This window comes from Dryobates pubescens, chromosome 3, assembly GCF_014839835.1.
Source record: "Dryobates pubescens isolate bDryPub1 chromosome 3, bDryPub1.pri, whole genome shotgun sequence".
In the NCBI taxonomy this organism is placed as follows: Eukaryota; Metazoa; Chordata; class Aves; order Piciformes; family Picidae; genus Dryobates; species Dryobates pubescens.
The window spans coordinates 41,528,724-41,640,417 of NC_071614.1; the positions used below are offsets into that span (position 1 = coordinate 41,528,724).

General features: G+C 39.9%; 1 protein-coding gene across 2 annotated transcripts; it reads right to left on the minus strand.

The window, feature by feature from the left end:
* Positions 1–1,230: 1,230 nt before the first annotated feature.
* On the minus strand, positions 1,231–88,750 carry CCDC88A (coiled-coil domain containing 88A). Of its 2 annotated transcripts, XM_054180039.1 has the most exons (32): positions 88,553–88,750; positions 87,617–87,830; positions 87,397–87,497; positions 61,703–61,811; positions 57,243–57,312; positions 52,912–52,970; positions 52,405–52,488; positions 51,753–51,893; positions 49,298–49,467; positions 46,056–46,137; positions 45,265–45,423; positions 39,957–40,103; positions 39,137–39,281; positions 35,092–35,276; positions 33,205–33,342; positions 29,783–30,853; positions 29,170–29,297; positions 21,773–21,911; positions 20,996–21,172; positions 20,307–20,468; positions 16,792–17,069; positions 16,454–16,597; positions 15,280–15,466; positions 14,243–14,388; positions 13,560–13,652; positions 13,148–13,362; positions 7,803–7,886; positions 6,551–6,754; positions 6,179–6,250; positions 5,136–5,216; positions 3,502–3,767; positions 1,231–2,245 (listed from the first exon to the last, which is right to left on the minus strand). In XM_054180039.1, the coding sequence occupies exons 2-32, from the start codon at positions 87,677–87,679 to the stop codon at positions 1,235–1,237; spliced, it is 6,111 nt and encodes a 2,036-aa protein (XP_054036014.1). In that variant the 5' UTR covers positions 87,680–87,830; positions 88,553–88,750; the 3' UTR covers positions 1,231–1,234. The 2 variants fall into 2 exon arrangements, with proteins under 2 accessions (XP_054036014.1, XP_054036015.1); XM_054180040.1 differs by lacking the exons at positions 46,056–46,137; positions 49,298–49,467; positions 51,753–51,893; ... (5 more) ...; positions 87,617–87,830; positions 88,553–88,750 and having other exon boundaries at positions 21,773–21,914; positions 45,314–45,372.
* Positions 88,751–111,694: the final 22,944 nt, after the last annotated feature.

Here is a 111,694-nt window from a genome sequence, read left to right on the forward strand (position 1 = left end):
TTTGTTTTATAGTACATGCAATTTTCACCTACAATGACTGGCAGTAACTATTTCCTCTTGCAAAAAAGATCTTGTGTCCAATACCATTTTAAACTCTTTATGATTAAAATGTTTCAAGCAATTGCAGAGGCAGTGGCATTTAAAACAATTACTTGTCAACATCTCTCTTGAGCTGGTTATCTGTAATTGGTGAGTTATTCTCTACTATAATTTTGCAAGAAAGCTTTTTATTTCTTCTTTTATCTAACTGTGGGGTTTTTTTCTGTTATTTTTGTTACACATCTTGTTTTCTACTAGCTAGTATTACTTGAAGAAAAAATGAATTTCCACCATAATCAACAGAGGTTTTTATTACTACACAACACAAGGAGTCTCAGAGAACTCTGTTATTTGACTTCGGTTAAGACCATACACTTCACCACATTTGTACACCAGGCATGAAAAGACGAAGCATACAAAAGGGAAAAGGTGGAAAGGCTCATTTTTTCCACTACAAGTACTTCACATCATGTGACTATTTAATACCTCTTCAGAAGAATTAGCATTTATGCTTAGACTTACAAATGGTCTCTGTATTTATTAATGTGGAGATGTTTTAATAATTATGAACAGCAATTCATATTCATTGTTCACGCCAGAGGCACTGAATTACTAGTCTGTAACTTGTTCCTTGTACAAAATGCATTTATGCCATGACGTGGCATAAACAAGAAGGGTAAGACACTGAAAGCTCTCTAAGTGCTTCTTTTCATTATCATCTCACTTTTAAAGGATATTATCTCCAAATACATGGTCAATGTATTACTGATACATCTGAAAGCATAAGCACAACTGAAAAGCACTTTCTTTGTACTGGAAAGGATGTTGCTCACTGTGCCATTTCTGGCAATGCAGCATGCAATTGGTTTAACATGCATTTGGAAATGTACAGGAAATAACCAAAATACCTGTAATGTGTGACAAATAAAAATATAGCTTGTATTATAAACACTTTTAAAGGCATGCAAAATATATACAATGCAATTAATGTTTCATGCACACTTTGGTGAGGTTACAATTTACATTCAGACATGCTAGCGTACAAAACTGAGCTCTATGCCATTTCTCTTAGAAAACAACCCACAGATCTAACATGGAAGTATTTTTCTCATTGAAGTGAAACTTTCTCAAAACCCAGTGAACATTGAGAATACCTATACGTCATATATGTAGATTTAATAGTACAACCTCCTTATCATACACAACCATACTCATACCACACGGTTTGATTATCTTCAGAAACCAGGAGTGGGGATTCAGCCTCACTGCTGTTTACATAGGTGGTAGCCACAAACTCGCTAGTCAGACCTGGCCGTTGGTCACTATGATCAGATTTTGGATTAGCAGAAGGCTGCTCTTGATTTTTCAGTACTGCTCGAAATGCTGAGCGATTTGCCTGATCAGTTGTTTTGGATGTAGACCTTGGAGGCAAGCCACTTATATTACTAACTAATTCAGTGTTAAGGGATAAAAATGGTGGAGCCAAAGTAACCGATCCTGTATTGTCATTACTAGACATACTGACTTTACTGTTAAATGTGCTTGTGCTTAGCAAGATTCTCTCATGAATATCTGACCTTTCTGTTCTCGAAGCCTTAGTTACATCAGAGTGACATCCTAGTTTAACTGTATTAGCTGTGTTACTTTGTGGAACACAATCTACTCCACAAGCCACACAGTGAAAAAAAGAAGATAACTGGTGTGCTGAGTACTCACTAGAGATTGATGGAACACTTCTGTCAGCGGAGGATGGTGCTGGATCAACCGATACAGGTTGCCTACTGTCTTTATACAAAAAGTCATGAATGCTTGTCCTTCGAGTAGTTCCTTCTGCTGTAGAAATCACACTGCTTGCACGAGGTAAGGTAGCGTAAGGATTGCAATCTCTTGATTGTCGCTGTGGAACAGTCACTTGTATCTTTTCTTTAACTGATTTGGCCTTCCCTTGAGGGCCTGATGTAAATTTTATTGGAGAACTAGTAAAGTAGGTGTCTTCAGTTTTACGAAGGCTAGGCCTTACAAGGGGCTCTGGTTTAATGGATCGTCCATCTGAGAAATCAACGGCAGTTTTCACACTTAATGATCTCACAATACCACAACCAGCAGATGGCTGTTTTCTTAGCTTTTCCCTTCCTGCCAGCTCTGCAGACTCAGACAAGCTTTTCATGACTTCATCTAAAAGATTCTCTTCACTTGCAGATTTCAACTGTCAAAAACATGAAACATTTTATACATTTTTAAACTGTAAATTTTGACCTTTTCTTAAGCACTCTTTATGGACAGAAATGAAAAACAATTCTAAAAAGATCTGTTGGTTTGTATCTGAACCAGCCAGCTTCCTGTCTTTTCTATTTGGAGCAAAGACTTAAGAGAGAATAAAAGTTCAGGTGAACACCATTCACAGCCTTAGTGGAGAAAGACTGCAGCCTTTTTCAAAATGGTAAAAGAGGCAATTTGGAAAGAATTAAGCTAAAAAGCATTAAGGAAATGCTTGGCAGAAGACTGAATACAGACCTCTTGAATACCCCCTCCAACCTCAATGATTCTGTGATGCTGTGAAATGGATTCTGGGACTCATCAACAGCAGTGGACTAGACAACTCAGGAGATTAATTTCTATTACCACCAGAGTATTGTTTAATGCTTAGAGATCAAAAATCCTTGTCAGAGACCAGAGGTGAGAGGTTATTTTAAGTAACTAAACAGAAATACAAAACTTAATCCAGAGTCAAGTCATGGACTACCCCAGTCAATTCAGCTGTATTTTTCAGTTTTAATGGTACCATTACAATTGATGGAATCTGATCCTTACTCTTCATAGGCCTTAGTCACAGTAACTTGCTTTATCCTAGAGCACTTCTAGATTTTGGACAGATTTACTCATGAATTAGTAATAAAGAAATCTGGATACCAGCAGAGACAAGGTGATTTGGGGCTTCTAAAAAACTGTTACTGATTTACAGAAACACTGTCTTACTCAGATTTCAATAAGCTCCAAGGTCAGGTTTTTTGTACAGTAGAGTTAAAAAGATGAAACTGAAGCAGACAAGAATCTCTTTTCAGGGAATGAAGTGAAGCACCTTCCTTCATGTTGACACAAGACAAATGTGAAAACAGCTCTTACTGAAGACAAGTGCTTAACTGGAAGAAACCTGCTCTGAGTTTCTGGCCTTCCATCTGAGCTCTGCAGAGTGCATCACTACACTGGACAATTCTGTGCAGTGCAGATCAATTTTCTTACCTAATTCAGTAACCAGGAAAGAGTCAAAGTGCAAAATTCTAAAAGATTTTGTGTGTAATACAGCAAGTACAGTTTATCAGGGAACAACCCCACACTATTGTTTAATGCAGGTGTAACCAGAATCCCCACAAAGTTTTAAAGCAATGCTATGCACTTTAAGTCATCCATTAATTCTCTGCCCATATAGGGGTTAACAGGTAGTTAAAATATTTGTAAACTAACCTCGCTTGAGGTACTTTTGTTGCTTTCTTCTAAAAACTGTTGCAGGGTAACAACTTCACTTCCAGGAGAACCAGTTTTGATCTGTTTTCCACGACCCTCCAGTGCTTCGGACATTCTTTGCTGGAGCACTGGACTAGATCTTGTATGGCCTTTCAAATACTGAATAGGACTGCTGCTGCTGCTAGACCAAGCCTCATGTTCATGTAGCAGGCTGAACTCTCCACTGCTGTGACTCTGCGGCCTGCTTTGATTGTTAACTGCACCTGCTTTGGGGGTAAATGGCATTAAGTATTCCGTAAGAAAAATATATGAAAGCTGTTAAACAGTATAACCTTTCTCAAATCCAGAATGTTTTAAGATTCAGTTAACACTGTTAATTCAATTCAAAATGCTAAGAAACCCAGTTGTTATTTTTCAGTCAAACTAAATATATTATTAATGCAGTTGTACTCCTCTTACTTACCTCTTAAAGCTCTTTAAACGTGTCATGACAGCTTTTGAATAAAAAACTACCTCTTACTTATATCAGGGCCTCCCCCTTTGTAATACTGTATTCCAAGGGGCTAAAGATATGCCTCCACTCTTGTGAGGCACATACTCTAAAACAGTGTTAATAAGTTTTACATTGAATAAAATACAAAAGATGGAACTGAAAGAAAATACTTTCCTCAACATAGTTCTTTGACAATTACTATTTAGGAATGTTGCCTCCCTGACAGTTTCTGCTGTTACTTCTAGTTTTATTACAACTGTGACCTGAAGGAAGCAAATGGCACTAAATGTAAATGTAAAATAAATCCCACAACACCAGATCTTTGGTTTTTTTTTAAATACTTCTGAATTGCTTTAAAATCACTGATAATCAAGTACTTCCTACTTTGTGTTACTACTAAGAAATGAAGAAAAGTTGTTGACAGAGAAATTTCTGATACTGTAGAGAAACTGGGACAAAGACTATCTGAAAGGATCTTTTACTGAAGGGAGTAATCAAAGAGAAAATACACTAATAAAAATCTTAAGCTAGCCTTCATCTCTAAATTCTGAAACTGATATGTTTCATAAAAGCAAGACAAGAATACTAAATGAAGTCTGGAGTTGGCAGCTTTCTAGTCTAGTATGCACAATGGGCTCCAGCTAGAACAGCCATTATAAACAAAAATATATCAAGGCAATGTAAAGAATATTGCTAAATCCAAGGTAATTATTAATCTTTTAGAAACAAAACATAGAAGTTTACATGTGCCATTTTGTCCTGTTTGTACTGTACACTGTACAGCCCTGCATCAGTCCCTGCATATGAGTAGGGTGCTTCTCTGCTCAAAACCAAGCAATCTTAAAGTAATGTAAGTTCCTTCCTTGTATCATTTTCACTTAGGTCGGGTTTGGCTTACAGTATTTTATAACTTACATAATAATATCACCATTTTAACATTTATTAAAAACCTAAGTTCTATTAATACTTGTATCCTCTCCTCACTTTGGGAACGAAGGCTATAAAATGCTTAAAAGGAAAGCATGCTGTGGTGCGTTGTAGGAATTTGCATAGTCAGTTTTCACTTGTATAACCTATGTACATGATCTAACAGAGCAAACAATGGAAAAGAAGGATATATGTAAATTCACCTACAGCATACCTTTGACTTCATGGAGAGAAGCATTATTATTGCTATTGCTAGTGGATGTTCTGCCACTATCAAGGCTGGATGGTCTGGAAGCTAAATGGAAAATTAGGAGACAGCATGACGAACAAAATTTTAGCAGATGACATGGTACCTTTACATTCTGATCACAGAATGCTCAGAGGCAGGAATCATGCACTATTTCACAGGCTGAGCATGCCTACTGTCAACAAAGTGTTTCTTACAGATCAGAAAGCGAAGGGATTTCCAGGCAGTCACTTTAGGAAAGGGCACTACAGGAGTAGTAAGGGTACAAGGGAGAGGAAAAGGGAAATAGAATGTATGTTTAGAATTGAAACTAACTGGTTAATGTGAAACCAGGATGGGCATGCAGAAAGCTGCTCATGATTAGGTCATTTACAACAGATTTGACAAGGAACCTTGCACATTGTTGAAATGCCACGAACAGGAGGAGCAAGAGCATCTGCACAGAAAATGGCCTGTACTCCTAATCCAATACAAGGGAAACGCACTGTTAACATCTTCAAAAAGCTTTGTTGCTCACACTGATTTTACATGTTTAAACTAAAAACTTCACCTCTAAATCACCTATTACAGCTTTCACTTCATAGCTTTGCTTTAAGGAACATGTAATGATTTCAGAGAACACAGCAGGTGACAAATACAGATTTCACTGAACAGTAACTATTGAAAAATTAGGCCAGATTTGGATTTGAGGTTTTTTGGGTTTTTTTTTAGGATTGACATTTTAGCTTCTTTTATTCTACTACTAACTCAAAATAAATTTTTTAAAGGGAAAATGTTTTGGTCCTGTTCAGATGCACTTCGTAGATACTTTCTACTAGAGATAGAGAACATCTTAAGTCATAGTAAAGAAAGAAAAGAATAATCTGAAAAAATGGTACTATACATTCACAGGATATGCAGATCACAGAAAGCATGCTCACTTTTAAAGATGCCATTCACTTGTTTTTGCAAACTGGGTAAACATTCACATAATGCACCCAAATTTTGTTTAATTAAGGTTCACATCTTACCATGAACTCTTGATCCTGTACTAGAATCATCACTAATACCTTGTGGACTTACATCTTCAAAGGATGTAGTATCTATACACAAGAGACATAAATGAAGATGTAAAATAAAAAAGAAATATAATTTTAAAAAATGCCTGAGATATTTATCACGTATAAAACACACATTTTTACCTAGGTAACATTCTGTAGGAATAAAGTCCTGAAACATTTACAGCTGCAGTTATTAAATGTCTTCAGCATCTTAGCAGTGCAACTCCATTATTAAGATTGATTTTTGCCAAAAAACTTTAAAAACCATAAGCAAAACCATTATTTATCTTAAATTGCTGCTACACATAGTCACATCACAGTGTAAAACGCTTCTACCTATACCTTTATTATTTAGCAACTGCTTGGATCTGAAGCCTGTAGATGAGTTGACAGTTGCAAAGTTGATAGCTGTAGTAGAGAAGGCCATAGCTCCCAATTCTTTCCTCCTTTTACCCGCAGATATATCATCAGGACCCTCCAGGTGTTCAGAACTACCTGTCCATTGTCCTCCTGCTAGGACCATGGACTGCACCAGGTCATTCATGGCTGGGATGCAAATGAAAGCAAATGATCAGCATGGTCAATGTAATTGCTTTGGTTCTTATTTTGTATTGCAAAATCTTTGACAGTTTTCTAAGCAGTAAAAGCGCACTGAATACCAGAAGACATAAATACAAGATCATCCATGTTACAACATGCAGTCAGCTCAATGCATGAGAAGTGCTGTAAGTCAGAGACTTCTTTCAGCTCAGTATGGTTCTTAAAACTGATTTTATTAGGTATAATCGCCATGCTTGTGCTGTAGTGATGTGTTAGAAGCCTTGATATAACGTGAGAAATGATAAAATGGGATGAATAAGGATAAAATGGGCAAAGGTGCTAATACAATAGAATGCCGACAACGATACGGGATCCTTGTACAGTGCAGGTTACTGCAGGGATACTGTATTTTACATAGTAACAAATAAAGGATCTGAAAAAGATGACATCTGATGACGTTCACCTTTACTTCACAGAACTAGAGAAAGCTGTCCACCCCTCATTAAAAAGTAAAATAAAGTAACTCAATACAACATTTTGGCAACAACTGATGAATACTTGAAGAGTGACAGACCACCGTACAGCCTTGCGTTATTTTCCACACCTTTAAACAGAAAAAAATTACAGTGATTTCTTAACAAAAGGCTTACAAGATCTGTAACTTGGAACCATTTAGGAGAACACAGTGCACTGTAAATTTATATACACATAGAGACATGTGTATATAGACAACTATGTATACAAATAAATGCAATCACAATGCACTGAATATGTATATATGTATGTGAGTGTGCTTGTGCGTGTCAACATGTATGTGTCTCTGTGTGTGCACATGTGCGCATATATAAAATATTCAGTGCCAAGGTTTAAAAAAAAAGGGGGGGGGGGGAATTAAAAAAAAAGAAAAAGCTCCAGCTCCTTGTATTGTAGCAGGACTTGCACATTGCAAAATAGGAGGAAAAATACAGCGCAGTCCAGGGAGAGGTTAGTGAAAAATTAGTAATGGAAGCCAGTGTAGCCATTTAAAAGAAGCTGAACTGTCATAAAGTCTTACACATGGAGCGACGGTAGAAGGCCTTCATTTTGTCTTTTTCCTTCGGTCTGTTCCTCAAAAAGGGCAGTCTTTTCAGTGCAACCACTTTTATGTCATAGCATGAGGAAAAACGGAAACAGGGAAATGAAAGAAAAAAAGGGAGAAGAACAGATGGAAGTTAAATGTTGAAACTAAGGACAGAAATGAATGTCTGAGTTTAAGCTATGTATGCTATGCTAAAAACTATCATTCTCATGCTTCTGTGTGACAATGAAATATGAAAGCTACACTGAAATATGAAAACTGCACTATGAAAACTTTAATATACTCAGAAATGCACCAAAAATAATGGTGAAGAGTATAGTACAGTCTGCAAGTTCTAACCGCCAAGCTCTTGGAAAAAAAAAAGGTCACTTTGAGATAATAATAGAAATTGATGACTATGTAGTTTTTACTGTGGAAAGTAACCTTTCTTGAACACAATGTCAGGCAAAAAAAGCTTAAAATGAAAGCGACTCTAAGTACTTCTACCTTAACATATGTTCACATCATTATTTTTTGAGGTTAATCGTGTTTTAATGCTTTGCCCTGCATCCCTAGTAGGACAGAATCTATTATTAGTCTTAATTTGTTACATTTTTTTGCTCATTACTAATTTGGGTCATCTGCTATCTTGTAGAATAATTACATGGACCTTAGGTTCAATCTACAGTTTGTGTGCAGTGACTTGAATATTTTGTTGAGATGATCCATTTCAAATCTGTAGTAAGAAACATAAAATATTTATCGGCTGAAAGGGTGTAACATCAATTCTTTTTATCTGAAGAAATACCAAAGATCAAAAACTTCAGCAAAATAAAATCTAGCTATGGGTGTTGCTGTAAAAACTGTTGAGGGCAAAGAGAAAATAGTTAAAATTACAAATAGTATTAAAAAGCAAAGGGGGGAATGACACATTAATCTCGTCCTTAGATTCAGCTATTTTGCATTAGTAACTGATGACTGGCAGACACCTGCACTTTGAGACATCAGATAAACATCAGCTGACTGCCAAGCATCCAGAAGCCATACGCAAACAATTGGCATGTAAAGATACAGAAAGAAATGCACTGTGAAATTCCCCAAAAGCTATTATTTATGCAGATAAGAAAGCAGTGCAGTCCCATCTGTCAGCCCAAGATCTGCATATTTCATCTCTCTGGAGTTACTTTTGGGACACATGCTTTGTCATTTGCCTTGTTTCTCAGCTTCTTATACAACAGTTTCTAACTTACATAGCAGTATATATACATACGCATTTACAAGTGCACATGAACTACCTTGGAAGAGAAAGAAATTTCCCTCACCATCATACTGTTCTGTGCTCACATTCAGAGTAAGAAATTTACACTACATTTTACAACCTCCAAGGATTGCATGTTTGGCACAGCTACAAGTGTCCAGAAGTTATCACAGTTGGAGAATGTAACTGTCTTGACTGAAGCAGGACAGTAAACACCCTTCTATGTCAGGTACTTAACACTGTGGGGCGGGGAAGAACAGGGAGGAGCAAAGGGCACATGAGCTACCTGAGAAAGATAGGAGTAGGCCAAGTACAACTTCACCTTTGAATTATTCACTTGCTACACAGATTTTTATTTTTTTAAAATGATGTACACAGACCTGTAGGTACTTTGAAATAATTACTTCTTTGGTTTAGTTAATTTTTATTTCAGATCAGAAAAGCACTCCTCCTACGGTAGATCTGTAGGAAATAAGCCAAATCCAACACAACCATAGGTGTGGACTGTCTCAAAAAAACAGCAGAGAGGCAGTAAAAGAGACACGAATGGCATGTATCTAATTGCATGTAACAGTACCTGGCTTTGAATAGCTCCCTGTTAAGGAACACCAGACATACATCTGACTATAGTTTTCTATCAAGTAACAGTTTTAGCACTAACGCCACCCAACTGGAGAGGTGATGCTGTTCTCTTTTTACTTTCTGTCATGGTGGGACAAGATTCTCTTGTAACTTGTTTGCAATACAGACAAAATAATTGATTCCTCTTAATTACACAAATCCACCCAAATCTTATTTAAAAATAACCACAGGATGTTTAAGAATAATTTGAGTCACGTATGCCTCTCAGATATAGCACTAAACAGAAAATTGCACTGCAGCTACTGATACCCTGAAAATCATACACAGAAACCTTCACTAAAATGAAAGCACCTTGAGAGAAGGAATTATCTCAACAATTTCTGCATAGACTATGACTAAAGAAATATCCTGCCATAAAAAGTGGAATAACGAAGCTACAGAAAGGTGCAAACTGGACACTACAAAGTTTAGTTTATGCAGCTTTAACTCTTTACACCTTTATTCCAACAGACATTAAAGACAGGATGGCAGGAGGACTATTTTGGGCTTAGTAATCATCTACTCAAGGAACCCTAGTTATAATTCATTAATGTTTCTTTCTCTTTTTAGTATTCATGAACATGTTCTTGCTTTCTGAGCTGAGAATGAATGATGAGTACTGCAGAATTCCTTCACTGATCAGAAAAATCCCATTTTGTAATCCTCCTCCTGCTTTCCAGAAATACTCCAGGGAATTTGATACAGATATAGGATTAAAATCCCCAACATGCTTTGTTCATGCACACAAGAAAACATTAGGAAGACATTAAACGTTTTGGTAGAAAATGAGCCTAACATACTACCTTTACTTCTGCAATGACACAATTCTCTGCTACAGGTACTACTATTTAAAGATGACAGGCTTACTAATAGCCTGAATTCCTGAATCTCAAATGACTGAAGTGGAAGCTAGCAACAGGAATCCATTTTCCTCTGAAGAAAGGAAAAATCAAAAACATTCCACTTGGCTGCCTCAGGTTTTCTACGTGAAAGCTCATCCCTCCTGAGACCAAAGGCTGTGCACAAAGCAGATGTCAGATCTGTGGTACTCACCTGAGTCAACCACTGAACACAGATTTGAAAGCAAAGGTTAATCTCTGCAGTAAGATGAGCACACAGTAACCATGCTACCCACAGGACCTAACTTGTGTTACACACATAAATGGCCATACCAGCACCACCTCCTTTCCAGAGTGCCTCTGGAATTAGACAAGGGTTTCTGGCACTCTGTGAGACATTGGGTGCCTCTGCAGAACAGGGCAATTTGATTTCTCCACCAACATCACCTATCTTTGCAATAGCGTAAGTCTCTTGAATGCATGTGCGTGACAAAGTGTTGTGTATCAGGAAAAGAGATTCCATCACCACTTTCAAAGACATAGAGAGTCTATTCAATGGTAAGAGCAGCAGGAGAATTCCTTTTGAAATCAGTATCCACTCTTGCATTCTCTGACAGGGAATACAGGGTAGGAAACCTATACATCTCAAAACTCACTGCATATCAGACGCTCTGTCCTCCAGCTTGCGGCAACACCACCAATTTGTGTCAGTGACTGCAATTTGGGGGATGTAAGCTGCCTTCTCTTGTCTGCTGAAGGACACAGGATATTTCACCTGTACCATTCAGGTGGTCAGTATGGAACAGAACCTTTCTCTTCCTGTAGCCTAAACTGCCTTTAACCATTGCGGAAAGCTGCAATACCGGAGCATTTTGACATTCAGGATTTAAAGTAATTCTAAAAGTAGAAGAAATGGTCTTCAGAATATGCACCATTACCAGTAATCTCACACTGAGCTGGTTCTCTTCGTGAGACATGAACTGTCTCAGTAAGGTTGTCAGCACTGAATGACAGTTTCCACAGTGACATATAATGGAAGAGGGTTAGGATCCAGAATTAGATCAGCCCTTCCAGTTTGTGGATAAATACACTGGGATTAAGAGGAACATGAACAAGGTCCATGGAGTAGAAAATTAATTAGGTCTGAACAACTTCAAACCTTTTGAGGATCAGCCACTGTAACTTCAACCATGGCTCCAGGAGGAGGGTAACTGCACACTACAAGGTCCCAAATATCATGCAAAGAAAACTGTCAGAGAAAAGAGCCCTTGAAGAACATGAAATCATTGACACAGATGCAAATGGTCTGAACCAAAGCATGCATGCTCATGACTAAAACCAATACACCCACACTATAGGCACTCCTGAATTCCACCAGACTTCCAGTTTACATGTAAAAGCAGCAGTTGGTGTTTTTTAACATTCAAAAGTACATATTTTGAACCTTAAGAGACTCTTACACTGAAAAATGCTAAGTTTTCCAAATGGACAAGTTAGCAAGTAAAATGACAAAATATACCCTCAAATTTTCTGCTTTCTTCAGTTATTAAAAAAGTACAAATCTGTTTTTAAATTTCCATGAAATAGTGTCTTTAAGTGGTTTTAACTTTGACTAACCTTTTGCAAGAAGCACAGAAGAAAATAGTGCATCATACTGACTTTAATAATCTCTAACAGCAAACTCGTACCTGGTACAAAGCCCAGAATATCAATCTGCTGTCTTTTGAAACTCAAGACATTGAATTTAAAATAGTACTTCCAAGACTAAGTGAATTTGAATACATTATATTCTGATGCTTTTACATGCACAGCTAAAATGCTTTTGGTGCACAATTTTATAATGAAATCATTACATCCTGGTAACTTGGCGATAGGATTATGTCTCAAGTTGTGTGAAATTGGGAGTGTTTGATTCATACTAATAGCGGATAACAAAAAATATAGGGTAAGGAAGTCCATGCTGCATAGCATCTGGCCTTTCATACTGTGGGCATCCTAACATGATGGCTGTCAGGCTCTTTTACTAAATTGTGTAGGGAATATTCAGTCTCTTTACACCTCTGTAATCCTTCTCAGCCACTTTAATCTTGAGGATCAATAACCATTCACATCTTTTTAGCATGTTATATCTCTATATTTACTCCCCATATTGCATGTTCAAGTATTATCAACATTCATTGGTGATTTTATGAGGTGCTAGAGGAACACCTTCAGACAGATCTTTTTAGCAACTAAAGGATGTTGGCCACATCTTAGAAAGCACTTTCAGGACAGGGAGAAGGATTCATGCTGGGATGGGGGAGAAACAAAAAAAGGGTACTAGGCATCTGACATTCGGCTTAAAATTCTGCTCACCTGACCCAGTAGCAGTGCCTCCTTCATTGTGCACAATAAATATGTTTTCACATTCAGAGCTACAGAAATGCTAGAAACTAGTTCCTGCCCACTCAAGGACTTTCAGGAACCGAGTATAAATTGGTCATTTATAAATTAATTCAGGCTTAATTCTTAAAGACATAAAAAATTGTATTCAAAATTGCCCCCAAACACATAGCTTCTTCTAGCACCTCTTACTTTGTAATCATTTAGCCAAGGATCATTAAAAGATGTTTTGCAGTACTCACTGCTACTTTTTTTGGTCCCCAAAGTCTGGCCATCTTCAAGAGAGTTCGAGCCCACAGAGGAACTATCTTGACTGTCTTGGTGGGGCAGCTGAAGAAATCCCTCACTGGATTCTGAGCGGGTAGGTGTAAGTGTCACAGATTTCAAGCGTTCACGATTAACATCCTTCTTAGATTTTATCAGCTTCCTCATTTTCAGAGTAATCCAGTTGCCCCTCCTGTTAGCAAGAATACAGTACATTAATTGCATTTATAATCATTACTTCTGCCTTCAAACTTTTCCTAGTTTGTATGTAATAACACAGACATGATTCTGTTGCCTTCATTTTTAATGAAATGTTGATTTTCAGCTAGAACAGAACAGGTAGGTCATGCTTTAGATGTCTGTTTATTTTGAAACCATGTTCATCACTACCTTCTTGGTGGAGATGGTTCATAAAATTTATACTGATCCATTATCTTCTCCTCCAATTTCTCCTTCTGTCGTCTTAATTCATTTAGCTTGTCACTGCAAACAGAAAATTAACAACAATGTATGCTTCAAAAACTTTCATGAGTTTCATGTCACTTTTCATGAGGAATTCTTCTCTTTTCTATCTTCTTGAAAAAAATATGAGACACAGCAAATAAGCAGTCTTTTGTTTCATATTTAATATAAAACAACAAAAAATTCCATCTGCCTATATTACACATTTCTCCTTTTTTAACTCAAATAGAGAGCATATAGCCTCTAACAGAATCATTTAGACAAACACCTTTCCTCTTCTCTCAAATTCACTACAAAAAGTTTACAAACAAACCTAGGAACTTTGCTGGTAGTAGAATGAGGAATAAAACCCATTTCTATTCCTCATCTGTATCATCAGTAATTACAATCAGTAACAAAGTTGTACTAATCCTTTAGAACCAGAAACATGCTTGTAAGTTTGAATTTTCTTCTTTACATATGTAATTCTCATTTTTTTATTAAAAAAAGAGGAACACTTCAGAAATAGTACACTTGTTAACTTCTATATATATATACCAGAAGCTTTTTGTAAAAAATAAAGGTATTAGTAACACCTAATACCACAGTAACTGGATTGTTTAAAAACTCACATGTACTGCCTTTGCTCTACATGGAAGAGATCCTTGCTTTCCATATTCTGCTCCAGTAACGTTCTATTCTGTAGCATTAATGTCTGAATTTGATCTAGTAGATGTCTGTTTTCCTCCTCCAGATTTCCTTTAAGCTGGCTAAGCAGCTGTTAAAATATATGAAATGGTACACACATATATATGTGAGCGTATTACACACAGATTATTAAAAAAAAATAGGTCTACAATGTATTCTGACAGTCAATTCAAACAGAAAACCAAATCATGACTTGACTGATAAAAGCCTCTTTGATGCTTTAAAAAACTTTAAACAGTTTACCTAATGTAAGCCTGTACAACAGACAAATTTATTTTGTCTTCAGACCCACTTCATTATCTATAAACCAAATTACTAGTTCTCAGGCACTTCATATGATGCTATGAATCTACAAATACTAACATGTATAATACTAAAAGAGAATAGAATAGAATAAACCAGGTTGGAAGAGACCTTCGAGATCATCGTGTCCAACCTATCATCCAACACCACCCAATCAACTAAACCATGCAACCAAGCATCCTGTCAAGCCTCGCCCTGAACATCCCCAGCGACGGCGACCCCACCACCTCCTCAGGCAGCCCATTCCAGTGGGCAATCACTCTCTCTGTGTAAAACTTCCTCCTAACCTCCAGCCTAAACCTCCCCTGACGCAGCCTGAGACTGTGCCCTCTTGTTCTGGTACTGGTTGCCTGGGAGAAGAGACCAACCTCCGCCTCACTACAACCTCCCTTCAGGTAGTTGTAGAGAGAAATAAGGTCACCAATGAGTCTCCTCCTCTCCAGACTAAGCAACCCCAGCTCCCTCAATCTCTCCTCATAGGGCTTGTGCTCCAAGCCCCTCACCAACCTTGTTGCCTTTGTCTGGACACGCTCCAGCAAGTCAACATCCTTCCTAAACTGAGGGGCCCAGAACTGGACACAGTACTCAAGGTGTGGCCTAAATATACAAATATTAGAAGCATATCAGTCATGGAAAAAAGAGCACAATTGTCACATACCTCGCATTGATTATTTAGTTTTGTTGATGTAATATCCAGTTGTTGGTACTGTTCTTTGAGTTTAGAAAACTCAGCTTCTAGTCGTGTTTGCTCTAGTTTGGAACTGTTCAATAATGTTTTCAAATTCTTATGATCAGTTTGGAGAACTTCATTCTCTCTCAGGAGCTGACTGTATGTATGAGTAAGCCTGGAATGAAAAGACACCATAAAGAATACAAGCAGACAGAAGGGAATCTATTAATGACTCACATTCCTGATAAAACATAAATTGCCAAGGCTCTATACTACTCCAGAGAACACACAAAAATGTCTTAGTATCCCATACTGTAGGGAAGCCACCTCACTTTAATTTTCTTAAGGATGCATTCTGCCTTTAAGATGCAGAGTCTGGGTTCTCCATATATTTGAAAATAAAGAAGGATTTCCAAATGAGGACATCACAAGGAGTTTTAAAATGCCACTTTTCAAAATACAAGAATCTTATGGAATAGCAAGAATCTCTCACAAACACAAAACAGTAAGTAAACAGGAATGATCCAAACTGTGGCAACTGTGAAGAACATGTATATTGATTTCTGGACACCCTACTGAGCCCTGCCACGTCCCTTTCCAAATACAACCTCCAGTTCCTATAATCCTCCTCATGTAACACCAAAGGTAGGAGGCATTTAGTTGTGAGCCTCCCTGATGAGTGAACAGATCTTCATGCCTCTTCTTGAGGGGAGAAGTATCATGCTACGTAAAGTCTACTACTAAACCAAACTACTTACAGCAAGCTAAGGCCAGCTGCCAAGAGTCAAAGCAGGGCTTTGTCACTCACCATACTTCTACACCTGCTGGCACTAAACTCAGTTATCTTGCACCTCTCATGCAGAGCAGCTTGCTCCCTCTACAGCTCACAAGCATGCTGTGCAGTGTTCAAGATGCTCCTTGAAATTCAATATACTTGGGATATAATCAGTATTTCTTGTGTTTTTTTCTTTTTTTCCCCTGCTGTTCAGTTTTTCTACAATAGCCATGTCACAGACTAACAGAGTGGAATTGCTATCAGGTATGGAGCATAAATATCCTGAATTGCAGCATCAGGGATTGAGAAAGCAAGGGGACACAATACTTAGTTAGACTGTATGGTCTAGTGCTTAGAGTTAATATGCATATCAGACTTTTGTTTTACCTTTCATTTTCATCATGAAGCTTTTTACACTCTGCTGCTACAGTTTCATGTTTTTCATTCTGGTGCAGCATTTTTTCCTGTTCTATCTTGAGCACTTTCTCCAACTCTTCCAGCTGCACTTTCTGTTTCAGCAGCTGATTGTACCTGCAAACAGAAATTATTTCTGATGTTTTACAGAAGGACAAGAAAACATGGATTATTTTTTTAAGAGTAATCTTTCAAAGTTTCAAGAGCTTAATGGTGTGTTTAAGTAATACTAATTTCATTCATACCAATTACACAGGCATTTTCTGCCTTTTGCTCAGACTCTAATTTTAGTTATGCATATGAGTATTTACCTATCTTCTAGGTCCTTATGCTCCACCTCCAGATTTTTGTGTGCAGATTTAAGGTTTCCATGTTTAGCAATCAGAGATTCATACTCGGAAGCTTGGTGTTCGTGCAGGTGTTCCAGTTTCTCATGGTCTTTGAGAAGGGAATCATACAATGATTTCAGGTCCTCGCGTTCCTTGAGCACACCTTCATTTTCATTTTCTAAAGCAGACTGCTGGATCAACAGTTGGGCATTTTGATTCATAAGAGATGTGCTTTGAGAATTGAGGGTGGAATTTTCAACCTGCAGTTGTAAACATTTGAAAAGAGCTAGAAATTAATTTCATAGCCTCAGTGATTTTGTTTATCCTTTTTTACTGGTGAAGATTTCTTGAGTTTAAACCTTAGCAGCTTAACAATCTTCTAGCCATTTCATTACTTCACAACCTATGATGGGAATACTTTTTTCTTATTTCCCAGCAAATAATTCCAAATAAAAATTTTCCAAGAATATTTTTATAGCAGTATTTCAATAAAGCACTTAATATATGCTTAAACCGACAAGGAGAAGAATCAAATTATTATTTACCTTAAAATATCTATTCAAGTGGTATCTAGATGAGAAGCACAATTTCCTCTCAACAGCTCTAACATCAAAGTATTTCAGAGAAATGGGTTGCCTGTGATCTTCCTACCACTTAAGCCAAATCTGTGCTGTGACTAACAGAATGTTCATTTTGGCATAGAGGTTTTTTTACGATTGTACAAAATCTCTATGCTTACCATAAAATCTTTATTCTAACCAAGTAACCTTTACAATGGGACTTAAACCAGTGGTGTCCATCCACTACACAGAAAGAAAGGGAAATAAAATAACAGCACCTGGAAGGAACTACTCATATTCCGTTCTACTGTTGAACTGGTTCTCTTCCAACAACAGTAGTATCTGTTGATCATTTTATGCATGTGTGGTGAGATCTGGTGGAAAGTATTCTTGCTGAAGAGTGTGGTTTCTCTAACAATTATGTCTTAACAGTGTTAATGGCTATTTATACATTCAAGCATCCAGTATTAAATGGATTAAAAAAACCCACAAAACACACCCTCAACTGTTGTGAAGAAATGTCCAACGGCGAGAAAGACTCACAGCAATCAATATGATTGATAAGCAAGCTTCAACTTTATTGTTAGAAAGCACGGCTTATATAGCATCTCAGCTAAATATGCATAAATGTAATTATTCCATTGGCTATTAGTCCAGGGTTACATCATAATATCCAGCCTACTTACAGTTAGAATCTACGTGCAAACTCCTCTCTAATTAGTTCTTTGTTTTACTTATCCTTTATCTACACTTGCAGCTGCAAGCACAGCTTCAAGGTCACGATGACCCTCTACATCAGCATACCTGCTCACTGCGAGCAGCAAACATCTAGATGGAGTACGGCCTACACACTTTGTTCAAGCAGCTGTTCCATAGGACTATGCCCCTGCAATTCAAGCTATTCCTCAACACTCAACAATTTGCTTTCCCTTAAAGACAATAAAAAGATCCTTTAAAGAACTGGCAATACCCAATGTGTATGTCACCTGACTGAGGTTAAGCTAGTTTATTTCTCTTTCCCATTGAAGAGATGAACAACTACTGAGGCTTCTAATACTCTCAGGCTATCTATTTATGGGGGGGAAAAAATAATCTATCACTCCAGTGCACACTGTTATTAAGGAACAAATCACCTTCTGTTGGAACCACAGCATTCTTAGTTACAGATGAGAAAGCTAAACCTTGTGGTGGAAATGAAGTAACATCTGATGGCAAGTGTATGCTGTGAAACTTCCCAGACTGAACTCCAAGTTTGATTTAGTTCTGAAGTCCTGGTTATCCTTTAAGACATCTTTTTTCTTGCATGTTCTTTACAGGCATTGTAAGAAACAGAACAATTACAGTTGCCCAAGAACAGTTTTGATATAGCCCCTGCAGACCAGCTTAGTTTGCACTTAATCACTCCTATTTTCATGAACATATTTCACCCTTCATGATTTGGACTTGATGGGGAGTTGTTTTGCAACTTGCCCGAAGCTATGAAGCAAAATAACTGAATTTTCAAGGAAGGAGGAGAATTCCCTTTCTCAGTCTGCTTGGTACAATATCATTCAGTCATACTTGATGACAGAAGAAAAATACATTGCTTGGTGAAGTTCATACAAAAACCCCTAAACCATTATTTTTTGCCCAGGGAGGTGGTGGAGTCACTGTCCCTGGAGGTGTTCAAGAGGAGATTGGACATGGCACTTGGTGCCATGGTCTAGTCGTGAGGTCTGTTGGGACAGGTTGGACTTGATGATCCTTGGGGTCTCTTCCAACCTTAGTTATACTGTGATATTGTGATACTGTGATTATAAAAAAGGCAGAAAGCAATTCACAGCCCAAATACTTTCAAATGTCTACAGTCATTTTATTCTCCAGATTTCAGATAGGATATTGTTGTGCAGTTCATGAGGCAATTAAGAAACTACACCACTATTCCTGATTTTTTTGACAAATGGTATCACAACTTACTCAGAGTTCTGAGTCCCAAGGATATACCCGCATCTGTTTGAAATGGTGTACCTCCATGCCCACATCCACTGATTTTTAAAGCCTAAACAAGACACAGCATGTCCACAAATGTTCTGTTTTGTGCACAGGCTTGCAGTCATGAAGTGGAACACCGTGCACTAATTAGGTTTCAGTGTGGCAGATCGAAAGTGCATCTGCAGTACAACTGTGTTCTGCTTTCCAGAAAGAAGCAGGATAAGAACGTGAGGCATTGACAAAAACATTATTTGTTTACTTGTTTAAAGATTCATTCACTCTCATTTCTATCCACCCTCCATCATTTCATTGTTTACTATTTCTGCTGAATTGTGGACTCTCTGTTCCCTCTTTTGAGAACTTTAATTCTTAGAGCTCCAAAAAGCGTTAGATCCATTAATATTTCATTTATCAGAGAGAGAAGAAAAAAAAGATGTTTTAAATAACAGTGCTGAAGTATGAAGAACAGATTTTTGCCATAAGATCTCTGTGGACAACCACTTTTATAATTCACATGGTCACACGCTGCCTTTTTGCCTCTGAATTATCTGAATTCAATCATCCCAATATTTAAGCAGTTTCCAAAGGGTTTTTCTCAAGTCTTCTGTACTTCTGGATCACATCTGGACTCTCCTCTTAGGTATGGCTTTTACTTATTTTTTTTTAAACTCTCTTCACAAAAATAGACAAAATACTAAATTTATTAGAGTCTCTTTGGACACACTAGTTCTTTGACCTAATTTGAAAGTTAGAAAGCTGGTCCTAAATACAAGAGTTTAAATTGGACAAACATGAAGGATTAAAATCAACTTCTAGACATGTTATATTTGATTAGCAAAGAAAATATTATCTTAGTGCATATTCCTTTCTTTTCCATGTCTGTACCAGAAGTGAAGCGTGACTTGCAATACCTGATTGCCATTAAATTTAAAGCTTTATTTTGAAAGCAAAATAGGAAAATATTACCTGCAGCTTGGCATTTTGAGTTTGCAGAGTTGTATTTTGTTCCTGTAGAGAAACTGTCTGTCTCTGAAGTGCGAGAATCTGAGCCTGCAGATTGCTGTTCTGTGTCTCAAGTTGTTTCAATTGTGTCTTCAGGGCTTGCTTCTCCGCCTGCAGTGTGGCATTCTTGAAACATTAAAATCAAACAAACAAAACTCAAGTTGAGTTCACAGCTGTTTACTGAACTTCAAGACAAACCTCTGTTGCTCTAAAACAAAGTAGCATGACTCTCTGGAGATTTACAGGGTAGAACAGAACAGTAAATCACCTTATATAACAAAGTTGCATGCAGTAATATTAGCACTGCAGGTTAAAACTGAAGAAATGGGTGACTAATATTGTACCTACAGAGAAACAGTAGAGAAATCTCCATGGCTCATGTAAGTAAGGATTATATAACAGAGATTTAAGAAATATCTGGATTCAAAAGGGCAAATTCATCTTTCCACATTCCCATCAAGTGCTCATCAAGGGCTTTACATCTGTCAAGAGTGGAATATAGCTGCTTCACAAACTACATTTAATTCAGATTCTGCTTAGTACATAAATTAGGTCACAAACTGCACACTTCCCTACAATACTATAATTCACATTACTGAAATGGCTCAAAACAAATAATTAATATCAAGAGCAATACTAAAAACACATCTTACATTCCTTTCGACTTCAATTAATCTATCTTTAACTTTCAGTAACTCTCTCGTAGTTTCCTGATTCTCCTTCTCCCACTTATTGACAGATTGATTATCTTCTCCACTTCTTGGAGGAGAATTCTGAACCATCCTTTCCTCTTCTTGTCTTTGCTTGAGAGCTTCATAGTTCTTTTTCACCTGAAATTATTTGGGACAACTCACATTAGGTTTAGCATTTTCCATTTTCTACATCCTAATTTATTACATGACAATACTACTTTTCAAAGAAGAGTGCTACTGTATTTGTATATTTATTTTCTGTATGTCTGGGGACACGATGCACAAATTATTTATGGATAGGGATAGTTTAACCCTAGCACTTGTCTAACAGCAACAGATCTGTATTTTCTTTTGTATTTTAGTGTTTTCAATTGTATCCCCCAAATGTTGTAATAAATTCCTACCACCAAGGAGATTTTATTTCCTTTTTTTTTAACCCATCCACTCAGGCCCTTCAAGGTAGATCAGAAAATATTAACTGAGGATGACTACTTCTCACATCCCTTTTTTTATCCACCTGACATATTCAATGACCAATGAATAAACTCCACAACATTTCACATGATTTCAACACTGGGTCTCTACTACTGCAGTCTTAAGAAGCAGTCATACCTTTGTCCCACTTTACGTTACCCCAACAATGCCCTTCTTTTGCTGATGAAAAGGTCAAGTGCAGAAATAACAACAGCTGGTACAGGAGTATTTAATCTTACAGGAAAAATAAGTCATTCTCCTTACTGTTTTCAGTTCCTGACGGAGCTGCTGGTTTAAATTACTTGATTCTTCTAAGCGAGCCTCCAAGGCAGCAATTTTTTCTTCTTTTATTTCAAGGGACTTCTTAAGTGTGGATTCTAATTTTGACTCCAAAAGCTTGTACCTACTGGTCAACACATCACACACAAAAAAATTGTATTTAAAAAAAAATTATTGGAGGTATTTAAATTGAAAATGTTTTGAAACAGCAGTCTCATAGCTACGTTCAAAAATGCTTGAATGCTGACTATTCAGAAGCATGAGGACACTTCAGTATTAATTTTGTCTTATGTCTAAACCAAACAGAGGACGGTAGTCAAAAACATTTTTGAACCCTTCTTTCTTTTAAAGCACAGACATACAAAAAGCCACATTCAACCACACCAGTAGGATGCTGGCTTTATCTGAATCATAAGTGCATGTATGATGACAGCACTCTTCCTTCTGGCTCCCCTCCAGTGAGCCCAGCAGGGACCTGAACTAAAGTAGAATGTGAAGTATTTGGAGAACAAGATTGTCATCAATTCCCATTTCCTGACAGCTCACAAGAGGAGGCACTAGGGAAGGAGGAGGAACACAGTACTTTGCAGGTGCATACTAATTTGATGTACGAATGTACAAATTGCTCACTCAGCCCAGCTGCTGATATTTTAAGACTGTTACCACTCCTGATGTGTAAACCTCCCATTTTTTTTACCATATTTACTGTATTGTAGAGCACCTAAAAAACCCAAACCACAGGTCTGGAAAAGCAGTGGTCACATTTAGAATATATTAATTCAGAACAGTATGTCCTTTTTAGATAATATTGAAAACCATGCTCACATTTTAAGCAGTTTGGTCACTGTACATGCGCTCAGAACCTGGAAAACATTCCAATTCTCCCCACAGGAGGAGAATGTAAGCCAAACCACTAATAACTCCCTTTGTAATCTTGACTGTTGAAGACTCTATCAGTTTAGTGAATAGAATAGATTGAAAGAGACTCCTGAATGGACAACAGCATTAGATCAAGTCAGGAACTGGAGCAGAAGACCATTGGCAAGAGAATTAATAAGTAGAAAGCTGTCCAGTAGCATCATGCAGCAGGATGAGAGACTTTGATTTTAAGGTATGACAAGAAATGCTCAGGGACTTAAGAAATGGTACGCAGTCCATGAGTAGTAGAATAGAGAGTATTTCATCTTCTTGCACTGAAGCATATATTCAGCTGCAAATAGGAATTTACTAAGAAGTTACACAGTTATGCAGAAAACAAAGAAGGAAAAACACAGTAACAGAGACCAAATCTCCATCTACCTATGCAACTCCTAATCGTTAACATTTGCAGATTTCATATTGGCTGAGTCAAAATGTATAAATCTTTTCCCTAAAGACTACAGCCATCAAAAAGCCAAGAGAAAACAGAAAACAATTTATCATATGTTGTCAACTCAGGCCCCAGAAGAAAGTCTGAAGTGCTACCAAAATGTTCAACAATAAAACACATGCAGAAAGACAGACTAAAAATACACTGAGGGGTAATTTTGGCCATAAGGATCTAGTTTTTCTAAAGGCCTGATGAAATAATTGCTAATGCCTCCACTGTGAGAGTCTAAATTCCTTGTATGACTCAACAAAGATAAAATCACTTGCTGCTTGCCCAGACAGTACCAATCCTGGATGCAAAGCACCTTGCGATTGCATCGTGGTAACACTGGACTGCAGCTGGCCTACAACAAATGGCCCAAGGACCCAGCCATCATGCCTTCAGGACAAGATCATTTCCAGGAAGGGAGGATGGCGAGACAATGGGTGTAATGGGTGTGCGGGCAGGTTAGATGGAGAAGGGGAAGGTGGAGGCTCTCCCCCCCTCCATCTAGACCCCTACCTAAACACACAGGAATACACAGAAAGATTTCCTGGGGAACGATACCTGGATATTTACAGGAGGATTTCCTGGCTCCTGAATTCCTGAGGGACAATGCTTGGACACATACCTAAGGACTAAAAACTGTATAAAAGACTTGACCACTACTGGCTCAGGAGGAAGAAAAACGCAGGAGAAGAAAAACGCAGAAGAAGGACCACGCCGCTGAAGAGGAAGGAAAAGCCCGGGACAATGCTGCTCCGGAGAAAAGAGGCCATGGAGCCTGGGAGAAGCAGACTGAACCCTTTCTCCGTGTCCTAAGTCCCGCTTGCTGCCACTCATGGAGCTGAAGAAGCTGCCCAGAGGGACCTCATCTATTCTCCAGCCAAAGCCTCAGCACCCTTTCTCTACAAACCCAGCATCTCCTGCAGCACCTTTCCTCCACAGACTCAAACTGCCTTGGAGGGGGGGGGGGTGAGGGGTGTGGTAATATAACTCCTTTCCTCTTCTCTCTCTCTTCTTTCTCTCCCTCTCTATCTTCTCCCTCTCCCCTTCTTATTTCCATTTTATTTATGTAATAAATAGTCTAGCTGTTGATATTTTGGCTTCGCTTGTGCCGTTAATTTCGCAACACGGGAATATTCGAAAGAACTGAGTCTCCTTCCCTCTCCGGACCGAGACACTCACCTACAAATTACTATAATGTATCTTTTAGATTAATTAAAAAGTTGAAAATAATAGGAAGGCAGGACAGTGGCAGAGCAAAATTTCAAACCAATAATTTTAAAAACAAGTATTCCCCATTCACAGTCTTTCAGCTATACATGAAATTGTTAAAGATAGTTCTGCATTATGGTTTGAAAACAAGCTTAAAACAATAGCATAGCCCAAATGCCTTCACATCCAAAACTGTTTGTCTGCAAATCTGAGCTCAGATTTAGGCTTTAAATAATGTTCTGGGTAATCTTCAAGCTATAATACTTACTGCACACGGATCAGCCAAAATGGACACATCATACCCTGCCTGATATCCAAGTATCTTCTACCACCAAATATTGCACTTGTTTTCGGGCTGCTTTCACATGGTCTATGGTGGACATCTTTTTTGACAGGCATTATCTCTTGCTGCAAGGCAATCTACAGGAATTAAATAGGAGCTGTTCTTCTTTTCCTGGATAACTGGTGTTGCAGTTTGAGCTGGGTGCCCCCCTGATGTGTTCACTTCCTGTGTCCAGAAGTCCAGCCCAGAGGGATGGACACAGGAAATTGTGTGTATTTCCTACCATAATTCTTTGCACCACTATAAGATCCAGTGCGGGGTCTAGCACTTTCTCTTTTCTTCCTCCTCTGCCAGCCGGTAACTGGGGGAGATGTCTGCTGGCTTTGGGCCTGGCTAGGCCCAAGGCCACAGGGGGATGGGCAGTCTCAGGCCTGGCCAGCTGAGACTAGCCCAGCGGAGGGAGGGGGAAGAAGGAGCCCTGAGGGTCTCGGGTGTACCCTCAGATGGGAATGGGATGCCTCTGGGTTTGCTTTGGGATCTTTCTTTGTCACTGCGCTTTGGGTTTTCTGTAACATTCACTGCTTTCTATTTAAACTTTCATCACTTTTGCAATCCGTTTGTCTGAGCGTTTTATTCCTGCCCGTGGTGGGGAGAGAGGGGGCTGCCTCAACCCAGCACATTCTTGGTAGCAGAGGATGGTTGTTGTGGGGAGGGGGTCTGCCTCTAAACCTACCACAACTGGGGAGGTCCTGGCTAGCTTGGGAGGTCCCAGCTGACTAGAGGCTAGCTAATGTGACACTCATCTACAAGGAAGGTTGAAAGGATGATCCAGGGAACTACAGACCTGTCAGTCGGACCTCAGTGCCAGGAAGGGTTATGGAACAGGTCACCCTGAGTGCCATTGGGTGGCACATGCAAAACAACCAGTTGGATCAGGCCCAGCAGCATGGGCTTATAACTGGCAGGTCCTGTCTGACTAATCTGATCTTTCTACGATAAGGTGATCCAACTAGTGAACGAGGGAAGGGCTGTGGACATTGTCTACCTGGACTTTAGTGAAGTTGTCTCCCACAGCACTCTCCTTCAGAAACTTACAGCACATGGCATGGATAAGTGCACTCTGCACTAGATAAAAAACTGGCTGGCTTGCCAGGCTCAAAGAGTGGTGGTGGAGTTAAATCTAGTTGGCTCCCAGCCACTTCAGTACTGGGGCCTCTCCTCTTCAACATCTTTATTAATGATCAGGGTGAGGGGATTGAGCATACCCTCAGTAAGTTTGCAGATGACACGAAGCTGGGTCGATGTGTCAATTTGCTAGAGGGTAGGGAAGCACTACAATGGGATCTGGACAAGTCAGACTGATGGGCCAAAGCTAACTGTATGAAGTTCAACAAGACCAAGTGCCAGGTCCTGCACCTGGGTCACAACAACCCTAAGGTAAGCTACAGACTTGGGGATGGGTGGTTAGAAAGCTGTGACTTGGAAAGGGAGACCTGGGGTACTGGTTGATAGCCAACTGAATATGAGTCAGCAGTGTGCCCAGCTGGCCAAGAAAGCCAATGGCATCCTGGCTTGTGTTAGGAACACTGTGGTGAGCAGGAAAAGGGAGGTGATCATCCCCTGGTACTCAGCACTGGTGAGGCCATTCCTCGAGGCTCTCCAAGCGCTTGAAGGACATGACCTGTGAGGAGTGTCTGACGGAGCTGGGGTTGATCAGTCTGGAGAAGAGGATGAGGGGAGACCTCATCACCCTCTACAACTACCTGAAAGGGAGGCTGGAGAGAGGAGGAGGCCAGCCTCTTTTCCTTGACAACAAGCAACAGGACTAGAGAAAATGATTACAAGCTATGCCGGAGGAGGTTTAGGCTGGATATTAGGAAATATTTCTTCACTGAAAGGGTTCTTAAACATTGGAATGGTCTGCCCAGAGCAGTGGTGGAGTCACCATCTCTGAGGGTGTTTAAGCACTGTGTGAACCTGGCACCCAGGCACATGGTTTAGTGTTGACCCTTCAGTGCTTGGTCAAGGGCTGGACTGGATGATCTTTGAGGCATCTTCCAATCAGATATATTCTGTGATTCTGTTATTAAAAACACAAAACAATCAGTATATTTGCAGGAGACAAAATAATGCATTCGTTGTCTAGGAGGCTACAAAGGTATGTTTAGTGCTCAGTGTACAATATGACATAATAGTGCAGCTGAGCAGCACCAAGTTCTAAGAAATCTAATGCCAGCAGTAGACGTGTGCCAAGTGTATGTCATCTATTATGCAATGCTTGAGCTTGCTACTTGGGCATGTACTCTGAATATGTAATATTCACTGCACTGATTCCTTGAAAAAGGAGTACCTGCTCTAATAGCTGTAAGGAAAGGTTGAGGGAACAAGAAGAAAATTAACTTAGTTGTGTAATTCCCCCAAACATCTAACCTGCAAGGAAGAAATTAAATGGCTCATGATCACTGTCAGGAGTATGTTGAAAGTTTATTTACAGATTATAATCTAATGAAAGCCAGATGAAACTCCCCATTCCATAGAGACATGCAAGTCCAAATTTTCTTCCAAATTATAATTGATAGATCTGATATACAGTAATTCAGTAAAACATGAAGGAAACACTAGAGTTATATGGCCCAAAGTCATAATGCATACAGCATCACAAGCCAACTAACCTATCAGAAGTGAACCCCCTACATCTGATCTTTAGAGGCATAAGCACTTGCAAAGGACAAATGCCATCAACTGGAAAATAGAAGCAGACTCACAAAACTTTTCATGTATCACAGTATCACAGTATAACCAAGGTTGGAAGAGACCCCAAGGATCATCAAGTCCAACCTGTCCCAACAGACCTCACGACTAGACCATGGCACCAAGTGCCACGTCCAATCTCCCCTTGAACACCTCCAGGGATGGCGACTCCACCACCTCCCTGGGCAGCTCATTCCAATGATGAACGACTCGCTCAGTGAAGAACTTTTTCCTCACCTCGAGTCTAAACCTCCCCTGGCACAGCTTGAGACTGTGTCCCCTTGTTCTGGTGCTGGTTGCCTGGGAGAAGAGACCAACCCCCTCCTGGCTACAACCACCTTTCAGGTAGTTGTAGAGGGCAATGAGGTCACCCCTGATCCTTCTCTTCTCCAGGCTAAACAATCCCAGCTCCCTCAGCCTCTCCTCATAGGGCTTGTGCTCAAGGCCTCTCCCCAGCCTTGTTGCCCTTCTCTGGACACGTTCAAGTGTCTCGATGTCCTTCTTAAACTGAGGGGCCCAGAACTGGACACAGTACTCAAGGTGTGGCCTAACCAATGCAGAGTCCAGGGGCACAATGACCTCCCTGCTCCTGCTGGCCACACTATTCCTAATACAGTCTAACTATTCCTAATGTAGTCTAACTTGGAAAAACAAACAAACCAAAAAAATCTTTATAAGACAATATTGTCTCCCTTTCTGGAAGCACTCATTCTAACCACTTGTAATCTAGAATGTGATTTAGACAAATATATATTCACCCATATTCATGCATATATACACCCATATTCATTCATACATTGTATTCTACCCAGTAATGCTTAAATCATAAGAAATCATACTGGTCAAAGTCCTGAGGTCTTTTCTTGACAGAACTGATCTGTAAGATGAGAAAGGCACATAAAACACACTAGTAGAAAACACAAGGTAACAGATTCTTGCTATGGGGTTCTTGCACCATGCCAGTAATGGAGGACTGGCAGCAAGAAAGGGAAACTGCAAAAGGGAGAAAAAAATGTTTGCTTTTCTTTTGCTATAGAAGGCCCACAATCAATCTGAGCGTTCACGACCATACACTGTAACAACAGATCGTGACAACAACATCATGAAATAAAGACTGGCTAGAAGCCTGCATTTGTCTGCTTTTCTCCTGTCATGAATTTCCCCTAAATCCCTGCAGGAAAAGGCAGAACACAACACACACAGATATCAGAACAGTAGTTACTTTGTGTAGTGGCAGGTGTGGTAGAGTGACAAGAGCCAGGATGAACTTTTTGAGATGCTCAAGTATTGGATATTTCCTGCCTTGGCTAAGTGGGAATGCAAACAACTTCCTTTCAGGAGGAAAAATGAGAAGGAAGTAGTTGTAAAGAAAGAGTGAGACAGCTTAAAGTAACCACTATGTGACAACAGTGTGGTCATGTAGTCAAAAAGGGGAAAAAACACAAACAAAACCCAACACCAAACCAAACACTTTGAGCCTATCCTCTATTATGGCTACTGTTCCTACTGCTAACTACAATATAAACCATTTTAGTTATACATTACCTGGCATCTACTGACATATTTCAAGAGATTTCTTAGTAGCAAAGTGTTAACTTGCCCGCTTTCACAGAGAGTTCAATATAAAAGAACATCAACTATCTTATAAACTGCAAAGAATATTGAGTTCTATTTTGGGTCTATTAATGCTCCTTAAAATCTGTATGCATAAACCCAGCCTGTAAAACCATTTCATCTTTATGTATAAAAAAGATTCTCATATCTACACTATTACATTCTCACCTGTCATCACTGCTCTGTTCATCATGCAAGAGACGCTCCTTGTTTAAGCCTATTTTTTCAAGCTCGTGGGCAAGTTTTTCTAGATCATTGTTCATTTGTTGTGTCTTCAATTTTTCATTCACCAAGTCCTTACACAGGAGAAATTACAGTATTATCATATAAATAAAATAATGTAGTCTTAATTCCAGAAGTGCCGAGGCAAGTCTTTTATCACTGCATTACTTGAACAACTTGTTAACTCTCCTTCCAGCTGCTAGCTTTCAGATATAACAGGTAATACACTTTTAACTAGAATATGGTATCACTGTAGTTGCTCATTCCCTCTTTTCTGTAGAACTTCCCTTTCCCAGTAAAGGGGAAATGTTTCAGCCAGAACACATACTAATGTGAAGAATCTGAACAACATTTATTTAACAGCTGCATCAATTAAGTGTAATATGGTTATATGACTCCATTTCTGATGTTACATAAATGTGGTTATCTAGCACTTTCCTTTCTGTAACCAGTAAAGATGTGAATAGATTAAAAAAATGCAAAACACAAACTCCTTTCAAAAAATACAGATACTATTTCTCTACAAACTCTCTACACAAACAGGCTCATTTCTGCTTACCTCTCTCAAAGTGACCAGGGTTTTCTTGTCAATGGTAGCTCTTTTCACAAGTTCTTTATTTTCTTTTTCAAGTTCTTTCAGGCGTACACACGACTCTTTATATACAACTATTTCTTTAAACAGAGATTTATTTTCCTTTTCCAGATTACTAATTTTTATGTTGTTTTCTTCTAAAGTACTATCTTTAATTTCTGCTTGTTGTCGAAGCCTTTTATTTTCTTTTTCAAGCTGCTTCTTATCTTTTTCCAGTTGAGAAGTCTCCTGTTCCAACAACTTATTCTCCTTCTCCAGTTGCTCTAGGCGCTTACTGGAGATCTTTAACTCTTCTAAGTTCTTCTGCAGAGTCTGATTTTCAGACTCTAAATCTTGTAATTCACTTTCTAATTGCTGGATCTTCTTATTGCTGTTTTCAAGGGCTTTCTGTAGCCTTTGGTTTTCTGTGTCAAGGCCTTGGTAGCTAACTTCCAAGCGTTCAGTTTTTTTGAATGAGGCTTTCATGAGTTCAAGGCTTTTTTTGAGTTGCTCCTTTTCACTCTCCAGTTCCTTGTTTTCTAATTGCAACTGTGCCACTTTAATGCTTGTACACTTCAAGGATTCAATTGTTCTTCTTAATTCTAAATTTTCTTCATCAAGTTGTGAATTCTCCTTTTCTAAGGATTCTAACTGGAAAGTGAGATTTTTCAGGCTATCCAGTGTTTTTTTCAGTTTTCTGTTTTCCATTTCCAGGTCTGAGTTCTCTTGTTCTAAGGCCTCTACCTTCTCACAAGTAATTTTTAAGTTAGTAATTTTTTTCTGTAATGTTTCATTTTCCTTCTCTAGATGATGAAGCTCGTTCTCAAGTTCTTCTGCTCTCTCCCCTTTCTCTTTATAGTGTTCCAGTTCTTTCCTGACTTGTTTTTTTTCAAATTCAATCTTATTTAACTTACTGCTGGTCTCTTTTATAGACTCATGAAGGATTTTATTTTCTTTCTCAATTTCTTTCATTCTCGCTTCAGCACTAATTTGGGAGCGTTGTCTTAGAGAAGCTACAGTTTGATTCAAATGTTCATTTTCTTGTTCTAATAGCTTAATCTAATTTGGGAAGAAAAATGATAACGCCTGGTAAACAACATCCCAATAAGTAACTACTTCCCTATCTAAAGTGAAAGCTACAAAGAGAATATTACACCATATTTTGCTTTTAATTTAGGTTAAAAAAAATAAATCTCTCTCACTCTGCTGGTATTTATTTGAAGCATTACAAACCCTACATATGTACACAGGTGGAAGCTGGACAGCCAAATAAATCTAAGTGAATCTTAAAAATTTCCTTCTCTAGGATATTGTTAAATAAATAAAACTAACAAAGCACAAACCAAAATTACTGTTTCTGAGCACCATTTCATTTTCATTTACCCAGATTTAGATTATTTTTCTTAAACGCTGCAATTTCCAGAAGTACGTGTTGAAAAAGAATAAAACTGAACTTCTCAACCAAACCTGAGATGGGGGGAAACAAGAGCCACAAAAATGTCTTTATTCCACTTTGTAAAAAAACAGAGGTGGCTTGTGAGATACGAGCACATCCTGATCACAGTCAGGAACGCTTTGGGAAGAAATGCAAAACTACATTTATTTTCAAGTTAAAAAGATCCCTTGGACATGCTGCTCCAAAACAGCCTCCAGAGAAAGTAAATTGTATTAAACTGGATTATTTTCTCAGCTAACCTATTCCCAGATCTTCTTCAAGGAAAAAGGTAGAATTTACATCTTAATATTTTTTGAGTTTTCCAGTTACTGTAAATAATTTGAAATTATTTTGGTATGTAACAACAAGACGGCAAAATTCAGAAAATTGTTTACATCAATTTAAGGAATACACTAATAACACAGCATAAGAGATGCATCAACAACAAACTGGTTTTGAAAAAGCGAAAGTGCTAGTTGCCATGAAAAACAGACTGAGATCATTGTAGAATGTTCCTTCATAGTTCAGTTTGAATGCAACTATTAATTACAGAATCTACAGCTCGGTTCCCAGCTATGACAAACTGTTCTGAAATGATTAATGAGAAATTAAACCCACAACTTTGTAACACTTCTTTACCTAACCTGGTACTTACTGAATATGCATTACTACTTCCCCAAAATTCTGCTTCTGTAATACAAACTTAACCTAAAAAAATCACAATCCCCTGTAATTTCTGATGAAATCAAATTAACCTCTTCGCTATGTTTCAGCACAGTAAAAGACATGAAAGATGCTGCTAACCCATTACAGCTCCAAAATAATATTATTTAAAAGCAGTCCTACTGGCAGGTTTAAAAAACGCATCCTTGATGGCTGAATTGAGAGTTAAACAGCTTATTTCAGAAAGTTTTTGTCCTTTTTTCCCCTGGAGCACACTTCTAATGGAATGTATAAATCAATTACTGTAACAAAGTACTAAGACAAGCTGGCATATTGTCTTTAAAATTATCTCCTCTGTTCTCTTTAAAAGGAAGTAGAGCTTCAATGCCAAGCTTTTCTTTCTCTCTTTCTTTAGTCTGGGATTTCATTTACTGATTAAATAAGGCCTTAAAAAATTTCCAGTATTTCTGAAATACAATATTCTATATTCCAAAATACTGTACTTTTAAATTTAACTGAACTATGTCAGTCTCATCAAGAAGTATCAATGGAATTTATACAAGAAAGGACAGTTCTACTTCTGAAGGACTCGATTACTAAAGATAGGATTTCCAGAAGTTTCCGTACTCTTATTTCCCAGTGGCTACATTCCAAGGGTCCTCTGAATTGCTCTGCAAAGGCCTTTAGAAGGTGTCAGTACACACACATCAGTGACATCTAGTACCCTCACCAACACTGCTCAAACCTTTTACAAAGCCCTACATGCCAGTTTCTGGCAAACAAAAATAAATTCTGTTGTCCACCTAGAAGTCACAGCAAGAAAACATTCTGAAACAGGTGAATATGGTGGTTCCTACCCCAGATAAACAAGACTGTCAGTGACACAGGAGGCATAGAGTCAGCAATGGAGCAGCAACCCAGCTTTCTGTCAGGCCCCTTTAAGGGACAGCTTGCTGTAATTCTCATTAGTACTCCGACATTACTTCAGACACTGACCAGTCGTCTCAAACCTGTTTCCCTCCATTGAGAGGTGCCTGGCTCACCTCCAATGTTCCCCATTTTCTATTTTGGCTGAGCTACACCCTCTAAAGCAAATACAGCCAACACATAGCACATGAAAGACACTCTAAAACAGTAAAGCCTCAGCTAAAAATGAGTCATGTTTCTTGCTGGCTGCAGGCCTTCAGCTGTTTTGCTGCAGATACGACCTTTTGGCAAATCTACATTTACAACCCCTTTATGCTTGTAAAAATGTATAAGTGAGAAAATGACTGTACAATGCAGCATTAAGACATTTAATTCTGCTACTTACTTGTCGCTCTGAGTTTTCTCTAAGTGCTTCCAGTGTCTTTTCAAGCTGTCCTTTTTCTTTCATTAAATCTTTACTCAAGTTTTGACTGCTCTGAAGACTTTGTTTCTCTTGGCTAATTTCATTCTCTAGCTCTTCGAGCTAAGGAAAAAGCAGCACATTTTTTTAAACGCACTTAAAAAGCATTACTCTTAACTGGGCTGGAGGTACCCTTATACAAATGAATAAAGAAGGTTAAAGGAAAGAATAAAATGGGAGTTTTATATTCCTTATCTGAAAAAAAATCATCTCTTCTAGGAATAACTAACTTCTGCCAGGATCTTCTCCCTGGCTCAGAATACTGATTTTATAAAGTATTTTTGCATTTAAAAAAAAGGCTCAGATTTTATTAGACTGTGTATTTCCCCAAACATGTTTTTTAAACTTAAAATTCCATTTTACTGAGATTTATACTGCTCCTCCAAGTCCCTTTTAACTTATAAGGGTTGAATGCTGTTTAATGTTACTAAACTATTTTAAAGAGATACTTCTGATTATTCTCTAGGAATTAAATATACTGTTTTGTTAAACAGTTCCAACTTGCAATACTGCAAGACATCAAAACTATTCACATGTGAAAATAACCAAATGTGGTATTTCTGTCACTTGCAGGTTATAATTAGCTACTTAGAAGCACTACATACTGCATTTTTAAACAAACATCTGCTGGAAGGTTTACGTTCTATGTTAAGTCCATCATCCACACTACTAGATCCTAGAGGAGTCCAGACACAACTTGGATGCCAGGCAGGGGTGATACTTCAAAAAACAAATTATTTGAATTATAAATTAAATTGTTACTGAGTAATACTGAGAAATAAAAATCACAAAAAGTTAGTAGAACGGAGTATGTTCCCCCATGAAGCAATTTGTTGATCCAAAATATACAAAAAGCATGGCATCAATTAAGCCAGAATCCAAATTAAATCTTTTTTTCTTAAGATGAGAATATTAACATTTGATCAGTTGTTTTGCTTCCCTCTCCTTCCTCCTCTGCAATTCAGATTTTCCTGGTCCCTTGTTTAGCAGACTAATACATGTTTTGCAGGGATATTGGCACTTTCATTGGCTTTTGCAAAGGAGAGGTAACTAGCTCAACCACCTCAGCAGGGATGTAGTCAGCCACCATCTGGGAACCACATTTAAGACATCAGAAAAAGCATGGAAGTATGGAATACATTACCCGTTCTAAGTATAGTCTGACGTATTAAATAGCTGCTGAAGGAAAAGCTGTTTTGAAAACTTTAGACATTTCACTCCCCTGTAGTTAGTCCATTTCCCCCCAACTTTTGTTCTCTATAAATTACACTATCTGAATGTCTCTATTTGATACACATAATTCAGAGAGAAAAATATTGCAGATCAGCGTAGATAAATCTGACAAACTCCTCTCATTCACTTGCTTGTCAATTCCTCTGCCCATCCTCTATCAGTTATGAATGAGGACATACAATCAAGCTTTCTGCTTAGATGAAGACCTGTTGATGCCTATACACACATACTTTCCCCTGCTTAGTAAATAAAAAGACTAAAACAACATTCTCAATTTTCAAAAAAACATTGTCATTACTCACTATGTCCCCAATATGTTCATAATTTTTTCCCTCACTCACTAAGATCTTTCTTACATCAGTAATAAAAAACCCCAAACAACATAATTAAAGATGAGAAAAACTGCTCTGAAGCTGTTTTCTTTTATACCAAAAACTTACACACACCTTCACATCATTTAGACCCCAGTAATTACTTTACCCAAAATAAGAGCAATTAATAAAATCACCCTTTAGAAAGAAAATGGCAAGAAACACTAGTCAACTTCTACACAATTCAAACACATGCTGATTACATCACCTTTTTGCTAAGTCGCTGGTTTTCTTTCTCCATTTTCAGAATCCTTGAACTACTGCCTTCTACAGAACCCACTGCACTTTGTAGTTCTTCCACCGTCTTCAGCAAACTTTGGTTTTCCATTTCCAACTTCAGCAATCTGCTTGACGTCAATTCATTTACTTCATGACCAAGTGATTTCTGTGGCACTGCAGGGGAAAAAAACACCATATAAAAGAGAAAAAAAAAAGAAGTCACTTATTACCTGATTTCTTGGACTTTGCATTTTGAGACTAAAGGGATTTAGAAACCGTTGATGGTCCCTCCACTGCCTTCTTGGTGAATAGAGCTTGTTAGGATTAATGAATCATTGTCCTTACTCAACAGGTAACACTGCAAATTCATAAAAGTATATGTTCTGCTCATTCTACATGTCCTAATTACAGCAGAGATTTGTTTCCTGAAACTGATTATATCTCTCCAAAGTCCTTTGCATGGGGTCCAGTATGTGACCATCACACTGTACTGGAAGAATGAGACTTTTCACCACAGATACCTCTGCAAATAATCACTCTGAGAAGCCATAACACATCTTTCTTAACTCTCAGAACAGTGAAATAAGACTCATGATCTGTGCTACAGTGCATAGAACTTTAAATGGCAGTAAAATTTAACTCAGAGGTATTTATGGGTTTTACAGTTCTCTTAACTGAACAAGAAGCACAACAACAGAGACTTTTTATGTAAGCTGTTCTCTAAGGCTACAAGGAAAACCAAACAAACATTATCAGCCCAAAACTGCTGCATCTCTCCAGAAGACAAAGCTCTGTACTTTAGAAGGACCTGTTATTTCCTAATGTTGTCCAGTCTCTCAATTTTCAATTTTTCTATTTTATCAGGTTGCAAGTACCATTAGTAAGGCCAAGTGCCAGATCATCCACCTGGGCCACAATAACCCCATGGTAAGTTACAGACTTGGGGATGTGTGGTTGAAAAGCTGTGACTTGGAGAGGGACCTGGGAGTATTACTTGACAGTTGACTGAACATGAGTCAGCAGTGTGCCCAGGTGGCCAAGAAGGCCAATGACATCCTGGATTGTGTCAGAAACAGAGTTGCCAGTGGGAACAAGGTGGTGATCATCCTGCTGCGCTCAGCACTGAGGAGATCACACCTCGAGTATTTTGTTCAGTTCTGGGCCCCTCACTAAAAGAACAATACTGAGGTGCTGGAGCATGTCCAGAGAAGGGCAACAAGGCCTGTGAAGGGCCTGGAACACATGACCTACTACTAGGAAACTGTTCTGGGAAAACTGGTTGAGGGGTCAGGGGTACAGGTAATTTTTTCATCAATACCCTTAGTTGCAGGAAGGGAGACTGAAAGGAACAGGAAAGCAGGTGTAATTAACAAGTGGCTCAAAGGCTGCTGCCACCAACAGAATTTGGGATTTTCAATCTTGGGGAACTTTCTGTGGCACCAGGTCCACTAGCAACAGATGCAGTACATCCGTCCCAGAGTGGGACAAAAATCTTAGCACATGAGAACAACCTATCCCACAGAGGGAAGAGGGCTCTAGGAAGGGAGTTGGCAGATCTCATTGACAGGGCTTTAAACTAGATTTGAAGGGGGAAGGGGATGAAACCAGTCCCCCCAGACCGGAGTCTGAGGGTGGTAAGGTGGAGTCAGGGGTGAAACCTGCAACCCAGCTGAAGTGCATGTGCACTAATGCACACAGTATGGGTTATAAACAAGAGGAGCTGGAAGCCTTGTTACAGCAGGAAAGTTATGATGTAGCTGCCATCACAGAAACGTGGTGGGATGACTCACATGACTGGAGTGCTGTAACTGATGGCGACAGGCTCTTCAGGAGACAGGCGAGGGAGAAAAAATCCTTTTACAAATATATTAATAGCAAGAAGAGGGACAAGGACAACCTCCACTGCTTAGGGAACATGGAGAGGAATATTGTAACAAAAGATGAGGAAAAGGCAGAGGTACTTAACACCTTCTTTGCCTCAATTTTTATAGCAAGATAGGTTGTCTTCCAGACAACTGGCCTCTTGAGCTGGCAGGTGGTTCCCCTGTAATCCAGGAGGAAGCAGTTAGAGACCTGCTCAGCCACTTAGAACCTCAAAAGTCCGTGGGACCAGATGGGATCCATTCTAAGGTCCTGAGAGAGATGGCAGATGAGCTGGCCAAGCCACACTTCATCATTTACTGCCAGTCCTGGCTCACTGGAGACGTCCCAGATGACTGGAAGCTGGCCAGTGTGATGCCCATCCACAAGAAGGGCCGGATGCAGGAACCAGGGAATTACAGGCCTGTCAGCCTGACCTCAGTGCCAGGCAAGATTATGGAACAGGTCATCTTGAGTGCAATCACACAGCACTTAGAGGATGGCCAAGGGATCAGGCCCAGCCAGCATGGATTTAGGAAGGACAGGTCCTGCCTCACCAACCTGATCTACTTCTATGATCAGGTGACCCGCCTGGTGGATGTGGAGGGGCCTGTGGATGTAATTTACCTGGACCTCAGCAAGGCCTTTGACACTGTCCCCCATAGCAAACTCCTGGCCAAGCTGTCAGCTTGTGGCTTTGACAGCAGCACTCTGCACTGGGTTAGGAACTGGCTGGAGGGCTGAGCCCAGAGAGTGGTGGTGAATGGTGCCACATCCAGCTGGCAGCCAGTCACTAGTGGTGTCCCCCAGGTATCAGTGTTGGGTCCCATCCTGTTCAATATCTTTATTGATAATCTGGACAAGGGGACTGAGTCCATCATCAGTAAATTTGCAGGTGACACCAAGCTGGGGGCAAGGGTTGATCTGTTACAGGGTAGGAGGGCTCTCCAGAGGGACCTTGACAGGCTGGACAGATGGGCAGAGTCCAATGGCATGAGATTTAGCACATCTAAGTGCCAGGTTCTACACATGGGCTACAACAACCCCATGAAGTGCTACAGGTTGGGGTCAGGGTGGCTGGAAAGCAGCCAGGCAGAAAGGAACCTGGGGGGTACCGTCTGGCAGTAGGCTGAACATCAGTCAGCAGTGTGCCCAGGTTGCCAATGGCATCCTGGCCTGTATCAGGCATAGTGTGGCCAGCAGGAGCAGGGAAGTCATTGTGCCCCTCTACTCTGCACTGGTCAGGCCACACCCTGAGTACTGTGTCCAGTTTTAGGCCCCTCAGTTTAGGAAAGATGTTGACTTGCTGGCATGTGTCCAGAGAAGGGTAACAAAGGTGGTGAGTGGTTTGGAGCACAATCCCTCTGAGGAGAGGCTGAGGGAGCTGGGGTTGCTTAGCCTGGAGAAGAGGAGGCTCAGAGGAGACCATACTGCTGTCTACAACTACCTGAAGGGAGGTTGTAGCCAGGTGGGGGTTGGTCTCTTCACCCAGGCAACCAGCAACAGAACAAGAGGACACAGTCTCAAGCTGCACCAGGGGAGGTTTAGGCTGGATTTTAGGAAGAAGTTCTTCGCAGAAAGAGTGATTGGCCATTGGAATGTCCTGCCCAGGAAGGTGGTGGAGTCACCATCACTGAAGGTACTTAAGAAGTACTTAGTGGATGAGGCACTTAGTGCCATGGTTTAGTTGATTAGATGGTGTTGGGTGATGGGTTGGACTTGATGACCTTGGAGGTCTTTTCCAACCTGGTCTATTCTATTCTAATGAGTGCCTGAGGGAGCTTGGCTTGTTCAGTCTGCGGAAGAGAAGGCTGAGGGGAGACCTTATCACACTCTACAACTACCTGAAGGGATGCTCAAATAAGGAGGGGTCCAGCCTCTTCTTGGTGTCAAGCAGGAGGACTAGAGGAAATGGTTACATACTGGTCAGGGGAAGTTCAGGCCTGATGTTAGAAGTATTTCTTCACTTTCTGTGAATCACACATTGCAATGGTCTGCCCAGAGAGGGCACTAGTGGTGTCACTATCCCTGGAGGTGTTTAAGTACTGTGTGGACCTGGCACTTAAGGACATGGTTTAGCGTTGACCCGTCAGTGCTGGTTCAAAGGTTGGACTGGATGATCTTTGAGGTCTCTTCCAAACAGATGTATTCTGTGGTTCTGTGATTAAGCTTACCTTCAGAAAGTTCAGTAGTCCTATTTATCTGTTCGAGTTCCCAGCCAAGATGCAAGGATTCATCCATACTTTGTTTCTGAGCCATTTCTAGAGTCATATTTTCCTCCATCAGTTCCTCAATTTTCTTTCTGTCCATGTCACGTTCCTTAAAAATTGTTTCACATGTAACATTAAAAAAAGAAATAGGCAAAATTTCACCTCCTCTACACCATCATAAAACTACTTTGATGCAAAGAGCTGTAACAGGACCAGTCTATGATGAGTGTCTCACTTTATAAATACCTCTCCCCACACATGCTACTTTAACAGGAGTAAGTTGCAGCTCCAATCCTCAACGTTTTGCAGAAAGTGAATCGAAGATAACTGTCATCCCTTACAGAAAACATATTTTAAATAATATTTGTTTTTTTGAGAACTTGTTAAAAACAGAAATTATTTTGGGAATAACCTGATAAAAGTCACTACACTGCCAGAACGTGAAATATGAAGAACCTCTTTTGTCTAAGTGACAACAGACTATCTTCACATAACAAACCATATTAATCCCATTGCTTTTACTAATGGGTCTCTAGTTCTTATCTATCATTGTACTTCAGCTATTCAATTAAACACTGTACCACCTTTAGGAAGAGACCTGCCTTTGCAGTTCTTCCTTTCCCAGGTAGAAACAAAGCTACTGCAGGAAACTGTATCTGAAAAGTATTAGGAAATCAAGACACAGCTTCCTCCTTTTCCCCTCTGACTCAAAGTTCTTTTATAAAAAATGGAAATTACATTCAATGCATGTCAGTTGTATTTGTCATCCTCCATTTACACTTACCATCTCCATATCATGTAATTTAGCTTTTAATTGTAGATTCTCCTTTTCTAGCTCATGTAATTTATCAGAACGGGCTCGGGTCCCCTCTAATTGATCTTCCAACATTGTCTTTGTTTCTAACAACACTTGATTGTCTTCCTTTAACTCCTGCAACAATGAAGCAACAAAACACTCACAACAGAAGTACTCCCTTATCCATATTACATTTGATACACATTGTGAGTAGTTTTAGAAACATTGCTTTAATGCCAGATCATCCATTTGGAAGCTGCAGCAGACTTTTTGTTTAACAACAACAAAATTACAGCAATTTCATATAACTGTTAACTTACAGAATTTTTATGAGAAGAAAGTTTTGCATAACTGAAGAGAAATTAGATAATCTCCAAACACTTAAGAATAAATATAGTGTTCATACTTACCATCAAACCATAAATATCTTTGTGATTTCAGTTGCTATCTGGAAAGATGTACTGCATGTCTAGGGACTACAGCTAAGAAAAATGCTGACATCAAACAAATGTTACAGGTGTCAGGCTCAAGACAAACAAGAAGCAGCACTTCACACACCATTTGTGGAGCTTACTTCTACATGACTGTGCAGATGAAAGGGCTTACATGTGTTGAGAAGTCACCTAATTCTTGCAAGAGAAGGCCAGAATCCTCAAAAGCACCACCTCTTGGTGCGGTGGGATGGCCATCCCTCTGATGGCTGGGAGAGCACAGTAGGAAAGCATCACTGGAACACTTATGTTACAGGGAAGGGCTGAGAACTGGGTCTGTTTGGCCTGGAGCAGAATGAGAGTGGATTTCATTAATGGTTATAAATATCTAAAGGGTGAGTGTCAGGAAAATGGAGCTAGACTCATATCAGTGGTGTCCAGTGACAAGGGGCAGTGAACAAGAACTGAACACAGGATGTTCCATGTAAATGTAAGGAAGAAAATCTCCACTTTGAGGGTGGCAGAGCACTGGAACTGCTCAGAGAGGCTGTGGAGTCTTCGTGTCAGGAGGTGTTCAAAACCTGCCTGGACATGTTTGTGTCATTTACTCTAGGTGACTCTGCTTTAGCAGAGGGCTGGACTAGACGATCTTCAGCAGTCCCTTCCAACCCCTACCATTCTGTGATTCTGTGATCACTAAGTGCTTGCCCTGTTCTCCTACTCTCCTTTAAGCACCTACTTTTACTTTTGGCCACTGTCAAATACTGGAGATGGATATAGACACTCTTTTTGGGTCCTTAACTTATCTTAGTATCAAGAAGAACTTCCTAAACTTTGGGTTGTAGGAAAGAGAGAACAAAAGAGTAATTTTCTACAGGCCATAAATAGGTGTAAAGGCCACTGGGCAAACTTCTTATGTCTGAAGTCAGGACATGATGGATGCTGAAAATACAACTGCATCCTTAAAATGCAATCAGCCATTGTCCACATGTCCTAAACAGCTTTAATTGATGTAGAGAGTATTTTTTTCATGGCATCTGATGAAACAATCACAGTATGTAAAAACATATAATCAATGATTTTACTCAGGATATAAAGAAAAACTTTTCAAACTTCAGCATGCAGTCAGCTGCAAAATCTGAAAATAAGATCAGTGAATGTTACATATAAATATTTATCCTTCATACTCCTTCCTATGCAAATATTAAGATAACTTATAATGACCATAATGAAGCAAATGTAAAAAAATTATTTAACATCTGTCTCTATTCAAGCATGCTTGAAAAATCAGACCAAGAAACATGCAAACAATTTATAGGTTTTTTACTAAACATTCCATGAAAATGAAATTCCCACTGTTCTCAAATCCTTTTCCTTCACCTAATCTCTTTTCCTTTACCCATTTTTTTAACCATATGCTTTCAGTCTCTCTTAGCACAGCAGCAGATATACGCAGTTTATAAAGTAAAATTTATGCAAGATCATTTTCATATATAATGGTTAGCTCACATAGAGGCAGGCTGATGACTGCTCACCGCTTGCTGTACTTGGTTCTCCAATAGACCATCTATGCTAACCTATGACACCATATACAGGTAACAGCCAAAAACTTTGAGGAAGTTTGAGAACGTGTGTCACAGCACTGGAGCTCTATCATTGAGCTCAAGTTGAACAGCAATATCATCTTTAAAGTATGTCACTAAGAAGAGATCCAGAGTTGGGAAGTAGCTACTAGCCTTTGTCTTGAAGTTATATATGAAGACATCTTTGGAGACTCTTCAAGCATGGATATTTCAATGACAGCTGTTAAGGTCTGTATGTAGTGCATCCTGAGACAGTAAACTGACAAAATTCATTTCCACAAGCAAGGCTAAGAACAAATCAACTTAGAAGAAAGGAAAAAAAAAAAAGTATTGGGAACTATGACTTCCACAATGCTTTAATCTGCACTCTACACCTTCTCTCTCACTACAGTCTACTGCTATCATTTTTACACTGCAGTTCGCCTGGAAAAAACATCCATCTCATTTTCCATTAGATAGCTAACAGCTCCTGTGTCAGGTGATATGCTTTATTTCTGGCTAAAGCTATTATTAGACATTTTTTTATGAGGGATCTACAATTGAGCATTCAAAAGATTCGCTTTTCGCTTTGCAGTTTTTACCCTCTCAGCACCAGTAGCTTTTATCAATAGTAACTATCTTATGGCACAACATGTGAAATATATATCCATTAAAAGGTTATAACTTCTGAACATTCAAAGAAGTCTTTTTCCAAAAGAAGTCTTTTTTCAGAGGACTCTTTATCATTGGTCAACAGTAGTATGATGCTTTTCAGATGTGGTAACTAGAATACTTGGGATATTCTATCTTGTCTACATGGCAGTTCAGTCAGAAGAAAATCTGGATGCTATCACATGTCTGAGACTGACAGATGATGCTTAGGAGTTACTATGTTAGAAGGTGTAGAGAAAAGTCATCTTTCCATTGCATTCAGAACCGATAAAGCCCTAATTACGTGCCCCAATTTTAGAGACTTCATTTTAAGGAAGATGTGAATTAAGACAGAACCCAGAGAACAGACAAAACTGAATGCTGTCAGGCTGCAGAGCACAGAGAGCTAGAAGACACACTACATGTCACAGCCTTCAGAAAAGAAGTCTGTGGATGATTCACTCAGGTCTTAAAGCACTGATTAATGTCAAGCATTCATTTACAGAGTGTGGTGGTTTAGGCTGGGTGCTGGCCCATATGCCACTGCGCAGGCCACACCTGGGAGGTCCCAAGGGGTGGGCCTAGCCCAGGGGGTGGTCACAGGGACCAGGTATTCCATTCCCATAATGCCCTGCTCCCCTATAAAAAGGCCATGCGGGGTCTTCACTTCCTCTTTCGTCCCCTGCTGCTGCCTAGGTAATATGGCGTGAGCCGCCTCCCTTGGGCCTGCTCAGGCCCAAGGCTGGGTTGGGGGGGGGAAGAAAGAGCCCTGGGGGGGTTTGGGTGTACCCCCAGGTGGGAATGGGATGTTCTTGGGTATGTTCTGGGATCTCTCTCTTTGTCATGGTGCTTGTGGGTCTCTGTAAAACTTTCATTGTTGTTTGTTATTGTTTTCCTATTTAAATTTTCCATCACTTTTTGCAATCCGTTTGCCTGAGTCGTTATTTCTGCCTGTGGTGGGGAGGGGATCTGCCCCAACCCATTACATTTCAGAGGTATAGGAATATATTAAAAGATAGCATACTTAAAGCAGAAAGACTGATGGAATGGTTCCTGAGACCCCATCCAGGCCTGTGAATCTAAGATGCCATGTTAAATGAAATAGTTATGTAAGAGTATTCTGTGTTATAATTCAGCCTCGTATCTTGGTTTTAGGTGATTTTTACCCTGAACAGGGCTTTGTACCAGTATCTCAAAACTATGTCTATGCAACATAGATTTTTTTCTAACAAGCATTCATTTCAAGTTCTTTCCTAGAACTCCTTTTTTTAATGACTATCTTGAAAATGTCTTTCAACTTCCATTAGTTTTGACTCCCACAAATAATTGTTTCTTTCACAAATTGTCACCTTGGCATTTGCCCAACAAATTTGCCATTGATAGACAAGAGTGATGGCCCTTTGTGTCCTGAACTCCTAAATCACAATAGAACTGTATGTCTCCCTTGCCTGGTGTCAGTGTATCTATTTTTAGTATCCTTTATCCATGGAATGCCACTATCCTATACTCATGTATATTGCCACTACTTCTTCAGCGCTTTCCTTAGAAAATTACCTTCTCTTAGCTGACTCACAAGAGAAGAAATAAATTATTACTACTGTTAAAACATATTTTTAATTAACTCCTCCTTGAGTTCCCCAATATATATTATATATCCTAAACAAGAGTATTCTACTGATCTTGCTAGCTTAGAGCTATGGTAAAGTGTAAGGTGCTGCACCTAGGTTGGGGCAATCCTAGGTATCAATACAGGCTGGGGAAAGATGGAATCGAGAGCAGCCCTGCAGAAAGGACTTGGGGATGCTAATGGAGAAGCTGGACTGCACTTGCAGTCCAGAAGGTCAATCACATCCTAGCCTGCATCAAAAAAAGCATGGCCAGATCAAGAGAGGCACCCTGCTCCAGTAAGACTTCACCTGGAGTACTGTGTCCAGCTCTGGAGCCCTCAATACAGGAAAGACATGGACCTGATGGAGTAGGTCCAGAGAAGGGCCACTAAAACGACCAGGGGCTGGAACACCTCTCCTACAAAGACAGGCTAAGAAAACTGGGGTTGTTCAGCCTGAAAAAGAGAAGACTTCAGGGAGACCTAATAGCAACGTTCCAGTACCTGAAGGGGGCCTACCAAGAAGGCTGAAGAGGGCGTGTTTACAAAGGTGTGGAATGATAGCAGGAGGAGGCAATGGTTTTTAATTAGAGAAGAGCACATTTAGATTGAATGTTAGGAGTAAGTGGTTTACTGTGAAGGTGGTGGAACACTGGAACAGGTTGTCCAGCTCCAGTGCCCTCCCTACCAGGGACGTAATTGAGGCCCCATTCCTAGAGATACTCAAGGTCAGGCTCAACAGGGCTCTGAGCAACCTGATCTAGTGGAGGATGTCCCTGCTCACAGCACAGGGGTTGGACTAGATGACTTTCAGAGGTCCTTCCCAACTCAAACCATTCTGTGATTATAAATACTACTGACTTCAAATGAAACTGCATGGCATTAGACACAGAGGCTCTTACCTAAAAACTGTAACTGATCACAGAAGACTGACTATCATATATCCCAGAGCAAAAAGCTGTAACAAGTCATAAAAATAACTGAAAAAAAGCCACAGCAAACAAAACATGATGGTTATTCAGTGCTTTTTTTCTGCCTTACTATACCTCTACTCTAGCTTTGTAGAATTCAATATCATGCAGCCTCTCCTTATACCGGCTGACTTCACTTTCAAGCTTGTCGACTCGAATTGCCTTCTCACGAAGAGCATCTAATTCATCTCTGTACACTCTGGCAGAACGGGCATCTGAGAGTAAATTCATATTCTAGAAAATATGAAAACAGAGAAATGGAAGATAAGAATATTAGATAGCACAGGCTGATGGAAAACAATTACTTTTCTACTTAAACTGGGCTAATGCAGAAGGATGTAAGTTAATTTTGAGAAAGGTAAAGGAAAAAGTATTTTAAGAGTTTCAGTCAGATGATAGATTTCCAAGAAAACTGCATTGGCATTTTACAAGGAGAGAGATGTAACATTTCTCAACTTCAGAACAGTACGTTTCTTTTACAGATAACATTCTCAAATGACCCTGAATAATTTTATACACTCATATCCTAACGATAAACAAATCAGGTGTTTTCCTTCATTATCAGCACAGACTCAAAGTATAAAGACAAGTAGATACAATTTTAGTGCACTGCTTTTGAGAAATACGCAGCTCGTGGGATATGTTGGTGGTAAATTGCTTGAATGAGGAAACAAAAAAATTAGAGAAGAAACAGTAACTTAAACCAAACTATTTTTCCACCATACTACATCAAATAAAGGAATGAATTAACACAAGATGGTGGTCGGAGTGGAAAAAAACCCCTACTTCCTAATACAAAAAAAGAGGTGAGGAAATCATTCTAGTGATGGCACGTACTTCAAACAATAAATTTACAAAATCCATACCTCCTGCTGAAGTCTCTTCAGTTCAGCTTCCATCTGCTCAAGTTCTTGTTTACAGTCAAGCAACTGCTCAGTCTTCTCCTCACTTAAAAGAGGAAACACAAAACAGTTAAGTATGACTGCAAAACTTGGTAACTATCAGCTTGAGAACAAAATACTGAGATTCATGGCACTTCCTTCTTTTAATGCAAAATGTCATCAATATCAGTGTAAAACTTAGGTATACCATTATGTTTTAGATGTTTTTCAGGTCTCACTAGTTGTCTAAGTTTCTACTTTTTGTTGGATTTTTCAGATTTCCTTAAATATTTGTTCATTAAAATTTCCTGCTTCTGCAGGGCAGAAAACATTAGGGTGTAATAAGGGATTCTTAGGGTGAAAAAAACCCAATAGACAACACACATAAATGTGTACCAGGGGATTTACATCCAAAAGTAAACTCAGATCAATTCCAAAATACACACTGAAAAGGTCCAAGTATTTTCCAGGAGAGCTGGTCAATGACCACAGGTGCCTCCTGTCACAGATCAGATAAAGCTAATTTTTAAAGCATTTTTACACTCTTGTAATTTTTCTTTTCCTTCCAGCAAAGAATTAAGTATTTCAGGTGTCTTTACTCATTAAATAAGGTATTGCTTAATAACCTTAATAACTTTAATAAGGTTCGTAATTAATGTAAATCTTATAGAAACGAAACAATGTCTAGTTTAGCCTATTCAGAAATTAGTAATAAAAATTGTTTGACACAGAATGCTACAATATTTACAGGAGTCATTCTTAACTGTCAACTATCACTCCTCAGTGCTCAAAAAGATACGTTTGTTAAAAAATTGAGTTCATTAAAAAATGAGTATGAGCAAGGGAAGTATTTAATTCCCTCAAAGATGCAAAATACATGATGTTTAAAATTCAGCTGCACCTCAAAAAACCCCCCAGTATTTACTGATGAAAAAGCCTGCCATATCCAATATTTTGGATAATGAGAAAATATTCATTATATATTCAAACATGTTATTAGATTTTTAAATGCGAGTATGAAACAAAAAAGTAGTAGAGAAGCGGGGAACAAGAGAGTTCAATGGCCTGAAATGTATAATATAACCTAAAAGTAACCATACTATTAAAAATAAATTTATTTTACATAAAACTAGAATGGCTGGTTTTAGAAAGGAGCTATTCTCACAACGAATTATATTGTTTAGGAAAGTTTGTTGACAGCCTACAAATATTCATTTAACAGCTCTCTGTAACACCACTGTCCACAGCAGATATAAAAGCTTTCCCTCTGCATATGTGCTCAGAAACCATATGTAAATACAAATGTATTCTGTATTATGATAAGATTAATTTTTCTCTTAACATTCATATTTCTGTATTGCTGTTCTACATAAAAACATTTAGGACTTAATACAGAAAATAGGTCTATCATTTCCAGTTCTGGAGTTTCTGTATTACAAGCCTCAAAATGCTGTTTTGCATCCTATCAAAAAATAATCCTTACAGACTTTCTGCATAAAACTGTACTAGCTGCAGCGTATATTAACCAGCTATGAGGGTTCATTGCCAACAGCAGATTATAAATAAATTTTAAGCTGAATATTTTCAACTCCACAAGGAATCTAATTTTTAATTTATTAAATATATGCAGCATTTCATACCTTTAAATATACTGCTACACATAAATGAAATTTATTTACAACTTGAATTCAAATAGAGTGCAAAATGTGAAATGTTCTGAGCCATCACTGTTGCCCTAATTGCATGCTTCAGCTACAGACTAGAGAGGATTGTACTAAATTATACAGAACATACCACTGTTCACTGTTTAGGCTATCTATTAAATGTCAATCAAACTAATAACAGCAATTTTTTCACTAATTTTCTTGGTGCAGCTGTTTATAGAATATCCTGGGCGGGCTCATTTCACAGACACATAATAATACAGACATCAGAAAAAAAGAAACGTATCTTTTTGTCCTCTATTCTTCATGAAAATCAAGACACAGTGGGGGAAGGGGATCCTCTGAGTAAATCAACCAGATACTCAATCCAGCTAGCTAGAGATGATCGGATCAACAAACTCTGATAAGAGCAGACCACTGAGCTGAAAATTGTGACTTGTGCTACCTTCAACTTGTAATTTAATTTTACATGTCTCTTCACTCCATGCCATGTACGGGGTTTAGAAAGTCTTAATTTATACTGTTTCTTAACTATAGGCAAGTTACTACACATATTGAATATCTTCAGATCTACTACTTGTATTGTAAGTTCAGAATGCACATACTTCACTCTGCTAAATTAACATTGCTGTAGGGTGATGGTAAATTACTTTAATGTTTGGGGTTTTTTTCCCTCCTGCAACAAATATAAACCATAGATGACTATTTCTTACTCTGTTTCCAACAAGAGGTAACTTAATTGTGCTGCCAGTAAGGAATCAGTACAGCATTATCTCCTTTTAAATATGGATGGTTTTGCCACCCATTCTTGATTGGTCAGGACATGGCTCAGTCCACTTCCTACCACTCCACTCAGAATGGTCAGTCCACTCCCTACCTGCATGCCTGATGAAATTTTTCTTGAGTATGTCACATCACAAATGCTGCAATTGGAAAGCTGTTCTCTCAGAGATATATAAGAATACAGCTATATTAAAACTATAGTCAGACATTCACTAATGATAGCAAACAACAGAGAGACAAAGAACTTGCCTGTAAGCAATATGGCCACAACATATAAAAGAAAGGCAACGCTGCATTAGATTAGCTGTATTTCTAAAAGACAAAATATTTCTGTAGAGCAAAGAACCCACTACTGTATTGTAATATGCTCCAGAGACCGCTCAGACATAGTTTTTCAGAAAGTTTAGAGTACTGAAGATACAAAATCACCACAACACTAATTCACTGATTTTGGTATGTTTATGCGTGAAACATTGGTATAGTTTGTAATAGTCAAGATAGTAAATACTTAAGACAAACAGATGAGAACTTCTATTTGTCACACTGGTCACCAAATATGCTCACATTAAAACAAAAATTGCCTCCTGGGATGCGGTAAGTATATTTAAAAAAAAGAAAAAAATAAAGGAAAGAAAATTTTTAAAAAAGGGCATTTAAACGTGTGATTCAACATTTGAAAGAATGAAGAATTTTGTCTAGGAGTACTACTATTATGAGAAATCAACAACATTTTAAACCCCTATGACTCTCAACACACTTCTGCTATCCACATGTACTCACAGCTCTTGCCTAAGCCTCCTTATCTTTGCTTTGGCATCTGCTAGCTCTACTGACAGGTGCTGTCTGCTCTCTGTGCGCTTCATGCCAGGAGATCCACAAGGTGATTGTGCTGCTGATGCATGAGGTAGAAAACGGAGACAGTCCCTTTCTTCTGAGAGTTCTATGATGGTCTAAGTATTTAAAGGAAAAAATAAGAAGAGGAAAAAAATCTAGAATTGAATTCAAAGAACCATTTATGTCAAAAACTAAATCACTCACTGGCTCAATAAATCGAAGACTGAAATGAAGCAAGAATAAAGGAAGTTTTGTCTTAAGTCAGAAGCCCTACATACACCTCTACATCTAAAGCAAATAAATCATCAGAGCTATGAAATAGTACTGTTTGGCTACTCTTAAACTACACAGATTTACAGTCCACAAAATTATCACTGATCAGAATATATTGGCAGGTTAAAGGGCAGGAATTAATTGAACATGAAGATAAATACAAATCACTGAAGAAACTGGTATTCTTCAGTGAGCAGCAGCATTCTTGACAACTCAGTAAAGTGTCAGACCTACAGGAACATTCCTATTTGGTCAAATAAATACAGGTGTTATGCAATTATGAAGATCTCTTGTATTTCAGAGTTACTTTTCCTTCATGTTGTAAAAAAGCAACATGTCCAGGCATATGAAAATGAAGAACAGGTGGCAATCAGTATGGCCTGACCAAGGGCAAATCATGCCTGACAAAATTGGTGGTCTTTTATGATAGAGTTACAGCATCAGTGTGCAGGTGAAGAGCAACCAATGTCATCTACCAGGACTTGTGTAAAGTGTCTGAGACACTGTCCCAGATGACATTCTAGTTGCCTAACTTGAAAAACATGGACATGAGGGATGGACCAGTCACTGGATTAAGAATTTGACGGATGGCCGCATTCAGAGAATTGGGGTCAACAGCCAAAGTCCCAATGGAGACCAATGGTAAGTGGTGCCCCTCAGGAATCAATACTGGGACCAATGCTGTTCAACATCTTTGTCAGTGATAGGGGCAATGGAATTGAATGCACCCTCAGCAAGTTTGCGAATGACACCAAGCTGTGTAAACCAGCTGACGTGCTAGAAGGAAGTAATGCCATCCAGAGGGACTTGGACAGGCTTGAGTGGTGGGCCCAAGCCAACCTAATGAAGTTCAACAAGGATAAGTATAAGGTTCAGCATCTGGGTTGGGGCAATCCCAAGCACAAATACAGGCTGGGTGAGGAGAAGGACTTAGAGGTGTCAGTTGATGAAAAGGTCAACATGAGCCGGCAATGTGTGCTTGCAGCCCAGAAGGCCAACAGTACCCTGGGCTTCATCAAAAGAAGCATGACCAGTAGGATGAGTGAGGCAATTCTTCTGCTCTCATGAGACCCCACTTGGAGTTCTGATGCTACCAACAGAAGAAAGACATCAAAATGTAGCGTGGGTCCAGAGGACCACAAAGACAATCAAAAGGCTGCAGCACCTCCCCCTACAGAGACAGGCTGCGAGACTTAGGGCTGTTCAGCCGCAAGAAGAAAAGGCTCTGGGAGATCTTATTGAAGCCTTCCACTACCTGAGGCGGGGCTAAAAGATAGTTGAGGAGGAACTTCTTGCAAGGGGAAGTTGCTTCAAGCTGGAAGAGGGCAGATTTAGACTGGATAATAGGAATAAATTCTTTACAGTGAGGGTGGTGAGACAGTGGAACAGGTGGTCCAGGTAAGTTCTGGATGCCCCTCCCTGAAGGCGTTCAAACCCAGGTTGGACAGGGCCTTAAGCAACCTGTTTAAAGGAAGGTGCCCCTGCCCATGGCAGGTAGGGTGGAACTAGATGACCTTTAAGGTCCCTTCCAACCCAAACCATTCTATGATTACCACACACTCTCCCTGGTTTTATTCTTACTGAGGCTGAGAACTGGAAAGACACCTGCTAACTGTCAAAGGATTATTTGGAATAATTGCGAGATTAACATATCCACACTCTACTGCACTCTACACATTTCTGTTTCTGGATGCTCACACAGTACAACAACTGTGACTCCCAGTATAGATTCTGTTCCAAATCATTGAAACCTGTACAATAAGAAACAGTAATGTAAGAGGTATTTTTCAGTGACTGGCTTTCAAAGTGATAGATTACTTAACATTAGAAACTTCAGTTGATATGGTTTTGGATATTTTGTTTTCAACTACAAATTAATGTTATTTAAAGTTGTTTTAGATTCTGATTACATGAAAAATATCATCACCTCTTATCTCTCCTAGTTTGTCACAGTGTTCAACAACTAGTAGGCATACTGTAGCTACCTGAAAAAACTTTCTGGTAGTAAGGAATCATTGCTTAAATATGTTAACAGAACCTCCATCAAAGTATTAGTTATAAAAAGAGTAAGCTGTATCATCTTAAAAAAGTATTTATGTTTCTCTTAAGCATCCCATCCCATCCATACCTCTGAGTGCTCATCTCTTTCATCTATAAGTCTTTTTAAATGTAACGCCATATTTTTCAAGAGGGGTTCAACATACTCTTGTGTCAATACACTGTCATCCATCCACTGCAGATCAAACACATTTTCCTGATTATGAGTTACCTACATAGAATGAAAGAGAAAAATAAACTTCTTTAAATTGCAAAAGTATAAAGGAAGTATAAAGAAAATAATGCTTTAACTCTATAGGTTAAATACTCTAGAAAAGTATGAAAAAAAGAACACTGAAAATGGATTGAATTGTATGTAATGGAATAGGTTCTTATGTACCTGAAAGTGCTACCTTGTACTTTTGACAAAACAAAAAGCAAAAGGCAACTATACATCACATATATGTGATTTGAATTGTAACTAAATTTGATGTAATCCTAAGAAAATCTTGGAGCAGCATAATGTCATTTATTAACATGCTTTAACAATGTAATCTAAAAGAGCCTGATCATGAAATCTTTTTTTGTGAATGAAGTTAAAGGCATTTTTTGCTTACTAAAAACATTATGTATACAAATCACATATTTAATTTATTTGATTTTGAACAAATGCAATTAATCTTGTCGCAGTACAATATTCCACCCCCCCAAAAAAAAAAATTAAAGAAAAAAACCCAATATACCTCTTGAATATGGGCTGCCACTGCTGCTCTTGTGTCAAAATCCAGACCTTGGATCCTTTCAATAAATTCCTCTTTTTTCTGACACTAAAAACAGTAATTTTAGAAATAGATACATAAAACCACAAGTATTTTCATCCTCCGTTTGTATTTGTAAGCTAAAAAGTACAAAGCTGAAATTACAACGATCAACTGTCCAGTAATTTTGTTGACCAGTAAACACTTGGTTTATGCTACATTACAGAATTATAACTTTTGACACATAAAATGTTCTAAAAATAGCTACTTATTCAACATCATGGTCCACAGGTATTTTTACAGTGTCCACCTCTAATGCTCAAGATGCACAGTTAAGTTGCAAGAACAAGAATCTATTTTTTTTCAGTTGACTAAGATGAAGAAAAATACCCAGATTGTCAAGAAATGCAATAGTACCGCTAGAGGAAGGAAGGTTGAAGTTACACAGAAACTTACTTAATTCCCTACTGATGTAAGCATAATTAAACTTACCTGAACTGCACAACCAAGTAAAAGCAGGAGGAGTTTTTTTATTTCTTCAGTACCTGGCTCTGAGAAGAAAACAAGAACAAAAACATGGCAGGTGTAAAATGGTCATTTGAGTTTCTTCCCCTACTCCTCAAAAAGCTTTCACCTTAGTCTTTTTTACCATTGACCTGCCAACTTTCAGCACTGACAACTAGCTTTACATCAGTAACCATCATTTGAGTCTGGAGAAAGCAAAACTTAAGTGTGACATTTTCAAAAGCACTTTGGTGACCTACAATCAAGTTTTCAACTGTAATCTTGGGTATCTCAAGATATTTACAAGATTGCTTACAATATTTGCCACCCCCTAAGCTGTAAGCGTCAGGTGACAAGTTCATTTAACTTACTTTATAAAGCTGTATTAGATTCATCTGCACATCTAAAAATCAAAGTGTATTTCCAAATCTGGTATTTTTAGCTAAAGAAGCTTAAAGAACTCTGATTACAGATTAGTATGGATGATTCATATATCCTACACTCAAATTGTCCCTGTCCTGATACTAAATATATGCCATACTTAGAACATAAATTACTTCAAGGGTGGCAAAAATGCTTAGGCTAGTTGGAATTAAACTCTACAGAGTCACATATCATTTTGCTTTACTGAAACAGAAAGCATTATCCACAGGGCTACCTAGGAATAAAGGGGTCCTAACAGCATCCTTTTTACAGGATACTCTGGATTGCAGACAACAGTATATTTCGTTGTTATCCTACCAGAACAATAATGCTGGGTCTGGCTAGAAAGCTGACCTTTATTCTGCAAAACTATACTCTCCAACACAGCTGGTGTAACTACTACTGATGCCAACGGATTCAGTCTCAGTCCACACACCAAACAGCAAATGTCTGGCACATACTAAAGTACTCACAGTCACTCTTGAACCTGACCTAAGTTACTGAATTCCCTTTTTTTTAAAAGAACTCAGTGGTAATCACAGATCATCTGCAATGATCATGAGTTTATTACAAGCATCTAGAAGAAAATGCAACCAGACTCTTCTTTCTAAAATGGCAGCTCTCAATCTTTTTCCACACTGAGCAACTAAGTCTGCTTTGGATGAATCCTCACGTAAGATGCAACTGTTCACTTACACACACTTAAAAAATTGTCTTTTGGTTTGATCCACCACAGTATTTTCTAAGGGAAGCACATGTAAAAATCTCAAAACATTACAAATGAGGGAGTTTTGATCAAAATAAAAATAAATCAAGAAAAAAAACACACTAAAAGGATACTAAACTCTTAATGAATAGTCAAGCCTGCTGCAATAAAGCGGACATGAAAGACAGACACTAAGCTTCTTCACCTTCCTCAATGGCTTCAGGAGTTTTCTGTGCATTATTACACTAAGTAGAGCGCCTTTTCTCAACACTGATTCAATCTGCTTCTTTTAGAGGGAGATACATACTATCCCAATGAACATGACAAGTTAAAATGTTTTCAGAGAAGATCTTTGATCAGTTATACAGGCTTCTTGTCTCCTGAAGACCCAAACTGTGGAGTCTTTTACATAGAAATAGAAACACAACTGATGTTTCATCAGACCATTACTTCATCTGAAGAAGGGGAATTCTGTCTGGCTTCTTGTCTTAGTCAATAAACATTAACCAGAATATTTTAATAGATGGAATCTATCCAAACATCTCACATTCTACATTCACTGATCCAAATAAACTCATCACACTTTTTTTTTAGCAATGCCTGAACTCCTCTTGGAACACTCATTTGCACTCTGCTTCAGCAACTCTCGAATGACTTTTAAAAGCCTACCTGGATATTGTTTCCATGCCTCTCCCTTGCATTCTCTTAAGAAACATGGCAAAATATTGAACAATCTCAGCTTTCCACTGCTACAAACTGTCTCCTACACTTTTCTTCCTCCTTCTCGATCACAAATACAGAAATACATCATTCACTTCTACACCCTCCAAGTCACTGCTTGAACTTTATCCTGACTCTGTCCTATACTGTGATCTTCCTTGCACTCACTCTTATCCCTTCACTTTCACATCCTTTGTAGCCTTCCATCCTCTCCTGGCTTGCTCCCTCAGAAATATGAATTGCTTTTAATCTTTTCTCCCATCAAAGAACATTTGCCTCATCATTATCTCCTCTCTCCTTCTCCTCTATAATTTAACATTTACAATCACAGCCTGTAGCTCTTCTCCTCCCGTTTTCTCCTCAAACTGGCTTCCTGCCAATTAGCTCAATCAAAATGTTTCTTGATAAAGTCTCTTATGACCTCTTTTTACCAGCATTCTCTGCATTTTTCTTGATTAGCTAAGTGCCTCTGATAGATACAGTTCTCTTCCTGAAATCTTATCTGCCCCTGCCTTCTGCAGTTTGTCACCTTCTATTATTATGATTATCTACTAATAAATAAATAAATAAATAGATAGATAGATAGATAAATCTCTCTCACAGCTACAGCCTAAGCTTTAGTGGACCAAACCCAAATCATTATCAGAGAACTGATTTGTGCTATGGGGGCTCACAATCAAGATTTACACAGCAAGTCTCTCAAAAGGTCACTGAGGTTTGATTTTGCCTTGCCCACCAGAAGAAGAAACACTTAAGAATCCCTATACAGATGAGATTCTCTTCAAGTTGACCCAGCAAGAGCTTTCAAAGGGGAAAAGCTCTGGATGGAACCCAGAAGAAAAAAGTCTATCCACTGATTCAGATCAAACTTCATGATGAACTCAAAGAGGAAGCTGAAACATCTTCAAAAGTATTGTCCATACATAACAAGTATTTTTAATATGTGGGCTATGACAAAGTCCTTATTTTCTCCCAAATCAAATAATGTCCCCACAGGACATCAATGCATACACCAGTAGAGGTTGCAGCTGCCAAACCACAGAAGCTGCACAGACTTCTCAGGTCCTGAAACAGGAAGAAGCTTTCTTATTAATGACTAAAGCATAGGATTTTTATGCATACAAATGAATACTGAAGTATCTTTGTTGGGTTCTGTACTGCATTTTAAATAAAATTTAATCTTACAATATACAACATTGTTAAAACACATTTTGTCTCAATATCTTGAAGAGAATAAAAATATCATTACAGAAACAATACTAAGATCTGGCAGAGGGTTAAATGTTCTCCCACTAAATCTGATCTCTAGGAAATCCAGAGAGTCTTTTGAAGACCTTAAGAAACTCTGAATATAAAAGAACAAGGCATTCTGTCCTTTCAGAAAAGGAAAGACCACATTCATACTTCTTGGTGCATATGACAGATTACAGCATCTACACACATAAGAACTTAAAAGGTTATGACCTCAGAAGCATAAGCAGCAATATTCAAAAGCAGAAAGTAAAAAAAATTAAATCAAGATACCTACATAAATGGGATATGTGCAGATGAGATGTGGAAAGTATCAACGTTATGAATCCTGGAATTGAAAAGTGAGGTAACACAAATGGTTCTTCTTGCTTATGAGAAAAGTCTTGTCTCACATACATGAAAGCATGGCATATAAGACATCTTAAATAAATTAAAACAGCCAAGGGAAGCTACACAGCCTGTTAGAGCAGTGCCTAACCTCTCTGCTGAGGAGCACCTCAGAACATCAGAAGTAGAACACCTGGGACACATTAGACCCAAGTAAATAAATTCTGCCCAATCCATATGGCTCCATGCAGGCCAGGTCTGTCTGCTCCGTGCTTCTGGAATTGAGAGCATGGTGCAGAGATTCCCAAGTGGCTGTGGATAGTCAGCTGGTTCCACACAGGCTAATTTTCTTGGTCTGAAAATTGCAACTCTCAGAGCTGGAAGCAGAGAAGGTGGGAGCACGGAGAAGACAGTGTCAGTTCAGGGGAAAAAGCAAGAAGGTAACTGCAACATTTTTCAGGTAATGATGGAAGATAAGGAGAGTTTTGGGGAATGAAAAACAAGCTAACCCTTGTTAGCTAACAGGAGTTAGATCGAGTGAGATGCACTGAACTGCCAATTTCACAGGGGTGGCTTACATAAAGGAAGTTGAAAGCACAGTAGCTGGGAATACATGAAACTTATACTTTGCCGTATCAGTGGCTCACTGGTTGCTGGGAAATGCACTTCATTTCAGTATAAACTTCCTAGTGACAGCCAGTGTTTGAGGTGTGGACAGAACACATTTTTCTAAAGTGTGGACCTTTGGTGTGAACAAAGAAAATGTTACCCATCATTATCAAACCACTTATTTGCTTAAAGTATTCCGTTGAAAGGCTCGAGCCTATTATTTCCAATGAAATAATGTAAATTCTTACAGTGACATAAATTTTCATCTTAAAAATGAACTTACCAGAAAAAGGATTTTTGCCAATTATTAATACATTTGGCAAAGACATCATGATCAACTGCTGCAGTGTCTCCTAAAAAAGTTAATTAAAATATTATTTACATCATACATACTGAACAAAAGCAAACATTAAATGCTAACCACTACTAAAAGGAAATATTACATAAGTAGTTTAAAATTATTCAAGTCTTAATACATATATGTTCAATATTAATTATTTGGACTCTAATTAATAAGATTACATGTGCGAATTACTTCTACAAAAGCCCTGTTTTATAGGTTTGCAAGATCATCTCAGCACAGTAAAATCCTCTCATGGCAATGAGCTGGTTTATGGATCTTAAGTCCCCGTGTCTCACAATGAACCAGAACTCCTTCAAATTATGAACGTTCAGTTTTCTCTAACTAATCGACAGATGTTGATTTTATTGGATCTAAGTTGTGTTTGTACGACAAAAGATCAATTTCATCTATTTCACATTTGTAGTCTTGGTGACCTTGCCAAAACACAGATATGAAAATTGCAGTTATTGTGTTGCAGTTATGCTGAGACAATCCTACATGTAAAGGTACAAAACCATATTCGTATGATCACGTGGAGTTTTAGTTGGTTAAGTCCCACATACTCAAGCAACAGCTCTCTCTATGCGATAGATTGTACCAATGGAGAGTTTCTGCCACCCATTAATGGCTGTAATCAGGTCAAATCCCCAGTCTAGACAGAGCCTAATTCTTCTGTAGCAAAATAGTCTTTCTCCTGTTCCCAGATGTTTACTCACAGCAGATGCCATCCTACCAGCAGCTCTGAAGGCAGGCTTTTTGTTTTTCCACAGTGGCAGACACATTAATACATTCATATTCAAACACAACTTATTCCAGAACCATCACCACTTTACATCCAAAAGGTACCTAGTGTCATACTGAAAGCTAGAAACCTCAGTCCCATTTTATGTAAAATTTGAAAAATGGCATTCTTTCTTGCAAAACACTTTCAGAAATTACTAGCTATACTTGAAAGTTCTCACCAGTTAAGACATTAAAAGTGACACATGAATTGACTGATATCAGACTAATAAGTACTTTCTGCACATGTCTAAGACAAATTATGAAGGACAAAGTAGCTCTGGTCTGTTCAAATATCATTAATTTCAGCACTCTGGCTCTTGGCATTTCTGAGATCTTGATAAAGACTACTTTCAAATAAAAGATTAAATGCTCCACAGGAAATTTTTAGTCAATAAAGAATAGATAAAATAAGAATTCAGTGAGTATTTATAGCCACTATGAAAGAAAAGCACATACTTTTAAAAGTAGGGGCTTGGTGGCTTTTGGTTTGTTGGTTTCTTTTGGTTTGGGCTTTTTTTGGGTGATAGCTCAAATAATTAAATGATGATATTATAAAACTTTCTTACTGTGAAGCACAGTACAAGCAAGGGTTGTCAAGAAATGTATCCTTTATAGACTAATGATATCATCTCTTCTTTTACACCACTTCTACCTTGCTTCAAAAATGTCTACCACCTTTTCTGCCAGTGTTAACTTTATCAGTAAGCTCAGTGCAACTGCTATCTATTAAAAACCTGAAACTAGAACCTGTGTCCCCCAAAATTCACACATTTAACTGTTGTTTAACATGTAAAAACAAAAAGAAAATTTAGCCTATTTGCAAAATTCTGCCTTATTTGTACAAAATTTTTGGAGTTCACTAGCATTTGTTTTATTAAAGACACATGCAATCTGGCAAGTGAGGCTGACAGAGCACCCATAGGAGTCATGGAAGCTCACTGTATTAAACCTCCCAAACACACCAAAACCTTAAAAGGAGATCAGCTCTTTTGAAATAAGAACAATTCCACACTTTTATGCTGTCAGGAAATGTGTAAGCTCAAGAGACTGGTTTGGGACCTAGAAATAGTTTGGTGCTGCTGTAAAGAATTAAAGCAGCTTCAATTGGAAGAAGAGATGCAACTGTAATTACAGACAACAACAAAGACAATAGAGGAACCAAAAATCTTGCATTATCTAACATATTTTAATTTTGAGTGTTTTATTCTACCAGTGCAGGTTTTTTAGCAATTATTTGCTAAGCTGCGGTATTGTTTTCCACAGACATCATAAAAACACATGGAATAAACTGGCACATACAAACTCACAATAAACAAGCTTTAAGAGTTAGGATATTGTAATTATAAGAATTAAAAACCCCCATATCCATTAGTATCTTCCTACCATAATATTCCATGCATTAATTAATCACATACCTCAATACAGTGATTATTTTCCACACTCATTACTCTCATACCTCATCCTGTTCAGAACATACACCAAGCATGATGCCTGCGTATGTGACGTGAGGGCTCATGCTTCTGCCAAGGCATAGCCCAGGCCACAGGAGGCCTCTCAGACTGATTCAAAGGCATCCAAGAGATAGCTTTTCTGCCTTGGGTAATTTCACAGGTGACAGCAACTAACCTGACCCCTTCTTTGCTGTGCTGCTCTGCTTATCCATGCACAGGCTAGGGTAAAACCCCAACTGCCAGCCGGCAGTAAGTTTGAGGAAACAAAGACTACAGCCCACCGTTACACATTTTTCCCCAAGCCCCGTAAACCACCACAGTGCATAAAGCTCCCTGCATGCATGTGGGCACATTTCAGTCAACACCAATGCACACAAAAAACCAATTTAGAAATCTGAATGAGTGTTCCAGTTTGGCTACTAAATGGTTTTGTTCCTAGTAAAACCTTCCTCACTTGCACCATGTGAAAAGGCTAGCATCTCACAAGGTTAGAAGCTTGAGCAACTGGGGAGGGAAAGGGGTTAAAAATGTGTAGGCAAGCCTACACAGCTTATGCTTACACAATACAAACTTGAACTATTAAAGTCATGGTGACTGAATTTAACATTTATGGACTATTTTTTTATGAAGGAAAAAAAAATAAATTAAATTTAGGAAAACTATTTGTAACACAAAGGTCCTGAACAACATTCCCAACCCTGAATCACTCAAAGATAAGCTAACTAAATGCAAATGATTCTAGCTGATACTGTTGCACTAGGACCAGCTGACAATGTATAGCCAGAAAATGCTCCATATTCAAATAAAGACCAATACTGTGAATGCTTGTGCCTTTTGTGGTACCAGTTGTGAAACACTAAGGCCTGGTTGAAAATGACCACCACCAGGAAATGGAAAGCATGTGGGTCTTAGCAGCCAGCACTTACACCACACATGATAGCTACTGAGAAATGAACGATGTAAAGCAAGCATAGGTGCAAAATGCTAGCTGTAAAGATGTACAGTGGTTGACCACTACAATTAAGTGACACCTGGGAATTTTCACTGTACTGTGGAGTTTCTGAAAACATATACTACTGGCGTCCAGTGACCATGAAATAATTTGAGTTTTCAATATGCAGTCAAGCTAAGAGGGGCAGCAACAAAACCTCCACTCTGGACTTCTGGAGAGCAGACTTCAGGTTACTTAAGGAACTAACTCATAAGGCACCATGAGGGCTGGAGCTACTTCAAGAAAGAAATCTTGAAGATGCAGGAACAGGCTGGGCCCACGTGCCGAAAGATGAACTGCCGGGGCACACGGCCAGCCTGGATGGGTAATGAACTTCTGAGCGAATTAAGGGATAAGAAGAGGGTGTATCATCTTTGGAAGAAAAGAGAGGTAACCAAGGAAATGTTTAAGGATGTTGCTAGGTCATGCAGGAAAAACATTAGAGAGGCAAAAGCCCAGTTAGAGCTTAGACTGGAAGAAGAGACTGGATGAGGCACTTGGTGCCATGGTTTAGTTGATGGCGTTGGGTGATAGGTTGGACTTGATGATCTCATAGGTTTTTTCCAACCTGGTTAATTCTGTATTCTATTTTGTACTCTGTATGTTTATGCAGGTGGAAAAGCACGTATCAGTATAGGCACACAATGCACTCTGAGAGGCAGATAAAAGGATTTTCTCTCAGACCTGGATTCTCCTGGCAGGAATGATCAGGCAAGTGTGGAAGAGCACTAAACATAACACACTGTAAGGACACTGGTGCTATCTCCAGTGTCCCACTATAGAGTATCCATATGTACACGACTCTGTCCAGGCTCTGCATCTAGAAGGCACAGTATTAGCTCTAACCTATCAGACAAAACCCAGAAAAATTCAATGGCTATTTTAAAGGTCTAAATTAGATCATGACATTCCTGTTTGATTATTACATCATTGATTTTTTGTACTGAAAATCAATTTCTAACCAAATAATTTAATCCCTTTTTTTCTTACAAAGATTCCATTGATAATAATAAATATACATGCAATAATTTCTCTCAAAACCTGCTTCAATTCAGAAAATACCAATCCATACAATCATCTCAAAGTATCAGTCTTAGTTCTGTCACCCTTAAAGGTATAACTATGAAAGATAATTAGAATAAATTTCAGGCAACATAAAAGAGACAATTACTGACCTGATAGTATGTTTTTATCTGTTTCACCAAAATAGACAAATTTTGAATCCTTAATGATGCATCATTATTTACTTTTTTGTTTATCCTCTGATTAGCAGACTTTGGATTACTAAAAAGAGAAGAAAAGTAAAAATGAATTAAACACAGTGAACATTACTCTTTAAATCTCTCTGTATAAAACAACTATATATTTAATACTCCAGCATAACAACTTCTTGATTATCATGCCTTTTTCTCTCCTGCACATAAATGTAGGGAGTTGTGGAAGTGATTGCCAAAGACAGACAGAAATAACTTGAACTACTTGTGTCACAGAGAGCTACTCAGATCAGCACCCTTTTTGGCTATTAACACAACATGTATTTGGGAGCACCCATCACAGTTACAGAAGAACAAGTTTTTGTGGCTCTGCACTTCTCCTCAAGAAGCCACATCCATCCCTGATGGAATACAGAAAGCAGAACACAACTCTAACACAAACATTCCACCACACACTGAAGACGTCAAGAATCATTCTCACTGATGCAGACAATTAGAATAACAGAACTTAGTCTGGCTACATTAATAAACGTCTGAAAAACTGCACAATTATACTGTCATGAGGCACTAAACCATTGAGTTTAAACTTTCAGAACAGTAAGGATTATGAAGTCCATTGTGCTAACATACACTTAATTATTTTACATCTATTTATAGATTATTGAAATCTGTCATCAAAGGGATTAACTGGAGTTTATCATATACTCATTAATACTACAAGACTTTTTCTCTTGTTTATCTTGGCTTCAGAGAGGAAACCATAGATTCAATATATTTTTCCTCCAAAAAATAAAAAAGATCTGAGGAAATGCAGGTAAGTCACCCTTTTTCAATACCTCTTAGAATAGAAGAGTCATAGAATCAGCCAGGTTGGAAGAGACCTCCAAGATCATCCAGTAGAACCTATCACCCAGCCCTATCCAATCATTTAGACCATGGCACTAAGAGCCTCACCCAGTCTTTTCTTGAAGATCCCCAGGGAGGCGACTCCACCACCTCCCTGGGCAGCCCATTCCAAGGGCAAATCACTCTCTCTGTGAAGAACTTTTTCCTAATATCCAGCCTAAACCTCCCCTGGCACAGCTTGAGACTGTGTCCTCTTGTTCTGGTGCTGGTTGCCTGGGAAAAGAGACCAATCCCCACCTGTCTACAACCTCCCTTCAGGTAGTTGTAGACAGCAATGAGGCTTCCCTGAGTCTCCTCTTCTCCAGGCTAAATAACCCCACCTCCCCCAGCCTCTCTTCATAGGGCTTGTGTTCCAGGCCCCTCACCAGTTTCATCACCCTTCTCTGGACACGTTCTAGCAACTCAACATCTTTCCTAAACTGAGGGTCCCAAAACTGGACACAGTATTCAAGGTGTGGCCTGACCAGTACTGAGTATAGGGGCAGAATGACCTCCCTGCTCCTGCTGGCCACACTTCCTGATACAGGCCAGGATGCCACCGGCCTTCTTGGCCACCTGGGCACACTGCTAGTTCATATTCAGCTTACTATCTATCAGCTCCCCCTAGTCCCTTTCTGCCTGGCTCTCCAGCCAATCTGTCTCCAGCCAATTTGTCCCCAGCCTATAGTGCTGCTTGGGGTTGTTGTGGCCAAAGTGTAGAACCAAGCACTTAGCTTTATTACTGTAGGTGCTGTGTGATTGCACTCAAGATGACCTGTTCCATAATCTTCCCTGGCACTGAGGTCAGGCTGACAGGCCTGTAATTTCCTGGCTCCTCCTTCCAGCCCTTTTCGTGGATGGGCATCACACGGCCAGCTTCCAGTCATCTGGGACCTCTCCAGTGAGCCAGGACTGTTGATAAATGATGGAGAGTGGCTTGGCCAGCTCATCTGTCAGCACTCTCAGCACCCTAGGATGGATCCCATCTGGTTCCATGGACTTGTGAGGATCCAAGTGTCTCAGCAGATCCCTTACTGCTTCCTCCTGGATTACAGAGGGACTATTCTGGTCCCTGGCTCCATCTGCCAGTTTGGGAGACCACTTGTCCTGAATACAATCTGTCCCACTATTGAAGATTGAGACAGAGAAGGTATTACTTATCTCTGCCTTTTCCTCATCTTTGTTACTATATTCCCCTTTGCATCCAATAAAGAGTGGGGGTTGTCCTTGCCTCTTCTTTTGCCATTACTATATTTATAGAAACATTTTTTATTCTCCTTTACAGCAGTGGCCAGTCTAAGTTCTAAATGGGCTTTTGCCTCAATGTTTTTTTTTCCTGCATGACCTAGCAATGTCCTTAAACCCTTCCTGAGATGTTTCCCCTTTTTTCCAAAGGTGATACACCCTCTTTTTTGCCCCTTAATTCCTTCATAAGCTCCTTGCCCATCCAGTCCAGCTGTCTCACTCATTGGCTTGTCTTCTGGCACACAGGCACAGCCTGTTCCTGTGCCTTCAAGAATTCTTTCTTGAAGTAGGTCCAGCCTTCCTGAACCCCTCTGTTTTTAAGGGCTCTTCCCCAAGGAACTTTCCAAGTTAGTTCCTTAAATAAGTTGAAGTCTGCCCTTCGGAAGTCCAGCGTGGAGGTTTTGTTGATGCCCCTCCTGGTTTCACTGTATATTCAAAACTCTATTATTTCATGGTCACTGACCCCAGACGGCCTCCGACCACCGCATCTCCCACCAGCTCTCCATTTGTAAACAGCAGGTCAAGCACGGCTGTACCCCTGCCCTGGCTGGCTCACGTAACAGCTGGGATAAGAAGCTATCCTCCACACACTCTAGGAACCTTCTAGACTGCCTCTTCTCTGCAGTGTTAAATTCCCAGCAGGGGCCTGGCAGGTTACAGTCACCCACAAGAACAAGGGCAAGTGATCCTGAGGCAGCCTCCAGCTGCTTAAAGAATATTGAGTCGATCTCTTCTTCCTGTTTGGGTGGTCTATAACACTCCAACCACGACATCAGCCTTGCTGGCCTTCCCCCTCATTTTTACCCACAGGGACTCAACTTGATCATCCTTAATCTCTACTTCCATGACATCCAGAGCCTTCCTAATATACAGGGCCACTCCTGCACCCCTTCTCTCTCGCCTGTCACTCCTGAAGAATCTGTAGCCATTGATTAAAGTGCTTCAGTTGTGTGAGTCATCCCACCACGTTTCTGTGATGGTGACAACACCATAGTTTTCCTCTTGTAGCAAGGCTTCCAGCTCCTCTTGCTTATTACCCATACTGCGTGCATTGGTGTACATACACTTAACATACCACATTATTAGCCATGTACAGGAATGTGACAACCACTTATTGTGATGTGAAAAAACAATGTGACTTCCCTGCAATACCCTGTAAAAGACTTAGAGAATTCATAAAGGATGGCCAATGTGAACTTTAACTTTTACAGAGATAGTTGATGTGTCTGCAGAATGCAACTTTTGATATTTAGTTATATTACCGTATTGTTTAATGATATCATCATTGGATAAATGTGCAGCTGGCTAGAATACTGCACTCAAACAAGAACCCACCAACTTCTCACCATGAAACTGGAGGTTCCTGCAAGGGTGTGTATGTGCTGGGCCTGGTTTTATTCAACACTCTGGACTGTCTGGAGGGCCATGCCCAGAGAGTGGTGGTGAATAGTGCCACATCCAGCTGGTGGCCAGCCACCAGTGGTGGCCCCCAGGAATTAGTGCTGGGCCCAATCCTGTTTAATATCTTCACTGACAATCGGGATGAGGGGATTGAGTCAGTCATCAGTAAATTTGCAGATGACGCCAAGTTGGGAGCAGGTGCTGATCAGTTAGAGGGTAGAAGGGCTCTCCAGAGGGACCTTGAGAGGCTGGACAGATGGGCGGAGTCCAACATGATGGCATTCAACAAGTTCAAGTTCCAGGTGCTGCACTTTGGCCACAGCAACCCCATGCAGAGCTACAGGCTGGAGTGGGAGTGGCTGGAGAGCTGCCAAACAGAAAGGGACATGGGGGTACTGATTGACAGTAGGCTGAACATGAGCCAGCAGTGTGTCCAGGTGGCCAAGAAGGCCGATGGCATCCTGGCCTGTATCAGGAATAGTGTGGCCAGCAGGAGCAGGGAAGTCATTGTGCCCCTGTACTCAGCACTGCTTAGGCCACACCTTGAGTACTGTGTCCAGTTCCGGGCCCACAATTTAAGAAGGACATTGAGACTCTTGAATGTGTCCAGAGAAGGGCAACAAGGCTGGTGGGAGGTCTCGAGCACAAGCCCTATGAGGAGAGGCTGAGGGAGCTGGGATTGTTTAACCTGGAGAAGAGGATGCTCCCTACAACTACCTGAAGGGTGGTTGTAGCCAGGAAAGGGTTGGTCTCTTCTCCCAGGTAACCAGCACCAGAACAAGAGGACACAGTCTCAAGCTGTGCCAGGGAAGGTTTAGTCTCAAGGTGAGGAGAAAGTACTTCACAGATAGAGTTGTTAGCCATTGGAATGGGCTGACCAGGGAGATGGTGGAGTTGCTGTCTCTGGAGGTGTTCAAGAGGGGATTGGACATGGCTCTTGGTGCCATGGTCTAGTAAGCACAAGGTCTTGGCTGACAGGTTGGACTTGATGATCTTTGAGGTCTTTTCAAACCTTGCCGATTCTATGATTTAGACAACGGAACACAGAATACACTTACTAGAACTGCTATTGGCAAAAATTGGGAGCAATTAAAAAAATCCACAGTCAAAAAGATTCAAAGGATGCTATGGTAACCTGATCAATGACAATGATCCTGATAAAGTGCACACCAATGATCCTGGTGTGACAGCAGTAGGATAGTCAAAGGATTATACTCGGGAATCAAATACAGAAAAAGAGTAACTAGCTATAACAAAAATTACCTCAGTATTGCAGCGGACACAACCAAATACAGAGGGAAAAGAAGTGTCACTGCCAACCCCTCATCCTACGCGACCACAGATATACATGTGATCCATACGTTTCTGTCCAGATCCTTAATTCAATTGCAGCGTGTAATGAACACACCAAAATTAGCTATTTCCTCTACGCCACTGAACACAGCAGTATCAATTTATTGTGATGCCATTTGTCACTTTGCTTAGTTTTCATTTAATCTTCAGCTATGTTAACAAACTTTTATTTGCCTTTTACAACTTTCTTTGGTTTAAACATGTTTGAATTTATGTATTTTCTTCAGTTTACTGCTAACAGAATTTACTGTCTTGTATTCATGAATAGAAATAACATAGAAAAAACACCACTGGGAAAGGAAACCAAATCATATATAAAAGGCACCTCCCAAACACAGCCATTTTAAAAAGACGAGAAGTAAGCACATCATCTTTCTTCTTGTACAGATGAAATATAAATCTAGGGAAATTAGAACACAGATTCTCACACAGGTAATTGCCTCATTCCTAACTGCTCATGTGCACATTCCTAATATAAAAACAACTAAAGTAGATTTTAGAATATATTAGCCTAAACTATGTGACTAAGACGTCACTTTGGATTTATTAATTCAGCTAACTTGCAGCTGCAAAATGAACTAAATGGGCTAAAAATTATTATGTTTTGCAAATGCACAGAACTGAACTCCTTTCCAAACTGAAATTCATTCAAATTTGTTAGAATCGGAAGAGAAAATCCAGGATAAATCCTGCTGACCTGATGGCATACAGAGATCAGCTGAAGTCTCCTATTTCTACATTCATATCTCCAAAAGGCCGATTTGGGCCTTTAATCTCTGATCTTAATCACTAGCGGATTATCTCCAGGCTTTTTCATCATCTTCACCAGCATTTCTACAAATGTACATTTTAGATGACTCTTCCTTTAGAGAACTCAAAACAGAGGGCATTGGTGTTTCCTGGATATTTTCATAGCTTATTTTTGTATCAACACAAAAATCAATGTACAAGCACAAGAATTAAAACTACATGTCATAAAAGCTCAAGCTTTACTCTTTCTCTTTTCAAAATCCGTACTAGAAATTTTAGATAGATCTTGTCAGAACAAAAACTTTTAACATTTGCATAGCACTACTTCATGATGCTATGTAAACATAAATCTATTTTAAACACTTTTAAGACAAATTATTATAATCCTACTACTGCGAATGGGAAAATAACGCAGCAACAAGCCCCTCAGCAACAGCAGGAACAATCAGTACCAGAAAGAGGTGGGGAGGAGGAAAAAATTCAAGAAGCATAATTAGTGCCCAAGACTTCGAGGACACAAATCCTCAGTTCCATACCTTTGTCACCACTGCCACCTTTTATTTAGCAGGACAGTATGTCACTACTGGGACTTACATACATCAAAGATACAGCACATGAGCTTTGTGTTTTGTATGGTGATATGAATATTATTTTTTTTTAAAATCAGCAAGATCAGGAGCTGTAGGATGTCACTGTACTTTATACCCAGACTTTACTCCTGAATACCATCTTTTCTCTCCCCCCCAACACAAAAATAAACAGCTTGCATCTCAAATGATGCACTGACAGATGCTACGGGAACCTGAGCACTTTTAAAACACTTTAGCAGATTCTTGGCAACAGTCCTACAGTAAATCATCTTTATTCTTCACTTCCTCCATCTTAATTGCCTTAAGAAGAGCAGGTCAACAGAGGTTCTCTTTGCCCTCTGCCCTAGTGAGGCCACATCTGGAGTACTGTTTCAAATTCTGGGCTCCCCAGATCAATAGAAACAGGGAACTACTGCTGTAAGGGAGGGCCACAAAGATGATGAGGGGGCTGGAACATCAATCATACAATGACAGGCTGAGAGACCTGAGGCTGTTTAGCCTGGAAAAGAGAAGCCTGAGAGAGGATCTTATCAATATCTGCAAGGGTAAAGGGTCAAGAGGATAGGACCAGCCTCTTTTCTGTGGTGTCCATCAACAGGACAAGGGACAATGAGCACAAACTGGAACCCAGGAGATTCCATTTAAACATGAGGAAAAACTTCCTTCTTGTAAGGGTGCTGGAGCACTGGAACAGGCTGCCTAGAGAGGTTATGAAAGGATTTCAAACCTGTCTGGATACTGCAATGCTGGTCAACCTTCTCTGGGTGACCCTGCTTTAGCAGGGGGATTGGACTAGATGATCTGCAGAGGTCCCTTCCAACTCCAACCGTGCTGGGATTCTGTGATCAATCACTAAAAATCCAGTAACGTATGGATCAACTCTTCCAAATTATGCATTAACAAAGATAATCAGAAATTCTAGTTTATTAGTCTTGTAAAGTTTATGCTGACACAAAGCAAAGACTTTTTAAATCTTTCAACTAATGTTTTAAGTAAAGTAACATTCCTTTATTTCCACCAATTCACCCCATGTACCCCCTTCCACTCAAATACATTATTTTTCATATAGTGCATAACTTCATCTGTCAAGACCAACTCAGAGGCTGACATATATTCCTTATATTTTATGGAAACTCCAGGCTTCTTTTATGATAAAAGTTATACTGTTTTGGGCCAAAATAATTCATTCCTATAGCTTAAACCAGAAAGCATTCACCTTTTTTTTTTGGGGGGGGGGGGGGGGGGGGGCAGGAATTACAGGAAATGGTTTAATGAGACTGAATTTTGCTGGGAAAACTGGGCCACAGATGTACTCTGGAACAGTATCTTTACCTCTCGAAAAAAATCAAGTTCTAGTTCCTCTAGATCCTCTGTTCATGCATATTGTCAGTAATTAAAATCAGAATGTCAGCTGAGGACAACCAGTACACAGAATAAACTAATTTTAATAATCTCAAAGTTTTACAAAAGATTATGGTGACAGGTCCACCTGAAACCCAAACCTCAAAGTTTCCTTAACATTTTTTCAGCATATATTTAAGACAGATAATGGTAACAAGAAGTTTACCTGCTCAAGGATCAGTAACATTAAGTTCCTTAGATATCAGTACTAACAATAAAAATCTCTACAATAATTTTTAATGTATAAAACCTTTAGCCTCAGTAACTCACTATAGCTACTAGGAAGTATTATTTCTTTGATTTTGTCACTGATTTGTAAATTATTGTAATATTGGCTCCTGATTCTTCAAATAAAGCAGGTACATTGTGCTTGACACTCTCAAATGGTATGTGTTAGTAATGATTAGGGTAACTTCTGCTTGGAAAAAAAGTAGTTTCTAACTCTTCATAGAGTAAAATTGTGCTCTCAATACCTTCCAGTGCAAAACGGACGTTACCTCTTTACTATGGTAATTTAACCACATTATCTTATTATTATATAATAAATATCAAGTATTAATAGACTATTTACTAAAATGACCCATATGTTGAAAGAGAGTATTTATTAGTGTTCTCTAATCTTCAGTCACTGATTTCTAGCTTTCAGGTAATGTTTGAATTGTCAGTTTTGACCTGCAAAGTATATTGAACAGCCAAGACAAGCCTGAGAGATCACTTCTTGTGCCATGTACTATTACCAAAAGAATTGTGATTAGGTCCTTCAGAAGGACATTCATTATGTAAAAAAATAAATCCACCTTCATTCCCAATAATGAGCTCAGTAGTCTCCTTAATTCAGAAATAAACAAACTCAGTTACTATAATCCATCTTTTCATGTACTGATTTCTTAATTCATTCCTCTCAGAGGAGGTAACACCATGATGTCAGCTACACATTTTCCATTATATGTGGTTTGTATAGTCAATTTGTCAGACTGGACCGAGCCAGGGACAGGCATACTGATTTTCTCACCAAGCATCTGAAATCACTAATGAGGAAAACTAATGAAGGACATACAGAAAGATAAAGTTCTAAGCAAATCACCAAAGTCTGCATGCTCTCAACAACATCCATCTTTAAATCAGTTTACATTTTGGGGCAACTAATTTATTACAGGTTTTAATAAATTACTTGTATCCACACGTTGAATTAATTTTTGTTACCAAGATTTTTTAAATAATAATTGTATATTATTAAACAAATGTTTATTATAATACACTTCGTCCAACACCACTGAAATAAACTAGCACATGCTGCTAAGAACACAAGATGCAAATGAAAAGATGGGCTTAAAAAATAGGGGTTTAAAAACGTAAGATTTTAGTGGCTACTGTGCTACTTTGACTATAAATGTTTTTAAGGCAACACATGCTGCTTTTATTAGGTGGAGATACTGAACTGCTTCAGTGGCAAATAGCCTAGCAAAATAGGGCAAATCTGTCCAGAAGTCAATAGGAAGCCGAGCAGTAAAAGATACCCTTAAGCAATTTTACATTTAAGAGCAACCTACTTATGACAAGATACATTAATTTCAATAGCAATAAAACCAGAAAAGAGCATCTCACCCAATAATGCATTAGTTTAAAACTCCTGATTAGAGAGGGAACTTCAGTGCTTTTGAAATACTACCAGTGTCATGAGTTACAGATTGAGACCTCATATAATCAGGGATTATGTGTCTTTAATTTTTCATTGACCAAAATCTATCAGAAACAGGAATGTGATAGCTTAATGGCTTCATGCTTAAATCTATGCAGACCGCAAACCAGTTGTGTCCTCTCTTGCCATCTGTTCCTTGACGGTACTTTATCATTAAGTCTCATAACACACACTGATTTTAAATATATCATTGTTTGAATGTATTTGTTAAGTACAGTGAAATGCTGAAAAAAAGTTTGAAAAAATTCTACACAAGTGTACATCTCAAAAGGGCCATAAATACTGACTGTGACTCTCTGTTTCTTAGTTTACAGTAGCACACTCTTCACTTTTACATACAAATACTGCTTGCATTATATTTTTTGCAAAGTTCCCTTAACTGGAATCCTGAGGCAGGCTCACTCTTGCTCTCTGCCTAATATTTCAATAATTACTGATACAAGCATTTTTAAATGAATTTAAATAAAGCAGGAGTTCCATTGTTTACTGTTAGGAGGAAAATAATAAACATCTAGAAAATGTGGTTCATAATGATATTTAATACAGCAGTGTCTTTTATTGTGAAAGTTGACAATCTCCAGTTTTGTTTAAACATTTTAAGCAACATCAGAGAAACCAGTACATTCACACAACACTTAGAGGATGGCCAAGGGATCAGGCCCAGCCAGCATGGGTTTAGGAAGGGCAGGTCCTGCCTGACCAACCTGATCTCCTTCTATGATCAGGTGACCCGCCTGGTGGATGTGGGCAGGCCTGTGGATGTAGTCTACCTGGACCTCAGCAAGGCCTTTGACACCGTTCCCCATAGCAAACTCCTGGCCAAGCTGTCAGCCCATGGCTTGGATGGGAGCACACTGCATTGGGTTAGGAACTGGCTGGAGGGCCGAGCCCAGAGAGTGGTGGTGAATGGTGCCACATCCAGATGGCAGCCAGTCACCAGTGGTGTGCCCCAGGGATCAGTACTGGGCCCTGTGCTCTTTAACATCTTTATTGATGATCTGGACGAGGGCATCGAGTCCATCATCAGTAAATTTGCTGACGACACCAAGCTGGGGGCAGGAGTTGATCTGCTGGAGGGTAGAGAGGCTCTGCAGAGGGACCTCGACAGGCTGGGCAGATGGGCAGAGTCCAACGGCATGAGATTGAACACATCCAAGTGCCGGGTTCTGCACATTGGCCACAGCAACCCCATGCAGAGCTACAGGCTGGGGTCAGAGCGGCTGGAGAGCAGTCAGGCTGAGAGGGACCTGGGGGTGCTGGTCAACGGTAGACTGAACATGAGCCTGCAGTGTGCCCAGGCAGCCAAGAGGGCCAATGGCATCCTGGCCTGCATCAGGAACAGTGTGGCCAGCAGGAGCAGGGAGGTCATTCTGCCCCTGTACACTGCACTGGTTAGGCTGCACCTCGAGTACTGTGTCCAGTTCTGGGCCCCTCAGTTTAGGAAGGATGTTGACTTGGTGGAACGAGTCCAGAGAAGAGCAACAAAGTTGGTGAGGGGTTTGGAACATAAGCCCTACGAGGAGAGGCTGAGGGAGCTGGGGTTGCTTAGCCTGGAGAAGAGGAGACTCAGGGGTGACCTTATTACTCTCTACAACTACCTGAAGGGAGGTTGTGGACAGATGGATGTTGGTCTCTTCTCCCAGGCAAGCAGTACCAGAACAAGAGGACACAGTCTCAGGCTGCGCCAGGGGAGGTTCAGGCTAGATGTTAGGAAAAAGTTCTATACAGAAAGAGTGATTGCCCATTGGAATGGGCTGCCTGGGGAGGTGGTGGAGTCGCCATCACTGGAGGTTTTCAGGAGAAGACTTGATGGGGTGCTTGGTGCCGTGGGTTAGTTGTTTGGGCGGTGTTGGATTGGTTGATGGGTTGGATGCGATGATCTTGAAGGTCTCTTCCAACCTGGTTTATTCTATTCTATTCTATTGAAGCCATGAAGCACCTCGGCATATATTTTGAGGCTCCATATAGAAGTTCTGTGTCCAGTTCCCCAGTTAAAGAGAGATAAGGAACTACTGGAGAGAGCCCAATGGAGAGCCATGAAGATGATGAGAGGACTGGAGCACCTCTGACAAGGAGAGGCTGAGAGACATGTGGCTGTTTAGCCTAGAGAAGGATGAGCGCAGATCTTACAAATGCTTATCAGTATCTAAAGGGCAAGAGTCGAGAGGATGGGGCCAGACTCTTTTCAGTGGTGCCCAGTGACAGGACAAGGGGCAAGAGGCACAAACTAGAACACAGGAAGTTCCATCTGACCATAATGGAAAACTTTCTAGTGAGGGTGTTGGTGCACTGGAACAGGCTGCCCAGAGAGGTTGTGGAGCCTCCTTCTCTGGAGAGATTTCAAACCTGCTTGGACATTGTGATCCTGCTTTAGCAGAGGGGCTGAACTACATGATCTCCAGAGGTCCCTTCCAACCTCCATTGTGCTGAGATTCTGTGATACAGGACAAAAGGCACACTGATGTTCACCGCTGAACTGTCTGATCAACTTTAAAATCATCAGTAACAGCCAAATCACAGAATTAAGATTGGAAAACGTCTCCAAGATCATCAAGTCCAACCATCAACTCAACACTGCTGTGCCCACTAAACCATGGCCCAAAGCAGACAAAAGGTCAGTCTGCAGCAGTTAAGAGTATTAGAGAACAGGCAGATTCTGAAGTACCGTATTATCAGCATCTGTACCTTGTGATCATGCATGTTCTAGCAACATTGGTGCAAGATGGCATACTTAAAACTCCTCCTGTAACTATCAGTATGATCAATTTCTGCTGCCAAAGGGTATTTCCATGCTAAACCTTATCAAAAAGATACAGAAAAAAGAAATCTTAATTCTTTTCCTATGCCTCTGGCACACAGAGGATTTGTCTTGATAAAAATGGACTTAAATGGATGATTTCCCAAAGACTAATTCATGACACAGACCATCCATTGCTAGATCAGAGAACACTAAATTGGCACAACCTTATCTGAAAAATAGATGGCAATAAATCCTTCCACATTTTGGAGAGTATCATTGTGGTGGGTTGAAAGGCAAGGCCCAGCTTTCCTTCCCCCACTAAGAAATAGCCACAGCCAACTCAGCTGGTAAAGCGAAAGGGAAAATGCTGTATTTACAAAGCAATGATCGCAGGGAATTTATGTACACAAGTATACAGAATTTACAATATATACAGAAATCTACAGCAAAGGAACAAAACAGGAATAGGACCCCCTAACAGAGGGGGCTTCCCCCTGTACCCCCTTCTCCCCTCTACCTCCCCTCTTCCCCAAAGAGTGTTAGAAAAGAGAAAAGGGGAGTTAACAAGACAGAAGAGGCCTAAGTACAGGAGGGTTAGTTCTTATCTGTTATCTGACCAGAAGCCCAGAAGCAGTCAGCTAGAAGGGTGAGCAAAGGAAGCGAAACCTGCCCAAAGTTCCAGCTGCCCCCAGGACTTAAGACCTTACTCCCACATATCCACCAATGAAATTCGTTTAGAATACGGTATACTTACAAAATATTCAGCCAGAGTGTCCCTTCCTTAAAGGCACAGCCTCAAACGGTCACAATCATGCAAGACACACAAGCCCCAAGGCTGCAAGTACTGATGACACTGAATGATGAACTGTCCAGGTGATAATACACCATGCACACTTGACTACTACAAATGGAGAGCCACAGTCAGACTTGCTGAAGACGTTAAGTGACGTACGCTCTAGAGTTGTACAAGCGTTCACTTTCGAATCCTGTTTAGACATGTCTTTCCATGCTTACACAGGATCCAGTAAAAGGATGCTCTAATCCTAACCGGCAATAAGCAATAAATGTGATTTCTGCTAGTAAGTCTTGCCTTTTTAGTAGGCATTTATGACAATCTACTTCTTGCTTTTAGAACACCCCTAAGACAACGTTGTTTCAGCAGCAATAAATGCACAGGTTAAATGGTCCTGTAGTTCTGCAGATGCCTACTCAAACACCTAAAGATATTACTATGTACGCTGAAATGTCCTTTACCACAAAACCACTTGTCTATTAAGACCTCAATTTAAGGATACTTGGCGAAGTCTACACTTGGCAAAGATAGGCAATATATGCAAAAAGTTCAGCAAAGCAAGGGATTGCCTCATACTAATCTATCCATCATTTTCCAGCAATCCTGGCTCACTGGTGAGGTCCCAGAAGACTGGAAGCTGGCCAACATTGTACCCATCCACAAGAAGGGCTGGGTGGATGAGCCAGGGAATTATAGGCCTGTCAGCCTGACCTCAGTGCCAGGCAAGATTATGGAACAGGTCATCTTGGGGGCAATCACAACACACCTGCAGGATGGCCAAGGGATCAGGCCTAGCCAAAATGGATTTAGGAAGGGCAGGTCCTGCCTCACCAATCTGATCTTCTATGATCAAGTGACCCACCTGGTGGATGTGGGGAGGCCTTTGACACCATCCCCCATAGCAAACTCCTGGCCAAGCTGTCAGCCCATGGACTGGATGGGAGCACACTGTGTTGGGTTAGGAACTGGCTGGAGGACCGAGCCCAGAGAGTGGTGGTGAATGGTGCCACATCCAGCTGGCAGCCAGTCACTAGTGGTGTGCCCCAAGGATCAGTGCTGGGCCCTGTGCTCTTTAACATCTTTATTGATGATCTGGATGAGGGCATTGAGTCCATCATCAGTAAATTTGCAGATGACACCCAGCTGGGGGCAGGAGTTGATCTGCTGGAGGGTAGAGAGGCTCTGCAGAGGGACCTTGACAGGCTGGACAGATGGGCAGAGTCCAACGGCATGAGATTTAACACATCCAAGTGCCGGGTTCTGCACATTGGCCACAACAACCCCATGCAGAGCTACAGGCTGGGGTCAGAGTGGCTGGAGAGCAGCCAGGTGGAGGGACCTGGGGGTACTGGTGGATGGTAGGCTGAACATGAGCCTGCAGTGTGCCCAGGCAGCCAAGAGGGCCAACGGCATCCTGGCCTGCATCAAGAACAGTGTGGCCAGCAGGAGCAGGGAGGTCATTCTGCCCCTGTACACTGCACTGGTTAGGCCGCACCTCGAGTACTGTGTCCAGTTCTGGGCCCCACAGTTTAGGAAGGATGTTGACTTGCTGGAGCGAGTCCAGAGAAGGGCAACGAAGTTGGTGAGGGGTTTGGAACATAAGCCCTATGAGGAAAGACTGAGGGAGCTGGGGTTGCTTAGCATGGAGAAGAGGAGACTCAGGGGTGACCTTATCACTCTCTACAACTACCTGAAGGGAGGTTGTAGACAGACGGGTGATGGTCTCTTCTCCCAGGCAGCCAGTACCAGAACAAGAGGACACAGTCTCAGGCTGCACCAGGGGAGGTTTAGGCTGGGTGTTAGGAAGTTTTACACAGAGAGAGTGATTGCCCATTGGAATGGGCTGCCGGGGGAGGTGGTGGAGTCACCGTCATTGGAGGTTTTCAGAAGGAGACTTGATGGGGTGCTTGGTGCCATGGGTTAGTTTAGGTGGGTTGGATGCGATGATCTTGAAGGTCTCTTCCAATCTGGTTTATTCTATTCTAATGTTAATATTTGACCCTTGCACAGAACTCAGAATCTCCTAGGACTACATCCAACATCATAGACTATCAGGAGGCTGAAGCCCTGCACCTACTTTAAAAATGCCTACAACCAAGTTGCCTACAAGTCACCTGGCTGGTAGATATCACAGGGCACACTGCCAAGAATGCAAGAGTAGATACAGAGCATATGCAGACAGCTTTCCAACTCCCTGCCTTAGCTCTACAGCATCTGACCAGGGTAGCTGTATTGTGCCTAAGCTCTCGTTAGCAATCACAGAAGAGGAGCTACCTAATTACTCATGGCTGAAGTGTGCTACAACAGCTGCATCTGAAGCACTGCCACAAGTCTTTGTGCAGAGTAACCCTGTGTACCCTTTGTCCACCAGTGTGAACCTGCTGTGCCTCACAACCTCAAGGCTGCTCTGCTGGACAGTATTATTTGCATGAAGAGATATGTCCTCTCATGTCTATGCTCCTGTCTTTACAGACTCACAGAAAGGTAGGGGTTGAAAAGGACCTCAGATGATCACCTAATCCCATTCCCCTGCAAGTATACCTAGGCCAGGTTGCACAGGAACACATCCAGGCAGATTTTGAAAGTCTCCAGGGAAAGAGACTCCACAATCTCTCTGGGCAGCCTGTTCCAGTACTCCACCACTGTGGCAGAAAAGAAGTTTCTCCTACAGTTCAAGTGAAACCTTCTGTGTTCTAGTTTGTACCCATTGTCCCTTGTCCTACCACTGGGCACCACAAAAAGGAGCGCAGCCCCATTCTCATGACCTCCACCCTTTAGATATTTATATGCATTTATAAGATCCCCTTTCAGTCTTCACTTTTCTGGATTAACAGCCCCAGGTCTCTCAGCCTCTCCTTTTAAGACAGATGCTCCAAATGCACCATTATCTTTGTGGCTCTCCCTTAGACTCTCTCCAGTAGTTTCCTGTTTCTCTCAAACTGGGGAGCCCAGAACTGGACACAATACTCCAGGTGCAACCTCACCAGGGCAGAGTAGAAAGGGAGGAGAACCTCCCTTGACTTGCTGGCCGCACTCTTCTTAATGTGCTGCAGAATATCATTTGTCTTCTTGGCCACCAAGGCATGTTCATGGTGACCTTTTTGGCCACCAGCACTCCTAGGTCCTTCTCAGCAAAGATGCTTTCTAGCAGGTCAACCCCTAACCTGTACTCATGTGCGGCATTATTCCTCCCCCGGTGCAGGACTTTGCACTTGCCCTTTATGAGGTTTATACATGGATGTGCAAAAAGCCAAACAAAAATCATAGTATATTCAACATGCCTGGTGACTGATCTTCAGTCTTGCCCTCCCTTGGTTAAAAAAAAAAATAAAATAAAAAAAATCAGAGTACAGAACAGCCCATATATATTTGTTGTCTTTTCCTTGATAGTAATAAGGAATATGCATGCAGGTGATCAAAATGTAGGAGAAAGTAAGAGAGGACATAAAATGCTTCACCTCATTTTTATGATCCCTCCAAAAGTTCCTAACTTTGAAGCTCACAGAGCAGTAGCTGTTTCTATCATGCCACAGGATTGAAACAACTTAAACTATCAGAACGGTCACAATTGTTAATGAATCTAGTGAGTTACTACCCACTGCACTGAGTAACCTGTGTGAGCTTTCACAGCACTCAATAAGAACATGGAGCAGCTTGAAAGCTAGTGAAAGGTAAGTTTATTTCCACCAAAATGAAGTTTCACTGATGGAAGAAAATTCCCCATGATTCAGGGCATCACAGAACATTTAATGTTGTCACACAAAACAAATGTTCCTGGGTATTAAATAACTGAGAATTCCTAGAAGAAACAACTTGACAAACAAAACCTTTACAAGCAAATAGATGAGAACCAGAAAGTCTGACAAACATACTTCACAACTTCACAAATCTAAGTATCTTACAAGGGTTGTCCTGTTGTAGCTTTGGTTTTGTGTTTTCCTTAAATGCAAAGTTCCTACTAGCATATACTGTATGAAAAGATAGCTAGAGTGCTGTAGTACTTCTATTACTTTTCAAATTAAACTAAAACAAGGAGACAGTACAGGATGCAAAAGCATACAGTCTACAAAGGGCAAACAGGAAAGAAGATGGGCATATCACAGAAACAAAGCACTAAAGATAACCAACACTAAAGTTTTGCTTTTTACTTTGGGCACTGTGTGTTATTTTCCCTCTGAGCCAACAACATCTACTTCTGAAATGAGTTAATTCCAATACTAATTAACAGTGTAACTGGAAACTATTTTACTTTGTAATTAATACTTCAATGTAACTGCCCATTAAAATGCTGCTAACATTTACACCCACAATAGTCTTTTTGTAAAAAAGCACTCACAGAGCTGGATCACAAGATGCAGCATGACTTGATACCAAACATCACAGGTTGTTAAAGTAAAAACCTTTACAATCTACCTTGGAAACAACATTGTGCAAACATATGGGTAGTCATTTGGAACAAACATCAGAGTTAGGCAAGAACAGGGCCAGAAAGTTGTCACCACAGATAGAAAGCAGCAAGCAAGTACAGGGTAGAAGCAAACACACACATAACTGCCCTCAGGTAAATGAAATCTGTAGAGTTAACATGCTTTCCAAGAATTTAAGATATTAATGTAAGGAAAAATAATTTATGTGGGATTTAAAAGCAACACACGTTTATGCAGTCTTCTTTCTTTAAGATTAAAAAACCCTTCTTAAGAGATCAGTAAGTTTGTACATGTAAGTTTTCCTCTTCTACCCTAACCAGCTTCCAACACCACAGTAGTATGTACTTTGCTTTACTTGATAATTCTTGTACTCCCAAACCCCATCTCTCCTTTGAAATATTTGGGCAAATATTCACTTATTTTATACTTTGAACCCTGCTGAAGCTGTGAATTCTCATTTAGTCCAGCAGATTCAAACCAGTCTGTAAAACAAAGACAAAAACTAAAGCAAACATTTCCCTGCAGCCTAAAATAATATAAAATTTTGTAATAAACCTAAATGGACTTTTATGTCCTATCACTATAAAAAGGGAAGCAAGTTTTCAAGTATGTCCAAACATGTAACACACAGATTCACTCAACAGCCAGAAATACAATACAAGCTCCTTATAAGTTCATCCCTTACTATCTTCCAACACAAAAATGCAATGAAAGGTAATTTTTGCTTCTTCCTCAGTGTAAGCAAATAAATCACATTAATGGAGTTTGGGTCAAGAAGTGGCCTTGCTTTGACTCAGTGCCTTACTATCAATGAAATTATGTGGGGGCATTTTGTAAATACTGCTTAATAATGGGTTGTGCCTCTTTGGGACATCTCAAGGCATGAATATAAGACTCTTTAAAATTGAGCAAACAAACAGAGACACTTATTACCAAATAACTTCTAATCATTGAGGTCATGTGCTCTAACAAGGCAGCATTCCCAAAAAAAAAATTAAAGAAAAAAAATTGATCCCTAGATAATGATCACATAGGGAAAAGTCATACAGCGAGAATGACAAGGCAGACAACTAAATGCTACTTAGCGAAAAATGAGAAGGAACTACAAATAAGACTAACATAGAAAAGAACACAAAGCTAAAAAGCCCCTTCTTAACAGAAGGAACAAATGAGGAAAATCTAGAAGAAAGCTTACCCAACTTAGCAAAGGATTAAGATGTGCTTCATTCAGCAACCAATCTCACAGTTAACTAAATTAGACTTTGGACTTCCAGAGGGCAATCTTCAGCTTATTTAAGCAACTGATTTGGAGAGTACCCTGGGTAGCAGCCCTTAAGAACAAAGGGGTCCAGGAGGGTTGGATCTACTTCAAACAGGAGCTCTTGAAGGCACAGGAACAGGCTGTGCCCACGTGCTGAAAGATGAGCCGGCAGGGAAGGCGACCAGCCTGGATGGGCAAGCAGCCCTTGAAGAAATTAAGGGGAAAAAAGAGGGTGTATCCCCTTTGGAAAGGGGGAGGAGGCAACTTGAGATACGTTTAAGGATGTTGTTAGATCATGTAGGGGAAAAATCAGAGAGGCAAAAGCCCAGTTAGAACTTAAGCTGGCCACATCAGTAAAGGACAATAAAAAGCATTTTAACAACTATATTAATGATAAAACAAAAGGGCAAAAAGAACCACCATTCCTCATTGGACCTGGAGGGGAACATTGTAACTAAGGATGAGCAAACAGCTGAGGTACTAAATACCTTCTTTGCCTTCATTTTCAAGAGTAAGGCAGAAGGACTTCAGGATAACTGGCCTCCTGAACTAGTAGATAGGGTCAGGGAGCAGTATAATCCCACTGAAATCCATGAGGAAGTAGTTAGGGACTTGCTGAGCCATTTGGATACTCACAAGTCCATGGGACCAGATGGGATCCATCCCAGGGAGCTGAGAGAGAGTGGGCAGATGAGCTGGCCAAGACGAACTCCATCATTTACTACCAGTCCTGCCTCACCGGAGAGGTCCCAGATGACTGGAAACTGGCCAACATTGTGCCCATCCACAAGAAGGGCTGGGTGGATGAACTTGCAAACTACAGCCCTGTCAGCCTGACCTCAGTGCCAGGCAAGATTATGGAACAGGTCATCTTGGGGGCAATCACAACACACCTGCAGGATGGCCAAGGGATCAGGCCTAGCCAAAATGGATTTAGGAAGGACAGGTCCTGCCTCACCAACCTGATCTCCTTCTATGATCAGGTGACCTGCCTGGTGGATGTGGGGAAGGCTGTGGATGTGGTCTACCTGGACCTCAGCAAGGCCTTTGACACTGTCCCCCACAGCAAACTCCTGGCCAAGCTGTCAGCCTGTGGCTTACACAGGAGCACTCTGTGCTGGGTTAGGAACTGGCTGGGAATGGAGTGGCTGGAGAGCAGCCAGGCAGATAGGGACCTGGGGGTACTGGTTGACAGTAGGCCGGACATGAGCCAGCAGTGTGCCCAGGTGGCCAAGAAGGCCAACAGGATCCTGGCCTGCATCAGAAATAGTGTGGCCAGCAGGAGCAGGGAAGTCATTGTGCCCCTGTACTCAGCACTGCTTAGGCCACACCTTGAGTACTGTGTCCAGTTCTGGGCTCCTCCATTTAAGGACACTGAGACGCTCAAACATGTCTAGAGAAGGGCAACAAGGCTGGTGAGAAGTCTTGAGCACAACATGCTGCTCAGGGACGTGGTGGAGTCACTGTCCCCGGAGGTGTTCAAAAAAGGATTAGATGTGGCACTTGAAGTCATGGTTCAGTTAGTCACAAGGTACTGGGTGATAGTTTGGACTTGATCTCTGAGGTCTTTTCCAACCTTGTTGATTCTATGAATTTAAAAGAAAGATCAGAGCACAGCAATATTCTACAAAGGTCTGTGGTGTAGAGATCCCCAACACAGCCTTGCTGAGGAAAGATGCAAGTTGATCAGCCCAAGTTAAGTCTTTGCAGCTAACCTAAAACTCTGGAATTTACTGCTGCTACATTACAAAAAAATATGACAATGCTGTAGGACAATTCAAATCAGTTCAGCAGCCTGGGCAAACTAACCTTTCTGGTGCAAAAATCAGAGCAAAACATGTTGCTTTTCCTTGCAACACAAGAAGCCAGGGCAGTAGTAGCAGAGGTAAGTAAAGAGTAAAGTCAGCCCTACAAACAGAAATATTACAGCCAGCCATGAATAGAACCAGAAAGCTCACCCAGCCTCAACACTGGGTACCATTAAGAGCCAGTGATGCTTAGATGAGCAACTTGGACATCACTTCTAAATCGCAAAGGACACAGCACAGCGTGAAACCAGGACAGGTCTTGCCCTGTCTTAAAGTCATGCTTGTGACATTCCCCACAGCACATAGGAGTGAAATGCAAAATACTTTGAAAGAAAAGCTATAAAGCAGCTCATGGAACAGGTAGACTCAAGGGAGCAGCTTCATATGTATTAAGAAATTTATTTTATGAATGTATGTACATATTTTAAAAAATGTGTTTTAACTCTGCATTTATTCTCTGACCCCAGCTACTACTCCAGACTTAAGGATGGGATAAGTGATATCAAAAGAAATAGGGACACGGAGTCAAAGACAAGAACAAAGAAGTGAACGCATACCTGCAGAGGAAGATTAAATCATTTACATCCTGATCTACTAAATACTGCAAGAAACAAGTGAACCCCAAAACAGTTTACTACACAGAGATAAATCAGAGCAGACAGAATGAAGAAGAATGGACATCAGCTGTGGGGGAAAAAAAAAAAAAAGGCATGAAACACCTAGTCATACAGACATAAGCAAAAATCAAACACTGCAAGCATTCCACATTCAACCTGTACTTTTTCAGCCTTTATCTATCAAAACCTCAAGCACCTCAGCAGCCAGCTGTCAGCCTATGTCCACCTCATCCACCCAATTCAAAGCTCACTGCAGGCAGATGTTCAAGTCTAAAATTAACCATTGTTACACTATAAAAACAATCTTTTCCTTTTCTGCAACCAGAAGGTTTTAATTCCAATCCTGACCTTGGTGAAAATTTCAGTGGAGTGGAATTTTGAAAGGAATTTGCTTCTTAAAAAAAAAAAATGTTCAAAGTTCATCTTTTTGTGGGAAAAAACTCAAAACCTCATCCCTATTGCTGCAGAAACATGATTAACAACTCTCACAAACTACTAGAGCAACAAGTACTTTGCATCCATGGGAATTCAACAGAGCACATCTGAAAAGCATAAATCAAAGCTATTAGTTTCAAGGAATTGAGAAAGGTGAAGTCTTAATAATATTTAACTTTTTACTAAAATACAAACTCATGAATTTCATTTTACCCCAACTTCTTTCCATTTCCCCACCCAGTCAGAGCCTGGCTGAAGCTGCCACATGCCCTCTGTGGACTTCCCCACAGGAAAGAGTTAATTGGATTGGGATGCATGTTCCTGCGCTCTTTCTCAGAGGCAGGCAGCTGGCTCATGCACTAGAGACAGAGTCCTGTTTTCAGGGAAAGATATAGGCAAGCCAGAAGTATGGGCTGGCAAGCTCAACTGCTTGGAAGAAAAGCATACAACTAAAGACCAAAGGCTCAGAAAATGAGTCAATGAAGCAGTCTACACATTCTAGGCACACACCAACAAAGTAGTGGAAGGAAACAATCAGCTGGTCCACCTGAAAAATTCTCTGGGCATGAGAGGACTGCATGTGGATCCCGACAGTGAAATACACACTGAGGAAATAAAAAGGGATTTTCATCATGTCTGGATGATATAGCCAATTAATATATTCAGTAGTAAGTTATGAATGGAACACTATGATAAAAGTCAACAGTGGATTAAATTAACTCGGTTTCAGATATTGGTTCTACACATCACTGATTCTGCATACAATATTTGTCCAACAGCTTGTGGACAAATTTGTCTAATTCAATAGTATGACACAGAGTAACGACATAAATTATTATATAGAGGTATTATAAAGGTACGAAGTATTCTTAGCATGTTCTGCCACCTCTCTGCCATGACAGAACACCACTGTAGTGATCTCCTGCATTCTGATTTATTTCCAAGAAGCATGACCCCTTTTTTTAATCAAAGAGCACAAAGATAAAGGCTCAGATTTAGCAAAACAGATGGGTTTCTATCTCAAGGTATCAGATACTGACTGATCCCAGCATAAGGTAGGTAACTGAATACTTCTGAAGAACTGGACCCAAATTTAAACGGCAACCGATATTTTCTCAAGTGAGGAGCTAATATTTTAACACTGGAACTCTCCTTGATGAAAAATAAGATTATATTTTAAAATAATAAAATTGGCCTGTAGCATGTCTAGCAAAGTCAGAGCTCTTCAGATCTAACTGGACACTGGATGGAATCTGTGTAATTTTCCTGTGTACTACAAACTCAAAAAACTCAGAAGTAAGAGAGATACAGGAAATGTGATGAATTATTCCGAGGTACTCAGTCAATGCTGATAAAACCTGACCATCTCAGTACCATTATCTTGCGGCTGTTCCAATGCTGACATCTTTTTTCCTCTGTCTGGATCATTACAATTGTGGGAAATAAATTTGGTGTAGACAAGTGCAATGAGAAACAATGCTATGCTACCAAACTCTCACTTGTAGCTGGCAGAAGGCCGGATTAACTCTTAACTAAGCAAAAATCTTTCTGTAAGCAGCAATGCCACTTTTTTTGATTGTGTCACTGTTTACAGATCATGCTGAACACATTATTAACACTCACTTTCATAGCCACAAAAGGTGTTACTCCAACATTTGGCAAAAATGAAGTACTAATGTATACATAAAGCAGGACCACAGCACCTCTAACAGCCACCACTTATTATGCTTTCAACACCTTTTAGAGCATCTAATGTTGCAATGAATTTTCAACCATAGGAACCAACCTACACCACCATCACATCAGAGAACCCTTAGCTCACAGGCATGCTCTATTCTCACACCAAAACATTAATTGCTTTAAATATCTCAAAACTATTGTAAATAGTAAGCACCAAACAACACAACTCACATTAAAAACAAACAACAACCAAAAAACAACCCACAAAACAAAAACCCAACGCTAACTTCTAATGGTGCTCTGCATGTATATTTATGAACAGCTCTCCTGGTGATTTCTGCAAGAACAACATTTCTCTGTAACTTCTAAGAGTGTCACAGATCCCTAGTTCTGACATGAAGCAAGTCATTGAGAGAGCTTAAAAAAACCAAGCCAACAAACATTCTGAAGAAAAATGTTTTGCTTTTTAAGTCATGTGACACAACTCTATTATACTTCCTCAACATATGCTAGTTAAGATTACAAAAAAAAAAAAAAAAGCACTAATAAAATGGAAAATACTGAAAATAATTCATACTGGTTAGTTGGAGCTGCATCTCTTATATGTGTTTGCAAATGAAGACATGTGTTTGATAGGCTATTCAAAGTGACTAGAAGTTAACACACATTTCCACAATGACTTCACCAGACATGGAATCTGTCTGCAAAGCATGAAACGTTTTTTCCCCTCTTTCAATCCTGGCAAAAAACCCCAAACCAACTGAACTCACCCAAAATAAGAATACAGTTCTGGAAACATCAATACTAAGTAGTATGCAATAAGAATACATTTCCATCCTATTTATTTTAAATAAAACACACCTTGCTAGTGAAGTTAGATATTTGTAACATGAATCTTAGTAGTTTTTTTTAATTGTTCTGTTGATTTTATTTTGCATTTACATCTCTTGTATTTGGTTTTATACATGCACACACAGGTCCTCCTAAGTGAAATATAGTAATCACAATATGAGGTCAGAGATGCACAAAGTCAAAGCATAGCATATACAGTGTCGTGAAAAGGTCCCTCTTGGCAGCTCTACATTAAACATTCAATTTATACCCTTAGTAGTCAAAAAAATTACTGGTAAAATACAATTACAAGAATATGTTCTTCAAAATCACTTTGCTTCAGTACTAAATTTGCCTTCCAGCTGTCCAACATTTTTGCCAAACACAGCTCTACATGCTAAGTGTATGGTCACAACTGACAAGTTACTTACTATAATCCAAGGGGGAAAAAAAAGTAAAATAATATGCTTCAGTGAATGCATCACATTCTTATTAAAATATGCTAAAAATTCACTCAAGGTTTTTTCTAAAGAGTTCAGTTCCACCAAGTCTGCCATGTTTCTCAGTAATACAGAAATGAATAATTGGGAGTTTCAGTTGCACAGAAGTAGGTGACAAAGACAACACTGTTTTCAAAAGGATGCAAATTGAAACTTAATTGTGGTAATATGTAGATCTTTTTACACAGGTTACACAAGCTGGATACTGAACAGCAAAAAGTTTGTAGTTTTTATTAATATTTAGTATTTCTAAACAGAGAAAAAGGATGCCCATCACTGAGCAGTGTTCCTAAGGAACAGCTGTCAACTTATGCAGCTGATGTGTCTGTCCAGTCATCCATAAGCCTACATTTTTTCATACCCATACAAATAAAACATGTGCTTCTCTGTCAAAACTTGAAAGTATCAGAAAGAAAGGAAAAAAAAAAAAGTATGAATATTTTTACACTATTAACATATTTGTATCACTACACACTTGACAAATGTGTTACTCTCTGGCATTACAGGAGCTGGCAATGTTCCAGTCAAAACTATGATTAACAAAATGTCACTATAGAAATTTCTCTAACAATCAGAGTTTTCAGTAAACAATTTATAAAACCATGTAAAAATGTTTCTTCTGTGGTCTTGGACAAAAAATACTCTATACTCCCAAGTAAAACATCAGCTTTACTGCACAACTGCTATCCACTCTAATTTGGAACTGTGAAAAACATAAGTGGAAGGAGTTAAAGGATAGTGCATTTGCTCAGTGAACAACATTTTGCGACTCATGTATGATCCTTAATTTGTATGTCACACAAACTAAGATATGCATTAAAATCTTACTCACCAAGCAAATGTATTCAAAATTTTGTTTGTGAGTGTGATTTACAGTAGAATGCACCTTTATGCTTCTCACTGGAAATCTATGAAACTATTTACAGCCATTCAATTTTCCAATTAAGACCTATGTATCATGATTCAACCAGTATTACACTACACATCCTGCAAACACATCACTCAGGCACAGAACTATGAAGTACCTACTATGCTCCCATGTCTCTTCTTACCTAACCACATGACTACTTCAAGTATGAAAGGCAGAAGTCTACTAAGGCAGGTATGGGGGGGAAAAGGAGTTTTCAGAAGAAAGCAAAACATGCAAGAGAAATAAGACAACGTAAGAAAAAGAACCACAAACACACAACCAAAACCAACTAACCAAAAACAAACAAGGCACTGTTTGCACACACTTACATTTGCAGCATGACTTCGTTCAGAAACACGCCATCCACCAGTGCCACATATTCCTCCAGGTTGGTCCCATTTCCTCCAGCTAACGGTCCAAATGTCTTAACCTAAAAACATAACCATCACCACCATGACACTAACTCCACCTTACTCTTTGCCACTAGGCATTTATCTTCAAACAATAAGCAAATAAATGAATAACGTGTGAGGAAAAACGAATTCTTACCCAAGTGACAAGAGGGCTAGACATGAACTGCTCCATAAGGGGTGTGAATATTTCATTCTCCATTTTACAAAAAAATGGTTAACATCAATGTAGCTCTTCTGATGCAAAAAAGTGCAAGTCCTTCACTGTAGCAGCCGTCTGAAATGCTCCAAGGATTTAGCTGGAGGAAGTGAACCCCATTTTTGTCAAGCGACTGGCACTAGGATTTATCTTCCTTTAAAAAAAAATAAAAATGTAAAAAGGCATTTAAGAGTCCTTCTAGGCGTATTTCAGCTTTCCCATTGATGTCTGTGCCTTCCTACGTACCGAAGAGGTAGAAGGAAGGAAAGAAAAGAGGGAGGCTGCTTAGCTACTAGGATTCTGCATCAGACAAAAAAAAAAAAAAAGGAAGGAAAAAAATCTGCTTCAGCTGCGGCAGCTCCTCAGAAAGCAAGACATTCCAGCAAAACTCTGCAAGCGCATCCTGCCCCTTGCCCACAAAAAAACCCCAAAAACCCAAAAGAAAAAAAATCCGCAAAACCGCCCCAAACAAAACCACACCAAAAAAATAGACTGAGGGAGGCAGAGAGGCAGAGACCCCCACCCCCACTCACAGCTAAGCCTCCCAGGCTGCTTCTGCACACAAGAGGATCTTTCTGTCCCCCCTCTACAATAGCATACGCAGCCCGCGGAGAGGAAACCAGCCCCAGCAGCGATGAGACGCTGTATTAAACCAGTTCCTTTTTCTAACCCCTTCCCTTTTCTATCGAGCTACGACACAAGATAGGGACAGGACCGGCACACGCAGCCTCGCCCCACAACCTCGCCCTTCCCCCGCGCTAGCCGCTCCCCTCTGCTCTCCCCGCTCCCCGCAGCACCCTCCCGCTCCCCCGAGCCCCCCAGTCCACTTCCCCTTAACGCCAGGCTCCAGCTGTTAGCCTGCTGCTGTCCTACCACCTTCGGCTGCAGGCTTCCGCGGCACCACTTCGCCTCCCACCCCTTTCTCCCAAATAACGGCCACCTCGCCTCAGCCAGCCCCAGCGCGCCGCATCACTCGCCCCCTCTTCCCTCCCTGCCTGCCTCTCTGACGGGCGATTCTAGCGTATGAATCCCTCCGCTCCTTTCTGTGTGCGCAGCCAGTTATCCCTCCGCCAGCCCTGGTCCCTTCCTCCGGCCCCCCTCACCGCCGCTCAGGGATGGCGGCGCTATTAAAAAGGGGCGGAGCCGAGATGGGGGGAAACCGCTGCAGGACTCGTGCACGCGCGCTGCGGCGGTGGCGGCGCGCGAGCCCAGTGACTACGCTGCATGAGAGGGGCGGCGAGGGCGGTTGAGGCGGCCTCTGCCCCGCAGCAGCTGGAGGATTAGGAGAAGCGGCGGAGGACCCGGCACAGGCAAATCTGCCCCCATCCCCCGAGGTGGGGGAGGGAGATGCTCTTCGTGAGGAAAGACTCGTCGTGGGGGAATAAAGGCGGGTGGGGAAGGGGAGTCCCTGAGGAGAAAAATAGGGGATTAGTTCCCTATCTGTACCACAACCACAGGCTCCCTCTTTTCAGGAGAGGACAGGTTTTCTCCCGACGAGGTGAAATCCTGACACACCCAGGTATACGCGAAATCCAGCTTTCTGGAGCGATTTAACAGGGAAAGAAGACCGCAGGGACGGGGACGACCTGGTTACAGAAAAGCAAAATGATGACAATTTGCTTCTAAAGCTATTGTCCTTGAGCTACCTCTCGCTACTTGTGTTTCCAATCTCCAATGTGGCATTAATATATGGGACCATGTCTGCTTTATAGGTTACGTAGTTTATTGACAAAGCATCTTACAAAATTTCAAACAATCCACCTTCTCTTCCATGAATTAAATTGCAGCAACATTTTTCGAAATACCTTTAGTTTTACACAGACTGTAAAACAAACATTAAACCCCCTACCAAAACAAACAAAAAATAATCACAAAACGGTGCAGTAAAAGTGACTGAAATTAAGTCCTTTTGAAAATCATCAGTCACAGCTAAACAGATTTGTTTCTCTAACTCATGTACTGGCTAGAGTACATGTCCAAGATTTAAAAGAAAATCCTTTTCTCCATAAGTGAAACTGAAGAGAACATCTAAATAAAAGAATAAAATACTAGGAGGGGAAAAATCAATTATGAGCCTTGAAATATTAGTATGCAATTTGTATTCCAGGGATTTTTTATTATTTTAAAAAGCTGCATAGTTTTGATTCTCACAATTACGTGTTTTCATCAAAACCCAGGTTTTTCCTTGCCAAACCAGACCTTTAGAGTGCACGCACAGTCCTCTTGTGAAAAGAAATAATAAAAGAGGAAAGGGAAACACTGCAGTCTTGGATCTCAATAAGAATCTGGTGATCCGTGGGTGAAATAACTGTCAATAAACTACTAGCCCTTAAAGACAACTTACAAAAGCATTTTTGTAAAAGCCTGACTAACCAACTGCTAAGTTCCCTGTATCTGCCAACAGTATATGATACACAGTTGTACATGCAATACTGTGGAACTTCCCTATTTCTTGGGGACACTAATTAGGCAGCATGACTTTGGCATAAAGCAATTTCTAGGAATTGGAGCCAGGCTAATAGAAGTTGATAGTGCATGTAGTAGTCACACGTTAATAACACAAGCTGACTCATGAGTTCCTGAAAAACATTTTATACTGAGATTTCATAACATTGGGATAAAGAATTTATTCAACAGATGTTTTTACTGCCATCCAGTTCACGTCCATTCTCAGTATTTCTGTTGGCCACTGTTCCTGCAGAAGGTCAACTGTATTTTATATAAATACTGTATACTGTCTTTTTGAAATGCATCATAATCTGTTTTATGTCATGATTTACAGTTTCTTAATAGATCTAGAGATTAGTACAGGAGAATATTTCAGAAATAATATCCAGAAACAGTCACATGAGTTTTGGTTTGCCTTTTTTTTTTTTTCAGACAAAACCCATTCTATGTATTCTATTCTATTCTATAAGTTCTATCAGTTCCTGTAACTAAAGCTTCAAACTAAGTGTAAGAAAATGTACCTTATTTTCAGGTATACACAGACACCCCTCAGAATAAATTCCTGAGAGCTATTTACAGTATAGTAATAGCCAAAAGATGATGTATTGGGCAAGGTACAAATAACAATTTATTTTAAAGGCAGCCATCTAAGAGAGGTGAGATGACTTGCCATAGGACAGGGAGCTATCTACCTTTGCCAAATCCTTGGCTAACAGACATTCCTAGAAATTAAAAAGAAATCTTTCTTTTCTCACCGCAAACTACATACGGAAGGACTTCCATTTTTAGCATAGATGTCAGGAGTCTTCAGCTGTACTGATCTAGGAAATACTTAGAACTAACAGCTCCACTTCAAGTGGTGGCATGACATCACTATTACCTGTAGCATGTAACAGATCTAGCACTTTTTACCTGGGAAGACCCCTAAAAGCAAACTGGATGACTATGCTTGCTGTGCAAATCCCAGAACTCTGTTACTACAATTCAGTACCAGCTGAGAAAGTTGGCAGCTTGCACCAACTGACCCAAAAATAGAGAACACTGGTAGCAGGAGGTTGCAGATGTCTCAGAATGTGAGCTGAATGAAATCCTCCTTCCTCCACATCTCTCCTAAATGATATGATTCCATTTGAAATTATGTCTCATATCTTCCCCTTGGAAATTAAAACACTCTGTTTTGGCCAGAACAGAACTGATAAAATGGTTTTACTTTAAAACAATAAAATGCAAAAACATTAAATAGTTTAAACTGTTGTAGGATTACATATTCCAGAATATTTTGGAACTTAAAAATTGCCCTTTTCATAATTTTAAAAGGCCCAGAGAGCACTTCTTCTTTCACATCTTTATTTTCTAGAACAGACCTGTCAGTATTTCATACAGCATGTGGCCTACTGCTTCTGAAATAACACATCCACAGAGTATTTTAAGTGCAGTGTTTGTTCTTCTACGGATTAAGCATCCCCATCTCATTTCTCTTGCGTCTCCTTTAGTACCACAAAGATAATACACAGAAGACGCCAAAATGTCAATCTGTGTCTAGACCCCAGATCTACAAATTACAGCATTACCCCATAATCTCACATTAACTTGGTTTTCTCATAACTTCCTATGTTAGTTATTGCAAAATAAAAAAATTGAAAAAGAATGACTAGAACACAAAGTGATGCCTTAAGTCTGTGGACAGCAGCAAAGTCTGACTATGCACTTCCCCATTTACCACCTCAGAGCTTGTCAGATTTCTCATCAGCCCTGCCCACAGTGAGACCAGGGGAGGGGACTGTTTTGGGAGACGAATGTAAACAATGTACTCAGCTTTATCTGGTGTAAGAGTGGTTTTCTCTTCCTCTCCTACATAAGCAAAGAGATAGCAGAGATAAAGCTCTTGTTGCTATTTTTTGCCTACTCATCTGCGCTTCTGGGTTGCCAGGCCTTTCCCTAGCTTGATGGACCTTTAGAGAGGGCAAAACAGGAACAAAGTGTGGATACTTGGAATTATGAAAGCACAGTCAAAAACAAGAGTCCTCTGAATATAGGCTGACTTGACAGGGCAGTTGCTGGTGAAAACTGCAGGCCAATGACAGTCCTTGTCCTGTGTTTGTTCCCAGAGAAACCTGTTTCCCTATCTGACCAAAGCTATAAGAATTGAGGGCAGTAAAAGGCAAGAATAAGGACACTGAGGGATTGAATGCAAGCATGGACAGATGGGCAGAGTCCAGTGGCATGAGATTTAACACATCTAAGTGCCGGGTTCTACACATTGGCCACAACAACTCCAGGCAGTGCTACAGGCTGGGGTCAGAGTGGCTGGAGAGCAGCCAGGCAGAAAGGGACCTGGGGGTACTGGTTGATGGTAGGCTGAACATGAGCCAGCAGTGTGCCCAGGTGGCCAAGAAGGCCAATGGCATCCTGGACTGCATCAGGAATAGTGTGGCCAGCAGGAGCAGGGAGGTCATTCTGCCCCTGTACTCAGCACTGGTTAGGCCACACCTTGAGTCCTGTGTCCAGTTCTGGGCCCCTCAGTTTAGGAAAGATGCTGACTTGCTGGAACATGTCCAGAGAAGGGCAACAAAGCTGGTGAGGGGTTTGGAGCACAAGCCCTGTGAGGAAAGACTGAGGGAGCTGGGGTTGCTTAGCCTGGAGAAGAGGAGGCTCAAAGGAGACCTTATTGCTGTCTACAACTACCTGAAGGGAGGTTGTAGTCAGGTGGGGGCTGGTCTCTTCTCCAAAACAACCTGTGACAGAACAAGAGGACACAGTCTCAAGCTGCACCAGGGGTGGTTTAGGTTGAATTTTAGGAAGAAATTCTTCACAGAGTGATTGCCCATTGGAATGGGCTGCCCAGGGAAGTCGTGAAGTCACCATTACTGGAAGTGTTTAAGAGGAGACTGGATGTTTAAGAGGAGACTGAAGACAGGGTTTAGTTGATTAGATGGTGTTGGGTGATAGGTTGGACTTGATGATCTTGTAAGTCTTTTCCAACCTGGTTGATTCTATTCTATTCTGGTGCAATATGGCTAGGAATTTCCAAAGGTCCCACAAGTTCAGTGGATTAAGTTACTTCTTGTTCTACAGCAGTGAGAAGAAAGGGAAATCCTTCCATAACGTGAATAATAAAGTTGTTAAAAATAAACAAAGTTAATGACTTGATTATAACAAGTTCCAAGTACTTTGTGTGTGGTGGGGTTTTTTGTTTTGTTTTGTTTCTTGTGGAGGAGGGTGTTGTTTGATTTTTGGCTTGTTTGGGGGGGTGTGTGTGGTTGTTTTTTTGTTTAACACGCAGCATCTTAAGACAATGCAGCATACTGACAGGCGTAGAAATGCAGCAGTAGAGGCAGATTCTAACTCCTCTTATATGACTGAATTACACATTAGACTGAATTACACATTAGACAAGTCTTAATTTAATTGGAGAACTACATGGGTACTGAAACTGTGACACGATAGAAGTATTATATTTAATACTATTATTCATCTGAGGAGGGAGGTGCTTATAGCTTTTTGTTCTTTTTCAATCAGTTGCACTGGCAGGAAGGATATTACTGTGGCAAATAAGCTGACTTGATCCAAAACAGACAACGAAGTTTTTACCTTCAGTTTTAAATGTAATAGCTATTCCTAAATATTTCCACAGGCTCGTGGGTATTCCTAAGGGAATAGCAGATAAATACTGCCTTACAATAAATATTCATTTGAACTGTGTATTACTGTTCTGAGTTTTCCTGCTCAGACAAGAAAAATTTTATATTTTTCTGACTTTCATCTGCAAACTACAAGACCAACTAATAAAGTTGTCTAAGAATTCCCTTTGTTATTTGCTGCATACACAGAAAACATTCTTTTTTTTCTAAAAGCAAGCATTAAACATTACAGCAAGAAAAGCAGTTATCGAGGACAATAGCTTTTGTACTAACTTCTGCTGTGACCGGTGGAGTGAGACCGAGCAAAAGCTCTTGCTGACATGCCTTCTGTCAAACAAGTTCCTGCCAGTAGTGTCTATGAACTGGGTCAGAAAGATGAATTTTAGAATAGAATAGAATAGAATAAACCAGGTTGGAAGAGACCTTCGAGATCATCATGTCCAACCTATCATCCAACTCTACCCAATCAACTAAACCATGCAACCAAGCATCCTGTCAAGCCTCGCCCTGAACACCCCCAGCGACGGCGACCCTACCACCTCCTCAGGCAGCCCATTCCAGTGGGCAATCACTCTCTCTGTGTAAAACTTCCTCCTAACCTCCAGCCTAAACCTCCCCTGATGCAGCCTGAGACTGTGTCCTCTTGTTCTGGTACTGGTTGCCTGGGAGAAGAGACCAACCTCTGCCTCACTACAACCCCCCTTCAGGTAGTTGTAGAGAGCCCCTGAGAGGTAGAGGTTGTAGAGGTCACCCCTGAGACTCCTCCTCTCCAGGCTAAGCAACCCCAGCTCCCTCAGTCTCTCCTCATAGGGCTTGTGCACCTTGTTGCCCTTCTCTGGACATGCTCCAGCAAGTCAACATCCTTCCTAAACTGAGGGGCCCAGAACTGGACACAGTACTCAAGGTGCGGCCTAACCAGTGCAGTGTACAGGGGCAGAATGACCTCCCTGCTCCTGCTGGCCACACTGTTCCTGATGCAGGCCAGGATGCCGTTGGCCCTCCTGGCTGCCTGGGCACACTGCAGGCTCATGTTCAGCCTACCATTAACCAGCTCTGACAAGAAGCAAGAGCAGCCCAGTCTGATAATTGTCAGCAATTACAACTAGCTGTATACATGCAGATCAGTGGCTAGAAAAGCAAGACACTAATTTTACTGACACCATTGTGCCATCTTGGATCCCTAACGTACAGAAATGGTCTGATTTTCATTGCCAGTGTTTGCCGTTGGTATTGAGTGCTTTTGCCATTTAGCTTAACAAAACAAGAGGTTTTGCATCCCCCATGAAAGGCTTTCTTACCTCTTCAAATCTGGTTGCTTCAGTTTTATTATGACCTTAAGCTTGCCTGCTTCACACAGCACCATGTTACTAGCAGTTGCCTCTCTATCCTTTGCCTGCCACAGAATATTGCTGGTGCCTCTCTACTTTCATCCACACTTTTGTAGTCACTTCACCCCAGTAGCTTGGACAATGCTGGCATGCAACTCACATTTATCAGCTCAGCAGAGGTTATTAACTTCTGTTTCATATGGAGCCCTACATCACCTTTGATGCTAGCATGTCTCAGAGAGGCATTCCTCAACTGCAGATGCTGGTTAGGATCTTCCCAGAGTCGTTAAATAATGAACTAGACAGGAGTACATTCTGCCTTTGAGATTTCAGTCTGTGTACATAACTTTGTTATGCCCACAATAAAAATTAAAATTACACAGCAATACAAGTATGACTATAGTAGAATCATTTAAATTCTCTGTTCTTCTGAGCTGCATCCCTCAGGATTATCTATTAACTTTCATGTCTGGTTTTTATCCCTGGGTATTTCTCAAATTATTTACATCTGAAAACAGCTTTTCTCTCTACGAAATACTAGTGAAACAATTACAAGCTTTTAAGAAATACCTATTTTGCCTTTGGGAAAGTCCTCTGAGAAGCTTATACAGCAAGCAAATGTAAGTTATTCTTTTACAGCATTACATTAAATAGATATTAAAACATTTGAAATAATAGGAAAAAATAAAGGTTGTGAAAAAAATAACTAAGGTTGGAGTAAAAAAAAAATTAATTACACTAACCGGATAGTATTCCTGATTAAGCTGTTTGCAAGAGTGCTAATCATCAGCCACCTAAAACTAGGAACACTCTACTCATTGACACCTCTTTCAGAGGCCACCATTAACTGTAAGAACAGGTGCTTTGTTTGCATTATGTCCAGATGGTGATACCCCTTTAATTGTGAATTCTCTTTAATTGGAGATGAAAACAAAATTGGAATTCTTACCTATTCCTGTTTATCTCTGGAAAATATGCCATAAAGGTGTGCAGTGGAACCTTGAAATTCCAAGGCATTGATTCAGAGCAGGTTTGTGAATTATAATAAATATGAGTTTTCAGTGGCACACAATTACTGACATGTTTGTATTATCTTTACTTCTGCTTCATCCACTGAACAATATAATGGTGTACAGTAACAATGACTAGATTATTTTCTGTAGGCTGTTAGAAGCAATTTTGAGAAAGAACTCCAAGGTTCCTATTATGTACACAGTGTGATAACTACCATTAGACTAAATAGAAAAAATATGTTAAGTAGAAGCAATTAAAATAGCAACCACAAATCGACCTTCTTAGCCATTTCCCTTTCACTTATTTTCTGATATTTTTGCCCTTCCTCTTTTACCTGGTTTTACTATTTTTAGAACTTTTATTCAAGTATTTTCCTATGACATCTCCTTTTCCTTCTGTTAACCTACAGTGATATATTTGATGACTTTGTTTAGACGTTTCTGAACCACTGTCATATTAACAACTGCTTCCTATATATTCCTTTGCAGTGTCTAAATGTCTTCCTTAGATTAACTCTTCTTGACAGCTTTATATACTTATAAAATGCTGTATTTTTTCCTGAAGTAGTCATTCAATACTCAAGTTATGATTTTTACATATTGCTACGTAATGAAATTTCTCAGATAGTCTAAGTGAAGGGTATAACATAGTGTGCTGGTGGTTTAAAGGTCAAAGGATGATTTGGCAAGTAAGTAATTTTAACCTGTAATTTCAGGCTTATACTGAGACGTCAGGTGTTTGGGGTTTTTTGTCTCTTATGAAACAATTCCAAACTACTGATTTTTAAATGCTTATATTAATAATCTGCTAAAATTATTATTTTAATAACTTAGGTAAGATTAGAATTCCATTTTTTGTGTATATCAGTCTTGATTCTATCTTATTAATTATTGTGGGAGTCAGAAGGGGGTTATATATGCTTAAAATTATTAATGTATTAGTAACAGGTCAAAAACTATATACAATATTAACCATAACTATGAGAAGATGACAGCCCTTGTCACAGGGCCATTTTCAGAGAATGCTATATGGAAAATATGAATAGTTCAGAATTTATTCCTTAAAATCCCTTTCTGCTTCTATGACCTGTATGACATTTTGATCCTAGATGTAGTCCACCTTAACAGTCTACCTTAAAAAGAATAGATTATTCATCTTGTTCACTCTGTATCTCTGTAAAAGGAAAACACCTTAACAAAGAATGGTTTGTTGCTGACCTGCAGCTGGTTATGGCATTTCATCTGAAAGCCTATTTAAGTCCATAATGGTAACATTTATTCCCTCTCCTTCAGAGGAGTATTTTACAAACAAAATTAATTAACAAATGAGGATAGCCAATTTTGTGCTATAGTTTAGGCTGCCAGTCACCCCAAACGGGTGGTGACACTAATAATCATCATTATCTGAAAGTATCAAGAGGTCTTCTGACTCGTGATGAGATCTCTGCTGGAGCTGAGGCTTTCATCCTGGGGTGATGCATGTGGAGCCCAGCAGAACAGATAGCAGGTGGCAGAAAAGCAGATGTCGCAGAGTACATGGGTGCTAATAGTGGAAATAGCCTACAAGTAACCTCTAACTCGAATTATCAGCATCTGAACCCCTAGGTACTTTACTCAGTTCATCCATAGTTCCTTTAAAAAGGTGATTTGCACCTCCAGCTTGTGAGGCTTTTAACAATGCAGAGCTGATCCACACCAAGTGAATACACACTCTTGCAAATGATTCAGACTGACTTGACTTCATAACTGTTCTGCTCTAAGCTCAGACCTTTAGCTCTGTCTAGTTATTTTTTAATTGCTTCTGCCTTGTCCTGGTATAGTTAAGTGGAAGCATCTAACAAGAAAGTACTAGGAAGTACTGTGTTTTCCTTTAGAGCAACATGGATTGTGTTTAAGAAATTAGTCTGGTATTTAGGAACTGCTAATCTTCCTTGTGAAGAATACGAGGCTTGTTTCTTCTAAGGTATTTCTCACTGAAGGGCTCAAGACATAGTTCAGTTTTACTTACTAAATGTTCTTGCAGCAAGACAATGATAAAAAGTATAAATAGGGGTTTAATGCAATTTTCCTTGGGTTGTTTTATGATGGCATTGTTATGATAGATAATATTTATATGTTTGCTCTTAATAATAATTCACAGCTAATAATTATCCCAGTACTTATGAACAGTAATAGGAAAGATAAGTCCATCTGTTTGAGAGGTTGTAAAAGAAGCTTAACAGCATACAGGCTTAGAAATATATTACAGTTAAATTAATATCAGCTTGGGAAACAGATACCAAGTGGGAAGCTTCCTCCAAATCACCAAATAAATTCTTTGTATAAGTATCACATTTTTCACTGTCACTTATGAGTCTATTCAATTTATGTATCCTAGTCTGTAACAGTAGGAAATCCATAATGTCACATATAGTGACAGTTGACTTCCCCTCTGCTTTTATAGTGAAAACATAGCTGAAGAGGAGTAAGAAAAGCAATGAAACAGGTAACTCAAATACCATATTTCTACATAAGCCTCTGTTCCTAGTGTGATCTTATTCTAAGTGAAAGTTAAAAGTCTGTCTTCTTTGCCTCCATTTTCAAGGCAGAAGGACTTCAGGATAACTGGCCTCCTGAACTAGTAGGTGGGGTCAGGGAGCAGTATAATCCCACTGAAATCCATGAGGAAGCAGTTAGGGACTTGCTGAGCCACTTGGATACTCACAAGTGATCCATCCTAGGGTGCTGAGAGAGATGGCAGATGAGCTGGCCAGGCCTCTCTCCATCATTTACTACCAGTCCTGGCTCACCGGAGAGGTCCCAGATGACTGGAAACTGGCCAACGCGATGCCCATCCACAAGAAGGGTCAGATGAACCTGCAAACTATAGGCCTGACAGCCTGACCTGAGGGCCAAGCAAGATTATGGAGCAGATCATCTTGGAGGCAATCACAACACACCTGCAGGATGGCCAAGGGATCAGGCCTAGCCAAAATGGATTTAGGAAGGACAGGTCCTGCCTCACCAACCTGATCTCCTTCTATGATCAGGTGACCCACCTGGGGGATGTGGGGAAGGCTGTGGATGTGGTCTACCTGGACTTCAGCAAGGCCTTTGACACTGTCCCCCACAGCAAACTCCTGGCCAAGCTGTCAGCCCATGGCTTGGACAGCAGCACTCTGTGCTGGGTTAGGAACTGGCTGGAGGGCTGAGCCCAGAGAGTGGTGGTGAATGGTGCCACATCCAGCTGGCAGCCAGTCACTAGTGGTGTCCCCCAGGGGTCAGTGTTGGGCCCAATCCTAGTCAATATCTTTACTGATGATCTGGACGAGGGGATTGAGTCCATCATCAGTAAATTTGCAGATGACACCAAGATGGGGCAGGTGTTGATCTCTTAGAGGGTAGGAGGGCTCTCCAGTGGGACCTTGACAGGCTGGACAGATGCGCAGAGTCCAACATGATGGCATTCAACAAGTCCAAGCATATGGTGCTGCACATTGGTCACAATCACCCCATGCAGTGCTACAGGCTGGGAATGGAGTGGCTGGAGAGCAGCCAGGCAGAAAGGGACCTAGGGGTACTGGTTACCAGTAGGGTGGACATGAGCCATCAGTGTGCCCAGGTGGCCAAGAAGGCCAATGGCATCCTGGCCTGCATCAGAAATAGTGTGGCCAGCAGGAGCAGGGAAGTCATTGTGCCCCTGTACTCAGCACTGCTTAGGCCACACCTTGAGTACTGTTCTGGGCCCCTCAGTTTAAGAAGGACAGTGAGACTCTTGAACGTGTCCAGAGAAGGGCAACAAGGCTGGTGAGAGGCCTTGAGCACAAGCCCTGTGAGGAGAGGCTAAGGGAGCTGGGGTTGCTTAGCCTGGAGAAGAGAGTAGCTCAGGGGAGACCTTATTGCTCTCCCCAACTACTTGAAAGGAGGTTGCAGACAGGTGGGGTGTGGTCTGTTCTCCCAGGTAACCAGCACCAGAACAAGAGGACACAGTCTCAAGCTGCACCAGGGGAAGTTTAGGCTCGAGGTGAGGAGAAAGTTCTTCACAGACAGAGTAATTGGCCATTGGAATGTGTTGCCCAGGGAGGTGGTGGAGTCACCATGCCTGGAGGTGTTCAAAAAAGGATTGGACATGGCACTTGAAGCCATGGTTTAGTTAGTCACAAGGTGTTAGGTAATAGGTTGGACTTGATGATCTCTGAGATCTTTTCCAACCTTACTGATTCTATGATTCTATGAAATTACATAACTACATTTACTTTATACCAAAATTATATAGTTGAAGATTCTTTGCCTTATGTAACACTTATTTTTAACTGTGACTTGAAAGTCACTCCAGGAGCTCCTTAAGCTATTTTGTTACTGTACTACAAAGAAAAATCATGATGAAAAGGCTCTTTTATTCCAAATTCTGCTTAAACCAACAGTGCCCCCTTGAGGGGATTTCTTTTATGTATGTGTAGTGTTAACTAAAAGGGAAACTAATCATAGTACTTCTGTCGACCATTAAAAAAAAAAAACAAAACGCAAAAATCCTACCAAGACACCAAACCAATAAAAACAACAACAACAACAACAAAACCCCCAAACCAACGACACTCAGAAGCTGCACACCTTTACGACATTTCTACCGATTTTCTATGAAGATGATGTGGATGCAAACAAGCCTTCTTGCTTCCAAACCCCCCTGTAGTTTTGGCTCTACCTGTTACTAAATTGTGTCAACTAGAGGACAAATTCTGCAATTTTGTATTGCAGATGATACTTGTAGGACAATTAAAGCAGACAAAATTCTCAGGCTCAACCCTACTCAATCCCAACATTGTGAGAATATAAAATCACAGATCCTGTATACCTTCTGTTCTGGTCTGCGTTTGACTCAGGATACATTTGTCTGTAGAGCTCAAGTGTGCCTGCAGCTCAAAGTTCCATCTGAATTGGAAACCAATAAACAGGTAAAATAGTAGCAGCACAGCTATGGTAACTCAGCTCATATACATATGTTTCCACATTACATACATTAGAGGAACATAAAAACCAATCCTTCAGAACAATTGTTTTCTTCTGTGTTGTGTGTCATCCCCTGCCTTGAACAAAATATGAGACCTACAAAATTATTATTCAAAACTTTAAAAAAACAAACAAAAAACACAAAAAACAACTAAATGCCAGCCTCCCAAAAGCAAGTTCAATGTTGTCTCTAACACAGGAAGAGGAAAAAGTGTAACAAATCTTGGAAAAATAAAAAACAACACACTGAACCAAAACAATGCTAGTTCACAGTAAAGACCAAACATAAAAACGTTGGGCAGGGAAGATGGGTTTCAGAATTAAACAGGCAAGACATATTATGTTACACCAGACTAGAAGAAAAAAGGAGAAAGCATGTAGAGCAAAAGTTTCCTTACACTGTAATAATACATTTGAAATTCTGAAAGTGTCATGTATAAAGTTTAGTGAGAGAACTGCTGATTTTGAAGTCCACAACTGTCATTGTTCCAGGATGTGCCTAACACAGGGGAATGGGACAAACTAATTGTACTGAGTTCAGTTACTACTAATTGCATCCATACGATGCAAATCTTGATTTGAAGCAATTGGCAAGATATTACACATATGCTTCTCTTAAAAAGAGGTTATTTGATGGCATAGTAAGCTGGTACTAGCTTTCGTATCAGTGTCTCAGAACTCTGCATTATTTTGCAGTCTTCCAGGTGCTTTGCCACACTTGCCTTCTTACAATACTATGCAGTTTGCTTTTGTGGTCTAGTGTCTGATCAGAGTTCCACCATACTTCGTACTTACAGGGCTCACATTAGATTCAAAGATTCTTATGCAAGACGTGCTGAGCCCTGAAAGAGAAGAAACATGCTGAAGTAAACGCTGATAGCAAATCTCTCAGTCTTTTTATCTTCCAGCTATTGATTCCTAAGCACATCTAATGACTTAGTCCTTGGCTTTGCGGCATTTATCTTGTAACTCATTACTCCTGCCATTGCTGTATGCCATTAACAGTACACTTGATGATACAGACTCCATACCTACCTTAAAAAAACACCTGAACATATCAGATACTAACATATTGGGTAGATATAAAATTTTCCTCCCCTGATCAAGCACCCAAGTGGTGACTACAAAGGATTCTTTAGTTTAGAATCAGTCCTATCCTGTATATTTCAAGTCATCTTCTAACCACCCAAAATGTCACTCAGCCTGTCACAAATGATCACCTTATCTTTTTGAGCTCCCTGTCCTGATGACTTTGCCTCAAACCTACTCACTCATGTAGTCAGTGGTGAATGAACTGATGACAACATCACTGCTGTCTTCAGAATTAAAACAGTACCTTTTGCTCCATGATTCATTCATCCAACATTTCAAGTTGGCTCAGCCTCAGAGTTTGCCATTCTGCAAGTACTTCTCATCCCCATCCATTATATTTTCTGGCATCCTGGATTTACAAATAAAAGTTCTACCACAGAAAGCATTCATTGTATATATAGCAAGGAGGTAAACATTTTTTGAAGGCCACTGTCATATTACATATTACAATACAGCACAGGCCACCACATGAGGCCTTTGTAGGAATTTTCCTACTGGAGAATATACAAAAGCTTTCAACACACTTTTCTCATATAAAAGTACTCTTGCACAGAAAAAGCATACAAACAGCAAGAAGCCAGTAATATTAATACCAAACATGCTGAACTGTATTTATTTCACTGAATACCACATGTGTTTGTGCAGGGAATGGAAAGCTGAATCTTCAATACAAGTACTCTGTTACTGCTCCGGCACTGCAGTGCAGAATTGCTTTGTTGTTTGGTCTAAAATTGCAAGCCTGTCCAAGTAAGGTGTCAAGGAGTCTTCTGATCTGTAGCATCAAACTCTATCTTCCAGCTCTTGTCAGCTTTCCCCAAGAAGCACTTTTTCTACTTTATCACACTAAACAAATTACCAGTATTAAGACTCCCATCAGAGTTTCAAATGCAAATCTAATCCTCCCCCAACCCTTGTGCTCCATCCAACTCTCCTTATGGCCTAAAATCCTGCCAGTATTTCTGTAAGACTGCAAAAAGTGTGGATTAGCTTCACCCTGGGAGCCTCAAAGCCATGCTTGCCAGCCCACTATGGTAATATACAAAATGGCAGAACACCATAAAACCTGGCTGAGAGACAACTACTACAGCCAACTGTGGCAAGAGCTTAAGAACAAATACTGAACTCTGAGGAACCAAACACTATGACAGTGCCACACACAAGGAACTAAGAAAATGTCATTAAGCATGTGCCATCCCAGCCCAAAATAACAAAATTCCAAGACACCCAAATCCAACAATAAAACAGTAAGTAATTATAAGCCTCATCTTTATTAGCTCCTTGAAGCCTCTTCATATTTGGTATAGCAGTTTTCCCTCAAACTGTTCTATCAGCCTATGAACAGGCTATTGAAAACAAAAGCCAGTTCCTGATCTCTGATCCTTTCAGCTGACAAGCAGGGCAGCATTCAATCTTCTACCCCTCGAGGAAGTAGAACTAGGAATAGAAAGAAAAGGCCACAGTAGAAATTTTTATGCACCAAGAACCTCACTCTATCTGCCTTCCATTATTATTAAATTGAAATTACTAATTTTTGTACCACTCTTTGTTTTCTACAAATTCTAAATAGCTTGCTTGCTCATACCTTTGTAAAGAGTGTTTGAAAGTTTTTATACACTCAACGTTTCATAAGATCAAAAAAACATGAGTAAGATACAATAGGTGAAATAACTCCTGTGCAATGACAGCATTGAGTTCTACTTGGAGGTAATCCATGATACAGTTACAAAAGAATCCAGTTACACACAGCATTGTTTGATAAAATAGAAAAACTCAGTTTCCAAATTGCTGTGGTTTTGTGTTGTTTTGGGGGTTGCTTTGGTTTTTAGTTTATTTGGGAATTTTTAATCATAACATTAAAGCAGAAGTAAAAATCCCATATCCTGAATACAGTCTACAAATGCAAACTATTTCATAAATAACTCATGGTGCTTTCTTAAAATCAACTATGAAAAGTTACAGAAAGCTTAATGAAAACCATGCATGCACTGGAATTCTACACTCAGTCTGCCCTTCAAGTAGGAGCACAAGCAACCCTGCTTATGCCACTATCATTTAGTCTGTTTATAAAGTCATGAAAGGCTCCACTCTTCATTACAGTATCACAGTATAATCAAGGTTGGAAGAGACCCCAAGGATCATCAAGTCCAACCTGTCCCAACAGACCTCACAACTAGACCATGGCACCAAGTGCCATGTCCAATCTCCCCTTGAACACCTCCAGGGACAGCGACTCCACCACCTCCCTGGGCAGCCCATTCCAATGACGAATGACTCGCTCAGTGAAGAACTTTTTCCTCACCTCGAGTCTAAACCTCCCCTGGCACAGCTTGAGACTGTGTCCCCTTCCATCTTCCAGTTCTGCTTTATTGTGCCTTCACGTTGTCACACATAGTGGCAGTTGTATTCAGATGTTCCAGGAAACAATGCTCCTAGCTAGGTACAACACAGTATCATCTCTTGCTTCATTCCAAATGGAACCTCTGGTACAAGGCTGATTATGTGGCACATAAGTAGACAATAAAAAGGAAATACCACAGTGAGAGTGGTATAGCAACACCACAGCAACAACGCTATTATTTTCACTGTGCTGTCTATGGTGACAAATCTTTTCCAGCGATGCTAGAATCCAATAGTCCCCCCACTCACCTGCCTTTGTAACACTGAGTCACAAAACCTTGCCAGAGCAGAACAGCAGCGTAACTTTTTTCCTACTTACAAACTGAGAGACCTAACATCCAGAGCTGGAAATTGAAATAGGAATACTGGCTCCATCTACTGCCTTGGCAACTGGAGGGCCCCTTAAAAACCTTATCGACCACTGCCTATCACATCTGCAAGCTTTTGGATGGTCAGTTGCAGAGAGAACTAGGGCTATTGTGGTGGTGTGATGAGTTTGTAATTTATGAGCTTTTCTCAGATCTGAAAAGTCACCCTGAACAGGTGGCTTAATCACAACTATGAGCTGCTACAGACAGAGCATTAATTGTTAGTATGGAAGACACAGAACGCTTATTGGCAAAAGCTAATGCTCTCTAGCATATGTAATGTGCTTATCTCATTTGCATAATTCTTCCAATACCTGACTTGTTACAAGTTATGAAACAGGACAATGTTGTATACAAAACACATCCATCTGTATTTCTTTATTGTATATCCTACTGATTTTTCTGTTTCTGAAATATAAAGAACAGTTTCTGTGGAGCGCTCTAAAGCACTGTCTTCTTTGTTTTCTTTTCCTGGTTTTTATAAGCAACAATACAATGCAATTAGCCAAAGTTCTTGGGGCAACTGAAATGTGGATCATAAAAATCAGAATGCAAACTCTGCTTAGCTTCTTCCAAAGAATCCACAGAAACAGCAATTCTGTGTAGTACTAAATGCCTTCCTGAAAGCCAATGCAAAACTAAGCCCAAGGGGTAGAACTGAAGTACTCAAAGCATACACAAGTCTGTAATAGTTGCCTCTAAGATTCTTCCTTGCACTACACAGATTGTGACCTCTAAGGCTGGGCAGCCTTCAGATCTAGTCTAGTTTCACTCTCCATAGATGCTCAGATAAAACTTCGGTAATCCTAGTGCTGAATAGCAATTTTAAGGGTAGCTCTAAAAAGCAATCATAGTACATATTTCAAGAAAATTAAACTAGTGGTTATGCAGTAGAAGTTTTTCTGCTTAGCTTGCATGACACTTGGCTGAAGATGCTAGAGATTCCAAAGAGGGATATGAGGCTTGCATAAAAAGCTTCACAAGCTCAAAACCAGACAAGAGCTTTCCCAAAAATCCATATACAAATTCAAAAGCTATGACTTTTTGTTTATCATTATTAAGGACTTGTGGCAGTCACATTCCCTGACATTTTCCCACTCTTATCCCACAAGAAATACGCCCTAACATCTGGCAATTTATTTCTCCATTCTTTAGGTTAGAACGTAGGACAGAGTGGAAGTTAAAAATTAGATCAACTTACCATCTCTTAAGACAACTAGGAGTATAAGCTTTCTAGTCACATAAAAAATCAAAATCAGCATCACACCTCTATCAACTCTGAAGGAATTTACTCCTGTGTTGTCAGTAAGGTTAACAGGGCAGACTATGGCCACAGCTAAGGCTGTATTAGTTACTAATTTAGTACATAAAAACCAAATCAGTAGACAGTGCTGAGAACATCATACATGCAGTTCAAGAGTTGTAGCTGCAAGAAAAAATTCTCTCCACTTAGAAGTTCCTGTCGCAACAGAGACAGAGGAGTTTAGTAAAGGTTTATTCAAATAAAGGGAGAGCCCACAGGACAATTCCTGGTGGGCTCACTTCCTGAAACACAGGTGCAATGGCTGTTTTCAACACAGCCTGCAAACCTTTATATAGCATATTTAGTTTGTAAATGTAAATCCATTCTGAGCAGCCAAGCAGGGTGTGAAGTTGGTTATATTAACATGTGCTGTCATAAGAAAAAGGGAAGAGGGAGGAGGGAAGAGACTTGGACAAGGCAGAATGATAACCAGAATCAGAAAGTCCAGAAGAAACAGATTTTGAGACCAGCAAGAGACTAGAGTGACTTGCCTGCAGCTGAGGTTAAATTCAGGAGACAGCACCTGAGAGCAAGCTAAATGGGCTCCTGGGCCAGTGAGGGACTGGAAGGAGGGGACTCAGGTGGGGCTGTAAATGGGCATTAAGGTGAATGCAGGGCTTTGTCAACAGGGACAAATCAGCTGAAGTAAGTATAAAATTAGAACATATGCTACAAACTTCCATGATGCTGTATAAATAAGAGATAGTAACACATCTTGAGATGGATTTTGTTGTCATAACACTGCATTAGTCAAATGAATAATTTGATTTCTGACTTCAAACAAAAGTTTTAGTCTGAAAAATACATTAAAACATGTTTGAATGTGTTATCTCCAGACTACTCCAGTTAGGGTGATAGATATGTTTGCAATATGCTACACCAGTTTGCTAATGTCAAAATGATTTAGTCATCAGAATTTGACAAAGTAACTTTCTCAATTATATTGACCCATCATACTGTGCTGTATATAGAGACCTTTGATCTTTGTGCCAGCCTTCAGATAAGATTTCCTTTCCCAAAGTGAGTCAGTCAATTCTAGTGGAGAAGTGATACCAGGAATGAATCTTGTCAATAAAATAAACAGTTGCTACATGAACTCAGGATTCTTATTTTATTTTTTATTAAAACCAATAAAATAATTTGAATTCTCTGGGACACTCTCGTCCTACTTCTGCTAGATACAGGATGGACCTATGATTTTTCAGGGCCTGAATTCTCCTCTAACTGCTGGCACTCAGACAGCTTTTTCTGATCAGAGAAAAGGCGATTCTCTGTCACAGTCGAATTCTTGCTGAAAGAAACAGTACCTTGTGAGGAGAACCATCCTATTTTATACTTAAAATATTTAAAAACTATCACAGATAATATATGTACTCAGGATTTATATTCAAATCTAAAAGGAAAATTCCTATCTTCAGAGCCCTTGACTTGACACAGGAATCAATCCTAATCTAATTATACTGATTACATGAAATTACTGGTGAGACCAAAATACAGTATTATCTCATAGAAGTGTTCTGCACTATTTACACGGCTGTTTCACAGGAGCCATAAGCTATTAATAAATACCAAGCATTCTTTCAAAACAACTAGATATCTGCTACATGCTGCAAACTTGTACTGACTATGGTAGACAATGTTTCTGCTTGTGTAATACCCATACTTACATAGAATACATAGAATAAACCAGGTTGGAAGAGACCTTCAAGATCATCGCGTCCAACCCATCAACCAATCCAACACCGCCCAAGCAACTAACCCACAGCACCAAGTACCCCGTCAAGTCTTCTCCTAAAAACCTCCAGTGATGGCGACTCCACCACCTCCCCAGGCAGCCCATTCCAATGGGCAATCACTCTTTCTGTATAGAACTTTTTTCTAACATCCAGCCTGAATCTCCCCTGGCGCAGCCTGAGACTGTGTCCTCTTGTTCTGGTACTGCTTGCCTGGGAGAAGAGACCAACATCCGTCTGTCTAAAAAATATGGAACGCCATGACCATGAGGCTTTTTTTATTGGCAACAGCCTCAAAATTTTGGGGCATCAGCAACAATGTGCTGATAGCCTTCCTGGTTACAGCAGGGAAGTGAAAGATACTCCTGAACTCTAGAATGGCAGGAAAACTCTTCCAAGTGTAGTCTAAGTAAGGGTCATGTCTTAATTTGTAATTAAGAATCATTAGGGAACACTTGCCAGTTTTGTGAATGGCTGAGATCAGTTACTGGCTGAACAGTAAGTGTAACCCTTGCAAGGAAGGGTGCTGCTCGTAAGAAGAAAACAGTTCCAAATGCTTTGAACTATTAGAACAGCAGTCAGCTTCAACTCGGTGTATTTCTGGAATTTAGATTTAGACTGGGCTATGATATATATTTTTTAAACTTTCAGACTGGATTATGGCATAGTATATAGCAGTGAAAGCATTAACTGTGGAAATTTTGCCTGATTTACAAAACAGTTAGGTGTCACAACTGCAGAACAGACTTCTTTTGTTCCTCTCTTTGCCTCTGGTTGTAGTTTTATGTGAGCCAGCTTCCACCCCTTTCTCCCTCCCCTCTTCAGTCAGGAGAGCCCTTTGACAGTTCAGAGAACCACTTTTTAATTTTCCATTGAATTAACAATTTGTTTTAAAATCTGTACCTCAAATTTAAATTAAACTTCAGCAAAGTTTTCTCTGTTTTACAATTGAGTTTCTTATAATGTTCTTCTCTTCTTACGGGAAATCCTATCTTAGTGGTAAAAATCTATTCCAAAGCTGTAGGAAAATAGTTTTCCTGATGCAGTCCATCTCTTTATTTGTGTAATCTCCTACTAAATTATGTCACGTATTCAGATAATAAAGACTGCAGTAACATTGATAACAGAATTAATCTGTTATTTCAGAAGAGTTCCATTTCTGTTACACAGAGGGAATAGGTGGGAGAATAAATAACACGCTTGTGTTGTACACTGGCAAATAAAATTCAGAATTTTGCTCAAAGTTTCTACCCATCTCACACCCTTACTGATACCATTTCATATTCTACACTTAGGGCTTCCCATGCTATCTTTCCTTGTTCAATTAAACCATCTACTTCAAAATAAAGGAGACAGTGTGGTGGTGTGCTTTTTTGTTTGTTTGTTACTTTGACTTGCTCATGGCTGTAGAACTGTGTGACAGAAGAGATTAGAATTAACAAAGCTCCCAGGCTTCAAATCAAGCCACAGAATTCACCGTGCCTTAGTCTGTCTTCCCTTGATAATAATCAACTGAAATAGGACAGAAAAATCTAAATTGTTACAAGGCTTTTTAGAATTCAAGATGTGCAGGCACAATGGAAAAAATAATGGTAAAAGCATTACAGCAGTTACTAAAATACTACTAAAATATTTAGCCAATGTGTGAAGAGAAATTCTATGAAGAGTATGTATTGAATAAATCCTATTTATGGTGAATGAGGAACAAAACTTTTGTTGGGGAAATATATGAAATCAAATGCATTGATAGACTTTTGGATAAATGTGTGGGTAAAATGTGTGTGGTTGGCAGTTTGTGGCAAGTATAAATGAAAAAAAATAAACTAAAAAACGACACAAAATTGTAAGGAGAAAGCATTAGATTTGAAGATTAGATAATTTAGCTAAGAAGCATTATTATCGTTATATGAGAAGCCTAAAACGTGAATGGTAACAACTCTTAGAGTTTGGGGGGCTGGGGTCAGCAGCATCAGATAGGTTGTTAGTAATAAATCGGTCTGCTCATTTCTAATTAAAATTCTCAGTTGTCATTTCTGACATTTTATTTGGAGAAGACAGCTGGAAAATAGAATAAAAGCACACAGAGACTGTGTTAGAATATTTGTGTGTCCATTAAATACTTCTGGACTTATGAACAGATTTAGTAGTGAGAAAGTAACTAAGCCAAATTGTTAACTCCAAAACCCGTATTACTGGTGGGAAACAGTTTTGGTTCCCCCTTTAGCATCCCAATGGACAGGTGTGAATAAGGGAGCACCAAAGGGTAACTTGTACGTGTAACAGGACTCCCACATTGGTTTGCTCTGCCCTGGTGGCAAAAGGACAGTGACATTCCTTGATCCATTTGGTACTTGCTCTTAGAAAAGCAGAGCTAGGAATGGCTTCTGGCACAGGACAAATTCTCATGAGACAGCCTTACATGTGTATAATACATTTAAGTCATGAGAGAAAAACTTTGTAAAATGAAAATAATTGACCTAGTTCCTGCAGGAGTTCATATCCCTAAGGGGAGGAAAAGATAACTCATGATTCCTTATTTATCTCTACGCACTTCTTCAGTTTGTTTGTGTTCCTTAGAACCAATTTCACTTCTATTTTAGCTCTAACAATTTGACAAAAAACCTCATCAATAAAGAACTGCAAACAAACCCAGACTGATCAGTATTTAACATTTGATCTTTAAGGCAAAAGTCACACTTAACTCTGCCTGTTAGACTGAAGAGAATCACTGTGGAAAACATGAGAATGTTCATGTGCTAAATTTGGAGCCAAATGCCATATTGTACAAACTTACTGAAATTGTCAAACAGCTTAATTAAGCATTTTCTGGAAGGGCTGCTCAGTACAAAGCACACCCACTTAAATGCACATAAAATTGTGCACACAATCCCCACTCCACTCACTTGCTAGAACATACTGATTTTCTTCCTGGTGAAAAACAGAGAAGAATAAAAATAGGAAATGACATTTTTAGTATACTTTTGCATAGGAAAAAATATTTTTAAAAAAGAAATGTAAGGAATTGCTAAGGAATAAATATGTTTACATCATGTGGCACCTCAGTATGATAAACAGGAGGCAGATCTTTAGCTCCGGCCATAATGTGTGCGCCATGAATCAAAAATACACGTGAGAAGATCGTGCTTGGTAAATGGTTTCTCTGCTGGTTTATATAACTATAGATTCTATCAGAAGAGCAGTCTTGCTGCTATTAAGGGGGCTCCCATAGTTTCTTTTTCTTTTTTCTTATAGGAAATATTTTGCATCTGGGTAGTGAGAAACCAAATCTTGACTTGGCTTCTCAGACAAGAGCAATGTCTGGCTACTGACTTGGGACTGCTTTTCTCTGGAGGATCAGACAGAAGATGAAGAGAAATTGCATGCACATAAGCACGTCAATCTGAGCAAAGCAAGCTTGTGAGGCTTAACCTTACAAACTAATACCCAAGAGTGCTATCCTGCAGCTCTGAGAAGTAATACCCTTTTCCATGACAGTCATATGAATAAAAGTGCCAGCCTGCAATTTGCAGAACTGTTCATACTTGGCCAGGGTAAAAACAACAGCTTAAAATTTAGGAAGCGCACAAATTTAGAGGCCTCAACAAGTCACAATTTCAGCCTGAAACCTAGTTACATTTTTTTTTAAGTGACAGAGAAGCACATCACAGTCCTTTATAGATATTGAATAGTGTATGATGTCCTTTTCCCC

What these genes read in the sequence shown, in the direction of transcription:
- CCDC88A (XM_054180039.1), bottom strand. Translation starts at nt 87,679, where the DNA reads ATGGAGAATGAAATATTCACACCCCTTATGGAGCAGTTCATGTCTAGC. An exon ending in AAAGAGATGAGCACTCAGAG is followed by an intron (nt 49,468 to 51,752) that starts GTATGGATGGGA and finishes TTAAATACTTAG; the next exon opens with ACCATCATAGAACTCTCAGA. An exon ending in GAACCATCTCCACCAAGAAG is followed by an intron (nt 13,363 to 13,559) that starts GTAGTGATGAAC and finishes TCTTGCTAACAG; the next exon opens with GAGGGGCAACTGGATTACTC.